Source organism: Furipterus horrens, unplaced genomic scaffold (assembly GCF_987537825.1).
Source record: "Furipterus horrens unplaced genomic scaffold, mFurHor1.1.pri manual_scaffold_6, whole genome shotgun sequence".
Taxonomy (NCBI): domain Eukaryota; kingdom Metazoa; phylum Chordata; class Mammalia; order Chiroptera; family Furipteridae; genus Furipterus; species Furipterus horrens.
Genome location: NW_028327176.1, coordinates 30,401,812 through 30,520,998, shown reverse-complemented (window position 1 = coordinate 30,520,998; position 119,187 = coordinate 30,401,812). Strand labels below are relative to the sequence as shown.

The following is a 119,187-nucleotide window of genomic DNA, read 5'->3' as shown; positions in this document are numbered from 1 at the left end:
GGGATTCTGAATGGCAGTTTCTCGCCGAGAACCTAAAATTGAGACACTATTTGAAGGGCAGGGACTCCTTCTGTCCTTTCCAAGACAGAGAAATGGACAGACCTACTGTGACATTAAACTTGAGCTCTGAGATTGGGATATGAACACCTGGCAGCGAGGGATGTTGTGCACAGCAAAGGACATGTCCAACGGGACTTAGAAAAGCCTAGAGCAGAGGGAAGAGACTTCTGCCTGTATCCTGAGTCCCAAGAGGCCTTCCCTGCTGAAATCCCTCCTCGCTCCCCCATTGGCTGCTGTGACGCTGGCTTCCCAAGGTCCCTGCCCTGGCTTCCCTGAGCCTCCCTCTGTTCCTCTCCCCTCCCACCCCAATCCCCCAACCTGCAAATGTCTTCCACTGTTTCCATGTGAAATTCCCTCTCCGTCAAGTCAGAGCATGTCAACAGTCACAGTACTGTTGGGGACAGCTTGTCCTCCTCCCACTTCCCCTCTCTTTCCCTCCTTCCTTACCCCCTGCCACCCACTGCTTTCTGGACCTTCAGTTGGCACCTTCCAGACCTGGAGGCTGAGGGCCCCAGGTTGCCTAGGTGACTGGCCCTGCCTCTAGCATCATCTCTGCCTGCTTGATGCCACCTACCTCCCTGCAGCACAGAGCTCAGGGCTGTGATCCTAGGACGGCTTAGAAAGCCCTATTATCTTGAAAACACAGTCCACAATCTGCAAGTTCATTTTAGAATCCCCTGAGGAGACTTCTAAAATCTTGGGGCTGTCAGCTCCAAGACAGATCACATCAAACTCTCTGGGGGAAGGACTCAGGCCCAGTATTCTTCTAGAGCTCGTTCCCTTCCCTCACCCCCGTTGACTCCAGTGAGTGGCCCAGGTTGAGGACCAGCTGGGAGAGGCAAAGGTAGTTCTCCCAACCCTAAAGGTTTAAAAAGACAGGACCCTCGCCCTACACATTCCTCTCCAGTATGAAGAGATTGACCCATGTTAGCATCTGGCTGAATCCCAAGGGAAAAGGATGGCACAGGGCCTGTTTGGGTGAAGTTAGTGCCTGGAGTGGTACCATGTGGAGGTTGTCCTGGGCAGAACCCCCATGCACCTCTCACCAGCCTGACCCCTGGCCGGACTCCTCACAGACCTTTGGTTTTGGCCAAAGGCATGGCTGCAGGCTTGCCAAGCCTGGCGGGGCCCAGAGTGGGGATGGGGATGGGGTTGGCCTCTGGATTCAGGGCTGCAGGGGCTGGGTGGGCTTCAGGGGGTCAGTGCTGGAGACCCAGACCTTGGTGGGGCTTACCTGCAGCCTTCCTGGAGCAGGGGCCACTCTGGATGGCAGTGGGAGCCCAGGCTGAATCCTCAGAGGCTGGGAGCAGTGAGTAAAAAAGTCAGGAAGTGGCAGACAGACAAGAAGAAGGAGTAGCTGGAGGAAGGGGAGGCCCAGGAGGTGGGCATGTGGAGAACTGTCTCCCAGCAGGTGCTCCTTGTTGCCTTTTTAACAACGCCCTTGGCTGTATGGCTGTATCGGAGCCCAGGAAAAGGTGTTCCCTTCTGAAGAGTGGTAGGGGCTCAGAGAGGCCCAGCCAGCAGGGGAGGGAGGTAGCCAGTGTGGCTTAGCCCCTGAGAACTGTAGACAGGAAGGTGGACTCAGGCTCTGTGACGCTGCATCTCTGCTCATCAGAGAGGGCTAGGTAGGGGCAGGCAGCAGGGACTGGCAAGGCTTTCCATGCAATTCACCACACGAACTGAGAGGCCTGGGAGGGGACAAGGTGGGACAGCAAGGCAGTGCACTGGGAGCTATGCAGGTCTCAAATGGAGCCTAGAGCTTGATGGGGGCTGACCATTGCCCCTCATCCCTTTTCTGAAGTCCCAGAGCTCAAAGGTCCTGCATGGTAACTGAGCACCATCAAGAAGGAAGGTGCTGGAGCTCCCTTTATTAAACAGGGCCAGAGAGGACCCTTGAAAGCATGCCAGGCAGGGGCACATATGCTTAGGCTTCCAACCTGCAATCCGTGTAGGGCTCGGCATGGGAGCTGGACTGCAGAGTACCCCTGAGCCCATGTGTCCAATCCTGTGCCTGGGGTAGTTCTTTATCCAAACCATCTGTATCAGCTCCCCGGGGCTGCTATAACAAATTCCCATAGACTTTGTTGCTTACAACAGTACAGATTTTTTCTCTTGTATTTCTGAATGTCAGAATTCCCAAAATCAGCCTCACTGGGCAAAAGTCACGGTGTTGGCAGGGGTGATTCCTTCTGGAGGCTCCGGGGGTGGGGGGTGGGGATCTGTTTTCTTGTCTTTTCCAGCTTCTACATCCCTTTCCCAACATCGTTCCAAACTCCTGCTCCCATCACATCTAGTCCTGACTCTGATCCTCCTGCTTTCCTCTTTTAAGGGTCCTTGTGGTTATATGGGTTCACCTGGAAAATCCAGATAATCTCCCCACGGTCCTTAACTTAATCATGTAAGAGAACATATTCACAGGTTCTGGGACTTGGATACCTCTGGGGAGGATGCTATTCCGGCTTCCACACCATCTATCTAACCTGTAGCTGTGATGGGGAGTGAGTGGGGCATTCTCCTGCTTGAAGTGCTGCCCTCCCTGTGGCCCTTGGTGGGCCCCAAGTCCCTCTCCAGGCTGGCTGGGTGCCTCTCATCTGTGCTCCAGCAGTTCTCAGATCCCTGCCTGAGGCCAGGTCTGACGGTGGGCTCTGGGATCACAGTGGGTTGTCATCAAAAGCTGGCAGCACGGGCTGGGGAGGTTTATTTAGCTGGCTGCTTCCCAAACAAGGCATGAAATATTTGTATGGTGACGATATCTGAATGGCCTGGCCAGGGCGGGGGCGGGTGGTGGGGGATGGGAGGGTGTAAACGCAACAATGAGCACTTTGGTACCAGAGAGAAGTCTGGGGTGGTGGTGGCTGAAATTCCATTCATATTTGTGCCTGCAGATAAACACTATTAATACTGAAGGGCTGTGTCCTGGAGAGTGGCGGGTGGGTTGGAGGTCCAAGGGGGTAATAGTGCAACTCAAGTCTTGTCCCCAAATCCTAGCCCTTGTTCTAACACAGTGGGTTGGACATAGAGCTGGCTCCCTTCTTCTCCAGTGAGGGTTTATGTGTGAACAAGGGGTCTGAAGACCTGGGGGTCAGGAAATGTCCCCACCTCTCCCTGACTTTTCAACACCTGACCAACTTGAGGTGTGCCCAACACAGCCCTCACATGGAACAGGAAGGCCTCCCCTCCCTCCCCCATTCTCTTCCTTGAAGGATGAGCCTTCTAGAACTTTCTCCCAGGATGGCAGATAATGTAACATCACCTATGGCCTTTAGTTCCCACTCCAAGGGACCATGAGCTGGGGGTGAGTGACAAGTAATCTATACTAATTGTTACATCATTAAAGATTGTGAATATGTTTCCTTAAAAGAAAGCATCACAGCAAAAGAGAAGCTGGGCACCTAAAGGCTCCTCGAAAGACCTCCTTCACTAGGACAGCAAAACCACAATGGAGACTAGAACTGAGGGTGGCGGAGGCCAGGTAGCAGGAAGCTTGGTCTAGGCCAGCCCCAAGTTCCAGGGAAAGCCTCAAGGACAGCCATCTTCAAAGTGGGTGGGTGTAGCCTTCGGGGTGCACCAGATGATCTTGTGTGTAAATTTATGTCATTCTTCAAAATTTTAACGCATACTTCATATGTACTATGTTGGTATGTGGTATAATATGTATTAGGCATGCATTGGTATGAACCTCTCAGCACAGGTGGCCAATCTAAATGAGGCCTGGATCCTCCGAACCCCTCCCTGAGGCTTCTCCCCCAGCTGCTGGAGGGGCCCCACTGGCAGTGCCCTGGGAACAGTCTCTCTGTTAAGATGGCAACTCTGGCCCTGGACTCTCCAATTGGGTCCTGGAAGCAGCAGGGGGCTCAGGGCCACATCAGGGACAGGTGGCAGTGCAGAATGGGACCTACTCTAGCTGGCCCTGCCTAGACCCCTCTCCCTTCTCCCACCCATCTCCTCAAAGCCCTCCCAAACCTCTTACCCCTGCCCCACTGTGCTCATCCACTCTCCCCGGGCTCAAATCACAATCCCCTCTCAGCCCCTCCCTGCTCCTGCCACCCCCCACCCCACCTGCAAGGCCCCTCTCCTTCAGTAATACCCCTGCCTCTCCAGGGCCTGTTGCGGAGTCACCTGTGCACTGAACGAACACATTGCTCAGACAAACCTGCTTCCCCTTCAGGGGTCTCTTTATTCAATGTGAACTGTCAGCAGCTTGGTGCAGCCCACTGAGACCTCCTCTGAGGGCATACAAGTCAAAATGCATTTGGTGCCTTTCTTACCAGCACTGACTATCAACATCTTTGGGTACCCCAAGGCAAATCAATGGCTTTTGCTTTGTCTTGTTTACTTTCTTCCTAACAGAATTCCAGAATAAAAATAGAGCTCTATCATATATATACACATATGTTTATACACACACACACACACACATAGAGATCCTTCAACCAAGAGGCAAAGGATGTGGTGTTCTCTGCAGCACTGCTGCCCTGGCAGTGCCAGGAGGCACAGGTCTCCCTGGGAAGCACCTGCGGGTGCGGTGCTGGGTCAGTGTGGTGGGGAGGGTGGGTCTCCCAACAGAGAGACTGGGGCTATGACAGACCCAGGCAGTCCTCGCTCGACCTTTCTACACACCTTACAATGAGAGATGTGCCTGATGGAGCTTTAAAACTAAAACCCCAAGTGCAGATGGAAAAGGAATTCCCTTAACAGGCCCATGGTGGTGATGGTGGTGGTGGTGGGCGACTCCTTGTGCAGCAAGCTGGGGGGGGGGGGGTGCAGCAGGGAAGACACCCCCCAGCAGCACCTAGGACCCCTGCTGACAAAGGGGTCAAGTATACAGAGGCCAGCTCAACAAGTAGAAGGTGCCAGGCCAACCGGTAACTTGGTGCCAGGCAGGGAGAACCAAATGGCCAGGGTGGGGCTTGGGTTAACCAAGAAAGCCTGAGTTGAAAACAGGCTGTGTGTGGGTGGCGAGATGAATTGGGGACAGGCCTGGAGACTCCCCATCTCCACATTATAACCCCTCAAGTGATCTGCACTGTACTCACTGCCCCGAAAGGTGAGGCTCGAAGGAGTAATGTGCTGACGTAAGGTATTAGAAAGGGCTGTGTGCAGCAGCCACACTTGGATCCTGAGGCCCATCCTGGGGCTCTAGCCTAGGGTTGAAGGGGGCTGCTTTAGCTGGGGCATTTCCAGGAAGATGGAAGAGGGAAGAAATGGCAGGTTAGTTAGGGCCCATGCTCAGTGTCCCTGGCCAGACACCAGAGGCCTCAAAGGCACTTGGCAACAGAAGGTGCACACTGAGTCCCAACTGGCCTCCTCGGGCAAAGGGCAATGCCGGGCGTTACCCACTAACTCCAAGCCTGGGAGAGGAATCCATGTTCTTCCCACTCGCCAGTGGATTCTTCAAGCCATGACCGCTCCGGGCAAGCCCTGAGAGTGATCTGAAACCCTGTCCCGAGACTGGGGCGTGAGACCAGGATGTGGGGCTCCTCCAAGGCACAGAGGCATGGGTGGGGTGAAGGCACAGCTGGCAAGGCTTCAGGGAGCAAGGCCAGTCACCGTGACTCTAAGACACTTAGGGTTCAAGCAGACTGTCTCCCGGGTTGCCAGGGAAGAACACAGGAAACCCTCTTGGCCCAGCCAGAGGGCAGCTTGCAGGGCTCATAGTTGGTGCTGGACAGCAGAGATCTGAGGTTCCAGACTCAAGCTTGTGCAAAGCCAGAAATCAGGGCCAGGGATGCTGAGGGAGGGTGGCAGGGATAGTACAGGGCTTTCTAGATGGGGAGGTAACCAAGCCACACAGACCTTACTGTCTTACTGCACAGATACTCTGGGGAGGGGCGGGCCCATGTCGACTGACATGGCCTTCCAGCTACTTCCTTGCTCATAAATGCCAGAATGTCTGAGTCCTTAGGAGTAAGGAATTTGCTTTTGATGCAAATCTGGTCCTCCCAGCTCTAGATGAGCAGCTCCCAGACCCAGCGGACCCCAGAGGGAATGCAGGGTGGTGTGGGGGAGGCGAGGAGAGCTAGGGCTGCAGCTTGCAGAAGTATTCCCTAGAGATGTATTTCCCTGAGGTCCCATACCTCCCCAGACTCCCGTCCCCTGCTGTCTGCCCACCCTGCCTGCCAGGCAGCCCCGCCCACCCTGATGCTGCGAGCAATGTCAGAGCTCTCTGGGGATGATGGAGAAGGGCAGCACCGGGCTGCTGGCCTCCAGCTCCAGGGCGGTCAGGAAGCATTCAACGGCAGCCTCGCCGTGGCCTTGGGCCTGCAGCACCTCACCCAGGCCTTGCCATGCCTCGTGGCAGGTGCTCTGCCTCTCCACGGCGTCCCGCAGCACCTTCTGGGCCAGGCTTCTGTGGCCCAGCCGACTCAGCATCATACCCTGGGGAGTAAGCACAGGGTGGGGGGTTAGCGAGGATGTCCTAGGACAGGGACACCCTGACTATCAGGGCGAAGGGAGGGAAGCAGCTTGGCCACGAGCCACCAGCAGGAGAGGGCCCCAGATGTGGTGTCTCCGGCTTGAGTTTGGTCAAGTGACTGTGCCCTTGATTAGTGCAAATCTTACCTGTTCCCACCCAGACCTGCTTCCAGGCCAGCCTCCCAGGCCACACACTGTGGGACCTGTGTCCCTCCTGGTCCCAAGGGATGGGTTTCCAAGTCAGTAGACCTGACTTGGAGTCTCCCCATTATCAGCTGGGGGACCCCGGGCAAGCCACCACTCTGGCCCTCAGTTTCCTCATCTATGAACAGGAAAGACCCCAGTAGCTGCCTCGAGGGCTGTCGTGAAGTTGACATGAGTCCGTTTATGTAAAACACTTGAACAGCATTTGGCCTGCCTGAGGCTGTCAGTAGGTCTGTCACTCCCAGCCTTGCTGCTGCCCGTGGCCCCAGGGATGCGGTGGGACCAAGGAATGTCTGCTACAGGCTCCTGCTTCTGTCACCTGTGGAGAACCTCAAACTTGTTGGGGGCAGCTCCTTTGCCTGCATCCCTGGTCTCCTTAGGGACATCTGGGTCCTAGAACCTAATGCCTACCCCAGCCTGGCCTGGCAGTGAGGATCACAGGACAGGCAGATGACTGTGGGCCAGGGACGGAGGCTGTGTGAAAGCAGGGCTCTGAGGGGGGGGGCGGGTCGGGGGACCAGGAGCTCAGCCTTACATGTGGCTCCAACAACCCCGCTGCCAGAGAGATATAGGGAGTGACAGAAACTGTTACAAAAAGGGGTTGGGAGGTTCAGGTGGCACCCTGCCCCTCTTCGTCCACTCCCACCCACAGCGGGTGAGCAGGGGAAGGGCCTGGGTCTCCTTTCAGCCTCTGTTCCCAGAAAGGCTGCTTTGTACCACATGGTCTTGGCGGTCTGTATCCCAGCCCTCAGAGGGGGCATGGGATGGCAGCTCAGGGGGCCTCCTCTCATTAAAAGATATAAGGTAAAGCACAAAGATACGAGGTAAAGCGCGGACACCACTGACTTCTCGGACGGGCGGGGGCCAGGGTGGGGGTGGGGAGCTGCCTCCTCAGTGCTGGGAGCCCCCTCTCGGGTGTCCGCCCACTGATGGCTATGTACATTTTTAGCTGGAACATTTTCATCCTCACCACGCTCCCCAGAGTTAGGCCCTCTGTTGCTATGGAGACCCACTCAGGAAGATGCACATGCCTGATTTCATAAAGAGCCTGGAACATGACCAATTAGGCAAGAGGGAGCTGGCGCTCAGGAAGCCCTAGGAAATGCCTCCCCCTTTCTGGAGGTGCTGGCTGGCAGTACTGAGGCCAGGGGGCAGAGAGGAAAGAGGTCTCTTCAATACAAGATGAAGCTCTCCCCAGGGAACCACGAAGATGAGGCAGCAGACAGGGTGGGTACAGGGGAGCTGTGGCCAGGCGGAGCCTCAGGCAGGCCCCCGGCTCCTGCTCTGGCCAGATGGGAGCAGTGCTGACTCAGGCTTCCTAGGACCGAGGGCTGTGCCCAGTCTGGCCAACAGGGCTCCAGGCCAAGCCGTCCTGCCTGCAGGGCCTGGGAGCCGGACCCTGAGCAGCTCACGATGGAACAGGGCCCACAGGGAGGAGGGAAGGAAGGCGAGACAACAGGCTGCCAGACGCCAACTTTAAGCACCAAAAATGGAAGGTTTGAGCCCTGTAAGTGCTGCCCATGGGGGAGCGACAGAGGACCGATGGGGAAGGAGAAGGGCCAGCCAGCAGGGCCTCCCAGAGGGGGTGGGGCGGCAGTGGCTTTGACACGGTGGTTTTCACACACTAAGACTGCTATATCGAGCTTCCATCTGAGATTCTGTTTGAAAAGAGGGCTGCATCTAAACATGAGTTTGAAAAACCCTGATCTCAAGAGGAGTGTGGGTGTTTGGGAAGGGCCTGGATGTGTCTGCTGGCTGACCAGGGTGTGCACACATGTGCGCACATGTTATTCTCACTCTGGAGGGTCTGCAGGAGGTCCTACTGCACACTCTGTGTAGAGGACAAGCCCAGGGCTCTGCAGCTGCAAGAACGCCAGCTCTGCCACAGACAAGTGCAGTGACCCTGGGCAAGTGGCCATTGTCTCTGAGCCACGGTTTCCTCATCTGTAACCTGGGGAACAGAAGAGCCCTTCCTCATAAACTATTGATGAATTTGAAGTTGCGCAGCCGGGGCACATGGCGGGCAGATAGCAAATGGAAGTGTCCCCAGGATGAGCAGAGGGTCCTGGGCGAGGGTGAGGAGGTGGGACAGCTGATTTTTCTAGAGGGCAGGGCTCTTTGTAGGGGGGAAATGGGGGCTAGGCTGGGGTTGGATCACGTCCCCACCACCCTGGGGTGCTGACCTTAGAGCCTGAAAGGAGACACCGGGCTGGGGTCAGCCTGGGGCCCAGAGGCCTGGGGCCTGTAACAGGATCTGCTGCCACCTGCCTGAGACACCAGCCCGTTCATGTTTGGTAGCAACTCAGAGTGTTTGCTGCTTGACAACTGGACAAGGCCCGTCCCAGGAAGACTGTGGGTCGCAACTGCTCTGCCCTGGCCCACACTGCCGAGGGCCTGCTGTCACCCTCCTGGCATCCCGGCCCTAGTGGGTCTCCAGGGAGATGGTGGGAACACAATTCCATTCAAATGGCCCTGTGGACTCTTTCCCACCCTGGCCAGGGGGCCTCCTGAACTCAGAGAAACCAGATCTGCTGGTGACCTTCACCTGGGAGAGGCCATAGCTGCGCTGCCTGTGCACAGGGACCAGAAAGCGAGGTGCCAGGTGCTTGCGGCCATGGAGCACGGGCCCCAGGAGAGGGGGCCAGGGTTGCTCACAGCCACTTAGGGAGGGGCAGGGCTGTGGGGAAAGTCCCAGACATTCCCGACTTCCTCCGTTCCTTCCTCCCTCCCTTCCTGGACCTCAGGGAGGAGGAAACACCTGGCCATATCGCCTCTGCCTGGGACCCTGCTCCCCAGTAAGCCTTCCCTGAGGACAGCAGTCCCCCCTGCGCACACCATCACCCTCACATTATGCTGCATTACTGCGGGCTGTCGAACGCGATCCCTGTCCTCCTGTGTAGGCTGAGAGGGGCAGGTCCCTGGCTCCTGCCTGCCTGACCATGACCCATAGGGTAGCAGCTCCACAGAGCATGGGTGGGAGGGTCCTAGGCTCAGAGCCAGGTACACCAGAGGCACCTGTGGGTGCTTAGTGGCTGCTTAGGGCCACAAGACAGGCAGCCTGAGGAGCCCTCTGAAGGGGACGCTCTCTGTTAGGAGCCCAGGTTTTCTGTGGAGGCACAGGGTGGGGTCAGGGGCTGTAGCCTGGGATGGGGATGAAAAGAAAAAGGGTCCTGACTTATTTTTCAGAATTGCCACTGTACACCATCTCACCCAATTAATTCAATGCCTGACACTGTCCCACCGAGGGGAGGGGCAGCAGGAAGGTCCTGGCCTGCCTTTTTCTTCTTTTTGGTGGAGGCCTGCCCTGGGAAGCAGTCCCCAGTGCTAGGCCAGCTGTGGGCCTTGCTGACAGCTCCCGCCCAGCCCCTACCCTCAAGTATTTATAGAAGTTATTTTGGGAATTTTCTTTCTGAGCTTAAGGCACATTCCTGGGATTCTGTCATAGCCTTTCCAGCTGGGAAGCTGGGAATCAGCTGGAGGCTGCTAGAGCCTCCTGGTCCCTGGAGCCTCCTGCTTAGGGACCCTGGGGCTGCAGGGAGGAGCCCCTGGTGGGGCCACCTCTGAGGCTGCTCCCCAGGAAGGCTCTCTCCCTTCACCCGTTCTGGGGTGCTGAGCACCGCGCCCAGTGAGGGAGGCCCACATTCCTGCATGTGGGATTCTCCCAGGTGTGTCAGCCTCAACCTGCCCAACCAGACTGGGAACGAGGCGGCTCTTCAGTCTGAGAACCAGCCCACACATCACCACATCCGCCTTGGAGCTGGGGCGGCTCCACAGCCACAGACCAGTCCTACTTCCTTGTTAGGAGGGCACAAATCCCTGTAGATCCCACCCAATGTCTGGCTGAGGACCCCCCACCAGAGCTCCCGCAGACTCACAGTAAGAGGGCCCTGCCCAGGGAGCCCAGGCTAGGTGGGACCCCATCCTGGACACGGCCACGCCCTCAGGGCTAAGCCAGGAGGCTGCAGCAAGGCCGCTGGACTTCGGGTTTTAGAAGAGAAGACCTGTGATGGGCATTGAGAAGGGACTGGCAGGCAGAGCCACGGGGGCTGGGGATAACATATGTGGCGGGGTGTTGGGGGGTACTGGCCTGGTGGAAATGGGGGAAGGGCTGACCCCTGCTGTATCCGCCATGGAGTGAGTCTTCCAGACCTCTGATTCTGGGGCTAAACTAAGTCCACAGCACTTCACTATCATTCTGATCTGAATCTATGACAGGCTGACCCAAAGCTTCCTCTCCAGTTCCTTGTCAGGGCTGGCATGGACTTCAGGAGCCCATGAGCCAGCCTAAGGCTTTCCAAAATCCAGAGCAAGGGGAACTGCCCTCCTTTTCTGGAAGGTCTCTGAGCCTGGGCTGGGGGCTGTGCGAGGCCAGGGCCAAGGCAAGGGGGGCGGGGTCTCCAAACACTAGCGAGGCCTTGGTGGGGGAACATGCTGGTGCAGGCCCACCTCCCCACACAGCGAGCTCCCAGAACTCTCTCCTTTCCCTCCTCCTCCACTTGCCCATCAGGGACTACAGACCTCAGGCATCACTGGGGAGGGATGAGGGATACAGAACACAAAATAAAACCACCATACCAGGAGGCCGAGTGACCAACAAGGCCTTCCTGTTGAAACTCTTCTGTCGAAAAGAAGCAACATTCCCCACTTGCTGGAGCTTGTGGGGTAGACTGTCCACTGGTGAGGGGCTGCATGTGCAAGAACTCAGGTTCTCCCCCCACACACAGCAGGGCACAAGACTTTGCGGATCTCCCTTTCCCTCGGGCTGCTGGCCCTTCTAAGCCGCCTGCCACAGCCCAGGAAGCTGACAAGGAGGGAGGCCTAGGGCAGATGGGGCCCCCGGAGCCCCAAGTTTCACTTCTCAGCTGCTCAGGATGCCTTTACTCCTTCGAGTCAGGAAGCTGCCGAGGCTGGACCGGCCTGGCAGGACAATGGACCAGAGAGCAGGACCTCCCCAGAGCCCGGCCTCCCCTGCCCCTCTTCTCTGTTGGCCACAGGGCCCCGGCGTGCCCCTTCAGCTGATGCAGCTCACCCAACACACAAGGCCGCAAGACTAGGTCTCAGATTTCCCATGTCTCTTAGCTCACACCCGCGCCTGTGGAGCAGGCTGCCCTCACTCTCAGCTAAGGTCAGCCGGGCCTTGTATGTGTATGCTCTTGCCCCAGCCACAGGGCAGTTGGGGACGATGTCCTACCTGTCTGTGCCTGGCCAGAGTCACCTGGTGGGCTCACTGAGGGCTGAGCAGCTATGGTACAATGAATCTCTGCGGCTTGGCTCTGGGCTTCTGCCTCTCTATGCAAACCAAGAGCATCTGAACCTGGCTTGGGAGCCACACCTTTAAATGAAAAGGGTAACTTACAGGGACTTATTCAACCCAGTTCTAACAGGAGCCCTACACGCTTGGCGCCATGGTTCCCATTTTACAGACGAGGACACTGAGGTTCTGAGGTGGAGGACCTTGGCCAAAGTTAAACAGCAAGTAGAGTGAAACTGGGGCTCAAGTCCAGGTCAGTCAGATGTGAAGGCTGTGCTCCAACCTCCAGACACAAGTCGGCTCTGATGCTTGGGCTTAAAGACTGTCCCAGCCAACCAGTCCCAGAGGCAAGCCGAAAGGCAGCTCTGAGGACCCTGGTCCCTGCCCAGCAGCCCCTCCCTGCCTTTATAGCACACACTGGTGCCATGGGCCACGCAGCAGCACAAGGAAATCCGGGCCAATGACCTTCACCCCAGAGCTGCCTGGTCAAAGGTGGGCTCAGGCTACCTGTCACCAAGTCTTCCATGCAAATGGTGACAAAAATGCCTAATGTTCACAGGTCTCAACTCATCTGAGCCCTAAAACGATCCCTTGAGCTCACAAGGGCCTGAATTATTTTCCTCATTTGATAGAAACCTGAGCCAGAGAAGGGAAGTAATCTCTGTGCCCCTGTAACTTGAGGGCTGGCAGGGTTGGTTGTCTGTCTTAGGTGTGTCCCCTCTACTGTATGATCCTGCCTTCCAGGACGGGGGATGGGGCCAGCCAGGGAAGGGTAATGGGAAGCTCTTTGCGGCCACAGTTCACCTCTTTGGATCCGGGAGCACCTGCAAAGGCCCAACCCAGAACCTCTGGGCTAGGTAAGGCAGAACCGTGGTCGCCCCTGACTCAGACCACACCTTAGGGGTGGCCAGAGATGTAGTGAGGAGTCCTGGGGACTTGGGATATGCCGTAGCACCCTCCAGTTGGGGAGAGGAGGGGCAAGGGGCTCCGAGGCCACCTGGGGATGGCCATGTCCTTGATCCTGCAGCCCACTTGCAGAACAAGACATTGGCCTCATGCTGGGGGCAAGAGGGAACAAATGCAGGGGAATAATTCATGGTCGCGCTCTCATCAGAGGGTAGTGGATGACAGAAACACTGTCTTCCGCATTTGTGGGGGCAACTGGAGAGAGAAGAAGCCAGGCCATGTGGCTAGGATTGCTTCAGAAGTTACACTTCCGGGAGTTATATCACAGGAGCTAAAGCTCATTCAGGGCAGTCTCTCCCTGCTGTTGGGGTAACCGAGGAGAAAAGGGTTCTGGGGAGATGGGGCAGCAGGAACCTGGAGCTCTGTCCCGAGAAGAAAGCATGACCAGGGACAGGGGCCAGTGAGGAGCAGGAAAGCACCCTACCCTCCACAAACGCAGGTGGTGGGAAAGCACCCACACCTGCCCATTCATGGCTGAGGCTTTCTCTGTGGTAACACAGGATGCATCAAAGCATCCAGCCTCCTGGCTTAGCCAATCGCAGGGCAGGGAGTGCGAGCTGGTCTGTGTCCAGGACTAGTGGCCCTCCTACCATTAAGGTCAGGTGTCCTCCACAGAACCTCCTCCTGGGAGGGCTCTGAGTGACCTGGCCAGTCCATCAGCCGCAGCTGGGCTTCTTGCTGTCCCTAGGCATCCCTGCTCCCTTGGGGTGCAGAGGGGCTCCTGGGAGGAGCAGGGCAGAGACAGGCTCAGAGAGACTGGTGCAGGCTGCCCGAGGATCTTATCTGGCTGAGACCGTGGAGCCCTCTCTGAAAAGCAGGGCCAGCCAGGGGCCAACTCCTCTGCTGACCTTGGGATGGACCCTGCTTTATTTCTCATGTTTCCCCAGGGGCAGGCAGGTAAAGTTCCGACTTCTCCTTCTTAACTAGATCCTTCTGCCAGTAAATTAACTTCTGAACAGCCAGGCTGAGTGAGTGAGGTTTCCGGCTACCTGGCAGGGAGGCTGGGACTGAGCGGGCAGAGACTGCCAGGGCCTGCTGCTGTGAAGTCACTGGGAATTTCCACCTGCAGAGAGCACGCCTTTCTCTTTCTGTACTTTGGCTCTCTCCTTGAGTCTGGCAGATGTGGCAGCTGCAGGACCAGGGCTCGAGGACACAGGCTCCTCTGGGACACTGCTGTGCGCACAGCAGGGACTCTTCCCTGGCAGAGCACTGCCAGGGAGGTGTCTCATTCCTGCCTGATCTGGGTGGAAAAACCTAAGCTGAGCCCAGAGTGGAGCCAGAACCATGGGGAGGTCTCTTGTCACATCCAGGGCAGCAGGATGGGCAGAGGAGAGAAACTGCTTCTGGCCAAAGGTCATATTCTTAGAAATGCCTGAACCCTGGCTCCTGAAAGCAACAGCCTTGCATTCCCAGAGGCTTTCTCTAGCCTGTCCCCAACTAGCCTGTCCCCCATACACGCCACAGGGAGAGGCCTAGAGGCCGGTCTCCTGGTGCCTGATGAGCCTGCCTTAGGACTGCAGGGCCAAATGCGGCCCCTCCACGGCTCACTGAGTCTATCCTCACCCTCCTCTTTCCAGACCTCAGGGAGAGGGACCTAACCATGATCTCAGAGGGCTCACAGGGGACCTAGAGCTCCTCCAGCCCAGGCTACGGGTGGCTGTGCTCCCAGGGGACCCTAGTGCCTAGCAGAGGGCAGTGTCCTCACAAAGCCACAGTGGCACAGTAAGGCCAGGATGTCCTCCCTGGGAACCTGCCTTATCGATGACTGCACAGCGGGGGACACCAGTTCCCCCCCATGTTCCTTTCTCTGGAGAATTCTCCAGGGATGCACCCAAACCTGGAGTTCACAACTGATAACTCACTGTTCTCTACTGACTGTTTCTACAGTGACTCCCTTACATAAATGTCAAGCTAACTTAGCCAGTGAACAGTGGATCCCTTCATGTTGTGCTGTGGTGATAAAAGATCCCAATGTCCTATCTATGCTCAGTGGGGGAAAGGGCTGTGATTGATTAGTGATGTCTGTTCTGGGTGAGGGACTAGAAAGTGGTGGCGTCTCTGCTGTGCTTTGCCTTCTCAGACAGGGCACTGCAGACTTTTAGAAGCACCGTCACATGCATTACCTCATGTGATGAGAACATAGGTCTAGGAATGATGAAGATTATTATCTATTTACAAAGGAAGACATCGGGAGGGTTGAAGTTAAGTGTGTCTTTTCCTCAGTCACCCAAGTGAGTTAGGGCCAGAGCCAGGGTTAGGCCATAGAGGCCCTGAGTCTGAGGTCAGTACAGGGATGATACTTAGATGGAACGCTGGAGATCAACATGCCAAAGTGTTCATGTGTCTCTGGGAAAAGAGTACTTAGTAAATCTTCCCCGGGCTTGAAATTTGCTATTCTGTATGCATGTGTAGGATGCTGGCAGGAACAAAGTGTGTGGAAAGGGGATGGGCTGCCCACGCTGGAGCCGATGGCCCCTCTGGTTGCTTCTAACTAACAATGGGCTGGTCTGCCTCCGACTCGCTCCAAGTTCATCACACCGGTAAGGCACCCCGGGAAGAGAAAAGGGACCGTCTCAGAAACATCTGCAGGGAGCCACTCTGGACAGCTCTGCAGTTACCATGGAAACTCCCCCTTGGAAACTGCTTCAATTTCAGGGAAATAGCTACAAACAGTAATAAGCATAAATGAAAAATGGTACGCTGTTACTTCAAAATTGTACTTGTTATTGGATTTCATTGGGTTTTAGGAACTCAACGGCAGCCTCATATCCGTGAGTGCGGTGAAAGGCAGACATCTCTGCCTGGCGGCCGGCCTAATGACATAGCCCACATCCTCCCTCCCACTGCCCTAATCAAGTTTCTGGATGTGACCTCCGGGGAGGCATTTATCAGAGGAGCTAATGTCTGAATTGCAGGAGGAAGGATGTGCTTTGCAAAAAACAAACATTTGCTGAGCAGACTGGAAGGCAACATGGAGCCACGTGGAGGGTAACAGGGGCCAGGGTGTGATGTCACTGCGCAGGCTTTCTTCAGCTGGCATGGAACCTTCACATGGGCCTGGGCTGGAAATAATCAGGCAGCGGGAACAATAGCTGAGCTGGGAATCTCTGTTCTAATCTGTTTTCAAGGACTCTCAGGGTTGGAAAGGACCTTATTATAAAAATGACCCAGTCCAGTTCATACTCCTATGTGATATTTCTATTCTCTTGGCAACATCCTCACCAGATGATACCTGAGTTTGTGCTTGGACGTTTCTACGAGTTATCATACCATTTTCCTGAAATCTACATCCCTGTAGCTTCTACTCATGAACAATCAGACCCCTTTGGGCAGAAGTGAGCCTGCGGCCATCTGGAGTCATTCTCCTGATCCTTCTGGGTTAGTGATGTGATCTTAGTGATCCTCTCATGGCTGTTCTCAAAGGGGACGTGAAGTGGAACCCGGACCCTGACCAGGGAAGACTGGATCACTAACCGCGGACTCCTAAACTATACTTCAAAAATCACTGCGCATGTGCAGGCCTGCACACATTCAGAGCCTGGCATCTATCCTGACACCTGCTCTCTGAAAGCAGCTAAGGTGGGGGTGGGGGGAAGAAGTTGTACTGAGGGTCTCCTGTACTGCCTGATGGAGAATCCCCATTACACAGATAAGTAAAAACGAGGTGCAGAGAAGGTGGCTGATCTGCCCAGGATCACCCAGAAAGAGAATGTCCAGGCCTGGACAAGGGCACAAGCACTCTGCTCCTGGTCTCTGAACCTTGCTCTAGGAAGGCCACTGAACCTCCGGCACCCAAGTCCTGAGCTCCATGTCCTAAGACTTTCAGTGTGTGCTTGAGTCAGACCTGGAATGACAGCCTACCCTGGGGCTTCCCCTTGCATCCCTCCCGGGAGCTCCTCTGACACTCTGACACTGGGAAGGCAGCCCGATGATCAGGGAGGGCCTGAGGACCCCCACAGAGAAGAACAATTTGGTGTCCAGAGTCTCCAGGGTGAGGGTCTAATGAGTAAGTGAAAGCCCCCTGGAGCTAGATTGCCATCCAGAAACTTAGAGCAATAAGTTGCAAGGAACACTGACTGATCCAGACTCTCTCATTCACTCAGGTAGACTCTGACTGAGGGGAACGGCCTGCCTCCGCAGGGAGGGGCGGGGCCTTTCCCAACAGAGCAGGGAGGAAGCCACCTCCCCCCAGACACAGGGGACCGTGGCGGGGCGCGAGGCTGACTCACCAGGCTGTGCATGATGCGCACGCCATCGGGGTTCACCGTGAGCGCCTCCTTGTACAGCTGCTTGGCCTCTTCCAAGCTGCCCTTCGTCTCGGCCAGCCGGCCCCGCATGTAGAGCACCGAGTGTGAGGTGGGGAAGAGGCTCGCTGCCTCCTGGATGCAGAAACCTGCTTCCTTAAGGTGCTGCTGCTCCATGAACAGCTCAGCTGTGAAACCAGAAGGACAGTGTGGGAGGTGAGAGTGGTGGAAAAGTCAGAGGCAGCAGCCCCCTCCCTGGGAACCGGTCTCAGGGGATGGAAACCATGCTGGGACGAGTCACAGCACAGGACAGGCTCATGCAGGGGTGCGGGGGTAACACCGGGTGATGGTTTCTGAGCACTCACTCTGCGCTACGTGCTCCACACAGACAGTCTCAGCCAATGCTCACAAGAAGAGCAAGCACTTCTATAGCCCACAGAGAGGGTGGGGAAGTTGCCCGAGGCCACAGAAAGACAAGTTAGGTTTGCATCGGGCTATCCAACGTCAGAGCCCTATAGTGGGTGCACAAGGGGTATCTCCTCAGCGTTTGCTCAGGTGACCGTGACTTTTTCCAGTGCCCTGCCTGTCACTTGCTTATCATCATGTGCCTGGGGGAGGGCGAGGGAGGCAGATGTGTCGGCTCTCCTCCAGCTCTCGGTCTCTGAGGAGGTACACTAACAGTGTACCCAGAACCTGAGGGAGAGCCCAGTGGTCCTGCCAAGAGGGAGGTGGGTGGGGGAGGGGCAGAGACGCCCAGGGAGCACCTGTGAAGGGGCAGAGCTGGCCCCACCAAGGAGTGTGAGTAACAGCTACCAAACAGCCTGCACTGAGAGCCGACTGTGGGCCAAGGCCCAACTGTGTGAAGCATCTTCTCTCATTTAATCCTCACGAGTCTGGGAGGGAGGCAGGTGCTCTCAGGAGCCCCACGCTAACACACCAGGCTGAGAGAGGGAGGCCCTCACCCCCATGCCTCAGAGGGAAGGGGCAAGGCAGGGCCCCCTGCAGTTCCCGGCCTCCCTCCAAAGGGCTTTCTGTAGCAGCGAGAGGAACAGAGGGCACACACATACAATCTGCCCCACAGCCGGTTTGCCTTCTCCCCCTGATCAGTGGAAAATGGGGCAGTTTCTCCAATCCCGGGCCAGCCCACATAAATGCACATTTCAAACCCTCCTGCGCATGCACACACCCACAGCAGGTGCTTTTAGCAACACAGCTCTCTGGGGTTGCAGCTTGGCCTTGCGGCCCACTCAGCCCTCCTCTTACAGCAGCCCAGGCTCAGCGGCCCCTCCTGGGGCTGATGCTACGCACAGATGGGAGCACAGAAGGGCAAGCAGAGCCTGGCTTGTGGCTTTGCCAAGAGCTGTTCCTAGCAAAGACTGAGAGCTGAGGTTACGTGAGTTCAGATTAGACCTGGGCTGGGCTGGATAAGAGATATCCCAAAGGAAGCTCCCAGAACAAGGCAGAAAACCCAGGCTCAGGCAACCCATCTTCCTGTTCCGACAAGAAGCAGGAAGGAGGCCTAAGGAAGGCTCTGACTGTAGCACGGGGAACTTGGAGTGCTCAGCGTGAATGTTGCCTAAGGCTCATTGTGTAATCAAATAGCTTGCCACATCCTAAAATACTACAGAGGGCTTTTTGAGCTAGGGTACTTTTTCTCACTAGTGGAGATGAGAATTTGGGAGAATCAGAGAATTAATTAAACACAGAGGAGCCACCTGATAAGGCAAGAAAGACAAATGCCAGCTCTTGTGCCCTAAGCCAGCCTGAACTGCAGATTCCCAAGACAGAGAGCACAGGGAGGTGGGGCCAGGAAGGGCAGGCTTTGAACCTGGGGCCTTGCAGGGAGGGCTGGTCTGGTGGTCAGGGGTTTGGCTCTCCCAGTGTCTGCTCTCCTTTGCCCTGCTGTTGTGTTCCCTTCCAGGGTACTGCCTGGTGCTCTGAGCAGGATGCCTTCACAACCAAGTGTCCAGTGTGCAACTAGTGAGCACTGACAACATGCCTGGCCATCCCACAAGGACAAAGAGTGAAGCCACCAAAACACTGGAGTGACCCAGTGCAGTGGAGAGACAAGTGCCAACTCTGAGTGCTCTGGGCACTCCAAAGGGGTCAGGTCAGCTGTGCAGGTGTGGTCAGGGAAGTCTTCCTGGGGGAGGCGGCATTTGAGTTAAGGCCTAAAGGCATAGGGGCACTTGGACTTGCAGAGAGAAAAGACACTGTGCTAACCTGGAGCGCTAGGCTTCATTTTGGCAGAAGTCCCCAGACCAGGGTCACAAAGAAGAGGGGAGAAGTAAAAGGAAGTATGTGGTGTGAGTGTTGGGGGTGGGGAGGCCCTCATGCATCAGCCGCCATGGTGGCTTTCTCCATCAGCTCAGCTCCAAGGCCAGGCTCTCCACTGCCCCAGACCTTGTTCCAGCAGCCCCCATCCCGGGCCTGGTCCACTTGCCCACCTGGTCTTGACTCCATTCACTAAGCTGTTTATGACTTGCCCTGTGTCCTGAGTTTTATGTCCTGGGGCTGCCCCTGGTCCCTCCCTTGGGGATTCTTCAAAGTGCCTTGGCATCAACTGATTTCAATGACAGAATCCCCGCCTCCCTCCTTCTTCCGGGCCCAGGGCCTTGTCAGGCTGGCCATACACCAGAAAACCTGCCCTGAAAAATAGGTAGGGCTGCTTTGCTCCCATGGACTTCATTACCAGTTAGGCAGGAAACCGGATGACACAGAGCAGAGTCAGGGAAGTGAGGTCTCCCGAGGGCTGCTGGCCCGGCTTTGCAGACAGCTCCTGGCAGGCCCAGCCTCCAGGGTGGGGCCTCTGACCTGCAGACAGGCTCACAGGTCTGGGGGCTGCAGTGTACCCCTTCGCCCTAGCCTCAACATCCCCGGGCAGTTGTTTTACCAAATAGATAACCACATGACACAGTGCCTGCCCGCTGCCCCGGTCCTCTACCACCAGGCCCTGGCTGCCAGGGTCCCAAGGAGCCACAACCCTCCTGGCTTCCCCTGGCCGGTGTTACACTGAGCTTTCCCTGAATTCTCCTAGTTGTGGGCATCACCCCAGGCAACAGGGGCCTTGCTGTCCCCTCCGTGTCAGAGGGTCCTCTCTGATCCTCTTTCAGTTCCTTTATTCTCTCTCCCCACTCTGAGTTTCTCACTTCTCACATCCTCCTCCCAGCCTACTCCAGACCTCCTGTCTTGCCTGCCTCAGCTTTTCTTCCTCCTCCCTCCATCTCTTTCCACCCACCCCCTCCTCGCTTTCTCTCAGCAGACTCCAAATGGAAAACATCTGTTCCCTGGAGCTTTGCAACAGTCCTTTTATTATTTTTTCTGAGGCATCCTGCTCTAGCCCTGCATCCAGAGCTGGTTCCAGTCTTCCTGCCATTCTTGGCAATGCTGAGGCCTCACCACCTAAGGTTAGGGGACAGACTCATTCTTCATGCGCTATGTGCACACCCTCTTTGCAGGGAGGGCCTCACCCTTGGGCAGGTCAGGAGCTGAGCAGTTGGGGGAGGGAGGGCCCAGGGCCATACCTAAGGCCTTTAAGGGGCTCTCCCAGGTGAGATAGGACCCTCCACCGGCTAAAAGGGCTTCCCTCCCCAGGCCAAGGCAGGAGAGAAGTAAACATTGGACCCTAAAAGGAGTCCCTTAGCTAGCCTTGAGTTCCAGGGACTCATCAAAACGGCCTCTATTAGCAATAAGCATCCTCCCATGGAGCAGACCCTCAGGACACACTGACACCCAGAGTAGAGGAGGAGGGGCGGGGTCGGACGAGGAAGGAAGGAATGCGAAGACTAGGGGGCGGAAGGGAGAAGGCCCCGAGAATAACAGATCTAAAGGGACTTGGGGGTTGGTCTGAGACCCTCCACCCCTAGGGCCCTGAGAGGGACATGGTTTGCGTCAGCCACAAGGGAATCAAGATGGCGTGGGCCTGGGGTCTTGACTTCCTGTCCTGAGAGCCTCTTCTCACTAACTCAGGACCCTGCAAGGAGTGAATGACAGGCCAAGAGGAGGGAAGAAGAAAAAAAATGGAGTGAGGGAAGAGAGGACTTGGAAAGGAGGCACAGAAGGCAAGAGACAGATGGGGCGTGGGGGTGGGGAGCTGGGAAAAGAGAAGAGAGTGAAGATAAGGAGAGGAATGTGGAGGAACGAGGCAACGCAGGACAAAGGGTAAGACAGTGTTTTCCTTGACTATAATTTTATAACAGATATGACCTTAAGACACAGCCTGCACTGCCCCACTTCAGTTCTCCAGGCTGCCCAGTTCACAGCTGGGGTAGCACCCACGTGCAGAGCCACAGAGCTAGGGCACCAGCGCTCAAGCAGTGTGAACTTGTCATTTGGGAGCTAAGACTTGGGCCAACTTCCTTGGTCACCTGTGAGTCCTGGAATTCCAGGCAAGGGACCTCTCCCTCCATCCATCCGCCTCTCTCTAGCACACTCTCAGTTCCCGAGACGTGAGCAACAGTGAGAGAGGGAGGTGGGCCATCTTGCTGTCCTGGAAGCACCTGTGGCCTCTCAGGATCCTGGAGCACATGTGGAGCCCTGTGCCTCGCCCATTCTCACACACACCTGCTGCCAAAGAGGCAACGTTCCTGAAGTTCACTTCCCAAGTGGAAATCCTCAGTGAAGCTTCTCAAGTCAGACTGGAACAGGAAGGACACTTGAATAGGGGAGGGGAGGAGGAAGGGAGTTGGGAGAGGAAGCACTCAACATTTCCCAACCTAAGGGAGGGGTTAATGATGGAACTTACTGCCAGAACAGACTGGGATGCAGTTTATCTTGCACCAAACCAGGGGGATTAGCTCATTCCAAAATGATAAAGGGGGATACCTTTCCATTCCTAAAAAATTGCTGCAGCTGCTGGAATCATTAAGTGGGTGAGTGAGGGTGCTGATGTCAATACTCAGCCTGGGTCAGGTGTGGGGAAGGGCAGTAGTTAGGGAGAAGTTCTTGCCTTGGTGACCTGCTCCTGGCAGCCCTTCATTCAACAGGTCTTCAGCACATGCTTGCTGGGGCTGACGGTGGCCGGGGGAGGGAGGGGGCTCGTGGAGTGCAGATGGCTCAGAATCCTTCCATGCTCAGATGGAAGACCCAGGACATGTTCTCATTTCCCTTTCTGGTTGTGGCAGCTGCCCACCAGTCTGCTTCCCTCTTCTTCTATAATGATAGATCCCCTGATTTTTAATGGGGCATATGGACACCCAGAATAATGACATTTCCTATAGTCCTTTGTAGCTAGGTGTGTGGTCATGTGACTAAGTTCTGACCGGTGGGTTGTAAGGGGAAGCGATGTGTGTAAACTCCAGGCTCTGTCCTTAAGGGAGGGGGTGTCCCACCCTTCCTCATTATGCCTTGGAATGTGTGAATGTGGTGGAGAGCCATGTTGGATCACAGGGATAAGAGTGATGAAGGGAGAGCAGAGCCAGCAAAATGGAAGGGACCTGGGTCCCCAGACCAGGACAGCAGAGATGTCATCCCAGATGAGGCTGCCATCTCTAAATTGTTACGTGAGAGAGTGAAGCATCTACTTTGTAGAAGCCATTGCTTTTAAACCTGTCTTCTAATGCCATACTGCCCAACCCTTACCTGGCGCCACGCTCAGAGTACTCAGATTTTGTTCCCAGAGTTCTCTGTAGGCTGAATGTCTAGGACAATGTCCAGAAAATAAAGGCTAACATGAGAATTATTGAAGGGCATGAGTTTATACCAATATTGCCACATCTAATTACAGGCTTCAGTAACGATTTTAACCTTCCTTGGAGTTACTGGAACACACCAGCACCCTCTAACATAAAGTAGCATATCTGCAAAATGCAAGCAGGCTGGTAAGATGCAAAAACATTTTCATTTGCTGATGATTGTAAACAAGAAACATCATTAAAACAAAAGGCCTTGGGAGCCCCAGAGTAGGCAACATACAACTCTGGAAAGGGGTCACTGTGTTCCTCCATTCCTTGAAGTTAATGAAGCCCCCAGTATACCTTCTAGAGCCGTTATGGCTCTATATCTTAGAAGAAAATATTTGCCTAAGAGGAGGCCTCGTCCATTATTCCTCTGAATTTTTCAACATCCTTTTTCCTACTTAAAATGCAAGAAGTTGACCGTGGAGTACAGCCCTGACACATTCCTAGCATCCTGAGGGACCCTGATATAGTAACTGGGGCAATATTTGCATCATTAAAATGCTTCCCTGACTAGCCTTTCTGTGAGTCCTGGTCCAATTTTGTTTTTCCAGATTCAGAACCTGCGGTGGGGAGAGTGGGGGCGTACTGCATACTAATGTGTCCATATGTGAACTCCATGCAGCAGGAAGCCTTAGGTTCTAGTTAAGCACATTCTAACTCCAGCTTGCAAAACCCACATGTCCCAGGAACTGCTGATCTACTTTGGGTCTCTTTTCCATCTTCCCTTGGGAGCTAGCAGTTCTGCCTCCTTGGCTGAAAGCAGGGCAGATAGGAAGGTAATGGGAAGAAAGCTGAGGAGCTTCCCTGGGACAGATTGCAAACAGGGAGCCATGTTGGCCTGGTGCATTTTTAGGATTCCACTTACTCTACTACCTTTTTCTCTGTTCTGCAGCTGCTGCCATTTTTATCTCAGACACATCTCCAGCCTCAACTCTCTCTTTTCACTCTAATCCACCTCTTGCACCACCCCGTGATTAAATTTTCAATCACTCCAGTGAGTCACTTCTTGGCGTTCCTTAGTCAAGGATCAGGGACAGTCACTGCTGGTGGTGCCATGCTGCCTCTATGTCCACCACGACTAAGGTGCACAGGACAGAAGTCAAACAGCATTCACTGAGCACCTACTATGTGTACCCCATGGTGCTAACTGCTGTACCCACATTAGCTCATTTTAGATCAGGACCGGCAAAACAGAGCTGGCATTAGAACCCAGCTCTCTGCGACTCTGAAGCCACCTTTGTCCCCAACACTAACTGACCCTCAAACTCCACAGTGGCAATGGTGCTGATTAGCTATCAAGAGGGACTGTCTCCTAAGGGGCAACCCTAGTGTCCCCAGCCCTCTGACTTCAGTGGGCTCTACCACCAGATCTCCCTTTCCTGGGGGCTGCCGTACCTCACCTCTTCTCTAGCTATTCCATGAGCTCTTGGGGCTTGGGTCCCAACTAATTTTACTCCAGAGAAGGTGGGCAAGATGAAGGGATGGGGCCTGTTGTTGAGACTAAGACTATTCCTCTGTGTGGCCTTTCCTCACATCCTCTCACATTTGTCTTTGCTGCCACAGAGTCCCTCCTGAGCAGGCAGGCAGGCAGGCATGGTCCCCATTTGGCGGAGTGAAACCTATTACCAGGCAGATTAAGTGCCTTTTCCTGGGCCAAGCAAAGAAGACACAGCTAGAACTAGAGGTCCAGGTTCCTGACTGCCAGGAACGAAGCCCATGTGAGCCTTATCAGGGATCTCTACGACCCCCTACTCTCTTCTCTAGGCCAGGACACAGCTCTGAGAGCCTGGAGGCCTGCTGGTAAGTTGGTGGGTGTCACTGGGGCCAGAGCCACTCACCAGCCTGGAGCCAGATCTGTTCCAGCGTGGTCCACAGCTGCATGGGGCCCTGCTTCAAAACAGAGCTGGGCATGGTCAGCTCTGACATGGCCTCTTCTAGCCGGGAGGCTGCGATGGATGATGCCCGCTGAGAGCCTGCAGAGCAAGAGGGGATGGGGCTGAGCGGCAGAGTCTGGGTGCCACACACTCTAGGCCTCAGGAGCAGGGACTGCAGAGCCCCACAGCACACTGAGTCAGGGCAGGGTGGCCGCCAAACAGCTCACTGAGCCACCAGGAAGGGCCCACCTGGTCCCCTCACGCTTGGCTGGGAAGAGGAGCTTCAAAGGGGCAACCAGGCAGTGAGCCCACTTTTAGGAGTCTATCACTGAGGAACACAATCATAAACATCAGCGAAGATGGCTGTTACTGTGACATTGACCAAAATGACCGAATGTCCAACAACGGGGACTGATTAAAAACAAGTGAGCGTATAATCATACAAGACTACGCATTCATTCAAATAACAATGCACAAATATGGGATCGATGCAGAAAGATGTCCAGATTCTACAGTTAGGTAAAAAAAGCAGGCTGAAAAAAAAAAAAGTATGACAATTTTCTTATAAGAAAGAAATATGGGCATAGTAAAAGTCTGAAGGACCATGTATTAAGAACTGGGTGGTGAAATTATGGGTGGTTTTTCTTTTCTTCCTTTTGCTATTTTTACTTTCTTTTCAGAAATGCTTATTATTGCTTCTTACACAAAACTGTCCCATTTGAGGTTATACTGTGAGGGATCCTTGGAGAGCAGCTCAGATCAGACCCTATATCCCCCTGGAGAACCTCTCTGTGGGGCAGTTCTGGGTGACATGGGTCCCTGTGTGGGATACATGAGCTGTTGACATTTACAATTCACATGCAGGTGAAATGCGAGCACTTTCCCTCTCTCAGAGGCAATAAAGGCTCTGGTAAACTCAGGAGACCTCAGGGCAAACCATGGACGATTTCACTTCGTAAGACGAATGCACACGGAATCCTAATCATTTGTTCATGGTTCTTCCCTCTCATTGCAAGGGCACTATGCCCTCCTTCACCAGCCTGTCCTTGGAGGCAGCAGCTCCACATGCAACCCACACTCCTCAGATGCACCTCTCAAGTCAGGTGCTGGTCTTGGCCCTGGAAATCAACACTGTCGCTTCACGATGAACATACAACTTGGTTCATGTCCACAGAAGTGGAAAAAATGAGCAAGGCCACTAAATACAACTCCTTCACACTTTCCTTCCTGTGACTAATTCTTCTTGTGTTTTTGAGGAAGGTATTCCGTTTTAATCAGGTCCTCAGTTAAAAGTCAGCTCTGGGCTTAGAGTTGTCAATTTAAACTCAGCTCCATCCTTCCTACTTGACTCGACCTACTAAGTATGTTATAATAGTAGACCTTGACCACAAATTATAGCCTAAGAGGAAATGGTTTCTATGCCCTACAGCTGTCATTTAACTTCAGTATCCCCTCTTTCTTCACCTCCATCCAAAAGGTAGGGTCCCTCCCTTGCCTACTCCAGCTAGCAGCCAACTCGTCCCAGAGCCATAATGGGCCCTGAAAGACACTGGAGGCAGCTCCTTAGCACAAGGCCCTTGGGCAGCAGCCAGCAAGGAGCAGTGGGAAGATGTCCCTCCCGCCATTTCTGCCCAGGCTGAAGAGTGAGCTGTGGGCCTGCGTGGACAGTTGCCCCCGGGCACGTTCTTACCAGAGTCTGCGTCGTGGGCATCAGGCAGAGTCAGGTGCATGCCACTCTGCTTCTTCAGCGTGAGGCCCTCGCCGAGGCTGCCCTCCTTTTCCAGGCCTCTGGAAAGCAAGAGAGGGCCAGGCCCCAGTGAAGTGGAGGGCTGGCAGGGAGAACAGGGGAGCCTCCTGCCAGGCAGGCTCCAGGGCTGAGAGTTCAGGCCCATGAACACAGCCAAAACCGGGGCCAGGAGGAAGGATAGAGATGACCAGAGCGGAAGGACAGGTCAGGGCTCAGGCTTGGGATGCTAGAAGCTGGCTTGCCCCAGAGGCTCAACTGACATGTGGAACTCACTGTCACTCCCACACACGTGCACACACTGCCTGCTGTGTGCCTGTGAGTCCATCGGTTTCCTCACTATCCCTAATGTCATCACATTTCATTCCCAAAGCTACACGATTGCTAATACTGCAGCCACCAAGAATGTTCTCGCTGTTCTTCTCGGTCCTATAGAACCCAGCCTGATGTTCCCTCATTTATTAAAAAGCCTCCTGTGGCTCCCTTGCCACTCACCGTGGCCTTCCTTCCCTGTTCTCTGTCAGCATGGCTGCTGGCACCACAGATCCTGAGGACCAGAAATGCTCCCTTACTGGCCAGAAGCTGCTCCAGGCCACGGGGAGGTCTTTCTACCTTTGGTTGCCCTCAGGAAATCTGGCTGAGGCCAGGCACAGAGCACTGCTGAAGACTGGCTTCTGAGGAAAGCCTGGTCCTTGAAGGCCACCAGAAGTGTCCCCAGCCTGCCCCTTCAGGGAAGGAAGGCCCAGATGTCACTCTGCCTCAGGCACCATACCTTGGCTGCGAGGGTGGTCTCGGAAGAGCCAAAGGGGGCCCCTGGCATGGCGGATACACTCTCCTCCCCTGCCCCAATTCCCCAGGTCTCCACAGCCCCCACACTGCTAAGGAGATTCCTTTTTTCTTAGAGTGGAGGATGGGGAAGTCACCAGCTCAGCCTGCTGTGCCCCTCAGCTGTCCCTGCCTACTGCCAGGGATGCCTACAGCCCTTGAACTTGCTGACTGGGGAAGCTCAGAGGAGGAGCAAGGTGGAAAGGGTGAGAGAGAAGGCAGGCACAGCCTGGGGCCAGATGCTTTCCCACTTCAGCGGAGTACCAAGATGACAGTCCCCAAAAGAATGCCAGAGCCCAGGGAATCCTTGTCTCCTAACCCAGGCTCACAGTGGCCTGCACGTGGGTCTGTGGATGCACAGCCATCTTTGTGGGCGTTAGAGGAAATCACGCACAAAAACACTCTTGTGTCAGGGCTGGTTCCTGTCCTCTCCCACCCTCTTCCTTTTCCCAGGAGGCACCTGAGCGTGGTGCCAGACACTGGGTTAAAACCACAGGGCCACCCCTTCTTAGCTCTGTGACCCTTGGCAAAGCCGCCTTTCAAGGTGAGTTCTCCAGATGAGTTGTCTTACCTTGAAATGAGCGTGAGAATGTTGGTCTCACAAGGTTGTTGTGAGGAGCATGTGAGATAATCTGCTCCAAGCATGTGCTGGCTTGGAGCAGATCCATAAGTATAACTTCTTGTCCCACCTGCCCTTCCAGCCTCTGAAGGGCCTCCCCCATAGGGCTCCAGAAATAGCCCATCTCGGGGACCTTTTGCCCCGCGGTTCTAGACCAATATACAGCATTGCTCCTGCCCTAAAGAATCTGACAGCCAGATGGGGAGAAGAGACAGTCGAAGTTGAGCAATCGGCAAGACCCAGATGGAGAAGGCTGAGCAGAAGCTGGAGGCAGGGTGACTGGAGGGGCCAAGACGGGGGGGTATCTGAGCAGGGCCTGAGGGGCAGTGTGGACAAGTGGGAGCCCTGCAGGAGGTGGGACAGGGTAGGCCAGACCTTCAGGATGTGGATTCTGGCCTTGATCCTCAGCTGCCACAAACTAGATTTTACAAGACCTAGTTTCTGCTCTGTGGCTCCAGGTTGAGCAAGAATGTTTCTTATTCTTGGGAAAGCCTGGAGGGTACTGGATCCAGGTCTCTGGTCCCAACTGTTTGTCTATAGGTAGCTGGCCTGGCTGAGAGCCCTGCCCCACCCTGAAAGATCCCCTGAGGAGTGCCAGGCCCTCAGATCACAGATGAGTGTGAGTGGTGACTTAAAAAGACCCCAAGGTGAACCTCATCGTCCCCATCACCCCACTGGTCTTCAGCCCAGGGGGGAGCACAGGCTGGGCCCTATATGCCTGGAGACAAAGCTGTGGGGCTGAGAAGGCCTGAATGAGGAGGCAAACAGCCATCTAGCTCAGAGGCAGTCCCTGCCAGCTTCAGGGGCCCAGGCTGTACACCTGCCCAAGTGGCCATAGCCAGTAAGCTGCAGAATGAGGTGCATCGGGACACCCAAGTCTGGCCCTCACCCTCACAGCAGTCAGGTGGCACTGCTTCTCCTTTCTGAAAAGTTCCTCACCCAGAGCCTTCTTCTGGCAGCTTCCACCCACTGGTCCTGCTCTGCCCTGGAATTTTCCCAGCTCAAAGGCCTGCAAGAAGGCTGATCCTACCCTGCCCAAGGGTTTTACTCCATGGGATTACTCTGGGACCTCCTCTGTAAATTTCACCATTAGGGACATGCCTCTGGGGACTGTGAAAGCCCTCTAGGCTCCCCAAGCCCCTGTGAAAATGCAAACACATCCTCGAGAGTTGGGTTTCCCTGAGGCTGCAGGGAGGTGACACAGCCAGCAGTCCCGGAGGTGGGGAGGACATGAGACCCAGGGGACCAGGAAGAGGTAGTGCCCTGCCCCACGTAACACCCTTTTCCACTTTGGGCTCAGGTTGAAACTAAGCATCCCAGTGGGTTTGAACAAAGACTTTTCGCACATTCAGCCTGGACAGGAGTGCCCTGCCTTGGCTCAGGAAAAACCAGAGACCAGGCTGGGACGGTAGCAGGAGGTGGCATGTGTTGAGACAGTGGGTAAGTGGGAACAAAAGGAGGGGCCCTTCCAGAATTCTGCCTCCACCTCTTCTTTCGGCTTTCAAATGGAACCAGGAAAGAAGTGTCAGGCTCCACAGGCGGAGACCCCGGAGACCCGGTTTCAAGCCCCAGCATTATCATATACCAGGCAACTGGCTCTGGCAAATTATGGAACTTCCCTGAGCCTTAGTTTCCCCACTGGGGTGAGAATAAAATCTGATAATGTCTAAGATATAAGCAGTTAATGTGAAAGACTGAGCAGCAAGCCCAGGACCTGGCTCAGTATCCTAAATAGGTTCTTTATGTACCTCACAGAGGATTTTCACAAGGTTAAAATTAGACCAGGGATGTAAAAGGCCTCAGGAGCAGTAAGTACCCCATTCTCATTCAAACATTCTCCTCAACCCCCACCCACCAGGCATGTGGCCACTCTGCAGCGGGCGGTTGCCCCGGCAACCACTGCCTGTCCATCTGGCAAGCCCAAGGGACAATAACAACAGCCACTCACCCCAGCTGGGAGAAGTTGTACAGGGTCTGCCACAGTCGCAGCATTTGTCTGCAGGTAACGAGGGCTTCCTCTGGGCCTTTCAGGACCTGCTCCAGCTTCACCTTGGTGAACAGCAGGCTGTGGAAGAGGGGCAGTCAGCACGCCCCCAGTGGGGCCTTGTAGAAAGAGACAACCCCAGAAAGCAGCTTTGAGTCGAGAAAAGATGCTAAGCAAGGAACTGGGAAAGAGGTCACTGAGAGGCAGGCAGAGTTCTGCTTTCCACCCTGCCAGCCCACAACTGCTGCTCAACCAGCATCTCTTCGATTAAATGACAAACTTTGTTTCCTGACCGTGGATACATGAAGACACTCATGTTTGACTTTATCAAAGGATTCTTCATTGAATTTCCTAAAATAGCCTTGTCCCCTTGCATATTCAATAGGATTAAGGCTATATGAAGTCCTTTTCAGTCACCATTTAGGAACACAGTCACCACGCAAGAGGAGAGAGCAAACTCAGAATCTCTTTCAACCTGAGAATCAGAACTCCTCTGATATAAGAATGGTGTGTTGGGGGGGTGTCCCTCTGAGGGGCTGGGGAGAGAGGGAAATTGCTGGTTCCTCTGGGCAGATGGCTACCCCTCACTGCCCAGGACACAGCAGAGACCTTCAGAAAACTGGCCCACCAGGACTTGGGTGGGGTCTGGACACCCAGCTGTGCCAGGGCTTAGGCTTTGAGTTGTTGCAGAGATCTGGGGACACTTACAAGGCTGAAGGCAGTGGCTGTGTACCAGTGGGTATGGGGATTCTGTGCTCTTTTACCACAGGCACTGCTAGCAACACGCATGTGCACCAGTGGCCTGGGCAGACTGGCTGAGCCATGGAGGCCCAGACAAGACTGAGCCTCCTGCTTCTCGCTGGGTGATGAGCAGTGGGGCCCTTTTATTCCCAGCATGCTGTTGGGCAAAGCCATGCAACTGTCAGGTCCTGCACTTGATCGCTGCTGAGTGGTTCTGCCAGCTGTCTGAGGCTGGCACACAGACGCTCATGGAAGTTGAGTCATGTGTCTAGACAGGGAGCATCCCTGTGATCTAAGGGTACAGCAGGGGCAGGCCGTGAGAGGGAGGCCAGGCGTCCGTTTGGGAGGTTTCCCCTCTGACCTTCTACCACACTCAGGGCGCTGGGCTCTCCTGTCTTGCACTGAGACCTCCAGGCTCATGAAGGACTTTGATGGCCTCACTCTGCTCCTTTCTTCTCCTACCTTGTCTTTCTTAGACTGTGACTTGTTGGTAGAAAATGAAGAGGGTGGAGTTTGCCCTGGTCTTCTTTTCAGGGAGTGGAGTTGGGGTCTGGGCAAGTATCTTTCTTCCTCACTTTTCCTCAAACACGCCACATGCCTTTTATAGCCCTGTGCACAGGGTACCATCCCCCCATCCCCATGCAGCCTCTTTTCTACATTTCTGTCCCTCCCTCGTGATGGACTTTAAACCTCGCCTCCTGCAGGAAGCCTTCCCAGACTCCCAGGATGCCCTGCTGACCTATGAAGTCCCCAGGGCAGAAACTGTGGTCCCCACAGCTCCCCGGTGGGCAGCTGCTGGGAAGAACTGGTCCTGCTACCCCTACTCCCCTTTCCCAGATTCTCGAAGGGGCCGACACTCCACAAGTACTAGGAGCCTCTGCTTTAGGGAATATGAAGTGGAAGACAATTTTTGCCTTTAAGGTGCTACAAAACAACTTCCCCAGAGAATCAAGTGCTTTGGGTCAGACTCAGTGCCAGAAAGAACAGAGAAGGGGTCTTGCTGGTATTTGATGAAAAGGTGGGTGAGACGGGATATAGTTAACAGTGGGGGGAAAAGAGGAGAAGTGTGGGGGTGGAGGGGGGACCCGTGGCTGGAGCAGCAGGTGTGGGTGAGGAGTGAAAGCCCTTGCCTGGGGGAGCAGGAAATATCTAGGCTCAAGTCCATTCCAAGGTTGCCCTCTCCTGGGGCAGCAGAGTCCCCTGAGCAGGGCCACTGGTCTGGGCTGGTTCCAGGATAGCTTCTGGACAGACCAGGCCTGCAGCACTCCCCAGACTCGCCTCCTCTTCAGCAACCTCCTCTCTGCCAGTCCTACTCCCTGCATCCCCAAGAGCCAGGAGGGGGCCGTGGCAGACCTGCCCAACCACGTGCCTGGAACAGAAGTGAGCTGGCCTTACAGTGACTTCGACCCACACAGGCTGCTATCCTTGCAGCTGCCGGCGTTCCAACAGCATGAGTGACCCAGAGTGGAATTTCTCAACCCAACCACATCCTTTCTGGGCTGGGGCAAGTGCTCCAGTAGTCACCCTCTGGTCAGATCCTTCAGTCCCAGATCCCAGGAGGCTCCAGATTAGTTCCTGAGATTTCCTTGGTGTCACAGTTCAGCACTGCCAATGAGACCGCCCTCAACAGAAAGCCCTGTCCTGACTGCCCATGACAGCAATCCAAATGTCTTTATGTGCCACTTGCCACTCCTGTCACCCCTCCACATGACCTTGGGGACCCGTGCACTGCTCAAATGGGTACCGGCAGCTCCCTGAACTGCAGGACAGGCTCATTGACTCCTCCACACTCTGCTTCATGGTGTCGCCCTGCTGGGACTTACCCTTCTCCCTCCAACATCTGGCCAAGTCCTAGGCAGATGTTACCCTCTACTGTGTGCCCCCATGGGGGCTGGACACACACCCCTCCAGGAGAGACTCCTACGTTGGGATTTGGTCATCTGCATATCTGCCAGCGTGCTTCTAACTCACCGCTGAAGTCTCTCCCCTCTTGCAACAGGAATCAGCAAACAATTCTGCTCCATCTGAAGGAGCAACTCTGCTGCTCTTCTGACTAAGACCATCAAACCCCCAGGCCCATCAAACCTCTCCATCCCATCTGCCAGGATGGGTGGCTCAGCTCTTCAGGCAACAGCATGAGAAGCCTGGCAGAGCTCTCTGGGCCACGCTGGCTGCTAGCAGTGGGGGTTGGGAAATATGAGGGGTAAGCCGGCTGCCCAGTCCCTTCCACCAGTCCAGCTCCTGGCATGCATGTTTTATATACTTGAATGAATCTAAATTGTCATTTGAAGGAAGGATTCTGAGAATTTTAAAGGCTCCAAGACTTCCTCCTCCAAGAATTCCAGTATGACCACCTCTGCCCTCCTCTGACTGTTCTGGATAGTCTGCAGTTAACACTTAATTGCTATATATACGCACACACATATATTGCTTTTTGCTACATAGGCTTATGAGTTTAATAATGAAAATTAACTCACATTAAGCATTTTAAAATTCAAACATTGTGGAAACAGTCTGTGGCCAGTCTTACCTACAGATGATAAAACCCCCATTGATTTTGTCCTGTGTCTCACGGTGGGTCCCCGACCTGGAAGACAGAGCCCCGTCTCCTTCCACAGCAGAGCCTTCCTAGCTTCCCCAATGCCTGGCCCAGAGCTGAGCACACAAATTTGCTTAGTGCTGTGAACATGTGTGCTGCTACAACCATAGGGCCACAGCCTAGGTCTCACAATCATGTTAAACCAGAACTGATGCCTGGCACCATTTCTCGCTGCTGGGTCCTGGCTGGGAAGGTAGGAGAGGCATCTGATCACTTGCTGCTTTATAACTGCAGTGAGCTGGACTCACGCAGCCAACAAGCAGCTTGCTGGCCAACTCCATTTTAGGATGTCCAGAAGCAAAGCTGTACAGGGCCTGGGGAGGAGCAGAGAGTTCTGGGCATGATGTGAAGATGTCTGCCTCCCTGTGACTGGGGGTCTTAACCCCAGAGGACAATCACCCAGGCAGAGCCAACTGAACAACCAGGAAGAGTCTGAGAAAGGAAGGCCTGGAATACTGGAATCTAGTAGCTCACTCACACACTGACAAAAGCCATTCTGGCACAGGAATGGTCACATTACTGTCCTTGGCCCCCTCACCATGACCTGACTCAGAGTGGACAGACACTGGCCCAGGAGTGAGAAATACGGCTCCAAGTCCCAGCTCAGAGGCTGCCCAGCTGGGTATGTCACAGGTCCCAGACCTGTGAAATAGGAGCAAGGCTGCCTGCCCCATCTGCCCAGGGATCCCACAGATGAACCTGAAGCAGCAGCTGAGCTGCATTCAGTCCTCACACACAGGCCTGTCCCAGGCTCAGGGGAGCGACTCCTGCTTTGACACTGCAGACCTAGCAGACTTGGAAGGCAGTTTCTAGGCCAGGTGCCTCTGAAGGCTCTCAGGAAGCCCCCGAGCTTCACGGCCTGTTTGGTAAGGCAGGCGGTCCTCCTTGTGGCTCTTGGGGCCCAAGATGGGCAAGAGAAAGGAAGAGGATGGAGGGATGGACAGAGCCACAGCAACCTCGACTGTGACCCTCTCTTGCAAGCACGTTACTGTTTTTTAAGCTGAGCAAACCCATGTGGAATGAACACTGAGGTCTTTTAAGGCCACACGCTCTGCCACGCCATTGCATCTGAAAGGCAGATGTGAAAGTGAGTGTTCTCTCTGGAGAAGAGGAAAGAGCGAGGGTCAGTGTAAACATGCCGGGCACTCTGTCCTACGCAGGGGTGAGACCGCTGGGGCTGTGGGGAGGCCAGTCCTGGGTCTTGTCACTCTGCACAGCCTGATCCAGTGGACAAAACTCGTGCACCCTGGGCCCAGTAGGGAGGCCCTGTGCTATCACAAGACCGATTTCTGAGAGTTCATGTCCTCCCTGGGAATGCCACCGAAGTCTTGACAGCCAGGGCGGCGCCTCAGCCACCATCTGCTACTGCACTCTGGTCAAGGTGGGGACCTGCCACATCCGAAATCACCTTCACAGTCCAGCACTGTGGGTGGGGAGGAGGGTGCCCCTACTTAACAGTGAAACGTTATGGCCCTGTAGCCTGTCTACCTGGGTCTGGGCCAGCCCCCTCCTATGGGGAAGACAGAGAGGTCAGGGTCTGGGTACCCCCACAGGTCACCAGCTTTGCCACTCTTCCCTATTGCTCTGGCTATGGCTGGTGATGGAGGATCCCAGGGGAATGCGCGGGTAGACCTGGCATCTGCCTCCTCTTCCCCCCTGCCCTTCCTGGGCCCTGCCTGCCCTGTGCTCCTGGGGCAGGATCAGCATCAGCCTGCTAATTATCTGTCAAAAGGATTGAGGTTTGGAGCCGCTCCCATTTGAGGCAAAGACAAATATTTCTTTCTACTGCTAGGAAGAGGAAATATCGTAGGAAATATCTTTCCTATATATAAAATGGAAATGACAGTATCTGGGGGCTCCTATGTGGAAATACTGTACATAAAGGCCTAGCAGGGGGCTGGCACCTTATAAAGGGTCTCATCCACATTTGCCCTGTCATTATTATTTACCTAGCTGCTGCTGTTTTCCAGATGCTCAGAACTGGGTGAGCATGAGCCTTTCCAAACCTTTTCTGTTTTTTTTTTAAAGAATTATTTTGTGCATAGGGGATATTTTTGTGACCGTGACTCTGGCTGAGCAAGCACTGTTTGGGGGTCAGAGGTCATCTCATCCATTTCCTCCCTTTGCAGGAGCCTCCGGTCATTCTCCCGTGTCCCCTCCCCCGACTCTTGGTGGCAGAGGCTACTGGCAGAACAGAGCTGGCTGCAGGGAAGGACCTGGGCTGCGTGGGCTGCGACTACAATGGGTCCACATTTTTACTTTCATGTTCCCAAAGCAGCTGCTATAAAATTACTCAGCAGGCAAAATAAACACTTGAACGTGGTAACTGCTGTGCACCTGAAGGAGCCACCTCTACCCCTGGCTCACTGCTTGTCAAACAGGAGGACACTGTGCAGAAACATGGCCTTTGGCATCAGACCAAGCAGGTACACTTCCAGGCTCTGCCACTTCCGAGCAAGTGCCTTTGCCTCTCTGAGCTCTACCTGCTGTGGGAAGCAGGGACAGGAGGGTTATGGGAGGCCAATGCGCAACAGAGCCGGTGAAGGCGGTCCCCTCAAGAAAGGGCAGCTGTCATCTGGCAGGGACCACGTCTTTGTTCTCCTTGTGTCCCCCATACCTAACCTAATGTCCCTCAATGGATCTTTGCTGAATAGCAGAGATGGAGGCTGACACGCAAGGACTCCCTGGACAGTTGTGGGCGTTCCCAGGGTCAGACAACTCCAAGAAAGTGAAGCTGCAGGGCGTCCTGCGGAACTCTCCCCTCTTCTTGGCCCCATCCATGCATTCCTCCCTCTGCGAGGCCCTGGGCAGCTCTGCCAGAGCCCTCTGGCTCCTGGCCACCATGAGAGCCCTCTCCACACTGCTGGGGGGTGGGGTGGGGGTGGGGCAGGCAGGTGTGGCCAATGCACAAAAGGAAGCATTATCTCCTCAAAGGACAGTAATTTATAATTCCAGCTGATGGTTGTGCTGTGCTGTTTAAATGAAGTGTTCTATTTTTATAGAAAACACATAATTGAGTGAAAATGCAGGCTATTCTCTGAGTCAGGCAACCATGCCTCTGGAAAGTCTAACTCCTCGGCCAGGAGGCCAAAGCCTGCACACAGCATGGGGTTCTGCAGGAAGTGGGCCCCATCCCAGGCCGCCCCAGGTCCCTCTCAGTGGTGGTGAAAAGCAGGGTCCATGTTTGATGACCCAAGTTCAAATCTCAGCTTCCCTTCTTCTAGCCATGTGATCCTGCACAAGTCACGTACCTTTTCAAAGCCTCAGTTTCATATCTATAAAATGGGAATGACAGTATCTATATGCCCTGAGGGTTCTTATGCGGAAATAATGTACATAAAGGCCTAGCACTAGTACATAAAGGTCTGGCACTTCATAAAGGGTCCAATCCACATTTACCCTATCATTATAATTCTCCTAGCAGCTGTTATGTCCAATTGCTTACTTATGCCCTCCATCCCTCTGTTTCTTTATCTGTAAAGAGGGAATAATGGTAGTTCCCTAATGTCCCAGGTTGCGAGGGGATTCAGTGAGTGAATGGAGGTCACATGCCGAGAGCAGGGCCTGGCACAGAGCAGGCACCAGCTGTACTACTGAAGCTCATGAGATCGAGCAACCCAGGGTCATTCAGCCTGTCAGCTGGCACTGGCTCTGCTCCACCCTGCGTCAGTCACCTGACCTTGAGACATCGCCTAGCTTTCCCATTAGTTTGTTCACCTTTAAAGGAGGAGGGTTATAAAAACTAAAACATAAACAAATCAAACCAAAATGACAACAAAACAGGGTACAGGGCATGCGCATTCTTGAGGGTTGTAGGATGCCAGCATCCCCTTGTGTTCCCTTTCCTTCCACAGTCTATCCATTGGAGGGTCTACGTGGGTGCTGGGTGCCCCGCTGTGGGCTCTCTACAGGAGGAGGGGGAGGCAGAGGACAGGCCACAGCTTCTGCCCCAGAGGTGCTTCCAAACTCAGGGGAAGCTCAAACAACACCTCCAAGGCAATTAGGAGACAAACAGGAGAAGGGAACCAAGTACTCAGTTGAGCGGTTTGGCTCTGAGGAACATGCAGGAACTTCAAGGCCAGATGGAGTCGAGGGGCCTCTGAGAATGGGTGGGATACAGAAGCTCAGTAAGGTAAAGAGGGCACCCTAGAGGTCTGCAGGTGGGGTGGGAGGGGCCAGCCTGACTAGGAACAGATTCCCTCCCTCCAGGACAGGACAGGGGCAGGAAGAAGAGGGTGCTGAGCAGCCCCTCTGAGTAGGAGCCGACCACCCCCTTGCCCCTTGCCCAGACTCAGGCTGTTGGCACCAGGCACTCACAGAGTGGCTAAGACGCTGGTCAGGAATACCAGGGATCACTGCAGGGCACAGGTCTCCCAGACTCCTCTAAATTCCATGTCTCTGGGACAGACCCCACCAGGGCAATCAACTGATTAAAATCCCACACGGTGCTCCTGAGGGTATCATTTTAAAGCTCTAACAGGAGAGAGAGGAGAGGGAGAAGGCCGTGGTGAGGCCAGGTTTTATTACCTTCCCATGGACTAATGCTTGATGTGAAAGGGATCCTTATGGCAGCTCTCCTTAGCCCTGAAAACCAATGATTTGTCCTTGGGTCTGAAGGATTACACTGACCCATTTCCTCTAATGTTTTCAGGCTTCTGTTCATCTTCCACCTATTAATAAATTCACCCAATGTGACCTAACTTGGAAGTTTTCAAAATCAACAGCCTGTAAACTTTGTTTACTGAAGTTAGCCTGTCCTGACTTCAAAAGCTTGTCCCACCAGGAGCCCGCACCCAGCGCAGCCATGTGGTTGGCTGCAGGGCAAGGCCTTCTCTGTGCTGACTGAGAAGTGGCCTCTGGGCCCACGTTTCTCGACTGCAGGCCACCCCCAGTTACCTCCAGATGACTCTCCAAACACAAATCCACGATCTTGAAGGATATGGGCACAAATCACACAGAGCCATTCCATGACCAATCAGGCATGGAGGAACTTCCAGAAGGAAGGTCCTCAGGCGGAACAAAGGTAGGCTCCCAGCCAGGTATAAATCAACAAGAAGCAATCCCCTTGGTCCTGGTTTATGATCTCTGCCCCATGAGCAGACCCTCGGGACCAGAAGAGCATCCAAGGCAAAGGGGAAGTCAGTCCGGCCTCTATTGCATGAATGCCTCTTGCCCTCTCTCCTCGGGGCTGGGCCACCCCTCCTAGAGAATGGTGCGCCCCAGGCCGCAGTGCCTGTCTGCAGCACAGGCTGAGAACAGAGAGACCAAGGAGTCAGGAAGCCAAGGACTAAAACCACTTTAAAACAAATGAAGAATTCCTTTTGGAAAAATCTGCAAATACCTCTTTCCTTTCCTTCCTCTCGTCCCCAAACAAAACCCAAAAATTCATCTACCCTCCTAGTCTGAGTGTCAGCAGACCACCAGGGGAGAGACCGAGGACTGTATGTGACTGTAGCGTCACACGGAGCGAGATCACAGGAGGCCACAGGGAACAACCAGCAAAGGGAAATGCTGAATGTCAAGCCAGCTTAGCTACGAGGAACTGACCTTTGGGGAAGGGAGCTCGGTGCCAGTGCTTACACCAGGCTTAACGCTTCCCTCAGCCACGTGGCCTGCAGGTTTGAGCCCCAGCTCTCATCCTCAGGGGGGCTGATGAATGCGGCAAAGTGATCAACTAGGTTTGTGCTAATACCTTTGACTCCAGCCCCCTCACCAGAAGGTTGGCATTTTAAGCATCCTTTGGATCTACCGCTAGTCCCTAATAAGATCCATCCAATAAACACTGCGCTAGAGTCAGGACCCTGATTTTCTGCTCTGTTACAGGCCACCTGAGAAAACAGTGAGGCAGGCCAGGTAGTCAGAGGTGCCCTTGGGGCCCACGTTAGCCTTAACCAGATAAGGTTGAGGTCTGGCCCCAGCCAATGCCTAGTTATCAGCTCCAACATTTTCCAAAACAGCCCAGGTTTCCCTGGGGAGATGGCTTTGATGGTTCCATTTGTTTATGCCCAGCGAGCTCTAGCTTGTCCAGAGGGTCACATTGTTCCTGTGCTGGGGAGTGCCCCTGGGGCTTTGACACACCTTGCCCCAGGGCCTTCCAGGTCCCCTTGGATCTGGGCTTGGCTGGGCAGAAACTCCCACAAGGGCCTACCCTGGCCCACAAGGGTGGGAGGAGGCAGCCTTGGTATTGAGGAATTGAGCAGGAAAAGCCAGTTGGCTCCTCTGCCCTATGGCCTGGGCTTTCAAAACCCATCTGGCAGGCTGCCAGGCCTGGGGTGGGGGCAGTGACTGACAGGCTGGTTATTGGAAAGCTCCCACCATTAGCCCACGAATGTTGTTTGGTTACCATGGCGACCTTCAATACAAGTGGCCTGACTAAAGCACAAGGAATCTGTTACCTAAAACCAGAGCCCCAAGGAGCCCTGGGCTTCAGGAACCAGCTTATCAGCGGCCAGTTCCCTTTGACCCCATACTCCTAGCCCTCCCCTCTGGGCCTCCCAGCTGCCTCCCATCCCCAGGAGGAGGAGAAAAGACCAGCAAAGGCATCTCCAGGATTGTGTGGGCCCTTTCACATTCCTCGGCCAGGCCTGGCTCGGAACCAGGTCCAAACAGGGTGGCTGCTGCCCCCGTGAGGCCCCCTGCAGTAACCAGGTCCAGCCTGGCCAGCACATGCACCCAGGGCTTAGTCAGAAGCCCTCGGGATTTCAGGAAGCCGCTCAGGGTGTCTGGTTCCCACTGGGCCAGGGTCACACTGTCCCTGTGACCATCAGTCTTTGCCTCACCACGTTCCTGCCTTTTTAAACCTGAGCTCCATGAACTAAAGGTTGTCCCGTAGCATGGAAATCAAGATCTTTGCTTTGCTTTCTAATCCCTGAATTCGGGGGGATTTTTGGAAGTTCAACTCCACGAAAACTGGGTTTTTGTCCATCTTGAGACTGCCTATAGGAAGAGTGGCCACTTGTGCAGCTAAAAAGCTTAAAAACCTTACACAGAGCGACCCTGCGTCTGCTTCCCTGCCCTCCCTCACACACAGGGCACCCTGCCCCATTGCCTGGCCCACAGACACTGGCCCCCTGGGGTCCCACATTGCAGCCTTACACTGACTGTGGGCAGACTTCCAGGCCCCTCCACACTGCTGACCCTCTGCACGGCTGTAAACTGACTGCAAGACCTGCTCTTGCCCGAGTCTCATGAGAGACTTCGGAAGCAGAGGGAGGCAGGACAGATGTCAGTCTTGTCTGATGAGAAAACAGAGGCACGGAAAGGGGGAACATGCTGCTGGAGGGGACACAGGTATGGGACAGGCATGACGCACAAGGGGATAAGCTCACATGGAATGGGGTCCAAGGTCCCCAGCGGCACCCTCTCCTGATCCAGGCTTCATCCACTCCTGACATTGGCCTGCCAGCCTCTGTCTTCACTAAGGCAGGCTGTGCAGCCTCTAAAAGACCTCAGCCACCTGGCACAGCCAGTGTGGAGGAGCTCAGTGGCAGACAGGCCCAGACCATGGGCCTTTAAGTACCCTCCGAGTATATAGATCTTGTTGGGAACGATGAGGTCAGGGCGAAGGGGGTTTGATATTTTTGTTTTGCTGCAGGAATATTTACTGGACCAGTCATTTGATTAACTGCCGTGGCAACAGCCAGAGCCACACAGCTTGCTCCCCATGCAGGGAGCAGCTGGAGAAGCAGGCGCAGTTTCCACAGAAGTGCAATGACATTTTTCAGTGATCCCTGACTGGTCATGGACTCAATGACATTTCCTGCTAATCCAGGGGTTTCTGTGCTCCGAGGTTTCATCTGTGGGAACAGGATTGACTTATCTGCAAAAAGCCATGCTCATACTTCATAGTCAGTCCTGAGTGGTGTGGTAGGAGGATTTTCTGCCCCCACTTTTTTTAAGCTGGATCTTTTTTCCTGCCTAAGAAACAGAAATGTGTTTGTTTGATCACAGTTCTGGAGGCCAAAGCCCCCTAGATTTTTTCCAGTTAGTTTTGTGGCCTTTTAGGGCTGGTTCAGATCAAGATGGAGTTCCCGTGGTCATGGAGGTGAGGGGCTCATGGTGGCTCAGAAATAAAGAAGCTGTCACTGCTTCTCCACTCTGTTGACCCCAATGTGCGGACTTTGAAAAGTGAGGCACCACAGGGGGTGGGATGCTCTGACCCCCAAGCGCTCCACAGCAGGCCTCTATGCAGTGAAAAAGGAACCTAAGGACCCTGAGGATGCCTCTGCGAATGGCACTCAAACTCTTTCCTCCCCTGAACTCAGACCTCAAAGGGTCTCGCTGCTGCTGGCCCCACCTTCCCAGACTCTGAGGCCCCTGCAACTGCTCTGTGGCATCTGGATGGGGGAGCTCTCTTCCCACAGTGGAGGCTGCCCCTTGAGGAGGCTCCTGCCAGCCAAAGCAGGGACACAGCAGACACAGAGGGGCACAGTTATCCTACAGATGGACTAACAGCATGATCTGCATTGGGCTTTTCACATTTTGGGGGCTTAGGATCCCTTTGAGGGTCTGCTGAGAGCCACCTCCCTGACGCATGCACAGTGCAAGTCTTAGAGGTCAGGTCCAGGTACTCTGGGAGGCCCAGAAGTCCACCTATGGGCCTCTTGAGGGAGTCACCAACCTCACTACAAGGATCACCTCCCTGCCAACCCATGGAGACACATTCAGTGAGGGGAGCATCCTGGGTAAGCACTTAGCCCCTGACTGAGGTCAGAGGAAAGGGAGGGGAGCATCCTCTGCCAATGAGGGAGGGAAGACCAGGGAGAAAACGGCTTCCTCACCCAGCCCCAGAGCCAGGGAGGATGGCGGCAGCTGACAGGAGGCAGGAGGCATCCCGCCCCCCACGTGCTTCGGGAGGAGCTGTGGGGGGAACCCGAGGGCCCCCCACATCCCGAACACACCCCACTTCTGCTGTGCCTCGAACAGCATGGGCTTTAAGCGGATTTTCAAAAAGGGGCGTTAGCTTCCCTACATCAGGCCAGGGGAGGTGATGCTGCCAGGAAAAAGCACTCTGCCTAGAAGTTAGGAAGAGACAGTGTGCAGCAAGGTGCCAGGGGCTGGGACCCGGGACCGGGGCCTGAGGAGGGGCCGACCGGGCAGCGTGGGAATCCTCTTTCTTTGCTTCCATCAATCTGTTCACCGGGGTGCTTTGGGGGGGAGGGTCGGTTTGAACTGAGGTAAGCGGCCGACCTGCAGCATGAATGCCCACCCGAGGCGGTATTCACTGGGGCACTAAAGGTGGGGCACATTGGAAGTTTATGGTGAGGACACTCTGCCACTGCCAAGCCCTGTCCCTGATGAGGTGGTCGCTGGGCTCCCCACACAAAGGGGATCTCCCTGGACTGAGACAACCGCAGATTTCCTTATTGCCTCTCACAGCTGTGGATCTCACCCATTCCCCGAATGCTTTGTGAACCTGTGTTCATTGCTGGCATGAGCCACCTCCCAGGGTAGCCAGGACTGCGCTCCTTTCTGCTGTCTGCAGCAGGACTGGCTGTTCTAAATGGTCCTCCTGCAGACCTTAAGGTGGGAAACGGTGGGAGAGGGGTGCTGAGGGGCCCCCCCATCCTGGGCTCATAGGATTCAGAGATACAAGGTCCGTTACACACAGCATCCCTGCCCGAGGGGAGGAGGGCAGAGATCAAGCTGACCTCCCTCGTTCCCTCCTGCAGAGCAGCATATCCTCTCCTTCTGCCTCAGCCTGCCCAGCATGGCTCTTGTTCCCAGTGTCCCATTTGGGTGAAAGTAGGTCCTCTGTGTACAGGTAGGGGTGGGAGGGTGTACTCCACCACTTGGGCCATGTGACCTGTGAACCCTGTTCCAGAGATGGGCACTTGGGCAATGCTGTGAATGGTATCAGTAGGGGTATGTGTGTAGAGGAGCTAAGGGTGAAGAGAGAGGCCAGGATCACCCCAGAGGGAGAAAACTCCTTCCCCAAACTGCCCGCTGACCTGCTTGGAGGTGGGGGGATGGCTCCCTTGGCTCCCACCAGCCTAGCCAGTGTTAGAAACCACCTTGGCTAGCTGCGCCACGGTTAGGACTAAGTTATATGAGTTAATGTACCCAGGAGGCTCAAATGCAGAACCCAGGGCAGGCAGGAAGCAGCCTGAGCAGGTGTGTTCCAGCATAGCCCCTTCTGTGGTCCACACGACCACCGTGTAGCCTGCGGGTGCCACACTGAACCCGGCACCCCCGAGCACAGGAAACCAGAGCGATACTCCGACCTTACAGGTCCTCGTCCTGCCCTAACTCTTCAGCCAGGGAACATGCATGCAGTGAGTGCTTAATCAAGGTATGTTGGCTGGCTGCATGGCAGGGCAGGGGGTGCGTAGACACCTGCAGTGGGGCCCAGCCAGCCCCCAGCCCAGCGGCGTCCTCAGAGAACTCACTTAAAGTTTTCGGGGTACTCCGTGATGGCCATATTGATGACATCCAGAGCGTGCTGGTAGTGCTTCTGGGCGGAGAAGAGAAGAGCCAGCAGGTGGAGAGCGTTGGCATCGTCCCTGCACAGTTTCAGGGCCTCCTGCAGCTGCTCCATGGCGCTGGAGATCTGCCAGAGAAAACCGCCTGCTCAGTGACCTTTCCTGAGGCCCACACCCCCCTCTAGGACTTGGGTGACCAGCACCATCAAGGGAGACCCCAGGCACCAGGGGAGGTGCTGGTGCTCTGATGAGAAAACACCCCCCCAAGTCACATGGCAAGAGGGATCTGCTGCCCCAAGTCCGGCCCAGGAAGCCCCTGTGGTCCCCACTGGGAGATAAAGAGGCGCAGGTGTGCAGAAGATCCAGTAGCATTTCCTAAGCTGGAGGAGAGAGGGTCGTAAGGGGAGGCCACCAGGCCACTAGCTACAGACCTAGAAGTGGCCAGGCCCTCTTCTCTGAGCTGGCCCCTGTAGTGACAGGGGCCAAGCAATAAATGTGCATCCTACACAGAAGCTCACAGTGGCAAGAGCATGGGTTCTGGGGTCAGATGGGGCCATGGATTCCAGCTCTGCCATGTTCCAACTGGCGTCCTGGGGCACTAGGGACAGCACCTTTCTGGGCTGCAAAGTGAGAACAGTCACGCCTATTATAGTGACTGGCAGACGTGGACAAATGCTCTGCAGAGTATCACATACATTTGAAAATGTGTCTCCATCTTCAAGCCCTCAAAGCCAGACAATTAATGACCAGGTAAGATTCTTCCTTCTAGACCTGAGAGACATGTTGTCTCTTGCTCTCATGTCTGGCACTTGTATCAACTCCTATGACTCTATCCACATCCTCCCAGGAGGCTCCTGAGACTTTTTAGAAAGCTTTGCTTCTTATCAATCCTCAGACACCATACCCCAGCCCCCTCAGCCCCATGCTCCCTGAGAGGCCTATGGTGCAGGCCAGTTGGGGCCTTGGGTCCTGGTGTGCCTGGTCCCTGCCTGGTCCCCTCCCGGCCTCTGTGTGGGCTGTGGGCAGTGTCATGCCCTGAGTCTTCCCATGGGGACTTTCCTTTGTGGAAAGGTCAAGAAAATGAAAGAAGGAAGCTAAGGTCATTGTGGCTGCCTATTTGGCTTGCCTGTGCCTGCCTGAGACTGCTCCTTCCCTGGTGATGCTCCAGAATGGACCCCATCATCCTGGGCTGGGTATCCCAATCCCTAGCCTTCACTGCTCAGGCAGCGATACATGCTCTGGGTTACTGGGCCAGTAGGCCCAGGGTCCAGCTTAGAATCCATTCAGGGGCCCTTGACCCCCTGATGCTACCAAGATCTGGGGTCCTCAAGAAATCTGGGTGCCAGGCCCCACTGGCTTGGCCCAGCCATCTCTCTGAGACAACAGACGTCATTCATCAGAGGTGGCTGAATAATGAAAGATATTAAAAAATGCATCACCAAAGGTTTATCATGAATTTGAGTGGCAAGAAAAGCACTGGTTCTTTTATAGAAGGGCTAAAAATAAAGTGGTCTCAGGTATCTTGCTATCTGTGCTCCTAGGAGCACCAGAGCTGGCTGATGTTCCTGGAGAGAGGGGTAGAGACATACTAGGGCCTTCATTCAGGGCCTGGACATCAGGAGCCATGGGCACAGCGGGGTGAGGGGCTGGGACAGTCAGTGGCAGCCTGGAGGTCTAGGAGGGACGGAGTGAGCTTAGCCGAAGGGTGGGCTGCTAGGGAGAAATGGATGAGACAGTGACTCAGAAGTAGAGTGGTGACGAGTGACAACTCAGGTCATGGCAGACAGGGGCACCGGAACATGGGAGGGAAGGGTCCCAGAAATGATAGGCACAGTGCAGTAAGGGAAGAAGCCAGGCCGTTGCAGGGCTGAGGGGCAGCTGAAGCAAACAGCAACTTGCCAAGCGGAGAGAAATAGCTCAGTGAACCAACTGGAGATGAGACCAGAGGCCAGAAGTTGACAGGGACCAGTAAGACCACCCCCCCGGCCAGACGACAAGGCTCCAAGTACCCAGTCTCCAAACAGGATACTCAGAGTCACTTAGGGTTTCTCCACTGGGGCAGGTGGGCTCTGGGTCAGGCGTCTGGGTTCAGGGCTGGCCTGGCCAGTGCCCGGTGACTGAGCTCAGGAGAGCCTGAGGTCCTTAGGTATAAAATGGGGCCAAGGGCCCCCTCCTCACCAGACGCAGCGCTCATCCAGGCCAGTAAGGGTGGGTACTATAGCACCCACGGTAGCCAGCACTGCTCATCACCTGACCACGAGCAGATGGGGGCTCTGTTGCCGTCTCTCCAAGAATGTGGAGTCCAGCTGTGTCCCTGCTGGTGCTGGTGAGGACTGTGCTGCAGGAGTCAAACTTTGTCTGCTGTCCCCAAGCAGTGCAGAGTCCACACTCACTGGGCCGAGGCCTCCAAGAGGTCCTGCTTTTGAGGCCGGTGTGGCACAGAGCACTAGCCTGAGGACCCAGGCGCAGATGTGAATCAGAGACTCAGAAGGACCTGGAATGGAAGCTCTGACTCTTTCCTGAAAGAGAATCCTCTGTTGAGCGGTGACTATTTGGTCTCCCTCTCGGGACCAACAGCTCAGCTGCTTAACCCGGGGAAGGAAGGCGTGTCAGCCTGGAGAGCCAAAGGTGGGAGGGAGGGTCCCAGTGGAGCAAAGGTGGTCAGCGGATGGGAGACCCCAGAGGTCAAGCCTGACAGTGGTATCCACAGAGTCAGGGGAAAGCTCTGGGGTGATACAGAAACAGCTCCATGTACCACTCTGCTGCTCCAGATCCATGGAGAAAGCTTGCGGGTAGGTGAGGAAACCAACAAACACTTACCATTATCACTCATCAACTTCTCATGAGTCTGACATGTTCTAGGGGGAGTGAGGACAGAGAATTATCTGCCCACCATGTGCCTCCCATGGGTCAGGGGCTGTACCACATTATCTGACTTAATCCTTACTAAGTCCCTCTGAGGTAGAGTTGGAAGGTGTTCATGTAACAGATAAGGAAATAGAGGCTCAGAGAGGTCAAGTCACTTGCAAAGGGTCACACAGCTGGTAAAAGCAGTGGTGCCAGAGACCTGGAGGTTCGGAACTGTTAGGACTCACCTGTCGGACGAGGGCCAGCTGCAGCGAGACATAGAGGATGACCTGGGGGTCGCCAGGCGCCAGCTGCTGGGCTCTGTTTGGGGAAAGGGAGCAGCATGTCAGTCACCAAGAGCTGAGCAACCAGTGTCTGACATGGGTCTCCAGCATATTAGCATGCTGCAGGGTAAAGTGCTGGGGATTCTGCCTGGCCCCGCTTAGAAGGGCACCCAGCCGGGAGATGATGGCTTGGCAGAAAGCCACTGGCAGGGACAGGAGGCTCAGGGGGCTCAGGGCTGTGGTGGGTGGAGACAGGGGCTCAGCCAGGATGGGTCTGAGGGAGGAAGGGCCACTGCTGGGGGAGGGGCTTCTCTGCCTCACCCCGCCCCCCCGCCCCTCACCTTGCAGACCCTGGGCTGCCAGGAAATCTCTGGGAGGACTATGGGTGGGGGCTCCTCACAGCCTCTGAATTTTTGAGTTCCTGCTATAGGTAAGGAGTTAAAAAAGGTGCAAGGTGCTTTTTCTGCTTTATATCAGGTAATTATCACAGCGATAGTGGGTTATTATTCCCATTTTAGAGCTCTTTTTCAGGAGGGTTGGGGCTCAGCCTGGGGTGGGGGGTGGTCTACCAGTGTTGAAAGACTCAACTGGCCACCCCACCCCAAAGGCCTGCCCCCGCTTCATGTGTGAGCTCTCAGGGCCTCGGTTTCCTGGCCAATAGCATGGGGAAAGAAACCTTTGCTCCATCTCCACCAGAGGGTCCTCTGGCGCTGATCACGGGAGCCTCTGTGCCATTCAGGCTTCTCACCTCTCCAACGTCTGCAGTGCTTTCCGGTGCAACTCATCCTGCTTGCTCTTCAGGGTTGCTACAGGAGACGGGACGGAGACAGCGTGACGGGGTACTGAGGGTGCCAGCCCAGCCCTGCACCCTCCAGGGCACATAGGCTCTGCATGCAGAGGCCCCATAGGGCCCTGTTGGCAAATGCTTGCACTCAAGCAGTGCCAGGCTGATGCCGCCCACCGTTCTGGTTATGGGGGGAGGGTGTGTAGTGTACATCTGGCCCCAGCCTCCCGGCACGGTTGGTTCTTGGCACCCCAGGTCCTTCCCCACCACTGTCTTCTTTGCCACTTGGGCCACCCTGACCCAATCAAAGGCCCAAGCCTGGAGAAAAATGCTCCCACTTCCATCTTGGCCACCTGCCTCCTTGGGCTTCCTTTTAAACCATTTTAACAAAATTTAAGTATACAATTCAGTGGCAATAAATACATTCACCACCATCCACCACCAGAACTTTTTCATTATCCCAAACAGAAAGTCTACACCAACCGAACACTAACTCCCTTCCCTCGAGCCCCCCTCCCCCAACAAGTAACCTCTGTTATACTTTCAGGGGCTGAGTCCTATCCATGTGTAGTCTGGGGGGGCCCATCCCTCCCTTCCCCTCAAGCTGCAAGGGTACAGAAGGAGGCGGCTGCCTGAACCACAGGTCACACAGCTGAGCTGGCAGGATTGGGCAGAGAGTGCTACTCAGGGTGGCAGGGGTGGAGCCCCTCCGCCAAGCACAAGTGTTTATTAAACACCTGCTGTGTACCCAGCTCTATACCATGCACGGCAGAGGATTCCCAAGACCTCAGAAGATCACAGTGGTGCTGAGGTTAAAGGAGAACCAGAATGAAGTAGAATGTGGGGTCAGGGCTGGTGGCCCATTACAGAGGTAGCGGTTGGCACGGGCTCTGCTGGGAGCTGGGCTGGGCCTTGATGGGTGGGAGGAATAAGCTGATGCAAAAGGCATCTCAGAGAGTGGAGAAGTCTGGGCAAAAGAGTGAAAATGGGACCGGGGATGTGTGTGTGTGTGTGTGTGTGTGGACGTCTGTCCTAGAGGAGTCAGTGGGGATGTGCTGGGAGGTGGATGCTGATGGAACCAGAGCCCTGGGAGGCCACAGTCATCCCAAGCAGAGGTTCCAAGGTGGCACTCACCGTCAGTGGCTTGTAGGCTGTAGGTGAGACCCAGTGCCAGGTAGCCCTTGGAGAGAAACTCCCCAGCGTCCTCCCCGAGATTGATCACCATCGTGGCAAAGCACTCGGCCTCCTCCAGCTGCAAAGAGGAGAAGCAAAGTTCACTGGGTGGGTTTTGCAGGCCTTGGCATGCTAGCCACTCACAGTCACCAGCCTCAGTTCCTCAGAACTGCAATTCCTCATCTGTGGGCGGCATGGCCAGAGAGGCCAGGCGGCTTGTCTGAGGCCACCCAGCTAGAGTGGAAGGATCAAAGCTGTTCCCTCTGCTGTTGACTCCCTGGACCCTCCCCCAACCCAGAGGCCTGTGCTCAAGGTCACAGAGTACTGTATCTCTCAGAGAAGGCTTTCCTTGCCCCAGGGACCCATGCCTGCCATCACTTGCTCTGCTGAGATTGTGGGCCCAGGACCTGGCCAGTCAGTGCCAGCTCCCTGCTCAGCAGAAGGAAGCCAGGGGCAGGGGATATAGGCAGAGATCTGGGCCTGGGGGACAATGCCCACCCTGCAGAGTGGTCAGGCGGCCCCTTCTGCTCTGCTGGTGAGCTTGCTCCCTGATGCAGAGTACTCGATTTTTTCAGGGGAAAAAGGCCTGGGGCTGTTTTTGTCCCATTCCAGTTGGAAAGGGACCAATTGGCACAGGTCATGTGTGCTCACATCATCATATACAACATGTGACACAAAGAGAGGGACATACACAAGGCAGGCCACCCAAGCCCTCTGGGTCACCCACAGCGGTCAGGCCAGTTAGGGAGGCAAGAGACAGTGGGGGCCTCAGCCATGTCCACTCACAGCCCACAGGCCTCCAAGAAATGCCCCCTCCCCCTTTCAGGCCTGGGAATGTTAACTGCCCACATGCCTGGTGCGCATGGCAATGTACTCAAGTTTGGGTCACCAAGAACAAGGATGGGTACTGCCTCATAGCAAGAGGCCTTAACAAATATTTGCCAAAGCCCTTTGCCACCCACAAGGCCCCCTTGTGTGAGGTATCTTCCCCCAGGAGAGGCCCATGAAGTCACCCAAACAGGGAGCAGAGTCAAACCTAAGTTGGGTTCTGGCACCCAAGCCAGCGTGCCCTGCCCTGCTCCAGTCCCTGCCTACGTCCAGCCCTGTGCATCTTGTGGCCCAACCACTGGCCATAGCGGGGGGTGGAGGGGATGATGGGCTGTCTCTCCTTGGAGCGTACAGTTGAGATGCTGAGACAGAGGCCATCAGCGTGGAGAAGTGATTTGAGCTGAGTCCAGCATTTGGGTATAGCTGTGGCGAGCTATGTGCAGGAAGATGGCCAACAGAGCAAAGACCCCAGTAAGTGAACAGAGAGGGAAAAAAATAAAACCAAAGTATAACGGAGTCTGAGAGGGTGAGCTGACAGCCCAGAGAGAGATTGCTGAGGAAGGCTGAATCCCTCTGGGGCCCACCCACCATACCTGATGAATGCTGACCAGGGCAGTAGGCAACCTTTAGGTCCAAAGGCTGGTCATTGAAAAAAGATGAGGGAGTTGGGGAGCTGGGCCACTGACACCATCAGAGCTGAGGAGCTGGGGTTCAGGGGGAGGCAGCAGCTCAGGAGACCCCACGGCTGCCTGCTGCCCAGCCCTGACTGGCTAGGTCTGGCCAAGGCTGGAGATGCTGAGATCCGTCTCCAGGAACGCCTGGCCCTGCAGGATCAGGAGGGCTAAAGGTGCCTGAGGTCAGAACCAGGTGGAGAGAAAAGCACCGGAGGACAAGTCCCTGGACACTAGCTCTGAACCTGATGCTGGCTTTGACCTTGGCTTGGCACCTGAGAGCTGTGGGACCTCAAGCAAGTCACTTAGTTTCTGGGCTCCAAAGGTCCTCATCTGTGAAATGTGGAGTTGCGCCCCTCACTTTAACTACTCCTCCCTACAAACCTCCATGAAACTTCTGCAGCACCAGACTGTGTGCTGGCTGCGGAGGGGGCTGCCTGGTGATAAGGGCGCGGGATGCCTGGTGAGCTTGCACAAGAGCCTACGAGCTGACACAAAGACGGGAGAGATCCTGCAGAACAAGGTGGCTCTTAATTAAAGCTACATGTGTGGGGCTGGTGTGGGACTATGGGAGCTTCAAGAGAGGGGCCATCATGGGGCTAGAGTTGTCCAAGGAGGGCTCACGGGGGTCGGGGAGCAGGGGGGTGGGGCAGGTGGGCAGCAGGCATCTTGTGAAGGGTAAGTGAGCAAATAGTGCCTCTCCTCCTTCCTAATATCCCCACTACGGACGCAGCTCCTCTCACACACTGTCTTTAGGCCTTGTTATGCCTCATGCAAAACGAACAGGCTTTTTTTATCAACCACCAAGTACAAGTTATAAAAAGAATCCAGAAACCTACTGCGCTCCATGTGTAAACACTCTTCCCATGTCCTTCTACTTGGCCAACAGCAGCTTCCACCTCCTGCAACCCACGCAGAGAGGGTGCTGGGAACAAGGCTCCGTGACTACCGTCAAACAGGGAGAAGTTACTGTCCAGGTTAAGCACATCACATTCTGGACTACTAGAGCTCACCATCCTTTAGCTTTAAAAAATGAAAACATAAAACAAAAAACAAAACAAAAAAAACATATATCCCTAGCTTGTCCCACTTGTGGTCCACTCTGGCCCCCAGGCCAGTAGCCTTCCTTCACCAGTACTTGCCAGCCTTAACCACATGGTTTAAAATGATCTCCAAGCCTGGTGTCAGCATTTATTTCAAGTCAGACTCACAAGGCTTCAGGGTACCACGTTCCTACATGGCCAACACTATTTTGATTTCTGTTACCAGAAACAAAGCAGCCTTTTCCATGTGGAACCAATGCAGTGATTATAAGGAAAAGAAATATTATCAAGTAAGTCTGTTAAGTATGACAATATATACACCAATATGGTAAACAACCCCCAAATACATATGCATTTTTAATATAAAATATATTTTAAAAACAAAACATGTATGTTTAAAGAAAACATATATATATATATATAAGTATTCCCTCACTTATCGCGGGTATTACGTTCTAGACCCCCCTGCGAAGTATGAACCTTACATTTATTCTACACTCTTAAACCTATGTAACTTTAACAATGTATGTATACAGTACCACAAAATCCTGCGATATAGTGAAAAATCCGTGATAAATAATTAAATATATTTTTAAAAATCCCGCAATACAGTGAGGCTGTGATAAGTGAACTTCGATATAGAGAGAGACTACTGTAATGCATAATCCCTCTTCATCTAAGGTAAGAATGGGATTCCTAAAGGCCTTGAGAATATGGCTTTTCCATCTTTGACCTGAAGTACTATAACCCAACCTAAGCGCAGAGTCAGCACCACACCCAGGAATAGCTCTCCACACACAAAGCAGGTCAGCCTAGTAGCTAAGGACACAGCTCTGGGGCCAGACTTGCTGGGCTCAAATCCCAGTTGTGGCTACTTAATGTGTGAGCTTGGCCATGTCACTTCCCTTTGCTCTGCCTCAGTTCCCTCTCCCGTGACACAGGGATAATAACTGTCTGCTTCATAGGGTTTCTGAGGGGACATTGTGAATGCTCAGAGCAGTGTCTGAATAAATATCAACTGCTATTACTAGTTATAATTTTGGATCTATAATTAGTTCAATCTTCCAGAATTTTTAAAAGTCTCAGCCTGATATATGTAGCAAGTGCCCTCTGAGTAGGTCCGTACCCTATAGTACATGATCTCAGTGACAAATTAGCAAGTGATATCAAAGGCCCTCCTGAATCCAGAGACGGAACACAATCACCTGCCCTGGGTCCCTGGCCTGACCCTTAGTCACAGAAAAGGAGTGACTCTACACGAGGACAAGCTGAGTCTCCACGGCCCTGGGCAGTCCACTGTGCCCACTTACTCAAACTCTGACCCGTGACCCCCGGTCCAGGATGCACATACACATCTCCACTAACCTACCCTTTGTCCCAGCACTCACCCCAGCTGTGCGTAATACACGTGGATATTTTCTGTCCTCCTTTCTAACAGTCTATTTCCATTTTTTAAAGAGTTCTATTTCACAGCCCACTAATGGGTGTCAACCTGGGTTGAGCTGCCCAGCGTCTGCCTATCTATCCCCACCTGAGCCATATCTCTCTCCCACCTAGGATCTCATTGGTCCTTTCCAATCTCCAGACTCTTCCTCCCATGGCCTTAAAAGTAACAGCGGGTAGCTTTGTAGCTGTGGCTTCTGCTTCTGCTCAGGTCACAGCGCTGGGCTCTCCACACTCATCAAAATACTTAGAGGGTGAGGGGTTCTCAAAACCCTTTTCCACTGTTCCCTTCCCGATGATACACTGCTTTTAATACCTCCTTCACCTATGGCAGCCAGGCAACTTTGCACAAAACCCAGGTGGAACTATTCACCCTCCCTTGCAATCCTAGAACGAGATAGTGCTCACCCAGCCTTTTCCAGCACTGTGGCCAACTGATGGCATGGGCTCTTCACGGGTGAAGGTTCTGACGCACAGGGAACTTAGGGGACCTGCCCAAGGTCACCCGGCGAGTAAGTGGCAGAACTGCATTTCTAAGCCAGGTCTCCTGATCTAATCTGGCTCTTTTTGAGCTGTCTGATTCATGGCTGCCCTCTATGATGCTTCCTTTTCCTCCTCTCTGGCCCTCTGGCGAAAGACGCTCTGGAGGATATCATATTTTGCTTTCCGTAAGTAAGGAAAGTGACTTTACAAGTCCCTGCACCTCTCCAGAAGTCTTAATTTGGTTCCCACCTAAGACTGGCTTCGGCTGCACACATGGTTCCCGCTCAGGCTGCCTCCCGCCTCCTCGTGCAGTGGGCCAGAGAGGCTGTCCCAGGGTATCTTCACCCTCCTCCTCCCTTTCTGGGAGCTGGAGAGAGGTCACCTTCGAGCCTGCAGAACTTGTTTGAAGAGCATCTGTGCTTTCTCCTGAGGCCCATCCCACAGGGCCCAGGACCTGTTGTTATCTGCTCGATGGAAAGTGCATTTTTGTCCTCCTGGGAGGAGCAGGCACTTCCAAATTCCCACAAGCTAATGGCAGCAGAGCTGCCATCCTTTCTTCCCTGCCTCATAGACACTCAATCCATCTTCCTGGCCCTACCCACCCCTGAATCTGAAAACTGAAGGCAAAAGCACAAAAGCACATCCCTTCTGAGAGCCTGCTCTTTTGAAGAGGCTGTCACAGGGAGAGCTGCCATTTACCACGTACCTGCAACGTGCTAAGCAGGGACACTCCTCAGCTCTGGTGTTTCCAGGTTACAGACGAGGCACAGCGAGGGTCAATTACTCTCCTATAGTCACATAGTGCTAAGCGGGTAGGCAGGGATTTGAACCCCATCCTCTCTGCCTCCAAAGTCTACACTCTTTCTACCACCCACATAATCTCTCAGGCAAAGAGGCCCAGGGACAGTATCACCAAAGCGGAGCATGGCCTGCTTTGGTTTCATAACCTCCTCTGCTTCTCTTTCTGTGTGTGACGCAAAGCACACATGCACGCCTGTCTCCTGTCTGCCTAGAAATGATTCAATGCTTTAAATTAAATGAATTTTAAATAATTGTGTTTGAAAGGATATTGAAAAATATTTACATCTCCTTCTTCTCCTGCACCCCCAAACTGGCTGCGGACCTTGGTAAGACGCTGGCCATGTCAAAGCAGGAGGCTGCCACACATGACTGTCACCTAGGGGAGCTTCAGGCTCAGCCTCCCACCTGATCATGTAGCTGCCCCAGTTGCTCCCAGCCTACTGCAAACCCTATATTAGCCAGCACACGACCATCCACCTGCCCGGTCCCCATCCCAGACCCAGACCCAACCTGGGATGTCCCACACTGGTTCTGGCATAAGGACAGGATGTGGGGACAGCAGGTGCTCCGCCTCTGGGCACATGGCCACCCAGTCCGGTTTTATCCAGCACAACTCGTTTTTCACATGTCCCAGTTTCAACCTCCCTTCCTGCAACCTGGGCCAAACTGCCCACCCCTTGATTCCTGTCCCCTGCTAACAGGGCTTGGCTAGGCAATGGCTGGGCCTGCTGGGAACTGATGTGAACCAGAACAGCTCCGAAGGCAGGGGACAGAGGTGAAGTCAGACATCTCTCAGGACCCATGCCCTGTCCCAAGCACCAGCACCCAGCTGTGTACCGCAATCGCCCATTCTTCCTGCTCAAGGCCTTGATAACAGAAAGTTCTGGGCCGTCTCTCTCCTGGCCACCTCGGAGAGCAGACTGCCCTTGGCTACCAACAGCCTGTTCTTGACTCAGTAGCAACCCAGCAGCTGGGGAGCACCAGTGAACCAGATGCAGACCCCCACACCTGCCCCTCCTGACCAGCTGGAGCAGGTGTCATTCTATGAGATATCAGTGAACACCTACTATGTTCAGGGTTCTGTGTGGGGAAGAAAGGCTCAGGATGCAAGACACGGTAAGTGAAGAAGCTCCCCGTCTAATCAGGAAGGCAAGAACCATATAAGGCAGAATTTGGTGCCATGTGTTTGTGCTTATCAGCAAGTAGGATTCATCGAAGAAGCACCAGACATCAACCCTGGGCTGGGGTTTCAAGAAGGAAGAGAGACAGTCTTGCCCTCAGGAAACACCCATCAATACAATGTGATATGCTAAGTGTCCAAGGCAGGTATAAGTGAGGCTTTAGGGAGATGCAGAGGTGAGGTTTTGGTCAGGGAAGACTGCCAGGACCGCTCCCCAACCCGCACCTGGCCCTCCAACAGGGCCCGTTCCAGCCTGGACCCGATTTAAACCCAGGCTCAGACCAGACCCCTAACCCAAATGCACTCTCAGCTGAGGTTAAACAACTCACCCTCCTCCCCGATTCTGATGACAAGTCTGCATGGTTAAGTTTCCTTTTGGGCTTTTCTATTTATGTTGTCATTGATTACTTTGCTCCTAACTCATCTGATTTCAATTTGGACTGATTTGATCCTAATTTTATTACCATGTAATCTGAATGCACATAATTACTATAATTATGCCTCTGAGGGAAACAGCTCCTCCACTGCGGGAAGACCTAAATTTAGGACTTCCTGGCAAGGGCGGCTGTTGGCTGGGTGGACCCACAGGCACCTCAGAGCTGGCAGCCTTTGGGTGCACAGATGCCTTCCCCGCCCCACCTCAGCGAGGTGGGTATTTTGGGCTTCATCCCAGTGATGGGGTTGAGGCCCCTCTTGGGAGCCCTGGGAATACATAGGGCTGTGGGCCAGAGGTTGACGAGCCCACCCTCTCTGTGTTCTCTAGCTCATGCTGCCATCCTCTGCTACCCTTCTCAGCCTGGGTTTCTCCTTTCCGCCAGCACCCACATGCCACCCACATCCCAAGGCTGCTCTACCTCTAGGGTGCAAGAAGCCAGCAGTCTCCCTGAGAAGACTTGGAGAGCAAGAGGTTTCCCTGCTAATCATGGGGATGAGGAAAGCAAGCTGTGACAGAAGGGCTTGCCACCGGCCTGTGTGGATCTTTCCTAGAATTCTAAGCCTAGTCCAAGACCTCTTCCTCCAGGAAGTCTCCCTGACCAATCCAGCTCTCTCCATACTTTGCCATTTATATCACCCTCATATACACAGCAAAATGGCCATGCCCCCATCTCATGCTCACCTGCTGCCATCCTCTCGCAGGAAGCCACCAGGACCTGGGCCTGGTCTGCCCTGCCCCCAAAGCTCACTTACCCAGTGCAGGGACCCGATGCAGACCTTGGCAGCCATCAAGGGCACGGTGGGGTCCGAGGGCCGCAGCTTCACACATTCCCGTAGCAGCGACACAGCGTAGGCCGACTGCAGAAGAAAGAGCAGGCAACGCCATCACACGCATCCTAGGTTGCAACTGACTGGGCGCCTTATACAGTGGGGGAGTTGCCAAATTGTCAGTCCTTGCTCTGTACCCCTTTCCTCCCAAGAGACAGAAAGAGGGCCCGGTAGGAGCCCAGGCGATGTGGGCAGGCAAGTCCTTCCTGGGCTTCAGCTTCCTCATCTGGAGAATGGTAGCTGTGACCTTACCCAGGAGTGATATGACAACAGCTAGGGGGACAACAGGTGGAAGCTCTTTAAAAGGAACTCCAATATGAACCACATATGTGCTAGAGGTAGAAAGGGGCTCTCCTAAACCTCTGAGTTCAACACTCTTGGGTTAGCAGATGATGAGATCAGGCCAAAACCACATGGGGACTTGGAGGTAGGGCTGGGGGTAGGGAGTGGGGTAGAAGTGTAAAGGCTGGCAGATAAGGAGGAGAGCAGCCAGGAGGGCAGAGCCAGAGAGAACCTCCAGACAGGAATCTGGGGATCCCCCAAGGCTCTAGGGAGTCAGCCAGGGAGATGGGGTCAACCTGGTCTTGCTGAGGATGGCCCAGTGTGGACAGGGGGCCAAGGGGGGATGGCATCCAGAGCCAGGCAGGGATGTCACTGATCACAGTGATGAGAAAAGAACAGCAGTGACACTTATCTAGATCTTGCTGTGGACCAAACTTGGCCCTCTGCCTGCTTTGGTAAAAAAATACAGGAACTCAGCCAGGTCCGTTCATGTATGTATTATCTGGGGCCGCTTTCATGACGCTAAGGCAGAGTGGAGTAGTTCCCACAGAAACTGTCTGGCCTGCAAAGTCAAAAATGTCTACTCTCTGATCCTTTATAGAAAGTCTGCTGATCTCTGTTCCAAGTTCTTTATAAATATTAAATCATGTAATTTTCACAACTCTCCTGTGAGGTAGATGCTGTGTGCCTATTCACAGATGAGGACACAGAGAAGTTAAGTAGCTCATTCAAAACCACAATGCCCATAAGTGGCTGAGCTGGGGTTTGAAGAGTCTGGCTCTTAGTTTGTAACCATGGCCCTATCCTGTTTCCGTGGTGACTACCTTGGCCAGAGAGGAGACCTGTGTCTCCCACTCCTCCCCACCCCCACACATACTCACTCTTTCCACAGAACTCAGCAATGATCCCCACTGCCCGCCTACCCAGTGTGTACATGCCCCTGCCTGTGTTGAGCCCCAGGTAGGCAGGGACACAGGCGTAGTTCCGACAATTCCCATGTGCTGGGGGCCCTCCTGTGGGCTGAGGTCCCACCACAATCAGCTCTCTCCCTCCCTGGCAACTCGGAAGGTAATGCTGAGGACTTGGGGGCCCGCCTGCCCACGGCACGGTGTGAGGGACTGGCAGAAGCAGACCTGGGACCCTGCTTCTCTTGCACTACCCCTCCTTTTCCCACGAGCTGAGGAAGAAGAGCTTTTCTCAGCCCAGATGTGACTGATTTCCCTGGGCTCTGACTCATTAAGCCAATTCCAGATGTCTCAGACAACAGCCTGCTCTGCCCAGTGCTGGGCAAGGGATAGCAGAGTCCCTGTGGAAATGGGGAGAGGCCATGGCTCTTGGTTGTCAGGAAGGCTGTGGAGGGCCGACAATGCCCCTCCGCCCCCCATGCTCTCCCAGGAAACAAGAGGGTGTTAGCATATGATGGGCTCTGAACAAGGGTGGTGGCATGAGGGGCTCGAAGGAGTTGCCAGGCTGTCCGTCTCTCCTGAGACCCTCCCCTGAGATCCTCTCCTGTGAATGCTACTCCCAGCACTGGCCCCACCCCCGGTCCCTCTGGCCACACCCCCTGGCAAGCTTCAAGGCCTTTCCTAGGCGTCCTTCGATGGCTGCTGACCTCTGCACCCTTAAAATACAGGGTTCTCTAACCCTGACCCTCCAAATTCACATTCTGCCCCTACACAGACCACAAAACACTGCTATTTAAGGAGCCATCTGTGGACTCCACAGTCAGAGCAACCGGCTCTTCAAAAAAAAAATTTTTCTGTCATGCTGGTTACCTAGCAACACAGTCAATGTGCTTGCTGAGGAGACCAAAAGAAGGAGCGACCTGAATCATGCCATGGAACCCATCCTTTCTTCCTGCAGGTTGATGTGCCAGATGTATTTATACATATGGCTCACCTAACCTTCTGGAAGATCTTCTGGGCACAATCACAGGTATAGAACCTTAGGATCTTAAAAAAGGTGAGGTCTGTTTGACCAGGCTGACTGATCTGGTGGGTAGGGCTCCTGAGGGAGGTGGAGAGTATACTTCTAGAACAATCTCCTGCTGCATGGAATGCAGTGGTGGGTGTATCCTAGGGTCTCCAGCCTCATGTGTGAGGAACACACCCATCACCCCACTCTCATCTCAAGCCCATTCTCATGAGCACCTTGCTGGTGTGTGAAGGAGCCGGGCCGGGACACTAGCTCCCTGGATCCTGGGATGTGCTGGGCTGCGTTTGGGCCCCTCTGACTCTTCTCAGTAAGGAGGAGGAAGACTCCATACCTCCCAGGCTAACATGACACCTTCTCCTGAGACTGGGGGGCTTCCGGGAGCAACCATCAAAATGAAAGCTAACTCCTGGGTGTAATGTATTCTGAGGAGGAGTCCCCAGCTTTTCTTAGCATCTCATAGGGGTCCAAGACTTATAGAAGGGTGAGGACCACTGGTCCACACTCACGATTACGAAACTAGAGGCATTTTCTGTTTCCTGGGGGCACGAAGAAGCTGTCACATGCCACTATGAGCTGTCTGCCCAGGCTCCACGTAAGCTCCAGCCCCCGCTCCTGCTTCCCCATCTTTGTTCTTAACTCTCTCTGAGCCTTCACAGGGCCTGCTGGGTACACCCTGTCCTGACTGCATGGGGGTGGGGCAGGGAAGAAGAGGTCTGGGAAGACAAATGCCCGGTGGGGCAGAGGCAGGGGCAGAGAAGGCTCCCCACTTGATTCTCGGCTGCATTTCCTACCTGTCAGGCTACAGAACCTGCTCTCCTTCCCTCTCCCTGCCAGGACCCAGCCTGTGCACCCTCTATTCGTGATGGAGGAGCTGGCAAGCCTAGGAGGGCCCTCCGTGGAGACGGCTGCAGGGCTAGAAATGGCAGGTGGCACAGATAGGCGGGCGGGCAAAGAATTCCCTCAGCTCCGTGAAAGGGCCCTGGGTTTTTACAGCTCTTGGAATGATCTGGGAGCTCATGCCACCTTCCTTCCTGCCCTCGAAGCATCCTCAGTTCCAGCAGCCCTAGCACCAGCCCCGGAAAGCTTTTCCTATCATGTCGCTACTTAAAATAGAGGCTTATGTAAGTGTAATTCTCATCCGAGGGAAACAAGGGGTGTTAAATCAGGACTTGGTGGGTGGAGAGCAAATGTAGCCCTTCGACCCGGGACATGGTCAGTTCCAGGTTCATGGGCAGGTGCTTTCCTGACTCCACGCTTGGGGTGGCAGGGGAGGGCAGGAAGACAGCTACCACCCAAATGAAACCAGGTTCCTCTTGCTGGAACCTACGCCCCACACCTGACTCATGCTGTTCCACCCATCAATTCTCCCGTGGACATGCTACGATGCCCACGTGTGCACATATCCCCAGAAAAAAGCACCCCTAGACTCATACTTGCACATCTGACACACTTAAAACTCACATATGGAACCTGGTTCACACAGGGGTCTGTGTGTGGCCCTCCCATGCCCTCACTCTTCTGGAGATGAAAACCAGCTGCTTGACAGCATTTCTGAATTCCCACCTGCCTGCCGTCCCCCTCCTCTGGGAGGGACCAGAAGATAGCAGAGTCCCCTGAGGGTGATGTGCAACCCCCAGAGCCTGGGCCTTACCTTTCCACAAGCCACCATGGAGAGTGCCACTTGGTACCAAAGGTGAAATTCTCCACATGCAAATTTCATGGCTCGCTCCAGACACTGGTGAGAGGGAGACGGTCAGCACTTCCCAGTCAGGACACCCTCCCTCTGCCCTGCCACTCTTCCAGGGTGATCACTGCCCAAGTCTCCACCCTTAGGAGGCTGCGGGAGGCCGCACTTGGTTCTAGTTAGAAAACCCCAGCGGTAACCTGTCCATGAGACTGGCATGCTGTGCTATCCCATGCAAGTCTCTCACCCTCTCTGACCCTCGGTCCCCACCTCCATAGTGTGTGAATGATCTCACGGGGCAAAGGTGCAAAGTGAATGAAGTGAGATTTGTGGAAGTGCTTTCCAAATGTAGACATCCAATAAAAATAATAAGAGCTGGCATGTGTTAATATCGTGCACGGTGCTGCTCTCAGCTTTTTAAACACGTTTTAACTCATTTGCTCCTTCCTCCCAACAAGCCTGTCAGGTGGGCCATTTAATTCTCAGTGAGGAAGCTGAGGCCTGAATGAGCTGCCAGTCGTGAGGCCTCTCTGTGGCAGAGCAGGCTGACTGCAGAGCCCATGGTCAGAACGCCGCTAAAATGTAAAGGCTCCTCTTCATCCTGCAGTTAGTTCTCTACACCCACCAAGAGAGACAACGGCTCCACCGGCCTGGCCAGTCCCGGGCAACGCAAACCACAGCTGCCCAGGGACATCTCACAGTCCCCCATAGAAGTGGTTCTAGGGGCCAGAGGCAGATGCCACCAATATAGGAGAACAGGATCCACTGTGTGGCCATGATCAGGGGAGGTGGGGGACAGGTGAGGGACACAGGACCAGCCAGCATGCACTTGAAGAGCTCAGCGGCCTGGGTTCACATGCTAGCTCAACACACAAAACCCAGCTCTCTGGACGTCATCTTCATGTGGTAAGCTTGAGTGAACACCACTTATCATTCCCACAGTAAAGGGGGGATCATCTTAGAAAGCACCTCGCATGGCGCCTGGTGTGAGCAGGGGCTTGGCAGGTATCACTGTCCCTCCTTTTAGGAGCCCTCAGAAACACGTGCAGAGAGAATCTACTGCCAAGAGGCTCATTCCTGTCACAAGGAGACAAGGGCCCCAAAGCCACCTTGATCTCAGCTTAGATTTGAAATCTCAGATATGTGAATGCCACGTGCCTTGTGCGTAGGGGGCAGAAGAGGGGGAAGCTCAGTGCCCCTGGTGCCCCCACCCCAGGGAGTTACCACCCCCTGGGCACAGCCCACTGAGCACTGTGCCCACTGAGCACTGCTCTAGCAGGACTTGCCCAGCAGGATGGGGGTGTCTGTCTACCCAGCTTAGAACCCTGCCAAGAAAGGAAGTCACAAGACACCAGTGTCATCTCTAGGGGAAACTGAGGGGTGCATAATTTTCCTCTTCTACCTTTCTATACAATGCCATGTGTTACTTTCAAAAGAAAAACACATAAGACCATTAGTAAAGCCAAAGAACACCCTGCCAGTGAAGGGCAGCTCTCAGTATTGGAAAAGGAACTGTCCCAAGCCTGGCCTCCCAAGAACTGAGCTGCACCCCTTGGTGGGGACAGGGAAGGGATGGTGGAGGAGGATAACTGGTGGCCCCATGTGACTTCCTCTGCATGCCACCTGAGTCCTGGCTGGGACAGGTCGGCCATACCTCTGAGAGCATGACATACTGGCCCCTCCTGCCCAGCGTGATGCTCAGGAGGTCGTAGATGGCCGCAGCGTTCCGCAGGCTCACCGCCCGGTCCTGCTCCTGCTCCGGCGCCCGGCTCAGCACCACGTCCCGAGTGGCCTGTAGAGGGACATGGTTAGGGAAGGAGTGAGGACAGAAAATGAGCAGGTGCCTGTCCCTGTAGGGACCCTGCCTGCCAGGTCCAGTGACCATCACCCTTTCACCACTGACCTGGGCCAGGCAGGTGGCCACACTCCCAGAAATAGCCAGACCCCTCCTCACCCTCACAAAGGCTCTCTCCAAAGAGAGAACACCCTCCACTCTCAGCCCAGGCTGGGGTGAGGGAGCAGTTCTGAAGTCTTGAGCTCCGGGTAAGCAATGCTTTATTCTGCAAGATTTCAAACCTACAGGAAAGTTGCGAGACTAACCATAATAATAAACCCAATTGTTAACATTTATCACGTTGGCTTTGTTTCTCTCTCTAATATATAACAATAATGATAATAAGTGACAGCAACATGACCCTTTACCCCGAAACACCAGAGGACATTCTCTTTAGAACCACAACAGAACACCAAATTCAGGGAAGCCAGGACTGATATTACCATCATCTGACACCCGTTCATATTCAGTTTGTTACCCTTCCCACGGATGACCTTTTCAGTTGTTTACTTTTTCTCATTTTAGGACCCAATCCAGGATGATGCCTTGCGCTCAGGTGCCATGTCTCATTAGTGTCCTTTCATCCGGAAGAGCCCTTCAGCCCTCCTCGGCCTTCAGGACACTGGCGTTTTTGAGGAGTTAGACCAGTGTTTGGTGGAAGAGCCCCTGTGTTTGTACAATAATTGCTCAGTCATAGAAACAGCTTCAGAGAATATGTGGAATTGTCTAGATCAGGTGGGTGGTCTGCTGCTTGATCACGGAAGTGAGCTCAGGCTGTGGGCCCTGGGTGCCCTCTTCTCTAACTCTGTGGGTCCCCCAAGTCCCTCTGATAAGGACCCCCATACTTCCTTTCCATCATCCACAGGCCTATTCTTGACTCCCTCCAACCATGGAGCGCTCTCCTCTCTGTTCCTCCCCAAGAAATCTCGCCCAAACTTGCGGCCTCTGTGCAGGTGTTCAGAACTCAGGAAGGAGTTCAGCAGCTCAGAGCTGCCGGGGGCTGCTCAGGGAGGGAGGGCCATAGTCTGAAGGGGAAGCTCTGTCTCACCAAGCCTGAAATCTCACCATCAGGAATCCCAAACACTCTTGTTCTGTGGACTGTGGCCTGTGGCCCTGGTTCCCTTACACCCATACCCTGGGGAAAGCACTCAGGCTCAGAACAGCTGAACAGAAGTGCTGGGGGTTTCTGAGCTGAGCAGCAACAGGGCAGGTACCCCACCCCCCAACACACATACCGAGGGCCAAAGTGAAGCAAAGCTGAGTTCTGGCCAGACGCCCTCTCTGGCTGCTCCCAGCATTCTCCCCTCTCCCACCTGTCCTTTGCCCAAGCGGTTTCTTCCTAGGATCCCCTTCCTTCTATAGACAGACGGTCAGAGCCTCCTCCACACAGGACTTCAGACCAAGGGCTCGGCCTTCCTGACCGAGTAAAGGGAACTGCTGGCCCTTAAAAGTCAGATCCCACTGGTCAGATCCAGACAATCCTTCCTGTCACAGATGGTCCTCACACCCCCTCCTCCAGGTCAGGGGCCGAGGCTCCCATGTGGCTGCAGACAGAAGCCCAGTGGCTTTTGGACTGTGGACCCTGGACGTCCTGCCGTGCAGACCTAAACTGTGTTCCCACAAAGGCTTCTGGAAGCCAAAGAGCCTCTACGACCCAAGGAAGTGACTTGCCCACGGGGGCATTTCAGGCAGAAGGTGGGCCAGTGGCCAGGGCTACACGAAGGGTGAGGGCAGCCCACCGCCACCGTGGACACGGACCAGCCCTAGGAGAGGGTATGGGAGGCCAGGAGACCCCCAGAAAGGCTGAGCACTGGCACCAGCCTGGCAAACAAAAGCAGGTCAGGAACTCGAAAGGGTTAAGGGAGAGGAGTGGAGGGAAAGTGCCAGAGAAACCCCCCTCCTTCCTGGTGAAATCCACCCACACAGGCACCGACAGGAAGGGAGAAGAAATTTTAAGGAGATGCTTGGCAGGAGCTATTTCACTGAGCTGAGGAGGAACACAAAACTCCAGAACTTGCTCTGTGCCTGGCCATGTTCCTCCCCGCTCCCCACCTCCAGCCTTCACCTCCAGCAACTCCGCAGCTCAGGCTGCCCAGCATGGGGCCTGGACAGGCAGCTTCCACACGGCAGCACTGAGGGTTAGACGCAGTCCATGCCCTCAGCAGCAGCACACAGGCGAGTGGAAACTGAGCTACAATTCTGGTGCGAGAGGTCCTGACGGGCAGGGAGCCTGCAGGGTGGCTTTTCTGTGGGCGGAGGGAGAAGGCACATCTAGGATCTGGGGACCCGCCCATGCTGTTCAGGGCAGATGAGCAGCAAGTTGTCAAACAGAGGTCTCAGCTCTGGTTGGTCTGTCCTTGAAGAGTAGCCCCTGGGGGAACCGAACTCCAAGCCCCTCCAGACTGCCCCAGCATGAAGTCAAAGTCCTCCCCACCCCCGCACGGGACTCCCCCTGCCGGGATCCCTATCCACCCTACAGATTATCATTGTTCCCTGTCAGCCTGGCTGCCTGCTGGCTCCTCACCACTCAACACAGGTATCAGCCCCCTCAGTGACATCCTTGGCTTATCTTGCCAGGTGAGGCTGGACCCCGTTGCCCTCCCCTAACACTGGGCATCCACTGCAACCCTCACACGTCCAACTGGTTCACCAGTCCTTGAGGCAGGGACATTTCTCTAGACTCCCAGGCCCAGTACAGGCTCACACAAAGCCCTGGCCTCGGTTCATGTGTGTAGAACAACGAGCGACATTTGAGAGAGCAACATTTCTGGGCCTAGTGTGGGAACTTCCTTCTGTCCACCCTAGAACGTGACCTTTAAAGAAACAGTGTCTCTTAATGTGGGCCTGGTAGAGGGAGGGGTGGATTTCTAGCACATGGGGAAGGAATTAGGTCATAAGAACAGGAACAGAAGAGGGGGTTGCAGCAGCACCTCCTCTGCCGAGGGCACCTTCCCCGGGGGTCCTCAGAACTTGGAGCCTGTGCCAAGATGGAAGCATGGTTCCCTAAAGGAAAGCCAAAAGCAGAAGTTTGCCCTGCGGTTGCTATAGCTCTAGGGCAGGGCTGCAGCTACATGCTCCAGTGCTTGCGGGCTGGGCCTCTCTGTAACCATGGCAACAGGGTAGGGTGGAGGAAATGGGGCAGAAAGAGGGACGTTGGAGCTGTTGGGGGAGCAACAGGGTAACATTCACGTGTAGCTCAGGGGCCAGAGCAAGCCTCAGAGGACAAGGCCCCAGACGCTCTTGGGGGCTTCAAGTCCTTGCTCACGGCACCCCAACTGTCCTGCTCCCTCCTCCCAGGGCTCGCCACCCTTAAAGTCACACAGTGCTCCCAGCTGCATCAGGAGCCTGCCTTGAACTAGTTCGTCACACTCTTTTCCTTCCACCATTTAAATGGTCTTACTAGAAAATCCTCCAGATCAAATGCAGAGATGAATGTGAATGCGCCTGTGACCCTTAAAGCAATATATGGACACTATGTGTTCTTCTTGGAGTAATGGCAGGATATTCTCCCCTGGTTTCTCCCTGCATAACCCCCAGGCCCACCCCCAGGCCTCTAGCCCCTGGGGGTGCCCAGCTTTTGTCTAACCCATGCATTTACTCCCAGACAGGATTCGTGGGCTGTCCCTGCTCCTCGTCTTGGACGCTTTGGCTGTCCTTCAAGGGGTGGCCTCCCCCAGACTAAAGGGCATTCATCCCAGGCCTTCCAGCAGGTCAGAAGAGACAAAGCCAAAGAAACATGCTCCTCTCTATGCCCCATCACCCCACAGCTCGTCACAGCCAGCGTGACCCACAGCTGGTCTCTGGACAAGTACCCAGAAAGCAAATACGGGCCTTCTAAGAAGGTCCACGAGGGAACATGCATTTCCCGACCTGGGGAACCTGCCCCTGTGAAACTGAAGGCAGGCAACTTCTATTCAGACAGCCATTCGCTCGGCGTGCGACATGCACAACCTTTCAGGATCTGAATTTTCAAGCCCATCACCTCATCTGGTCTCACAGTGACCCCATCGACAGGCAGGATGAAATCACTGTGGGCCCTTCACAGATGGGGAAACTGAGCCCCAGAAGGTCCCAGAAACTAAGACCAGGCCCATGATGGCCAGTTCAGGGTGGCTTTGGCTACCCTGTGCTCCTCCTTGGCCAGTCCCGGTCTGATCTCCTGCTGGCCAGACAGTAATAAGCTTTGCTTCTGTCCAGCCCTGTCTCTCCTCTCTAACCCCGGACACAAACAGGGTACGAGAAGTAAAGGGAACTAATGTCCCATTTGTAGATGGGATCTCTTAATTCTCACAATGACTTTCACACGTACTACTGTCCTATCTTATATACGAGAAGGCCGAGGCCCAGGAAGGCCAGGGAGGCACCCCAACGCGTACAGGTAGATGGTTGGGACTCAGATTAGAACCTAGACATTTTGGCTTCACTCCCTGGCTCTTTCCCTGCCTGCAGGTGCCTCTGAGAAAGCGTCCAGTAAGCTCGTCCACGTCATCAGAGGGCCTGGCACGTTTCTGCTGATGGAAGAACCAAAGCAGAATCCAAGGCCAGGCTTTCCCAACGTCTGCTACCCTGCAGAGGACAAGCTCTTTGGGCGACATGGCCAGAGTCCCGCTCGGCCCTGTTCTCAGACACAGCCTCTCCACTGGCCAAGGACCCCGCCTTAGGGCCTTCTGCCCACAGCAGTTGCCCAAGAAAGGAGTCTCCCGGAAGCACCTGTGTGTGGCACCTGCCCCTCCTTGGAGGACGCTGTCATGTTCCACTTAGGCTGTTGTTCCCACTGGAAGACGTAATTACCACCGGCTTTCAAGCTGCCAATCCAGAGCCAAGAAATCACATGCCCTGTGACGCGTCCCATCTACCAAGCGACCTGGGCCAGGCCTACGCCAACCCCCACCCTGCTGCTGGATTAGGTTCCTGCAGCAATCACAGCTCTTCCTGCCGGCTAAGGCGAGAGGCTCTCCCCCTCTACTGAGCTGAGTGCTCTGAGCTGGCAGTGTGACCAGGCCCTTTACCGTCACAGAGCCAGGCCTCGTGTGAGAGCAGACCAGGTGCCAAGAGCTGGGACAATCTGTGCCCGTCTGCTGAGTCCCACATGGAATCAAGCCCAGGAAGCACTTCATGTATTTACTTTTTAAAACCAAATGGTACCTCAAACCAATTTTTCTCCCGGCCAGATCTGAACCTAAATGTTTTCTAAAATGACTAAGTCAAACCAGGTATAAAACTGACACATGTTGGACATCCACAGTGTACCAGGTGCCTTCATTCCATTTCCTTGATCTGTTCAAATCCCTGCAAGAGAGGCCTTCTTGGCCCCATTTTACAGATGAGAAAACTGAGGATCAGGAAGGTAAGAAACTTACGCAGGCCACGTAGGCTCTGAATGGGAAAGTTAAGAATCAGCCCTGGCTGGCGAGGCTCAGTAGACTGAGTGCCAGCCTGCGAACCAAAAGGTCACAGTTTGATTCCCAGTCAGAGCACATGCCTAGGTTGCAGGCCAGGTCCCCGGTTGGGGGCATGGGAGAGGCAAACTAACCGATGATTCTCACATCAATGTTTCTCTCCCTCTCTTTCTACCCCCCCCAAAAAAACCAAAATAAATAAAATCTTAAAAAAAAAAAAAAGATTCAGACCTCCAATGCCTAACATTGGGTATAACAAAAAAATTAGTTTGTAAAGCCCCCCACCCCATCACTCACCAGCAGGCCTTTTCTGCCCTTTCAGTTCCCAAGAACCTGATACCAGCACAACCTTTCCAGTGATGAACAGGGACCCAAGGATTCACTTTGCTGTTGCACATATTTTTATGCCCTAGATCAGTATTTTAGAAACGGGCAAGATTCCCGTACCTCCTGGTTTCCCAACTGTTTTAGAAAAACCAAGTTGGCTTTGATACATGGTTCTTTCAAAACCTAGACTATGGAATTTGGGCTTCAGCAGATTGAAGAAATTCCTTCTGATTTGGGGACCAGGACTTCCTCCATGTCTCTGGACACACACTCCACCAGGTGGGAGTACATGTGGGACAGGGTCTGACTGAACTGTTCACCACTGTATCCCAAGTGCTGAGCACAGCCTGGGATGCTGTGCAAACGAGATTGGGTAGATGAGAGATGGCTGCGTGGGCGAGTGGATTTTAAAATGCTCTTTTGGCCCCAAAGTCTCAAAACTGAATCCAAAACACAAATCTTCACCAGTTACAGCTCATATCCCTTGTGTTTCTATGGAAGCATTTGTAAGATATCTATTTACCTCTTGGAAGACAAGAACTTACCCATTCATTCTGATCACAGTCAGCCCATAACCAAAACCCTGGCCAACGCACCAGTCCCACACACAGATCCCATGCAGGCTACTCCTCTGAGCTCCAAACCACAAAACAGGGGCTGCCGTGCTCAGGAAATGTGCAAACACCCTTTCCCGGCGCAGCTGCCTGGGTGAGCCTGGAGGTGGGACAGCTAGGATGATTCCTCCTGGACTGGCTGTGCCGAAAGAGCTTTCACTGCAGTATAACGAATTCTGCAGGGATTAGGAGAACCCAAAAAGCAGGCACAGCAGCCAGCTGCTATTCTAGAGGTTCCTTCCCCTCATCTGCAGGGAAACTCAGCCAGCATCAAGTGAGACGAGGAAAACCCTGCAGGTACATGGAGGCCAGACTGAACCTTGGTTCAACAGAGGGGTTGAGCAGGAGTCTTGGGGGCTCACACAGGGGCGCCCACACCTGACTGAGAATGTGACTGCAGGGAAGGAGGGTGGGAAACAAGTACAAGAGAGAAGCCAGAAGTGGTCTGGTCACTCTGAGAAATTGCTCTGGGCCACAGCCACCACAGCCAGATCCCAGGTGGAAAGCCCTCTGTAGGTGACACACCAAAGTGAAGTCCATCACCAAGGCTCTCCCCCAAACTGCTAGTTTCAAAATATGTGACAGGTTGGGTGTGAGCAGGAGGAAGCCAGCCAGCCAGCCAGTCCTGGCAGAGGTGCCCCCTCCCAGCTGCACCCCCTCTGCTCTGCCTGCTGCAGGGAATTCTCAGGACACCGTCTGGCCTGCAGGCCTAGACCCCCTGAGTCTCCTGAGCAGGCAGCCAGCCACACAGCCTCTCGAAAAGGGGAAAGAGCTGCGTGCAGGGAAATTCACCTTGGCTGCAAGTGTGGGTCACCTTTTAGCAAAAGGCATTCTTCACCTTGTTTTAGGGCAGCTTGAGGGTTTGAGGAGGAATAACCTTAATGAAAAGGCATCTGAATTCTGGTCCTGGGCACCCAGATTAAACAGGGACCACAGAGCCCAGGCTTGATCCCAGCCTGTCTTTTGGAAGCTATTTAGGGAAACAGATGTGATTTGAATCATGGTTGCAAGGATTACAACAATGTGACCTTGACTAAGACACGCACCTGTTCTGGACCTCACTTAGCTCACCTGTAAGACAGGAACGTAACTATTACACTGAACCATGCAAAACTTTGTTTCCATATGGCCAATACAATCCCTACCTCTATGAGAGAATCAGCTTGGAACCTGGCAGAGAAGGACCTAAGAAATGTGCCTGTTTTCACCTTTGACCTCCTACCTGTGGACCACACTGTAACCCTCAGTTCAGGAAGGTGATGATAATGACCCATGTTTCTTGAGGCAGGTGACTTCAGTCCAACCTCACCTGAGGTGTAGGTGGTGAGATGATTAACTGAGGTGTGTGTAGGGGGCTGAGAGGGGTGCTAGTCTATGTCTGAGGTTCCATAGTTAGAAACCGGGGTTCAGTCTGTGGTGAGAGTAAGGATCCTTCTTCTGAGAAATGTGTACTGTTCTCCAGTGAAAATCAGGTCTGGTCCTTGGTATTGCTCTTGTCACATCAGGCTCACCAGCTGGATGTCCCCTCCCTGCAGCAACCACTCCCCACTCAGAAGCCCACACACTGCAAACCTGTCAGGACCACACCCTGGCCAGTTGGCACTCAGATCCAAATATTCACACCCCTTCGCCGGAACTCTGAAATCCGAATGGACCTGGCTGAGGAAGGACACAACCTCTTGCCCCCTGGTCCAGTGTCCCTCCTTTTGTCTATTTGCTGGACGACCTGTTGAACCGAGGCAAACAGGGACCAAAGTTCTCTAAACCAGCCCTGGCGTTGCACAGTCCCAGGTATCCAAGGGAATATCATTGTCTGGTTGCTCCAGGATCCAGCTCCTGAGGTCTTAGCTTTTCAAACTTCACTTCCACACAGTTATGAGATGCATCATTTAAAAAATCTAGTTCTCCACCTGGGGGTCCCCAGCTCATAAGCTCTGAGAGTTCCCTCAGACAGAGAGGACTCCCCCACATCATGCCATGCAGATGGCCTCCCTACACCTGGCCTCTGCTGCTCCTGCCCACCCCTCCTGCACCCCACCTCAGACCAGTGCAGGGCATTGGTCATCTCACCACTTCCTGGACCACCCACCCAACCTCTCCCCTCTGCTGAGACTCCTGAGCCCAGGCTTGGGGTGCTCATGTGCGCAGGAGTGTCTGTGTGTCTCCCTCCCGAGGCCAGGGGAAATGGGCCTTATTAAAAAAACCTAAAAAGCACTTTACGTGTGCTTTGTCCAGTACATCTTATTACCCCATTGCTTTATTTTTCCATAGCACACAGACACTGGCACCTGGGATATTTTAGTAGTCAATGACTTTATCCTCCACTCCTCACTAGAATGTAAGTTCCATGAGGGCGGGGCTTTTTCTCCATTTGGTTTGCTGCTCAGCAACTCTGGCATCTAGCCCGTGGCCTGCCACAAAGTAGATGATGCTTGATAAGTAGTTTTGCAAACTAGTGAATTCCTTTTACAGGCACACTTCCCTCCGGGAGTGACTATCATTTTATAGGTGAGGAAACTGAGGCTCGGAGGGGTCAGGTGGTTGGTGGAGGGCCTTCAGCTAATGAGCGGCAGAGCTGGAATCTGAACCCAGGTCACCCGCACCAGGAGCATGTGCTCCGTCCACTCCTGTCCATGGTCCCCGACCCTGCACAGGGCTGCTCCGTGCATACGGCTGACTTGCTGACAACCATTCTTGTAATCCCAGAAGAGGTGGGTGGGGCCTTGTTAGCTCAGTCCCTATTCATTTGGGGGCAGGACCCAAACCTTGTGCACCTCATTCCCTGAGTGTGGGGGGAGGAGGGCCGACCTAAGGATCATGCTTCAGGGGTGTCCCTGGGAAGAGGAACTCGGCTGGGACCTGGTGGCCTGTGCCTGAGCCCCACAGCCCTACCCCACCGGGCACAGCAAGGCCCTGGAGCTTACCATGGACTCGCTGATGAGGAGCAGCAGGAGGGCTTCCTCAATGTTGTCCTTTGGGCAGTAGAGGCTGGAAGACACAAAAGGTGGTGGCGTGGCTCCAGCACAGTCCTCACCCAGCACCGCTGGCCCGCCACGCTGCCACACTGGCCCTTCTGCCCTGGACTCAGCGCCAGCCCTGGTAAGGTGACCCTCTCCTGCATAATTCACAGGCACCGGATACCACCTGCAGCTCTGTATCATGCCCTGGAGGTATGGATCTGAAAGGCTGCTGTGGGTTGCCTGGCTGGAAATCCTGCGAATGCTCCTGGGGAAGATATGGCCCCTCCAGTGCCATATCCAAGAGGCGGGGGCAAGGAGCTCTGCTGGGCAGTAACAGACCCCACCTTCAATCACTGGCACAAACAAGACAGACTGGATATTAAGTAAGACAATTAGGAAGGCAGATGCTCCCCAAATACTTTGTGTGGCCTTGGGATGCCCTATAGGAGTCTCCTGCCAACCCCCACCCGAGGCCTGCCTTGTCTAGTCTACTCGGTTCCTGCTGACCCTGAAGAGCCAGACCGGCAGAGAGCTCGGTGGTGGATGGAGCAGAGAGAGGGGCCCAGCAGGGGCCGAACCCTGGGTGTGGTGTGAGACTGGCATGGTCCAGCAGGGCCAGCAGAGCTTACTTGTCTCCTTCATAGAGGTGAGGTTTCCGCAGGGCTTGCGTGATGAAGGAATTCTCCTCTTTGCTCATGAACTCGGGCAGAGGGTGGGACAGGGGACTCCAGTAGCAATCCTCACTCAGAGAGTGCAGCAGGACCCCCGCCAGGTGCTTGGCTGCCACCTGGTAGAGAGGGGGCAATCAGACCCAGGCACAGGTCATCTGTCCCCTGACATGGCCAGAATGCCCACCATCCCCTTCACAACCAAAGCTGCCAGCCTTACAAAGGGTTGCTCCTGCAGGGGGCCCAGCACTCCACTCCCCAGGGGCCCCCTCCAGCACTGAGCTTACCCATCCTTCCCTTTGGTCTTTGATAGCTCCTACTTAAACATTTATCCTCTCCCCTCTCCTAGGCAAGAGGTGCATGTCCCCCTTCTAACCCCGTGGAGCCTGGCACAACTTGGAGTACTCACAGGCCTTTGTCGAGCATCGGCACAGGCATCTCTCCCTACCAAATACCTTTCTGATATAGGACCAGAACTTCCAGAGTGAAAGTCTGGCTCTGACTTGGGGTGAGTGAAAGCCTAAGAAGGCGAGCCTGCCTTGGGCAGCAAAGCAGAATCAATGTTATTTACGAAGATCGAAAATCCCTAAGAATTTGCATAGCGCCTTGCTAGGACATGGTGGCAGTAGATCTCGACTCTGGCCCAAGACTGGGGGCCCTCTGCAGGGCTGCAATGAGAAGGTCGCTGGGGGTGCTTCCCAGGCTCAGTGGGAAGCATGCAGACTGATCAGCAGTGTGTGCCAGGAGCACAGAGGGGGAGTAAAGGAAGGCACATGACCTGCTGCCATCCCTGGTTCAGGGGCTGCCCGCTAGGGCTTCTGTCTCCCATTGAACTTGACCCCAGAATAAACTAGCGATAGCCAGCGCGCCCAGTCCATGGCCTGGGGGCCTCCTCCACGTTACCACTTTGAAGTTCTGAGTTGCCTTGGTCTCCACTGTCCTTAGGACCCCCCGGAGCTCTCTCATGCCTTTCACGATGTTCCTGGTGGGAAGACAGCACAGGCAGGGACATTAGCAGCCCACTCCCCCGCCGCCCAAAGGACATCCTCATTCAACCCTCCAACACTAGACGCCGGCCTCAGTTTTATTTGAAAACATTCGATAATTGCAATGGAAGGTCAGAGTTGTAACACCAGGACCCTAGAAGGCCCAGACATCACCCATCAGAGAAGTGGGGGATCCTTCTGTCCAGTTCCCCTGAAGGGGACCAAGACCAAGTGTTTCAGAGAAGATGTTATTTTGGCCTCGGGCTGGTGTCAGACCTTCTGACTTGAGTTGGTCTCACATCCTCCATCTTCACTCTCTGCAACAGGCCAACACTAGAACTCATCGTCACCTCTCAGTCCCTGCCACCAGGTCCCTGGACTGGCCTGCGTCACTTCGAGCCTGGATAACCACCCTGACCAGCCTCACCCCTTCCAGGTGGACCTCTGTACCTTAAAATAATTTTCAAGCTTTTACTAGTGTGACACACAATAAAAAGTATATTTGACATTGCAACCCCAGGTATATACACATTTTCCTAACATACCACTGAACCAAGTTTCTTAACATTACCTACCCCAACTACAGGCAATCCACTCTGAGAGTTCCATTTTATGTCTCCACCTCCTCCCTCTTTTAAAACGTGCTGGCTGAGGCCCACGAAATAGATCTTGTAACCCACTAACAGGTGGTAGCCAGTCGCTTGAAAAACTGTTTCCGCCGTCCCTCGAAGTGTCTACCCGACACGCAAGTCATCTCGTTCCTTCCCAGGCTGGCCCTCTGTTGGTGCCCTCAGCACTTACCGAGTCCAGTTTGGGCCTTTAGCTGTTGGTTCTGCCCCTTATCTCTCTGCCACCTCATCTCCCACCACTCAAGTCCTATCTGAATGACTGGCCACAGTTCCCTATGTCAAGTCTTGGCACAGGCTTCTCACACTGCCTTCAACAACCTTTCCCGTCTTGATCCTTTAAATGCCTTTCCAATATCAATCACTTCCTTCTGACAGCCTCCCCAGGGTCCTGCATCACTCTTGCACCCTGTTCGTTCCTCTTTTGAAGCAGCACAACGTTTTTCAGGCATGTTCTGTTTACAGGCTGACCTCCTGTGCCCTGAAGACTCCTGTGTCGCTCCTGAAGCTCAGCCCTAGCTCAGCCCCTGGCACGCAGCATGTGCTCAGCCAATGTCTGAGGACTACTTTTCTCATTTCTTCTTGGGCTTCCCTGTATCATAGTCCACAAGGGAAAGCTGAGGCTGATAGGCCAGCAAATTGAAAAAGATCACAGAGGGTAAAAAGCCAAAGGTGGCAGCCTGGAAAGGCCCATGAGCCCCTCCTGCGACTTTCACGTGAAACAGATTCCTGGGGGCTTCGGGGCCTGAAGCCATAAAAGGACAGGTTTGTAGATCAAGTGCCTGCCTTCTGGGGCCTCTGGTTTCACAAGACAGGTCCCAAATGTGCAAACTACCAGCATTAGAAGACACAGACCCTTGTCTGGAAGGCTGAGAAGAGAGATGAAGGCCTGTGAGATGCAGTCTGAGTCACAATGACCCTCTCTAGAAGAACCGGGAGGGGCGAGCAAGACAAGGTACCACAGAATCCTTAGAGATGGTTCAAGGCTGACGATTCTACTGATTGCCAAGTGGCCCAGGGCGCAGGCTCCCCTCTGTGGGCCGCGCATGGTCTCCTCCTCTATCAAGTCAGGCCTGTACTTCAGGTCAGCATCTCCTAGACTTGGGTTATCTGCACACCACATTTATAATTTTTGCTCCTAGCTGCATACCATCATGTAACACTTGCCTTTATATCGTCTTTTTACTTCAGTAGCTAACCTATCTTAATCAAAAATACATGAGATCATGGATTTGGTGTGTCAGTTATTATTATCACCATTATTATTATTTTTGCTAACAGACATTAAATATAGAAGCACTTTTTAAAAGTTTGTGTATCATTTAAAACCATCTTGTGTATAGCTAGAGCTATTCATCTCACACTTTGAGGAACATTAGTTTAGACCGTAGGTTCTCAAAGTCCCTGAACCGACAGCATCGGCACCCCAGAAACTTATTAGTAAAGCAAATTCTGAGACCACCCCACTCTCCCAACTCCAGACTTGCTGAATCAGAAACTCTAGGGTGGAGTTCAGCAATTTGGGTTTTATTGTCTCCAGAGGGTTCCAATGGACACTCAAGTTTGAGAACTATTGGTTTAGATGATCTCCAGTGTCTTCTAGTTCTCCTTTCTACGAAGCCAGGTTCTAGAAAGGACAACCAGACACGGAAACCTCAGGTTTGCAGCCAGGTGCTCAATCGGTAATGTTGGGAAGGAAAGTGGCCGCTCTGAGTCCTAGTCTCCCCCTTTATAGGAGGCAGATTCCTTGTTTGCTCACAGTGCTGTCAGGAGGATGGAAAGACGAGAAGCCCCCAGCACACCAAGGCATGTGGTAGAGTCTTTTCCTCTCCCCTTCTAATGTGGGTCCTGAAGATCACATGACTTATAAGTTAATTCGCCACATTATTTTGCATGGACGCTCAGGAGCTAATGAGTAGGGGGCAGATGACAAGTGCCTGAGGAGGTCCTCCAGCTTTGTGTCCATCATCCCTCGTCCCAACAGGGGACCTAGAACAGGATTCCCAGGGATAGATGGGGAGTGGTCACAAGCCCAAGAGGAAGACCCTGCAGCAGAGGCCCTTCGGTGCCACTGAGACCTCTGCTTAGGAAAGAAGCCAGAGCTGGACAGCAGGCCACCACCAGGGGAGAGAAAGAAGACAGAGCGCATGAGCCCCCAGAGGAACAGAGTCAGCTGGCTCTGGGAACGCAGGTCTGCTGGAGAGCTTGGCCCTGGCTGCTGGGCCAAACGGCCATCAGCTGAGATGCGGCTGGATGCGGGGGCTGTCCAGTGCCCTCCAACCAAGGAGGCTGGTGGCTCCTGGGACCCATGGGTGATTTTCCACCCTGTGAGCTACCTGCCAGCCACCTCCCTGGCAGCCCGGCCCAGGATGCTACCAGGAGGCCAGAGCCAAGAGGGACTGTGGCCCCTTCTTCCCACTCCAGCACAAGGACTGTCCTCCCTCTGTCTTTAGCCTCCACATCATCACCACTCACCAGTGCTGCCAGGCTGGCAGCATGGGCACTGCCCGGGGGCCTGAGAGAAATGCAGACTCTCTGAGTCCCTGCTTCCCCCAAAGCACACACAGGTAAGGAATTAGAACTGCATTTGAACAAGATTCTATGTCCAAAAAATTGTGCATTTTTACCATTTTCAAATCTATGAGGGATTTTGGTTGTCAAAAGAAGCTCTCAGGAATTCTTTAGCTAAGGAAATAATCACCCTCAGGCACCTTTTGGGTAAATCCCAAATTCTATTCAATGCACAGAGAAAAACCAACACGGAAGTTCCAGTGGCCAGGACTGCACAGGGAGAGATTCGGGTTCCCACCTGGCACTGACCTGTTCTGGGGGGCTGGGAGCGCCGCTCAGTTCACCCCTTGGGGAAACGGGAAACTAGATGGGGGTTTCTCCCACCAGCCTGAGCAATCTTGCCCCGAAGTCTGACGCTGCCTGCGCCAGGTAGAGCTGGGGCTTTTCCGAGCCTCGTGAAAGGCCAGCTTGAAAGATCTCTTTGTTCTGGCCTCTACGCTGACCTTTCTGAGCAAAGCTGCCACTTTTGACAATATCCTAACAGGGCCTCCAACAAACCCTGGCCTAGAATCAGCCTGCCTGTGGGGAAGCCAGGAAGCCACTGACTCCAACTCAGGTAAAGCCCGGTGTCCAGGAGCAGAAGGAAAGAGATGTGTGTGCAGCGAGGGGTTGAGGAAAACAGCTTGAATAAGGGAGGCCCCCAGGGGGAACGCACAGGGGGCTGGCAAGCTCCTCAAGTCCCCTTGTCCCCAGCAGGCAGGCAGCAGTACAGATTTTTCAGAGTGCTTCATCTCATTCAGTTTTTGCAGTTTTTGATGAGGTGGATGAGACGGCTTTGTTATAGAAGGCACTCAAGATATCGATGTGGAATAAATGCCCCCCACCCCCTAGCCCCGGTTGTTTCCCAGCAGGAACATGAAAGCCTGGAAGACACCTGTTTTGCCAGGCTATCACTTATCCAAAGGGGTGGGGCAGGCTTACCTCAGGCACCTAGAGGTAGGTTCAGCTTTTATTCCTCTTTAACTAAAACCAAAACAAAACCCTGAGAAAGACACCTGCTTTTCGACCTGGCATGGTTCACGTTCCTTTCCCAGCCATTAGAACCCCAGGACTCCCAGGACTCACTAACCGAGTCTTTCTAAAGTGACTGCTGCATACCAGGCGCCTGGTCACCAGACCTGCTCTCAACAGGCATCCATCAGGTACTGGTGGAATGAACTAAGAGACTGAATGAGTGGACCAGGGTCGCATTCACGGCTCTGCCCTGAAGGGGCTCAGTCTGTTAGGTTAGCCACACTCCTGATGTATTCAGAGCTTAGTAAAGTGTTTTGCATACAGTAGGTATTCAACAGAATAATTTGGGGGCTTTAATTTGATTTGAAACAACAGAGTAAGAAACTGCATGGAATTTATGGCCGAATGGAACTGAAATAGACACTAATGCACACGATCCTGACCAGAAGTCCCCAGTGCAGGGCTGGCACGAGAAACTGTGTACGAGAGGTTTCCGGTCAAAGATTCCGAAGAGCACAAATAAGTGGCAGATCCCAAGAGCAGAAGGGTTGAATCAGGAGACAGGGCCAACTGAAGTTCAGAGGTAATCAAGCTGTTCACTCCGGTCATACACCCGCACCATTAGTTTTAAAAATTAAAGCTCTCCTCTTCACCTCCAGCCCCAGAAAAGGGCTGTGGGGCACCAAGAAGGTTCCGGCAAGGGGGTCTTCCCTTTCTACTGAGGTGGGGGATGGGCAGGAGGCAGTGGGTGGGAACAATAAATAAAGGCTGTGCATTAAGAGAGGCTGGAAGAGCACATTCTCCCCAGTGGGACTCAGAGGTCTCCCTGCGTCCCAAAGTGCGACAAAGATCACCAAGAGGTTCTCCTGGGCTTCGCTGTTGAGTGATTCTGGTCCGTAAATTCCCCCGAGAGCCCTCCCCCACCACTGCAGATCCTGGGTGGCTGCTGAGAAGACAAAATGATGCTGATTGAATCCAGCTCTCACGGGATCACATCAAACAGCAGGCTGGGTTTTCTTAGGTGCCACTCCATAGCCCTCTGCAGCCTTAACTGCCTTAGTTGCTTCTCGACTCAGCACTTCACTGGCAAGGTGAAGCATGTGTGTATACAGGTGCAAACACACACACACAGCAGTAGGTGAGAGTGCTTTTATAAGGCTGAACAACCTGCCAGGCTCCTGGGAACTCCCTTAGAAAACACCACACTCCCTTCCCTATTGTTTGGTTTTGGTACATTGAGTACATATTGCTTTAGTATTTAAAAAAAAAAACTTTTTTTTAACAAACATGCACAAAACATACAACCCACCTGATTCAACACACATGGCCTAAGCTCACTCCAGCCCTGAGTCAAGAATGGGCTCTGCAGTTCTAGGCCAAGGAAGAAAAAAACCACCGCAAAAGAGAAATGGCTCCTTGTCCACTCCAAGGAAAAAAGCTAACTCAGCTCACATTCTTATTCTTGGGGGAATGCCACAGAGGGAACAACAGTCAGCTTCCTGGGCATTGCATTGTCCCAGCTCCCCTGCTGCCTCCCTGGAGCTGTTTACTGCAGAGAAGAACCAAGCCTACCCCACAGCGAGGTCCCTGGGCCCAGCTATCACTGTTCCCCCAGGAACAAGCCAGAAAGGTGCCCCCTCCTGGCAGTTCTCATCCTCAAAACTGCCCGGGGCGAGGCTCCAACTGGAATCCACGGCTGCCCTCTTGTGGCCACGAGAATCGAACGCCAGGCATCTCAGGCCCTTGCCATTTGGGAGGAGGCCTCCCAATTCACGATTGTCCTTTCAGGCCAGCACTCAACAGTTCCAGGTCGATTAGGAACCCTATCACCAGCCACAAAGCAAGGGGCAGGAGTCATCTAGGGGAATTAACTGCTGGATCAATAGGACAAGGCCCCTGGAAAAAATTAATGTCCCTCAGACACATTCACTGAATGAGTAACTGGGCACTGGTTTCAGGCTTAGCCAGCTTGAGGGAGGCCCAGGCTTCACAGAAGCTCAGAAGAAAAGTGCTGTCTGGAGCTCAAGCAAACATCACCCATTCTGCACAGCAGAGAGCACTACACCCATTAAGTTATGTCAAATCCTCCATCGGAGGGACAGGGAAGGATGCTGGGAGAGGAAACTGCTTGTAGCCATCTGGTTTCTGGGGGCAGAGCACTCATTTCTCAGCAGGGGCTCTCCCAGCTGCTCTGAAGGCTGGGTCCACCGCAGGCCCAGGTGGGAATGAGCTCCGGCTCAGATTCCCACCCAGAAGCAGGTCCCACCATGTCTCCCTGTTCCTTAGGCCTCAAGGAACCTCCTCTAATACCCAAGCAGCACTTTAGCTCCTGGCTCCACTCCACCTGGTCCCTCAGGGAGAACCATGTCTTCAGAGTCCACCCTGTCCCGGCAGCACCCCCACCTCCCTGCCTGTACCTTTCTAGCACAGAGCGAGGTCAGACGACCACTTTTGACTCCTTCACTGTTGGCTCCCACTGGGATGTAAGCTTCATAGGAGGGCTCCAAGCCCACAAGTCAGGCAGTGTGCCTGGCACACAGTGGGCCCTTCTCGGGGCTTGCTTACCTTAGCCCCATCCCCCCTACTAGGCCATGATCCCCCTGAACACACCAAGAGCCCAGCAAATGGGAATGAATGTAATCAGCAGGAAATGGCCGTGAAGGAGAAGACTCAATGTCAGGTATCTGGGTCCCAATCCTCCCTGACCTTCAGCTGCTCACTGTCAGGCTAAGACAGTGGTTCACAACTGGGGGTGATTTTGCCCCCCAACCCCAAGGACATTTGTCAATGTCTGGAGACATCTTTGGTTCTCACTCATTGGGGCGGAGGAGCTACTGGTATTTAATGGGTGAAGGCCACTAAATCCTACAATATACAGGATAGGTGTCCACAGACCCAGTTCAGCCAGATTTGTCACCTGTTAGCCCTGTGAATTTGGGCAAGTACTTCACCTTTCCTTTTTTAGTAAAATGAGGGTAGTATTTCTACTTATAGCATTCCATCTGGCATGCAGTAAGTACTCAACAAATATTAGCTACTATTAAGAAGAAAGATGTGGCCCTGGCTGGTGTGGCTCAGTGGATTGAGCGCCAGCCTGTGAACCAAAGGGTCACCAGTTCAATTTCCCAGTCAGGCACATGCCTGGGTTGGGGGCGAGGTCCCTGGATGGGGGAACTCAAGAGGCAAGAGATCAATGTTTCTCTCTGTCTCCCTCCCTTCTCTTCTCTCTAAAAATAAATAAATAAAATCTTTAAAAAGAAGAAAGATGTGAAAAAATTAATTAAAGCCCAGCTGGGCACACAGGGCAGCGACCCCTGCTATCTGTCACATTCTGAAGCCACCTCTGTGCTGGGTGTGGCCCCAGGAAACCAAGAGAGGGGCTGAGTGGTTGCCATGTGTCCTGGGGACTGCTGCTCACTCTCAGGCATCCAAATGTCTTGCCTGTTTGCTTGGAAAGAAATGATTATTCAATTTCCATTCATCTCTATTTGGGAGGCACCAAAGGACAGGAGGGAGAGGGGGAAGAAGAGTCAGCATCCCCATTTTAAGGACTTAAGTTTCTATTTCAGGAGGAAATGAGTTTGAAGGGAGGGGAGCAGAGTGACAGGAACAGAAAAGTAACTGAAATTACTTGGGACTTCCTGGAGAGGGATGATTGGTTAATGCCTCTGCTCACTGCTGGCACCACACACACACACATGCACACGCACAAGCACGCGCACACACACACATACGGCCTGAGTATGCAGAGTGCAGAAGACAGGAGAGTACGCAGGCCAATCTGAAGAGGTTATGGGACCAGCTAAAGGAGGAGGAGCCACCCCCTCTGGGAGGGGTGACTCTGGTCCTAGAGGGGCAATGGGAGCCCCCGGTCAGTATATGAAGAATCAGCCCAGAAGCTCAGAGCCTTCATCAGAGCCCGCCTGTCCTTCTCCCACACACCCCACAGGCCGCCCTGACTGCCCTTCCACACCCTGCTACTGGAAAGGGCATGGGTTTCTAGGCCACTCAGATCTGAAGCTGAAGTCCCAGTGGGTGACGTCGGGCAAGTTACTCAGCCTCTTCTAGCCTCTGTCCCCTCAAAAGTGAAGTGAGGTCGCATGCCCTTGTGCATGGAGCATGAGGTCCAGCCTGGCAAGCAGCAGGTGACTGGAACCTGCTGGTCTCCCTCCTTCCCTCCTGGCTGTCCTTGACATTCATGTAGCCTCATCTCACCTGCAGAGAATGCAGCGTGGGGAAGGGAAGCAGGCAGCCCTGAGGGGCAGAGACAGGGGTCCTCAGGGCAGAGGGAGCTAACAGCAATGCCCCCTGGGATCAAGGTGTCTTCTCATTCCCTCCTCATTCTTGGACCCTCACGCCCTGGGATGCAGGACACACAGAAGCCCCCTGTTAGAGGGGAGGAAGCAGAGCTGGAGGCTAGAGAGGAACTTGCTCAAGGTCATCATGTGGCCTCCATCTGGAGCCCACTAGACTCTTCGAACCAGACACTGGGACCACACCTACCGAACCTGAGCACACTCAGGGGAACAAATGTTAGGCTGTGAGCAGCAGGGTCTTATCAAACCCCAGGGATTCTGTTGTGGGCAGAGTGCCTGGTGGTTAAGAGGGTCAGACAAGCCCTGCATACAAAATCCTGGCTCCGCCCATGACCGTCATTTATGTTCTCCGTGCCTCAGTTTCCCACCTATAAATGGGGTTGCTAACAACAGCACCCCCTTCCAAGGCCTGTTGGGAGAACTAAATGCACATGAAGCAAAGCACTTAAGTAACTGGCAAGTAACTGGCACAAACTGAGCACTCAGTAAGCGCCATGTATTAGTATCATGAGTATTTGCTAAATGAATGAATCAAGGGGACAGACCCCTGAAGTTAGAACTGTCCCCTGCCCATAAAATCCACTCCACAGGGCTCCCATGCAGAAGAAGGGCACCTCTTTTGCAAGAGGCCTCGGGACGGAGGGCTTCTCAAACATAAAGCAGGTGTCAGTCAGCAAACAGACTTAAAATTTTAGGCTTCGTGTTACCGGGTCTCAGTCTCAACTGCTCAGCTCTGAGGGTGAGACTGTATGTAAATAATGGGTCGTGGCTATGTTCTAATAAAACTTTATTTGCAAAAACAGGCAGCAGAGGTTCAGCAGCCCCTTCCTTCTTTCAGACCTCTGCAGGTAGGGGCTGAGTGTGGCCTCTCTCCTTGTCCCCCATTCATCCCTGAGCTACAACTGCCAACTAGAGGCTCCCCGGGGGAGGGGGCTGAGCTGGGCAGTGGCGGTCGCCGGCCAGAGAGGCAGCCAGGCACAGATGCCTGGGCAGGGAAAACAGGAACCAGCAGCCCTCTGGGCCACCGTCTCTCTGAAACTGAAACTCAGCAACAAAAAAAGGACAAGAAAAGCAGGTGGGGTAGAGCTAGAGTAGAAGCAGCACCATGCTCCCCAGTGTCCTTGTGCTGTCCTTGTGCTGTCCCCCAGGCCACAGGGTGGTCTGAGGAACTCAGGGCTACAGGGCCAGACCCACCGCTGGGGTGGGGGGCGATGAGCTGCCACGGCTCTCTGGGCTTCCTCGTGCACAAGTCCCAGACGGGGACACCACCACCTCCCTGGCCTAACACTTGAGAAATTGTTTAAAGAAGAAAAAGAAAAGCAAAAGGTGTATAGTTCAAGCATGGTACCATGTTATTCGAAAAATGTTATATTAAAAGAATGGATAAAGTGAAATTTAGCAAAGTAAAGCATTCCAAAAATAAAATATGGGTTTCCAAGGACTGTAGCCCCCAGAGCAGAGGACGCTCTGTGATCCTGACCTAGCTTTCTTCCCTGTGAGGAAGAAGAGGTCACTTACACCCCTTTGGCTGCCCCACTCTGCCCAGAGGGCTCACGTGCGGCAAGGTCTGTCCTGAGCACATGGAGTCCCTCGCTTGCCCAGGATGTCCTTAGAGCCCCAGACCAGTGTCTGTGGAGGGTGGTAATGATGCCAAGGGGGAGCCGAGGGGGCACAGAGTCTCTGCTGCAGGCATGCAGGGAACCCCCACCCTTAACCCCCCGGGAGTCTCTGGACTGGTGGCGGCATTCCCAGCAGGCAGGACTGACCCTTGAGGAACCACCAAAGAGCCACGGTTGCCTGCCGCATGTCCTCCTGATTCTGTAGCTTCTCCCTCCCTCCTTGCGACCCACACCACTGCCCTGTCCCCCTGCCCAGGGAAGTATCCGCTGAGCTCTTCCTGCACAGAGGGCACAGGCTGAGGAAGGCACCCAGCACCACAGCTCCCGGGTCAGACCCTCCAGTCAACGCACTGAACAACGACTTCGCATCTTCTGCCACCTCATCAGCAGAGACGCTGGCATCCCCCCAACGATGCCAGGCCTTCATTTTTACTTCTCCCATCTTCCTGCCCTGTGAGAGCTGGAATGAGCAGGAATCGACTTCCCCCTTTTGTTTTTGGGGAGACTGAGGCCCAGGTAAACAAAATGACTTTACCCAACACTTGAGGTGACAGTGAGTAATACAGATGGGCACCTGCTGCCCAGCTCACTGTCCTTCGCTCTCTGCCTTCTAAAGAGACCCAGCTCTCCCCAGAAGCACAAGCAGGCTTTATTGCTCCTGAAGCTTGGCCCTTCCCCCTCCTGAACAGCTTGGTCTGACAACAGGTGAACATGTCAGCCCCGAGGATCCCCTCCAGAGTGCACGGACACACAGAGAAGAGGGAGACCAGACCAAACACCACCGACATCAAGAGCACCCCCGCTTGGCTGCCGGTGACCTACCCCTTCTTCAGGTTTGTCACGTAAGCGCTCTGGAGGGCAGCTTCCAGGAAGTAGGTGAGCTCGTAGTCAACAGGGTGAAAGCCTTTCAGATGCCGTGACGTGGTGTTATTTGTGATCTGGGAAGAGAACACAGAAAAAGCCACTGTCGCAATGTTCTGAGGCAGAGGGGCTGGGGTGAGGGACAGCCCAGGTGCAGACGGCCCCACTGACCGTTCCACATCCCCAGCCATCCCATGGGAACGTGGTGCAATTCTCAGACCAAATCCAACCTAATTTGCTTTAATTTAAAACATGGCTATAGCACTGTCTCCCCATCCAAGTGCTGGATGCCCCAACAGACCTACCAAGCTGGTTTTGTCTGAATTTTATAGGTGAGGTAACTGAGGCTCAGAAAATGCCTAAAGTCAGATGTACCCCAGCCTCAAACTCAAGTCTGGCCAGCTACAGACTCCAGGCTATTTCTACTTCTTATTGGTTCATTCATTCAACAATCACCTGAGTGCCTACCATATGCCAGGCTCCAGTGTCCATATATTCATGAAACATCAAACCAGCTGAAGGGTAGGTACCCCTGGTTCTAGAAAGCTGAGGAACAATTATGTCCTTAAGCCTCAGCTTTAAGAGGGTCACTCAACCTGATCAGTCCGCCTTTACGACATCACTTCCCTTCTCTGATCCAAGGGAAAAATTGATGAGCCAGCTACTTTATTATTCAGAAATCAAAGTCGATTTAAGAGGTGTTCTCAGTTCCTGAGAGGTTGGGGCTGGGTTTAGGAGGAACACACAGCATTTCTGAGAATGCACAGGGTTCTCTGGCTTGCCCTCCCTCAACCCAGGGTAACTAGCTATCAGGGCCAGTTGGTCTGCCCACTGCCACTGGGCATTGATTCCAGGCCTGGGCACCATTACAGCTCATCACCTTAATCCCCTTCTGAAAGTCCAAAGCCTAGGCTTCTGGCTGAATGGGAGACTTTATCTTTTTCATGAAAGTTTCCTCCAAACCCCATGCAATTCAAATGTGAAGTGCACTAAAACATTGCTGGCTAGCCATGACCCACATGACTTCAGCAGAGGTCCACTTGACCCTGTCAGGTCTCCCCGTGGACGTCTGCCAGGAGCCCTGTCCTTGCTGAGTCCTTCCATCGCTGCTTCTTTCCTCCTGAAGTCCAATCAAGGACAGGGACTCCAGGGCAGTGACTTTCAGCTGGGGGATGATTTTGCCCTCTCAGGACATTGGGCAGTATCTAAAGACATTTTTGGCTGTCACAAACAAAAATGGCTGCTGGCCTCCAGTGGGGATAGGCCAGGAGTGCTACTGAACATTTTATAAAACACAGCCCCATGACTGAGAATTATCTGGCCCCAAATGTCGGGAGGGCTGAGGCTGAGAAACCCTGCTCTAGGGGAACTGGCCTAGCCTGAGGAAGACTCCTCCAAAAAGCCCTGTCACAAAAACAGATGATGGGTTGAAATTCTGACATTTGCCAGACTAGGTGAGGGAGGCTCAAATGTCTCCTGGGCTCTAAGTTGCTCAGCTCATAATCACCTCCTTCTGCAGTATGTCAGTCCTCCCCTACTCTGCCATCACACCTGTCCGCTATCACCTACTAAACACCATGCTCAAGTTCTCCCCCGCAACTGACCAGAGCCACACTCCCAGGGCCCAAATCCTGCCGATGCCACGTATTAAGTGCCTGAACTCCGAGCAGCTATTTAGTTTCTCTCCAAACTGGGTTTTCTCGGTTTGGGAATGGGTACAGTACCTATTCTGTCCAGCTCGGTGTGGGGGTTGCATTAGAGACAGGCTGGAAAGTACTCAGACAGTGCCTGACGGAAGAGCAGGGCTCGGTGACTATTAGCAGTATCTTTGCTCAATATGCCTGCCTGTCCCCCCCGTAATAAACCAAGAGCCCCCCAGAAGGGGGGAACTGGGATAACGTCACAGTACACTGCTGATACCTAGAATTGCTGTCCCATAGACAGTTCATACAGGTCCCCCAGGGGGAATTGGGAAATGAGGGGGCCTGAGAACCTCCAGGCTCCCTGCCAGCCTCTGAAGGGCTTGGAGAATGAGCCCCACACCTCACTTCCCCTAAGGGAGCCAGTAGGGAGCTTCCAGGGCACCCCAGAACAAGAAAGTGTCTACAGGACCTGCCTGGCTGTACTCGTTCCAAAGGGAGAGTGGTGAGCAAATGGCGTGATCTCTCCAAGACCTCACCTACGAAATGGGCATGAACAGAAGAGCTATTCCAGAGACGCTGTGAGGAGTAAACAATGAACAGATAAAAACTGGGCTGTCGCATTTGTTCATACAAACTGAGCTCACCAAGGAGGTTCCTGGCTGCTCAAAGACAAGGTGGACTCATCTGTTCATTAAAACTATATCCTGGCAGTAAAGAGTCTCGTTCTAAAGCATCAGTTTATTATGAACTTTCCAATTGATGAGGTCGCGTGTCTTTGGAGGGTACAGGGTGCCTTTTTCTTATTTGCCCAAGGCTGACCTATGGGCTTGGTGGGGGCCTTGGATAGAGGTTCTCAACAGAGAGCAGCTATGAGCACGGGGCTGTAATTCCCAGCTCACCTTCTCTAAATCCTGCAGGAACACCTGTGCGATCCAGGAGGCCCTCTCGAAGCAGGTGATCACTTCTTCCTCCCTCTCAGTCAGGCGGTGTCGGGAAGCGATTGAGTTGGGTAGGCGTTCCAGGGAGAGGCCTGTGGGAGGAGGAAATTCCCTCAAACCTGCCCTGCTCAGGTCCCCCTGACTCCAGGCCCTTCCCACGGGCCCAGGGTGGGCTCAACCGAGGAGACCTATGCTCCGGAGCAGCCAGCGGGAGGCGGAGGGCTGTAGAGGGGAATGAGGAGGCTAAGCGATGGTGGTATTAGCAGCAGCTGGAATCAAGCAGTGGGCAGAGAGCAGGCACCCATGACCCACATGGGAACTGCACTGTGATGTCCCCACGGCCAACTCCTGCCTATGCATCCAGACCAACTTCTCCAGCAAACATTCCCGACCCTCCTTCCGGATGCTAGAAGAAATCACCCACCCCCCAGGCATTCACCAGTTCTGCACTGTAGAGCAGTTACTCATGCCCAGCTCTTCTCTCCCCCGTGGCTAAAAGCTCCATGTGGACAAAATGTGATTCACGTTGGACCTCCGCAATCCCTAGCACATGGCTGATGCTTGAGTTACACAGCATTTTACAAGCAACTCTCTTGTGGAACCCGTTTCAACCTCGCCTGAGTGATCTGCGCTCAGGTCTTATCTGCCTAGCGTGGATGGACACCTGCTGTTTTTGCCTCCCTGGCACCCACTTCCCGTTCTTTCAACAGCAGCACCTCGCTTTCCCTTTGAGCACGCCTCCTGCAGTCTCAGCCCACGTGGTGCCAGGGAGTGATCCCACTCCACCTCCAGAGCAGCCGATGAGCTAACACTGGGCCCCAGTCAGCGGCTAAGAAGGAGCACATGGCCTGGTCTGAGCAAAGAAAGAGCCAATCCCGGACATTTTCCTCTTTCCACTGGGCTTGGGAAGCTGGTAAGAGGTTGGCCTGGAGCTGTGAGGGGAAAGCCTGTCTTCAAATGAAGCCACACACATGAATGCAGTTGACAGGACTGAGCTGCACACTCAACAGTGGCAAAGGTGGTAAATTTCATGTTACGTGTTCTTTACTACAATTAAGTATCTTTTAAAAATTAAAAGAAAAGCAGAGCTTTAAAGCAAAAACAAAACAAAATAAAACAACAAAAGAAACAAAAAATAACCCATAACAAAAAAACTGTAAGAAGTCAGGAAGGGGAAGCATTGTTATACTTCCCAGAAATGAATGTCGTAAAGGAGAACATCTATATTTGCATTAGTGTTTTTAACACAGGAAAGAATGAATAATCTTAGTCATGAAAAAAAATCAAGGAAGTCTACACAGTAAAAATGAGATACTGATATAATGGAAAAGGGCAGATTCTTAAAGACACTATTTGAATACCTTGCCTGAAGCTCTATCCCCTCAAACTCTCCCATACAGGTACCAATCAACCTGCCCCCTCTTTTGGGGGTCAGTCATTTTAAATTGTGTTTCTGCCATGTGAGAACACAACAAGAGTCGGCAGCCTGCAGCATGGAAGACAGCTCTCCCCAGGAACAGACCGTGCTAGTGCACTGAACTTGGACGTCCAGCCTCCAGAACTGTGAGAAATCAACATCTGCTGTATATAAGGCGCCCAGTCTGTGGAACTTTGTTATAGCACTTGAGCTGTCTAATATACTGTAACTGCCACATGCATACCCAACCTCCTGCGCCCAACTGCAGACTCTGCTCAAGTTGGTCCTGCTGCCTAGAATGCACCCCCTCCTCACTGAGTCCACCCCTAATTACCTCTCCCTTTCTGCTCCACTAAGTCTCATCTATGGAGCCCCTCCCAACATACCCTGGTATGACCAACCATTCCCTTCTTAGGCTCCAGTCCACTTTACATAATCCTACCCTACCATTTCTTAGACTTATTTGTTCACATGTGGGCCCAGCCAGCCTGTAGACTCCCTAAAGGCATCGATCAACCTTATCGCATTCACCTTTCCCTAAGCTGGCGCACAGTAGGCACTCAGCAAGTATGGGCTGGCTGGAGAAAGAGCAAGCCTGATCATGTCTGACAGTACAAGTGCTCTGCCAATACAAGGTGAGGAATTAGTACTGTTTTCTTCTTCATCCCAATTCATACAGATTCAGTGACCTTGCCCTCTTCCAGGCTGGGGTGTGCACAGGTCTGAAGGTCGGGGTGCCTTGGCTTAGGTGGAGGCAGGTGCAGAATGCGAAGGCCCTTGCTCAACACAAAGACTCAGTTACCCGTGTCACTGAGTGTCAATGTGCTTCCTGCCAAATGACTCACGACTAATTCAGCTGCTCCCTGGAGAGGACTAAGGGGGGGTGGGGGTGGAAATAGAGGGAGCATTGGAGGAGACACAGAAAGAAGGCAGGCAAAGGCGGGCCCCACTGCTCACTGCCAGCGCTGGCCCCGCCCCTGCCTCCCAGTCATGTCGCTTGTGCACCCTACAGGAGGGTGGGACAATCATACATGCTGTTCAGAGGCCTAGCCTGGAGACCAACTGCAGGTGACAGGAGGGCACTGCTCACTCCAGAAGAGCATGAATCTGTTTTAACATGGCCCCCCTGCCCCCTTCTCCCCTCCTGCCCCTCCTCTGGACCCAGGACTGGGAAGGACAATGCCAACTGCCTGTGAGGTTCAGGCCGCCGGTCCTAAGCCTCCAGTCAAGTGGCCACTGCAAAGCAGGGAATTTAGTGACATGTGTCTGCAGAGCCTTTGTGCCTCATTTGTTCCTTCTGCTCCTGGCAGAGGCCTCTCTACCATGCTTCTCTGAGAACTCCAAATCCCATCCTCCCTGAACCCTCCCGGCAAAACCACCTCCTCTCTGAAACCTTCTCAAGCCTCCTGACCTCGAACCAGCAGCACGTGTTAGCTGTGTGTCCTGTGTGTATGCCTTTGTCGTACCTTGTCACCACCCTCTCTGCCCACTTCTGATTGATCTTTGCACCCGTGAGAGCAGGGCCCGCGCTGAGTGAGTAGGCGGCCGCACAGGTGAACGTACCCACACTCATACTGAGCGCAGGGTCCAGTGGGTTTCTCTCTCTCCATTTAAAAAATAGTTCTTGCAGAATTCATGAACAAATTCGGGTTTATACAATGGAATACTGCTCAGAAACAAAAGGACAAACTCCCGATATACACACAACATAGATGAATCTCTCAGAAATCATACTGTACAGAAGAAGTCAGATATCAAAAAGTACATGCTGTAATATTTCAGTTAAATGACATTCAAAAAAGGGCAAAATTAATCTACAGTAATAGAAATCAACCAATCACTGCCTGAGCTGGGGGTGGGAAGGGGATCGGTTGGGAATGGGCCTGAGGAAACTTCCTGGGGTGATGGAAATAGCCCTTGTCTTTACTGGGGTGTTGGTTACATGGGTGTTTACATTTTGTTCCACTCATCAAATTATACACTTAAGATCTGTTCCCCTTACAGTATGACAAGTTATCTAAAATGAATGGATATAACACCTTTTTAAAAGGAAGCAGCTATGATTTTGGAGAACTAAAAGGTCACTGTGGTGGTCTTCTGTAAAATAGTTTCCAACACACATGAGACCAAAAATCTTCCTGGAGCTGGCAATGGCTTTTCCTGATCAGGGTCACAGTTCCACCCATAAAAGGGGGCTTCTTTACCTTCTATTTGCTCTTTGATTTATAGGAAGGTCCATTTTCCTATCCATGAACATCTGATTGGGAATGTGCTGGGGACTCCAACCCAAGTGGCCAGACTACAACCCTGGATCCAGATGGAGAGGGACTGCTCTGAGCCAGGCCCTCCGAGGGTCCCAGTGGTCATAACACAGACTTGTCAATCAGGCAGGAAGCCAGGGCTGCCAGGAAGTGCCAGGCACTGCCTCACAATTCCCACTGGCAGGGGGCCTTTCTGTGGAAACTCCCAGCTGTACAAGCCAAGGGAGGGACCCTTGCAAGAGGAGCGCGCTTGATTTCTCATTAACTCCAAACTGATCCTGGCACAGTCCAGGGCTCAACACCCAGGCTGGTGCCAGCCCCTTCAGTCTGGGATGACTCATCACGTCCCAGACAGCTGGCCTTCCAAGAAGCCCCACCCTGGAGCCCTGCATGCAGAGGTGGAAAGCACAGTGCTTCCTCTGCAACAGAACTTTCCATACGGGTGGACCCCCTGCCCCTATCCAGCTGATCCAAGGGCACAGGGCACCCACAGAGGGCTAAGCCCAGAGTTGGGAATTCCAGGTTGGGGTGGGGTGGAGAGAGGAAGAAATGCAAGTCACTGCTTTAGCCCCTAGGGAGGAAGCCTCAAGGCTAGGTGGGGAAGAACCCTCACAAATCACACAGAAAAGTTGGTAACTGTGGGAATGTAAAATGGTTCAGCGGCTGTGGAAGACAGCCCAGCAATTCCTCAAAAAATTAAAAATAGAATTACCGTAGGCCCCAGCAGCTCCACTTCTAGGTATATACCCAAGAGTTTAAAAGAAGGTCTAGAAGAGATACTGTACACCCATATTTATAGCAGCATTATTCATAACAGCCAAGAGGTAGAAGCATCCCAAGTGTCCAGTGGTAGATGAATGGATAAACAAAATGTGGTATATGTATACAATGGAATATTATTCAGTCTTTAAAAAGGAAATCCTGCTTACACGACAACATGGATGAACCTTAAGTATATTACATACACTATGTAAAATAAGCCAGTCACAAAAAGACAAATACTCTATGATTCCACTTCCCATGATGTACCTACATTAATCAAACTCATAGACACAGAGAGTAGAATAGTGCTCGCCAGGTGCATGGGGGCAGGGGGAATGGGGAGTTATTTAACGGGTATGGAGTTTCACTTTTGCAAGATGAAGAATTCTGGAGATTGGCTGCAAAATGTAAATGTACTTAACACAACTGAACCGTATGCTTAAAAATGGTTAAATGGTAAGTTTTATGTTATGTGTATTTTACCATAATAAAACAATTTTTTAAATGGTTGAGATGATAAATTTTATATTCTGTATATTTTACCACGGAAAAATTTTAAAAAGTAGACAATTTGACTTCTCTCAGTCTCAAACAATGCACACACTTTGATCCATTAACTCTACTTATTGGAATTTACCTTAACCCTTTGAGTGCCATGTGTAATTCAAAATTTGAATCAACATGAGAAAAAATTATATCAATATATAACCTGAGGTACAAAAAAAAAGATAACAAAACATAAAATACGAATTATTCCATTGTTATTTACATTTATAGCCATCGAAAAAAGTGCTGGGAACGACACGGGAACTTTTGGGAAAATTTGTCAGTGTCACTCACAGCGGTGTTGGCACTCAAAGGGTTAAATTAATGATGTATAAGGGGAGGGACCCAAAAAAACTCCAGAATTATTTTCTGGAGGTCAGGCCTCTTGTAGTACAGGCATCTCCTGCTGGGTGCGTGTTCTAGGAACCCATCTGATTCTGTATATCAGCTGGCGTTGTTGCGAGAGGCTGCATTTGCCTTCAGTGAATTTTTTTTGAAGACTCTTCCAACGCATTTTCCCATTTCATGATGGGTGATTTACAAATCCTTGAGCAAAAAACGGCATGACCCCCCTTCCCCACCCTCCCTATTCACCCAGTCTTGCCCCAAGTGGCTTTTTTTTTACATCCCTGGATGAAAAAGGTACTCAAAGGGAAACATTTTGCTGATGTGGAAGAAGTGAAACAAAAACTGGCAGAAGCACTAAAAGGCATCAAAATCGACGCGTTCAATTTTTGAGCAGTGGAGAAAACGTCTTCATAGGTGTATTACATCAAATGGAGAATGCTTTGAAGGTGACTGAAGATTAAACATGTAAGAATACAAATTTTTTAATAAATAAATTCCATTTTGGGGGGTGGAGGGGTCACACTGCATATGTAAAAGTTTAGGTTCAAGGATGCCCACTGCAGCATTGTTTATAGTGGCAAAAATGAGATTTAACCTACAGATCCAATAGCAGGGAACAAGTTTGTTCAATTATAATAGATTCTTACAATGAAATGCTTGCTATGAAGCCACTTTAAGTAGTGATGTAGATGTGTTCTGGAAACTGGTTCATAAAAATACTAATTTTAAAATATATAATTGTATGAACTTATTTTTGTCTTTAAAAAACACATATAAACCTATAGAAAAAAATAACTGGAAGGATATACCTCAAAATGTTTACAGAGATTAGTTCCCCCAAACACAAAGTGGGATTACATACTAGCAATGCTACCTTACAGGGTGGCCATGGAAATTAAATTAGACGGTATTATAAAGTGCAGAACATCTGCTTTTAGAAAAACTTTTCAAGTGATGCTTACAGTGACCTCTTATGTGGGGGTTTAGCCCTTCTCTAGAATGACACATGAAAATCTAATTCAGGGAAAAGAGGTTCCTTCCAACACCACTCAGCTAAAGACGGCAGAGTCCAGACTAGATCCAGGTCTTCCAGCTTCCATTCTGTCTGTTCTCTTGGCCCAGATTCCAGTGTCTTTCCTTGTCCTGAGGCCATTCAGGGGTCCCCAGATCTCAAGCTTCTGGCCAGCCCAAGGAGGTTCACCTTTTCCGTTGATGGTTGAGTTGGTTACAGCTGTCTACCCTAGTGGCGAAGCTGGTTTCTCATACACCCCTCAAAGCCCTATCCGCACTCCACACGCCCACCGACTGCTCTCTGGGGGGCCTCTCACAATGGAGAAAGGGCTGCCAGCAGAAGATATGGGGAGACCACCCCAACCTCTTCCTCTCAGCCCCATGGTGTCCCCTCCTGTGATTCTGTTCACCATCTTGCCCTCTTTTGTATCCCATAGCCCAGGAAGGCACTCCACGAAGGCTTGGTGTGGACACAATGAACACACCCACCTCCTTCCCAGATGCCTCAACAGCGCCTGCTCATAACTCGCCATCTGGAAGCCAGGCTTCCCCTTCACGGACCACAGTCTGGGGCCAGGGCCGCAGAGCCTCAAGTGCTGACCTGCTTCCCCGCAAGGCAAACAGGCCACGCCCCTTCGAGAAGGAAACCAAAATAAACAGCTAATTCCTACCATACCAGGACTAAAAATAAAAACCAGAACCAAATCTGTCACTATATCTGCCCGAGGGGAGGCCTGGTATTCTTTCTTTTATTTTTATAAGTTTTATAAGCCACAAAATCCCAGGTGAGAGCAGAATAGCTGGGGTTGCACTAACTGAAAGAGAACCGAAAAAGAGAAAAAAAAATCTCAAGGGGCGAGGAGAAGAGAAATTCCAGATCATAATTCTCACAGCAGCTTCACAGTTGAGCATCTCAGTGCAGTATTTTGGGTGAATGGGGCCATTTTTCTCCATTGCTAGGCCCACTGTTCACTGGTCAGAAAGCAGGCAAGCCTGCCCAGAGCTCAGACTGCGGCCTCCCTGGTGCTGGGCCATAAGCGAGAGGAAAAGGGGTTGGCCAGGCTGAGACATGGGGCACAAGCACAACTGATTTTCAAGAGGCCCACAGCTCATTTGTGGGGTCACAGCGAGCCCGAAATTAGGCTCGAGCCAGGACTCACACTGGAGACATGGGTACGGGTCATTCTCCCCATCACTACCACACCGAATTAGCACCCGAAATGGAAGTGACACAGGAAGGCTGGAGGAGAGAAGGAAGCCCTTCACCTCAGAACAGGCTCCTGAGAGGCAACAATGGTACCGGGGGGGATGAGCTGGAAAAGGTTTGCGATGTCAAAAGTGCAGGCCCTGAAGCATCCTGCCTGTCCATCAAAGCTGGGCCAACAGAAAAGAGGACAGTGTGTCCCCCCTGGATCCATAGAGGCCTAGTCCTGGGGTCTCGGGCCCAGACTCCTCTGCTCCAGACAGACCCAGACACAGTGTTGACCAACAGGTGGGCCCTATTTTAGGCAACACAGGCTGTGCCACACCGGTCACAGTGGGGCTACCTGGGGCCAAAGTTCTAGAACATCGGCAGAAAGGGAAACCTTGAGCCGTACTGCCGGGCTTTCCATGCCCCCTCCTTATGTCCCACTCCCTCCTACATGCAGCTCCTCTTGGCTCCAGGAAGGTGTGATTACAGTCCGCCTTTAAACAACTCATCTCACTTTGCCTTCAGACTGCCGGGAAGGCACCTCTCCCATTCGCCTGCAGGTGATCCCTGCTTAAGATCAGCTCCCCTCCCAGCTCACCTAGGAAGGCTCCACACCAGCTGTGCCTCCCTCACGTCCCTAACTGGAACACAGCGGTCCAATTAAACCACTACTCCTAGGACGAGCCCAAAAGCCAGAGTCAGAGAGAGCCAAGTTCAAATCCTGACCTGGTTACTACTCGTGTAACCTGAAGGGCGAGCCAGTTCTGCCTTGGCTCTGAGGTTCTGCTCTCTGAACCTTTCAGCCACTTTGGTAACAGCACCTTGACCTTCCTCTGAGGAGCCATTTCTTCAGCTCAGTCCAGAAGATTCAGGAGGGGAAATCCCACCCCTGCACCGACCCAGCAACCTACTTGCTGGTCACTGTAACTCGTTCCAGGGTGGGCAGGAGAGCGAGCCGGGCCAATGGGATCGATGCCCGAGGCACTCGTTCCCGGCTCAGTGCTGTGCTGCAGGGCCAGGTGAGCCTGGGGCTGCTGAGAGACCTCAACACAGGGCCTCTGATCCAGCTGTGCCTGATGCCACCTACCCCAGCGACTTAATAGTTACATGAGCCTATACGTTTCTAGTCTCTCCCCCTTTTGCTTCTTGCTTTTCCAGATAGTTGGAGCTGCATTTTTGTCATTACAACTGTAAGTCTGGCTTTCTGGAAACGGATTCCAGAAGTGTAACGTCAGCGGGGACAGTTTCTGAAGCGCAGGACTGGCCGAGTGGAGGTCAGGTATGGGAGTGAGGATTTTGCTGTCTCCCAGCTAAGAAGCTGGAATTCCAGATCCACAGCAGCAGCCCCAGTTAACATACAGCCTTTTTGTCCATGGGGGCTGGAGCTTTAGGGCACCTGGTGAGACATTCCAGGACATTAGCCTATGTAGGATACTTTTGGGGGGCTCAGAGTAAGGCCCACAAAAGGGGGCAAGCTTCACTCCTGATAGCCCTTCTGAACAATACAGCTTTGCTAACGATCCCTTTCTCACTGTGGACAATTCACGGTGGCTGAGGGGCACGACAGATAATCAGGTTGGACATCCTCCCTTCTGCTGAAGGTAGTGCTCAAGGAGGCAGAGAGACCAGACTGTGTCAGGAGCTGGGGCTGGGCCTGGGGAAGGCCTGATCCCCCATGACTTCACAAGGCCCCCTGCTGTGGCTCTCACATGCTGCTACACAACCAGATGCAGCCTGGGGGCAAGGCGCATGTGCCCCCAGCCTAGACCATGGTTTGCCCATTACAGTATTCCCTCACTTATCGTGGGTATTACGTTCTAGACCCCCCGCGATAGGTGAAAATCCGTGAAGTAGGAAACTTACATTTATTTTAGTATTTATATATATTTTAAGGCTTTATAAACCCTTCCCACACACTTATAAACTGTTCCCAGTCTCTTACTAACCTCTCCCACTCCCTTATTAACCTTTTCCACACTTTTATAAACACTACTTATGTTCTTAAACATATTCCACACTCTTAAACCTACGTAACTTTAACAACATACGTAGACAGTACCGCAAAATCCCACGATATAGTGAGAAATCTGCGGTAAATAATTAAATATAATATTCTAAAAAATCCCGCAATACAGTGAAGCTGCGATAAGTGAACTGCGATAAGTGAACTGCGATATAGAGAGGGACTACCATACACTGGGGGTGCTGAGAGGAGCCCTGGGGTCTGCTACTGAGAGACAGAAACTTCTAGACCTGATTCTAGATCCAAGGACCCTGGGTCAACACAGTCTTTGGCTCTAGTTTCTCATCATGGAGATGATCCAATGCCAAATGCCTGAAGGCTTACTACTAGGGAACTCTAGGGAGCCGCAGAGACAGACAGACCCCAGACCTGGCAAATGAGGCCTCAGACTGCTCAACTCAAAAGGCTATCATCGCAGGTGTGACAGCCCCATTGGGATGTGGGCTGCTGAGGAACAGAGGGGACTTCACAAACGCACCTCTCGGGTGTCATGGCAGAGTACCTCACAGAATGGAACTGGGCGCAGCCACATGGCCAGGGCAGCACAGCCAGGCAGCAGTTCACTGTGCTGCCCTAGCAGGCCATGGAAACAAGCTACAGACCAGCCCCCTCTGGGTGTTCATGTGTCCTGGTGTTTCCAGCAGCACACTGCACTGGCACCATGGCCAATGGATGCAGACACTGGGCAGGAAAGAGTGGCACCAGGTAGCCCGTGACTCATGGTTCTGCCTCTGCGTGCTCGGTTCCGCCCCCTGAGCAGCTCCACACCAGCTGCAGGCTTTGCTCCCCTGCCCACCTCCCTCAGGGGAAGGGACCTTAACTGTTTATCTCGGTGTCCTTCGGTGTTCACTTGCTGAATCAGCTCCTGGAAAATTTTGCTTTCTCCTCTGGAAGCTGTGCTGGGGACCTCGAGGGGTACAACTATAAAAGGCCAGGCCCCTGGCAGGAGAAACACACTGACTGACCTGAGTAACTGGGGAGACGAACCAGGCCAGGGTCCAAATGACAGTGAAGGGGGCAGAGAATGCTGCGGCTGAATGACCAAGGGCAGGTGGAGGAGGGACCTGAGCTGTGTCTGAGGGAGCGTTAGGGCTATCTCTGTGCGAGGACAGTGGCCCAAGAAAATGTGAAGGAGCAGAACTTGGTCAGGCATGTTGTACCCTAGCAGCAGACTCTATCTGGCTGGAGTACAGGGCTTCGGGAAGGGTGAAGAAGGAGAGGAAACTGGGGGTGCAGAAGAAATGACCACCTGTCCTCGTGGGGCGCTTGAGTTCAGTGGTGAGGCAGGGCTGACAGCCATGAGCATACAAAATCAAACAGGCCAGGCTGTGCCAAGGGCCTCGTGACAGTGGACGGCACTCAGGTCTTCTGAGAAGAGCCTCAAAACCCAGTTATTCTGGATTGTTTTTAAAGATTTTGTTTATTTATTTTTAGAGAGAGGGGAAGGGAAGGAGAGAGGGAGAGAAATATCGATGTACGAAAGAAACATCAATCAGTTGCCTGTCACATGCTCCCCAGCCGGGGATCTGGCCTGCGACCTAGGCATGTGCCCTGACCGAGAATTGAACCAGTGACCTTTTGATTTGCAGGATGATGCTCAACCCACTGAGCCACAACAGTCAGGGCTAGACTGTTTTTCTCATACAAAGTAAATGGAAGGTGCTCCCTCCTAACAAACGAAAATGGTGGTGGGCTGTGCGAACTATCATCGGCACCTGGAATGGGCCAGGAACATTTCCTTTCCCCAGGCCATCCCCTGGTCTGACATGCTTGGTCCGGGGGCAGAGGGCTGGCAGAAGTCACAATGGGGCTACTGCAGGACCAGGGGAATAGGGCAGGAGCGGGGCAGGCTCCCCATTCTAAACCAAGTGACTGATGCTGACATATAAAAGCAAATTTTCTAGACAATTCGTCCACTGACACCATAGCCTTGGGCTGCTTCTGCACTAATACGGACCCAAGGGAGAGCAGGGGCAGAAGAATGCCAGGAGAGGCTCAAGTCCCCTATTTCCATAAGGTCCAGTTAGGGCCCCATGTGGGTTGCCCTCAGGGGCAGAATGGTGGTACTCACATGCACTGTCCCTCCTGGCCAGCCCCCAGGGTCTGCAGTAAGTGCCAGGAATCTCTTTCTCTGGGTTTCTGCACCTCCTGCACCTTCCTTGTCTGCACGAACCCATCTCAGAGCTGCTCTCCAACAGCCTCTGGTGGACTCCTCTGTCACAGGCAGGACACAAGCTGGGAGACCTGGCCACTAATCCAGCTCTGTTACATACGGGCAGTATGACCCGGCATGCCTCAGTTTCTTCATCCATAGAATGGGCATAGCATCTACCTCCCGCCTTACAGAGATGAGCTGAAGGTAAATTCACCAGTCAACAAGCATTTATTAAACAAGCGTTCCAGGGCAGCATTTTTCAAACTGGAATGTGCATTCACATCACTGGGAAATGCAGGTGATATGCAGGTTTTGATTCAGTATGTCTGGGGAGGGGCCTTCGAGTCTGCATTTCCATCAAGCTCTTGGGTGGTGCACATGCCACAATGCTGTTGCCCTCCCCCATCACGCCTTCAGGTTCTGGAAGAAAGGCTTCACACCTCATTTCTGGGTGCGCCACCGAAGTCAGGTACACCAGAGGGGCTCAGGAAAATGATACTTGGGGAATGGAGGACTGAACAGGGGATTCTGACAGGCACTGAGAGGGGCCTCAGCTCTGCCCAGGGCCAACAGGTGACTTGGGAGCAGCTGGCCACAGGACAGGCCCATTGCTGAGTGGCAGACAAGTCAACCTGGCTGAAGCAGGACCCAGGAAGAGGCAGTTCTTCCTCCAAAGCCAGAGGCTCTGACAGGGTCCAGCCCACCTCCTAGGCGCCTCTGGGAGGCCCTAAAATCCAGTTCTCTACTCCTGGCAGGACCAGGCCAGTCTGAACACAGGTGTGACTAAAATGCTGGGGGACAGGGAGTGCTGGGGGCTGGGCACAAATTGCTGGAACAGGAAAATGACAGGTCTTCCCATGAAATCGTTCTATTTTTCTATCTTAACAAAAAATCTGTAGTTTTGATGAACTCCTTTAGCTTTACCTTGTCTGGGAAGCACTTTATCTGTCCTTCCATTCTAAATGATAGCTTTGCTGCATAGAGCAATATTGGTTGCAGGTCCTTGCTTTTCATCACACTGAATACTTCTTGCCAGACCCTTCTTGCCTGCAAAGTTTCTTTTGAGACCTTAGCTGATAGTCTCATAGGTATCCCTTTTTAAGTAACTCTCTTCTTTTCTCTTGCTGCTTTTAAGATTCTGTCTTTATCTTTAACCTTTGTTTTTCCATTACAGTTGTCCCACTTTTTTCCCCCTCTTGCTTCCCCACACCCTGCCCCCAAGCCATTATTATATGAAATGTCAAAGGGACTTACTTAAGAAAAAGATCAAACACTGAATATTAAAATGACAATAAACTCACAACTATCAACAATCAAATCTAAAAAATGAAAATAAAATCCAACTAAGCAAACCAGAATAGGAACAGAATCATAGGTATGGGGATCATTTGGAGGGTAATCAGCTGGGAGGTGGGAGGGGGAGAAATGAGGATATGGTACAGGGATTAAGAAGCATAATCGGTTGGTACAAAATAGACAGGGGGATGTTAATAACAATATAGGAAAGGGTGAAGCCAAAGAACTTATATGCACAACCCATGGACATGAACTAAGTGGGGTGGGATTGCTGGAGGGAAGCAAGGTACTGGGCAGAGGGAAGCAAAGGGAAAAAAATTGGGACTACTGTAACAACATAACCAATAAAATATACTTAAAAAAAAATCTGTGGTTTTGACATTGTTTTTGAACAAATATGACAGGACAATAACATTTTTCCCCTGACTGAAGTTGAGTGTCATGTACCCCTCTATCCAGTATGTAGAAAATATGCATGTGCTGTTTCTGCATTGCAGGCAAGAGAAACTCAAGACTGCTACAACTGCCTCCCTCTCTCAATTGCCCGGGTTGTGTCTAATACCCTCCCTGAGAGTCAGAAGGCACCTTCTGGCCTAGTCCATGTTCCCCCAGCCACTGCCCCCCCACCCCCAATATCAGAAGAAGGGCAAGTCCTGTGAGTGAGGCTTCAGAGGGTCACACTGCCAAGACCCTCTGCACTAAAGGCAAAAGTAGGTGAGTTGAGTGTGTTTTTATGTTTTGGGAGGTAGCGGGGAAGAAGCCCAGAGCCTGTCCCTTACTCCCTCAACAAGAACAGGATCTCCACGATGGAGACACCCACCCTGTGCCCCTCCTGAGTCTCCAGGCCTGGCTGGCTCGGGCTCCCTCAAGTCACACGCCCTGTCCTCCAACCAGCTGTGCCTCAGAACTCTTTGCCCCACTGGATGGAACCAAATGGAACCACAGAGCAGAATCCAGTGCAAAATGGAAAATAAGCTGTGGTGTAAGGGCCTGGCCAGGCGGAGTGCTTGGGAGCAGGCAAGGCAGGCTCCTGTGGAGGCCACCTGGCGCCTGACAGAGCCTGAAATGGAGAGGCTGCCTAGGATGGAACATTCTACTTCCACCACTAGCTAACTGATGTCCTGGGTAAGTTGCTTCACTTTTGTCAGCCTCGGTTTCCTCATCTATAATGTGAGGTATTGGCCTAGATCATTTCTGTGATTCTTCTCAGTCTAGAATTCTGAAAATGGGTGTTTATGAGCTCTGGCTGCCGGGGTTCAAGTCCTGGCTCTGCCACTTCATGTGAAATCCACGCGAGTCCCTTCACCCCTTTAAGCACAGCTGCTCGTTTATAACATGGGAATGAAGAGAACACCCACTTGGGGGGTTCTGTGTAGATTTAATGAGGGCATACCTGCACAGAGTGAGCCCTTAGGAAATGTTATTACCCTGTGAACCCTGTGGTCTCCTGCTGCCACTATCCTTCCTCTGGACTGAATGTTTGTGCCCCCCCCACCCCCCAATGCCAAATTCATACAGTAGAGCCCTAAGCCCCTATGAATTGGTATTTGGAGATGGTACCTTTGGCAGGTGATTAGGGTTAGATGAGGTCATGAGGGAGGGAGCTTCACGGTGGGATTAGCAGCTTTATAAGAGGACAAAGAGAGAGGGATCTCCCCCGCACACATAGGGAGGCAAGGCCATGTGAGAACACAGTGAGAAGGCAGTCACCTGCAACCCAAGGAGACAGCCCTCACCACAGTGACCCTGCTGGTATCTTGATCTTGAACTTCCCAGCCTCCAGAACTATGAGAAATAAATTTCTATTGTTTAAACCACTCAGTCTATGGTATTTTGCTTTGGCAGCCCGAACTGACTAAAACAACCCCCTTGCTCATAAATGGAGCCAGGACCAACAGCCAGCCATCCCTGTCCCCTACTATCTGCATAGGGAGACCCACTGGGTTCCCCCAAACCTGAAAAAATTAATGTCATGCATACTCTGGAGGCCACATGCATGGTCTCAAGCATACGCAGGGTCAGAGGAACCTCAGCATGCCAAGCAGCGGGGCACAGTCACTGCAACAGGACAGGGAGGACAGGCAGGGAGGAAGCAGGCAAGTGGGAGGCCACGTGCAGTCAGGGAGGGGCAGGGACCTGGTGCAGCCCCCGCAGTGCCCGGCTCCTTACCTCCCCTGCAGGACCTCTGATCACCAAGAAGCTGGAAAGAGTAGAGAGCAGGAGACAGGGAGCAGGAGGTACTGAGCCAGTTCTACAGGAGAAAAAGTGCTGGAAAGGACCCCCAAGGAACGGTGTCAGGCTCAGGAAGTCTGAGGCAGAAGTGGTTTCCAAGAGGCCTCAAAGACCCAAACACCAAATGAAAATCACCCTCAAGACTGGTATGTGCCAGGAGCCCAGAGAAGGGGATGAGAGAGCAAAGGGAGAAGAGCCCACAGATTGGACCACCCCCCATGGGCACCTGCCCTCCTGCAGGTTGGTGCTGGGTCTGTCCAGGGTGACATTCTCAGCAGATTTCCTGGGATAGCGAGAACAATCTCTCATTGGGGGAAGGGACTCAGGGCCCCAGTGGACAAACAGCCCTCTAGAAGCCCCACCAGCTGGAGACAGGAGGCTGTGCCCTGCAGAGGTGTCCAAGGGAGACAGAGGAATGGGGTTGGGGGACTCATATTCCAAGGCCAACGTGGAGGTTCCTGTCCCGGCTCCACCTTAAACCTCTGGGTAACTTTGAACAAGGTATGTATCCTCTCTGAGCCTCCATTTCCCTGTATATAATATGGGGAGAACGTCCCTATCTAAGATGGAAAGAGGGTGACAAACACTCTACCAATGCCAGACACCAAATCCCTACAACTCCACGTGCATTTCTAGACTTTTCTCTGGGGGTTGTTTGTGCTGAAATAGGGAGATGATCAAACGTTCAAGATTCCTGGGCAGAAGGGCTTCCGGAGCCTCACCACCACCAGGGGCCATGCCTCAGGCCCTGTGATCCCAGGGATTTGAACCCAGGGAAGAAGAAGCCTGAAGCATAAAGTGTGGGGTAGGGCTTTTACTAACATGAAACACCTTCAGGGTCCAGTTCAATGGCACCATTACCGCTGTAGGGCCATCCACACCCTCCTATATCATGAAGTCCCTACATCACTGACCCTGTGTGCCTGGGTCTCCACCAGAGCACCCCTCACCCTGGGCACCGGTTCTGACATGCCCATCCCCGGATCCTGGTACAACCTCTGTGGGCTGCTTATAGCAGGTGCCCAACAAGTATCTGAGAGGGGACAGACTGCTCTACACCAGCAGGCACCCGATTTGTAGCCAATGTCAGCCACCAGCACCAGCTTGACAAAGGGATGACCCATTTTTTAGCCTTTCCCAACCTGGTTACACAACTGATTCCTCTTGGTCATGGTAACCCTGTGAGGGCAGGTATTACAAACCTGTCTTACAAATAAGTCAACCGCGGCTAAGGAAGGTGAAGAAGTAATTTGCCCGAAGGCACACAGTGGGTAGCTGGTTGTCTACAGAGCCAGGATGAGAACCTGAGTCTTTTGACATCCAGCCTGGTGCCCGTCATCAGCCAGCATGCCCGGTTACCACCAGTGTCCGCCTGGCTGGTCAGCGCTTGGCACGACCAGGGGTGATGTATCTTGGACATTGGCCTTGCAGACGCACCCTCAACCCAGCGTCTGCTGCCAGCACAGGGGGACCTGAGTGTAACGAGCTGGGCATGGGGTTGTGGGGGGGATCCCCAGGCGGTGCCTACACTTACCTTTGATGACAAAGGCCTCTGCCAAAAGCCGCATCCGATACAGGTGCTTGTTGTCCACGGACATGTCATCAATCCCTGCCCGCGCATACATGCTGATGGCATCTCGGTAGGAGCCCTCCACATAATGCAGCTTGCCCAGGATCAGCATGGCCTCACACATGTACTGTGGCTGAAAGGACAAGGACCACCTTAGCAGGCTCCTGCCCCAAAGTCCCTGCTCCCACTCCCACCAGGTAAGATGAACACCCTCTCACTGAGCCATGACAATTTGCCTAAGATCTTGCTCAGAAACCTCTTCCTCCACCAGAAAGCCTTCCCTGACCCTCAGGCCCATGCCAATGGCTCCCTTCTCTCCATATCTGCAGTCCATGGCCTACTTACTTAAATTCTTGACATCCTCATTGAAATTCTCAAAGGAGTCCCCAGCTGTTTCATGTGTGTGTCTTATGCACCCAGCTATGCTGCAAGCAGCTTGCAGACTGGGCCCTGTCTTCTTTCTCCTGCAGCCCCCAGAGGCTTCAGCCCAAAGCTGGCACTTAGGGGTTCAGGCACTTGTGTGAGTGTGTGTGTGTGTGTGTGTGTGTGTGTGTGTGTGTGTGTATCCAAGTTTTGTGAGGCCTGACATAATTTGGAGTATATACACACACACAAATATATAACAAGCTGAAAAACCTTGGGAAAAGTGCATGCAGGTGACAGGCCTCCAGCTGAAGCCCCTACACAAAGGTAGGAACTTTGTGGGGAGAACGGCCACATCAGCAGTGTGGGACAGAAGAGAGGCCTGCTGGGCACAGTCCCATTTTATCAGAAGCAGGTAATAAAAGTGCACAATCAAGTGCCTAAATTCAAACTTGTTCCCTTTGCCCTACTTTTTCAAGTGTTGCTTACGCCCAGATCTTTACCCCATACAAGGACTCTCAGGCCCCAAGGAGGTCTGGTTGGCCCTGCCTGAGAGTTATGGGGCCTTGGACAAGATCTCCTACCCTTTGAGGCCACCTGCTGTAGCCTGCTGTCTTCATTTCTGTGCTCAGCAGGCTCACCACCCCTTTGGTCAGGCTCTGGCCACTGTTCCCACCACACAGCATGGATGCTGTCCACAAAGCTCTGTGGAGATGTAGCGCTGGTCCTCAGGCCAGCCTCTGTCACGCAGGAAGGTGCTTCCCCTGAGTCCTTGTGGGGAGGTCAGGCTCTGGGGCACAGACCCCAGGAGAAGTCTCCACCACTCCCCATCATCTATTGCCCTCTCAGAAGTCCAATAAGAATTGGAGCACAGTACAGCCCAATTCTCCTTCCTCGCTGGCCTTTTTGGCTTTTGTAAATACCACAGTCTCCCTTTGCCTTTGCTCACACAGTCCCTCTACCTGAAACAGCCTCCCCTTTCCCTCCAGATTCTCTTAGATCCTTTGGGACTTTGCTCAGGCTCATCTCCTCCTGGAAGTCTCCCTGACTACCAGGGAACTCCCTTTTGCTAAATTCCTACAATGCCTCTACCAAATGGACCCATCTGGCTCCTGCAAGCCTAACCTGCTGACTACTGATTAACTTTCAAAGGCTGAATTTTTCAAAGGCATTTGCTAGTCCCCCCAGAAGGCCACCCACTCCCTGGGCCAGGGCCATAGATTACACACCCCCAAGGGCATGTAGCCCATGGTCCCTCCCAGATGGGCAACATCTCTGCTATTCTCTCCATTGGTCTCAAGCCACAGGCACATTTCCTCCCTGCTCGGCCTGTTTTCCCATTGTGAAGGCGAGATCCTAACACCCACCCCTCACCTCCCATCACAGCAATGCCAAGAGCATTAATAGGGCAAAGTCCAGAAAAGAGCTTTGAACTTTTCTTTAGAATGAAGCCTGATAAATATAGGGCATGGGTAATTATTATTATTATCTGGTTCTACTGTAAACAGGGAAAAGGGCAGCTAAGCTCAGAAGGGCAAGTTTCAGGTGCGATGTGATGACGGGGTGGAGCTCAGTGGTTCCTGGTGGACCAATGACAGCTTACAACAGAGCTGCCACATAGCTGGGCAAAAATTAAGGACAAGGTGGTGAATACTTCCCAAAGCTAAATTTGTACTACTTAAAAAGCTGCCATTAATTTCAAAATGTCTTGTTTTTTGGGGTTAAGATGTATTTTCTTTTATGGGGTGATGGTAATAGAAAATGGTACAGTTTTGCTGTTATTTTTTTTAATGTCCATATTCGGCAGAACTGAAAGTTGGCTACACTCAGTGAGAGTGAAATGTTCTTGGCCTGCCAGTCCAGTAGTCAGGGAACCACAGAAACCTGGCCCAGAGGAAGGATGCTATGCGGGAAGTCACTCATTCCGGGGAATAGTCGCAGGCATGTCACCTAGTCTTTGCGCCTCAGTGTCTCTGTCAATAAAAAGGAAGAACGACCACATGTGAATACCCAGGTAAGAGGGGAGGGCAGATGAGGAAACACTTCACAGAGGCAGCATGGGACCTGTAAGAGCAGGAGCATCACCAGCATCACTAACGTTAATACGAGTTTCTCTGTCATTATGTCACCTCCACTGTAGGACTTAGGGACACAGCCCCGAGAAGTAGCAAAGAGCAAGAGAGCTTGGATGTGGAGATAAACAGGCCTGCACTCAGCTCCTGCACCTGTGACTGTGGTCCTTGGCTAAGTGACTAACCTCTCCTGGGTCTCAGTTTCCTCACCTGGGAAATGGGGATACCAGGAGGTACCACTAAGAGGGTTACTACGAGGCACCCATGAGATGGCACAATGCTTGGCACTCAGTGTATAACAAGTTATGACAAATGGTCCGTTTTCACCGACCTCAGAGAACTGAGCTGGGCAGGATCTTAGACAGCAACAAAGGCAGGTTTTAAATGACCCTGAGGGGGTGCCTCAGGACCCACTTCCCCATTCCCCTTGTCCTATCACAGATACTCAGGACTCATGGGAATCTACCTGGGACTTTATGTGCTGCCAGGAAAAATCACTCCTTCCCCTAGCTGCACCCCGGCCTTTGGGGTAAGACAGAGAATCCCATAAACTATTTTTAGTATTTTCTTTTGCCCGGTTGGCATGAAGTTTTTGGCTTTGGCCTGGATAACAGGGACTTTCTCAAAGCATGGTAAAATTTGCATTTAAAAAACATGATATGACAGACAAAACAGTTTTACAACAATACATGTTATACTCTTTGGCCAAAACAAAGAATGAGGCATTGGCATGGAGAAAGCCCCAAGTGAAAGTTCTTGGTACAAAAGAGCAACCTGTCAAATATGTATTCTATGATTCTAATAAGAAAAGAAAACTTTACATACGTGTATGTGTGTTTGTTAAAAAAGAAAGAAAGGAGTGTGGGACACACAGCCAATGGTGACCAGTGCTCAATGCTGGGGATGGGAATGAGTGTGGGGGTGGGGGTGGGGCAAATAAGGACTTCTATTTGTTATTCTAACTAGTTGTTTATGTACTGAAATTTTTACAATAAGCCAAAGTCATCTTTATTTTAAAAACAATTTAAAAATATTTAATGGAGTCTATTGGAAAGAAAAAATTAAAAAGGGTCTTAGTCAGAAAAGCTTGGAACCCGCCAATCAAGTCCAACCTTTCTGATGGGAAGATGGGGCACTGGAGGGCTCAGGAGGTCAGGGGTCATGTGTAGGGTCAAGGAGCTAGTTTAATTCCCTGGAGCTGCAATAATCTCTGTCAAGAAGTCTAAAGGCAGTAACCTTAAAGGTTCAGCACACTTTCCCTGCATGGCTTGCAGAGAGAGCCAAGTGCTCCTCAGTGTGGTGCCCCAGTCCCCATTCTCTGGCCCTATAACCTAATTACCACCATTCCTTTTCACGCTTGCGTACAAACATATTTTAAAGAAATTCTTGTAAGAGGAACCCTTAGATTACACACTGCTCCCTTAGCTTGGAATGCCCTGTTCTGTCTCTGTATGTCCATCTCCCTCCCCGTTCAAGGTCTGGCCCTCCCCCAGGGTCCAATTCCAGTACCACCATCCCCATCCCCAAGGTGACTCCTACCTCGCCCTAAAGAGTGTTCCCCTTGGATTTGCCTCTGCATGTACACCAAGCCTGTGAAATGTGTCACAATCTACATTGGACAATGCACTGATAGGACTTATCTTCCCAGGAGACCTGCAACCTCCCAGAGGACAGGGTCCATCTGGACTCATCTTTATAGCCCTCGAAGTACTTAACACAATCCCTTGCATAGCTGGCTGCAATCAAATGTTTAGGTAATAAATATATTACTTTAGAACAGCTCTTGAAAAATCGTATCTTCTTTGGGTCTCTAATGACATACCAATACCTCTGCTACAGCTCAGCATACACTGTAATCTAGAATAGTCTCAAGCTTTAATGTGCAATAAATCACCCAAAGAGCTTGTTAAATGCAGATTCTAATTCAGATTTTGCATTCCTAATCACCTTCCAGATCATGCCCAACCTACAGGTAGGTGGACCGTGCTTTGAGTAGTAAAGGTCTAGAGGAAGCTGTGACTCTACTTCCCTTTCTGCCGCCCCTCAGTGCCTTGCACACAGTAGGTGCTCAATAAATGCGCTTGGACTTAAACTGCCTTGCTCTGTAATTGAGCTCTTCTGTCACCAGTCAGCTCTGCACGTTTGCCTGTTTCCAACTAGATCTTGAACTCTCTAAGGTTTAATTTCCCTGAGACCCCCAAAGAGCACACAGAATCAAGCACATGTGTAATCTAAATTTCCTAGTAAAATTATCTTGTCACATTAAAAAAGGTAAAAATAGGTAAAATTAATTTTTAATAAACTTTAACCCAATTTATCCAATATTATCATCTGAACACATAATCAATGTAAAGAATTAATGATCTTTTACATTCTTTGTTTTGTACTGAATCTTTAGAATCCAATGTTTTATACCTATAGCACATCTCAGTTTGGAGTAGCTAGATTTCAAGCACACATGTGGCTAATGGCCACTGTACTGATTAGCACAAGGCCAACCCTAAGAGACACTTGCTGTTCAGGTGACCGAATGACCCAGGGAGACTGACAGCAGACAGGAGGCAGGAGAAGAAAGGGGGCCCTAGGCGTGGGGGTCTGACAACTTACCGACAGCTTCCCATGGTTGAGGATACTACTCAGAAAGTTTCTGGCTTCATTCATCTTTGGCTCATTCTTTTCCAGCAAAGGGATGGAGTCTTTAATCTTGGCACTATTTTCCTTCAAACACTGTTCCAGGAGGGCCTCGGCCAGGAGCAATTTTCCAAAGTCATCTGAAAAACAGGGCAGTGATCCCCTGAACATGGAACTGGTACATGGCTCTGTTCTGACCCAACGACCCCATTCCAGCACATAAATGGCCCATTGTTTCCATAAACTTAAATAGCCTTAAAGAAAAAACAGGCATTCTCCACTGTACCAGCATAAACCACCCCTTTGGGTTTCGTAGTTTAGTGGTTGGGGAGGCAGAGTTCCTAGGACAAATTCCCAGAATTTTGGAATTTAAAATGAGGGACAAAGTCACACCTGTGCCCCATTGTGGGTAATAAGTTCTTAAACCAAGAAGGAATTTCTCCAAACAAGCAAAAATGAATAAAATGTGAAGCAGTTTAACAATGTATTTTCACATGCTCCCAGTTTCCATGTAACCATATTTGGTTTTCTCCACTTTGAAGGTATTTCATTTAACATGATGTGGGGAGAACCTAGCAACCAAGTGAAGAGTTAAGGTGGGAAGCAGATTTACTCGTGCAGCAAGGCAATTCCTTGAAGACGTTTTGTCCTGGCACTTACTTGAGTTCTCTCACATATGTTAGCTTATTTGCAGACCTCACCAGCCAGCAGGTGAATTTATACGGCTTGGTTTAATTTGCTGCCTCCCCCACCACACTGAAAACTCAATCTTGTGACCACTGTATTCCTGCAGCCAAAGCAACTCAGGTGGGGATGGGATTTGGGTGTTCAGTGTGCAGGGACAGAGGTCAAGTGTGCTTTCATGATAGTCTCGGGTGGCTGTGGTTGATGTGACTGGGTCACTGACCTTCCCCCTTCAACCAGGGCAAGGACCAGGTCCACCACTCAATATAGGAGCTTAGTAAATAGCTGCCAAGTGAATGGGATCCTCTCCACTACCGCGGAGGAAGCCATGAGGTTCAGGGTGTTATGTGCTAATCCAAAATGTCTCCTGGATTGTGTACGTGGTCCTGTTTCTTCAGAGAGCTCTTTCTCCTGCCAGGAAGGCATCCTCAGACCTACCCGGTGATGCCACTAACTCCTCACTCTCAGGCCCTGAGAGTGAGCTGCTCACAACTCAAAGCCACTGGTCCCAAATTGCATGTCTCTGAAGAATAGTCTCCATCCGTAGGGGAGATTCCATGCAGAGAGCATCCCCAAAGCCCAGATCCCAGAAGACAGTCACAGCAGATTTTTCCTCTGAGGATGCCAAAGCCTTTTAGCGGATCCTTTGCTCTACCTACCTCATGATTTCTAAAACTCACATTTGGAGGAAATGGCGAGAAAAGTACCTGGTTCAAACTATCATCCATTGCTGGTAGAGAAGAAGTTGGTAGGACATCTATAAAGGGCAGTTTAGCAACATATATCAAAATTATTTTTGTACATTCCCATTGACTCAGCAATTCTGCTCCTACAGATGTCCTTGCAGGGTGTAAAGCAATCTACATAGAAGGTCATTCCTGCAGCATTATTTGTAACAGCAGAAAATTAGAGACAACCTGTACGACCATCAATAGGAGGCTGATTAAAGCATGGTATATCCATAAAAAGGGAGGACACCATGCTGTCATAAAAAGGACGGAGGAAGCCCAGTGTGCGCTCTTATGGAATAAACTCCAAAATAAGTTGATAAGAAAGCAGAGTCCTCACAGTGGACATAATGGGCCACTGGGTGTTCATGCATGCATCAAAATATGTGAAAGGACGCACAAACATCTGCCAATCTTCCTGGTTCCCTCGGAAAGGGTTCCCTCGGAAAGGGGGCAGAAACGGAGGAAGACTTTTCACTCTTTACAGTGGGTACCTTTGGAAGGTTGACCCACGGAGATATATTACCTATTCACAGATAAAAGTTTAAATCAGCCCCAGAATGAAAGGCCCTCGTCTTCATTTCCAAATCTCAGCCAGGAGTTGGGGTGGGATCCTTAGCAGCAGTCCTGAGAGGTGGGCCTCTATAAAACCAGGGGTGAAGTTAGGAACCTGCTCCTTGCAGGGACTCATGCCTCCCCAGGCTCTGGGGCTGGCCCTGCCCTCTGCCCTCCTCCTGCGAGTGCACCAGGCCTCTGCACAGCTGGCTCCCCACCCAGTTCGCAGCGGCAGAGTCTTCCTGCCACCTGGCCCCTCCTCCGCCACCCAACTGCAAGGCCCAGAGCTCCCCATGGTTCATTGGCTCCACTCCTTCATGCCTAGAGAAACCAGCTTCCTTTCAGGCAACCCTCAATCTGGAAATACTCCCCAGGGCAGCACCACTCCTCAAAATGATGGGAGTGTCCTCTGAACACTTGCTGCTCAAAGTGTGATCAGTGGACTGGAACAGGTAGGTCTGTGAGTGTTTGTGACCCAGTTCCTGGAGGTAAGTGCAGGAATTTAGAGTTCACATTCACAAAGGTTGATAATAGCCTGGCAGAATAATTTCAAATCTCTTGACTCGAATAATAAAACACTGGAGGGGTAAACGTTTGCATATCTTACGAAAGTATTGGAGCACATCAGATTGCGAATTTAAAAACATAAAACTGGTCCTTCACAGATCATTTGAGAAGCACTACTCTAAACCACAAGAGTGCCTTTTAATGAGAAAGGGATGGGGGGGGTGGGGGAAGGGGACTACTATTTGTTGAGGGCCTACTGAGTATCAGGTACTTTATAGTATCATTTAATCAGCACAAAGGTAGATATTATTCCCATTTTATAGATAAAAATATGCAATGGGTCATAGCCCATAACAATAATATAACACAGCCAAAGAAGTCTGTCTGCCTTGCACCCCATGTAGAGCAGAGTTGTTGGTACTTTACAAATGAAGAACAGTGTCAGAGCTGTAAACGGCAGGTGAAAAGCTATTAGTAACTCCAAGGGCAGGAATGAGAATTGTTCTCAGTGTTTTATACCTGTAAGTTTCAGACTATTTTGTAAACACTTCAGGTCCTTCTCCAGAGCCTTCCTGTCCTCCACTTCACCCTCCACTCAATCTCTTTGTTTTGTGTAGCAGAATTTACTTTCTTCCTTGCTCAGTTCTCCTCCCTGCGCCATTCTTCTCTTCCCTTTCTTTCCATCCTACTATTCTCAACTGGCCAATCTATGAAACTGAAGGATATTTTGGAACGAAAAGTTCTAGGTTTTCAGTTGTTGAATAGGAATCCAGGTGAGTAGAGGCTTGCCTGTACTTTTCTAAAGGTAAACAAATTGCTTCTGATCACCATGTTGTCCAAAATCTACCCCCTACCCGGTTTGGGTAAAGCGTTCCAGCTTTTCCCCTCCCAGAGGCATGAGGAAGGCCTTCCTGACAGAGTGAGACAGACTCTGGGAGCCCAGCCCAGCCCAGCCCAGCCTCATGCCCTTGACAGGGACCCAGACGAGGCCACCCCTGAGTGGCCAGCCAGTCTGCCCACCCACCTTGTTTTGAAGGTCTGTCACTAGCTTTCTGTCTGCTCCCATACCTCTCCAAGCCTCTCTCTGGGTGCCAGGTCAGAGAGAGACACTTCAAGGATCCCTGCCTCCTCCCCGCACCCCATGTTTCCGAAAGGTGTTCCCCTCTCCACAATCTGCCAATTCGCTGTTGGGAAATCTGGGTCCAGCCAACAAGCCTGGAGTTCAGACCAGGCCCTTCCTCACCAGGTCACTTGGGGACACAGCGGTCTCCGTCACCTCACAGGACTGCAGTGGGCTGGAACTTTCCAACCATGACGGAGGAGGAAGAGGCCGAAACTAGTGAGAGGCCACCTGCCTCAAACATCCCCTCTAACTTCACTTGAAGAAACACTCACAACAATCTCAAGTTCAAAAAAAAATTATTCATTTAAAAACAAAGGTTGGGGAGTCGTGAATACAGATTAGGAAAGACTTCAAGGTGGACAGAGCGGGGCAGACGTGACAACAGCAAGTCCAGTAAAGGAACATCAGAATCAGGGAGGTGAGCTTGCAGGTATTCACTGCAAAATTCTTTTAACTTTGCTGTATGTTTGAAATTTTCATAATAAAATGTTGGGGGGGGGGAGATCCAACTAATTAACCAAAAGCAATGTGTGGCCTTATTTGGATTCTGATTCTAACAAATGTAGTCATTAGATTGGGGGGTGGAGTGTGATAATGGTATGGCAGTAATATTTTTGAAAAGAGTTCTTATTTAATAAATATAATACACACTGAAATATGGCATTGCTAGGGAGACATGAGGATAGAAATAGCTTAAACAAGATTGTTCATGAATTCATAAACATGGATTTTGATAATGGATGGACACAAGAGATTCATTTTCTCTACTTCTACTTTTTTGATATTTTGGAAATTGTTCCTAATAAAGTTTTCTTTTCTTTTTCTTTAACCACCTGGATGGGCTCTTTCTTTTTATATGAACAAACCTCACCACAGACAGCTATGCTCGGCTCCATCCTGACCGAATCAACACCGGATATGAGTTTGAAAGTAAGTGTACAAAAAGCAGCAACCACCTTCCCCCTGGGTGGGTAGTGGGGAACAGCCTCCCTAGACAGGAAAAGCAGGTAGGGGCCCCTTCCGAGGAGTGTCTCCTGGTCCTTCACTCCCAGCAGACCAGAAAGAGGTGCCCCCAGCTGGGCCCTCCCTTCCTATTCCCTTCAGTAAAATCCATGTTCTGGGATTTTTGGTTTCTGAAGGAAACTCCAAAGATACAGCTGGGCCTCAGGGTCTATCTGTAAAGTGGGGTTCAGCTGAGGTTTGGGTTCCCCCTCAATATCTTCTCCCCTTTCCCAAATTATATAACGGTTGAAAGCTTCCAGTCACTGACTGTTAAGTCTAACAGGCCAGGTGTGGGACTTTAGAATCTCCCTCCTGGGTTGCAGGGGGATCAGCACCAACACCCCCTCCCCCACAATGATTAAGAACTCTGTAGAGAGCCCTGGTTGGGTAGCTCAGTTGATTACACTCACCCTGATACGCAAAGATTGCTTGTTCAATCCCTGGTCAGGGCACATACAAGAGTCAATCAGTGAATTCATACACAAGTGAAACAATAAATTGGTATTTCTCTTACTCTCTCTTCCTTCCTCTTTCTAAGATCAATTTTTTAAAAAAAGAACCCCACGGAGAGAGAACAAAATGCTCCATGCATGGGCTTTGGGAATCACTTGTTTTCCTCGCTTGTGTGTGTGTGTGTGTGTGCATTTTGGGATAGTATATCTGGATTTAGCAGTTGGAAAAAGTCACTCACAGAACCAAACCCAAAAGGGGGCAGAAGAGACTCCCCCACCATCCTACAATCTGCCTTGTGCTGGTCAGTTCCCGCAGTGAAGCCAGGCCAGGCTCTATGCGCCCCATTCTGTCACTAGCAGACTTGGTAGTAGGGACTCAGGCCGGGGTACAGGCTCTGCCACATACACATTATGTGACTTCCTTGAGTCTTGGTGTCCGTGTGTTTCAAATGGGGACAATAATTTCTGCCCTTCTCACAGGCTTGTTTACAAAAATTAAAAAATAGGGAAAGCCCTTTATACCATACCATTTCTAAACGATGCCATACCTTTGTTTCCCAATAATGCTTCATAAAATATGGTAAGGTAAGTTTGAGAAATTTGGTATCTATACTCTTACCTCGGCTTTTACAATCCATGCAGGTGAGCATATTAAAGACCCTGAGAAGTCTTGCAGTTTAAAGAAGTCTGTTAATGATATTTAATCCATCAGGTCCAATTTCTTTACCTGTGTGGTTCTCTAAACCCTTTCTTCCTGGGATACCAATTAATTAACTACTCAATGTCCCTTGAGCCCTCTGAAGAATAGCTTAGGAAATAACAGCCCTGTGTGGACTCAAGGAGTCCCGGTTCCTACTTTAGTCCCAGTGTGTTTCTCTGCAGTGCCAACCTCACTCATTCCCACACCTGTCCCAGGCTCCAGTGCCCTCTGTGTGGGTCACTTTCCATTCCCACCCTTACCAGATGCACCCCAGCATATCACCCCACACAGGGGACAGAGGAAAACCTGCAGTTTACCTATTCTGCCCTGAAAAGGGAGGTTCACCAGCTTCTCCCATATACGTACCAGCTCTGGCTACTGTCCCTCAGTGTCATGCTTAGACCTACCTCAAAGGTACAACCCGACTGTCCGCCCTTGCCACCTCGGCCCTCTCAGTGTCCTTCTATCTTTCCTCCTCATTGGGCAGACACACTCTGCCCTTCCCAACACCAATCAAGAGGTCAGCACACATTTTGCTACTTCCTGAAACCCTCTCCCTTTCCTCAGAGCCCCATAGTCTAACACAGTTGCCCTCTGATCACCTCCCTGCCTCCCCATTCATTTCAGCAACTCTTCAAACTGGAATTTTGTGCTATACGTCTTTGAGGTAAGAGTGTGAGTGGTTAAAAGGATGTACTGGGAAACCTGGGTTCAAATCCTGATTCCACCATGTCTCAGCTGGCTGATCAAGTTACTTAACTTCTCTGTGCCTCAGTGTCCTTATCTGTAAGTGGGGCACGCAAGAGTACCTGCTTGACGGGGTTGTTGGGAGGAATTAATGAATTGATTAAAGTGCTTAGGACAGGGCCTGGCACACAGTGAGTGCTAGATAAGTCTTAGCTATTACTATTACTGTTATTGTCATTCCTTCTCTCCCACAGAGTCTTCCAGAGGCAGTCTTTAAAACTGTATCTGTGTTTATTTAGTCCCTTCCACAGGGCTCTGAAGTGCTCACAGCTATGCTCAGGGAGGGCTCTTCAGGCTGAGCTGAAGGCACCAAGGGCAGAATTTGAGGTTGGAGACTGGGGCGGAGTTTCCCCACTGCCACATCAGGGTGCTTTCCCGCCTCACCTCAGAGCCAGAGCAGGAGCCCAGCCTAGCCAAACCAGCACTACAGCTTAAGCCACGGAGTGCCAGGGCTAGAAGGGTCTCCAGTCTGGCCACAAATGAGGAAACTGAAGCTTACTAGGCCTCTTTCACACTTCACCACTCCACCCTGGTGCTCATCAACCACTCCAACTAGGTCTGTTGTGGACAGAGCTCTGCTGTCAACTTGACTTGGGGTAAGGAGAGGTAGGGCAAGGAGAGACACACAGCCTTAACCTGAGGGGAGTTTAAAGATTTGGTGTAAGAGTCCAGCCCAAGTCCTAATCTGACACATGCCGATACCATGATTTCACAGGACACGGTGTTGCCCACAGGATCCTAAAGGGCAGAGAGCAAAAGACATTTATCTCTCTCCCTCAAAGCACCCAACCAGCATGACTTTCCTCCTGGGCCAGAAGAGCCTTTTTAACTGACCTGGGCACCCCTAGATCAGCACTACAGGAAGAGTAATACCGAAGACGGCCGTCGCGGGCTGGGGGCAGTCGGGGCGCACTTCCTGGAGGAGGCGGCGCTCCAGCTTGTGAACCAGTCCCTTTCCTCACTCACCGGTGTCCTGAGAGGTGAACAAGGAGCCCGGAATGGCTCGCCGGTGGCCTCCGCCACTGGGCACGACCATCGCCTGCATCTGCCGGACCAGCTCGGGCATGCGGTCCCAGTGGCCCTTGGCGCGGCAGCGCTCCAGCTCGCTCTCTATCTTCAGGTGGGTGCCGTGCGCGCCCTTCGCAGCCATCTTCGCGCGGATGCTGTCATGGGAGGTGCGGCCAAGAAGGGGAGACCCGGCCGGGGGCGGCGTCCCGGCTGGGGTGCACACGCGGGAGGGGTCGATGGGGGCGCGGCCGGCGGCAAGGGCCCCGGTGGCAGCGGGGGCCCAGCCGGCGGCCGGCGGGCAGCAGCAGCACTTAGTGCACCGCCCGGCGCCTCCCGGCTGGGGCTCCGGCTGCGCGGCCCGGACGCGTCCAGGAGCAGCCTCCGCCTCTGCTGCAACAGCTCCTGGCGCTGCTGCCGCCGCCTCTGCTGCAGCTGCTGCCACAGCCCCCGCCCCGGGCCCGGGTGCCGCCAGCTGCGGACCCGCCCCTGGCCTCTGCTCCACCCCCGCGGGGGCGTGGCGCGGCCCCGGCGAGCCGGGCGAGCTGGCGGCCACCGTGGCCATAACAGCCAGGCACGGGACGAGCGTTCCCGCCCGCCCCGGCGCCAGCCCCGCGCCGCACACACGGCGGACTCGGCGTTCACTTTAATGCTGCGCGGAGCCCCGGCGCCCGAAGGCGCCTTGCTCCTCGCCCCTTTCCCATCCCATTGGGGCTCTTGGCCTGGGAGACGTGCACCCCGACGTCCCGGCTTTGTGTGGTGGCCCCGTCACCACTGCTGCCCCTGGCACGTCACAAATCCAGGGAGAGGCCGGCCGGTCGGGAGTTCCCAACTCCGAGAGCGAGCATCCAGGGGAACCCGCTGCCGTAGTTCGGGGACCTGCCCCGTTCCCTCCTGGGAACGCGCGGGCCTTGCGCGCCGCCCCCGGGGTAAGCGGAAGAAAACTGGGCGGTCTTGAGTCCCTCGACTCTGGACGCCTCCACTCTTACAGATTTTTTTTTAAACATTTTAAAACAGCGGTGTTCCTCTTTCCAGCTTGACTCCCCTACACTAACTGGCACGCCTATCCTCTGCAGAATCCAGTTTTCCCTGTATTTCTTAAAGGTTTTAAAGCTGTTTCTCCTACTTTGTATTTATTTATTTATTTCTTAATTCTGGTGTCTAGAGACTGTGATCAAAGCTGTACGGGGCCCGTGGCAGGGCTTAGTCCGGCGCTGCGGGGTATTAAGAAATTTGAAGGATTATTTGGTGGCCTGAAGGCAGGGGGCGGACCAACACCCATTGCCTGGTTACGGTAGCCCCGCCTCCGGAGTAATCTAGGATTACAATTCCGTGTAGAGATTGAGGCCTTCTTCAAAGAAATCACAGCAAGACCAAAACAAAAGGCAAATTTACAAAGACCCTGTATTTAAGTGAAGACTCCAGAAAACAAGGGAGTCAAGGGCAAGCTTTTAAGTAGACTCTCCCGACCCCCCCACGTGGATCTTGACCACTGCTGGTCATGTGACTTTGGGATTGAGCTTGACCGCTCAATGGTAGGAGACTGCTTCGCTCTTCTGGACCACTGTAACCCGTGAGAGGGCTTTTTGTCAAGCTGAGCCCGGGCTCCTGGTGCTTAGTCCCACTGGGCCCTTTGCTCTGCAGCCACATGGGGTTATATATTGAAGCAGGCTTACTGCCCCCGCCCCCCCACGCTCCGCCCCAAATTCCCTCGTGGATACCCTCTCCAGCCAAGATTTCCTCACCTCGGAGGCTGCTCTGAGCACCTGGGGTGAGTGCTGAACTGCCAGAAGCCAGGAGATAGGTGAAGGAAAATGAGGACCTTTCTGGCAGCGAGAACTTAATTTACATACACTCCTTGCCTACTGTCAGCTCTTCTAGTTGACTCTTGGTTAGTTACCCTTTGTCTGCCCTTGCTTGTTACCAGAACCACACTTTGCTAGGAGAGTGATTTGTGCCTGTCCTTGGAGTGAGGGTGGCCTGAGAACATCCTGTGATTTACCCCTGGTCTGACATTCCCCAAGTCAGCCCTGGGGCAGGCAAAGAAAAGCAGAGTTGATAGGCAGGAGGCAATCTTTATGAAAAAAAGAAAACCTCCCCTCCCTTTTTTCTCCAGTCCATTGCCCACCCCAGTGCCAAGTTGCAGGGCTCTGGCTGCTTGTTTCTCTGACTGGTGCTCCAGTATTTGTGTGGGCATGGGTCATGTGGGGCCGAACACCCCTTGGCGGGGAAAGCCCTGCCAAGTATTATAGTTAAAACTTATGACAGGCTGCTCCTTAGTACTGTGGAACATGTGCATCCGTGGCTTTTTTCCTGCAGCGACAAGACCCCAGCCCTCAAGTGATCAGCATTTTTCCAGGGTGGTAAGAGACTGTAGGCACACCAAAGAACAACCATGACTGTATTAGTAACATTTGCCAAAATAAAAGATATATACAAAGAGTGGTGGTTGTTTTTATTTTTTAATAATCTGAAATGTCTTAGGTGAGCATTTAGGACAAATTCTGATAAAGACTGCTTGCCAGCTTGAAAATGCTACCAAGATAACACTGATGAGGTGAAGCTGAGTTCATTGCTTACCAGAGTGAGAAAGAACATTGCCTTGATGTCTAGGAAAGCGTCTCAGAGCAAGTAATGAAGTTCATAGGAGAGATGTGTGTTTTCACGGCAACAAAGATGCAGCATGAGGGACCATCAGGTTTGAAGGGGACCCTAAAACCAAGCCTATGAAAGATGCTACTAGTTTACCTGCTGCCCCAGACAAGGTGGGGAGGCGCTTGCCACTGGATCATGAGAGAGGCTGTAGTAAGCTATTGGTCATTTTTTAAAACCTGTATTTATTTATTTGCCTTGGTAAGGAAAAAATTAACAGTAAAGTTTCTCAAACTTCTATAAAAATGCTGACAATGTGTCAAAAATTTTACAAAAACAGTTTAAGAACAATTAAAGTGCATATAACTTTTAAAAAAAGTTTATATTAAATGTCCTTTACTAAATAAAAAGGAATTTTGCTTTTAGTTCTCAGGCCTTGTTGAGTAAGCTATTGGTCTTGATTCTCATGGTGAGATCTCTCATATACTTACGCATATAGTTGAAAAGCTTAATGACATTTAGTTAGGCCTGGAACAGGAGGGTATTGAAGAGCTCATGTGAACTCATAACAA

The 119,187-nt window shown here is 52.7% G+C and overlaps 1 protein-coding gene and 1 pseudogene across 1 annotated transcript; one reads left to right on the top strand and one right to left on the bottom strand.

Moving 5' to 3' along the window:
* Window positions 1-4,203: 4,203 nt before the first annotated feature.
* On the bottom strand, window positions 4,204-116,430 carry TTC7A (tetratricopeptide repeat domain 7A). Its single transcript, XM_090281254.1, has 20 exons — window positions 115,985-116,430; window positions 108,497-108,660; window positions 103,419-103,587; window positions 86,603-86,733; window positions 84,022-84,137; window positions 73,031-73,109; window positions 72,089-72,246; window positions 71,424-71,487; window positions 61,980-62,117; window positions 60,293-60,376; window positions 56,350-56,454; window positions 48,674-48,791; window positions 47,504-47,561; window positions 46,720-46,792; window positions 43,592-43,752; window positions 29,828-29,944; window positions 26,382-26,479; window positions 24,656-24,790; window positions 17,125-17,327; window positions 4,204-6,438 (listed from the first exon to the last, which is right to left on the bottom strand). The coding sequence occupies exons 1-20, from the start codon at window positions 116,166-116,168 to the stop codon at window positions 6,217-6,219; spliced, it is 2,577 nt and encodes an 858-aa protein (XP_090137380.1). The 5' UTR covers window positions 116,169-116,430; the 3' UTR covers window positions 4,204-6,216.
* Window positions 116,187-117,404, top strand: LOC150005917 (uncharacterized; annotated as a pseudogene).
* Window positions 117,405-119,187: the final 1,783 nt, after the last annotated feature.

What these genes read in the sequence shown, in the direction of transcription:
- TTC7A (XM_090281254.1), bottom strand. Translation starts at nt 116,168, where the DNA reads ATGGCTGCGAAGGGCGCGCACGGCACCCACCTGAAGATAGAGAGCGAG. An exon ending in GTGACAAACCTGAAGAAGGG is followed by an intron (nt 73,110 to 84,021) that starts GTAGGTCACCGG and finishes TCTTCCCACCAG; the next exon opens with GAACATCGTGAAAGGCATGA. An exon ending in TCCTCATCAGCGAGTCCATG is followed by an intron (nt 62,118 to 71,423) that starts GTAAGCTCCAGG and finishes GTCCCTCTACAG; the next exon opens with GCCACTCGGGACGTGGTGCT.